The following is a 144,179-nucleotide window of genomic DNA, read 5'->3' on the forward strand; positions in this document are numbered from 1 at the left end:
GCGACGCGGCAGCGACAGGTTCTCCTCAATACATTATCCGCGCTGTTTCATGCCGATTTACTACCCACGCACAGTTAATAATTCCGCGAATAACTGCAATTGCAGATTTCGAACAGAGATGGCGACAAAGAGGAAAAACGACGGACTGCAGCTTTAAATAACTTTGTCATAAAGCTATTATAGGACTTTAGAAGACTTTGAATATACATTTTATGATATTTATTGCATATTTTATTATATTTATTCTTTATTGGTGGTTATTTCAACTTCAGAAGATAATGTCAGCTGCTGGATAAAACGGGGCACAGGTTTTGTTTTACTCTTGGTGAACTGTTATCAGACAAAAGCAAGCCAGAGATTTATCACTAAAAGGAAACTGCAGCTCCAGTGACATTGATCTGCTCTGTTGGCAAGACTTCAGCAGGCCGCACATCTCCTCATCTTTCATTGAGCCTTCACCACGGCGGGTAAACTGCAGCGGTGTGATTGAGTCGGTACAGAAGATCCCCACGTCTGACATTTTTGTCACTCAAGTTCCTGACAGCAACCATTAGGCAAAATGAGAACATTAGTGTCTTCCCAAGAGCCGGTTCGGATGACAAACGTTAGAGCTAAAAAACTGTCTTCGCATCCTGCAGGTTTTCTGAGTTTATTAAAAGAAATGATTATTACTTCTGAATGTGATTAAGCCACATGGATATTGTGTTCCAGATGGCTCGGCCGGTCTCCATGGATACAGAGTGCTATGTAACCAGGGGTTTGTGGGTGTTCTTGGCTTCTAGTGGAGTGGAAAGGGGAAGAAGAGGCCACGGACTGACGGAAGCAGTTTCACACGCCTGCACATGAGACAGACGTAAGACGCAGGAGAGCAGAAGGCTGTGTAAATGAGCACATACATGCCTGAACACTTTTTAGAGATTCAACAGCATGTGATGATGACGCAAAAGAGCTTTCCTTCTAAGCCACAGGCTTTGAGAAACCATGTCACATGAAAGGGTTCAATACATTTGAAGTTCTGTCAAGGGACTCCATAACATGTTGACTAACACAGAAAATAATTTCAACTCATCCCTCAGTTTGTAAAAATTAGTATGAGAACACAATTCCAAAAAAGCACAGATGGGGAAAGTTCTGAGCGTGACCTACTGACGACGTGCAAATTAAAGAACATAACATTTCCATAATGACCAACACAATCTACCAAGAGCAGAGCAAATTAGCGTCTGCTTAAGACATTCTTTTTTTTAAGACATTATTTTTTTGGGGCGGTAAATAGTAGTGCAAATACCAATAAATCGACTAGCGCAAATCTTAGTAAATCGCCTTGCATGATTCATTTAAAGGGTAACTGTCGCCAAAATTGAACCTAGCCTTTTTTGTTAATCTACCCGAGTCAAACTTTTGTGTAAAAGCATAATTGGAATGGAAACGCCACTTTTAAGATTGACCGTGTGTTCGTTTTAGCTCAAAATGCCTTTTGAATGGGAGTGCTAGGCGCACTTCTATGGTAGCATCAAAATCTGTATTTTTAAAACACTAAGAAGGCTCGACACAACATAAAACTGTGCTCGAAGTATCACCAGGGGCTCTACACATGAACTTGAGTATTGACTACATTGTTTGTTTACACAAAGTTTACTAAAATAAAGAAAGGTTTTGTACGACTCACTTTATCAGTTAGTGTTTCCGATGGCTGGAATTTTGTCAGTCAAAAGTAGTCGATCTCCGAAAATTCTGTAACATTCTGTAACCTTGAACGCATTTCCCATCTGCTGAAAGACCATAATAAAACCGCTCTTGCCTCTGTGCCATGACCCTTCTCTAGACGTTACATGAGGATGAATCTATATCTGTGCTATAGGTTCTGTAAAGGATACAATCTTCCTGTTCTGGCAATGAAAATGGCTTTGGATGGTTTAAATCATTTTTATAACAGGGAAAAAAAAATGGTAGGGCCTACATCTAATAACAACATTTGCACAAAAAAGCAAGAAACCAGCCCACTCTCTGACAAGGTGTTTTTGATTTTTAAGATGACGTATTTACCGTGAGGTGTTTTCCACAAACACACACCGAGAAGCATCTATGATGACACTTTCCTTTAGTGAACCAGAACTAATTATAGAGTGGCAAAGTTGATTATCTGGCAATATTCTCCACACAGTGTAGGAGTGATAAGCAGCACATCTGGGAGATCTTATCCAGTCCCGTCGGGTTATGAAATGACTCTCCGCTCCATGTGAAGGCAATCATTGCACACTTCATTCAGCCGCACACTCAAAGTCTCTCTCTGCAACACTTTAACTGGAGTCAAGACTCTTACTAATATACCAAGAGAGACGTAAAACATAGAGAGGTTGTAGGAGCAAGTTACTACGTCACGGTCGAAAATACACTTAAAAATATTTTTTTATGGCTTTTAGTCCAAATGTGCTAACTTTGATGTCATCTATGTGCTAGTATACTGCTAAATATTGAACAAAAATTCACTTTTAGCAGATTTAAATATATACATTTAAACGAGCCGTTCATTCATAAATACGCAAGATCGCTGTGAAAATACAGACCGGAAGTCAAAAGACAACGAGCACAGCGCTGAAAAGGGGCGGGGCTACATGAAGTCTATAGCCTATTGAACAGTATTAAAGTATTTCTGATACATCACTGCACACCATAAAATGTACATGTGAAGCAGTTACTCTGATCTGTCCCTTTAAAAAAATATTTATATACACAAGAAATTATAAAATTATTAAATAATTTCTCATTTTAAAATGAAATATTATGAGAGAAAGAGTGTGTGTTTCTCTTTTAGGAAAAGAGAAACACACACTCAGGGGCATATCCAAATTTGTGTCCAATCAAATGCTCTTTAGAATGGGAAAGCCCCTCCCCTAACACCACCAGACACAGTGTAGCAATAGTCGTGTTTAATTTCGACACTTTTGTCTTCTAGTAGTTGTGGTTGTTCGGCCTAAACAGGCATTTGAATTTGAAAGTTATTTTCCAATGTTTCAATGATTTAAAAAAACAAATGTTTTTGATTTTCTGATTTAAAAAAAAATTCTGATAAAAATTGTGATTTAAAATGTGATTTATTTTTATTAATAAAAAAAAGCTACAAGTTTGCTGTGCTTGTTTGTAGAGTTGATCACTTATATATCAGTGTGACTACAAAAAAAAACAATATTATTATTTTAAAACATAAAACGCACATCACCGTTGTTGTCAGCGAGTCTGGCTAATCATGAAATAATGTCATCTCAATTGCTCTCGCAGTAGTTTTGATGGCATACATCCCAATGACGTGTTGTTGCCAAGGTCTCAAGTCCGACAAAAAATTCTAACAGACACAGTTCAAGTCAAATGTTGATTGGTTTCAAAGTCAAACCCACCTAATATCAAGTAGATAGTCATGGTTTATCACGGTGACGTAAAATAACGGCTACTGGCTATAACAAATAGCTTCCTGTTTCAATAGTAAATATGTCACCACAGGAGAGAGAAATGCATTGAAATAGTTTTTAAAGCGTCGTAAAGTTAGCATTGACTTTGATCACGCATATAAACAAAGGAAATGGCTGAAGGAAAAAAAACAAGGGCAAAGTACAGACCGCCAGTGTATTTTATTCAAGGTCGGGCGACCGTCTTCTCTTGGACTTTTATTAATGGTTATGGGACAATAAACCTTGAACTTGAATTTGTAATGTTTCTGAAGAAGCATTTTGTTTATTATTTTCGGAGTTTTATGGACCACCCTTGGTATGAGTCAAAATGGCATTTATATGAGATTGAGAACCATTTTGCATTTCTGCAAGGGGAGACTGACGAATGTATAAGGATATATGGCTCTTATTTTATGAACACGATATTATCTAGAGGAATAATCAATCTCCATTGCCCTCAGCAACCCGTGGCAGTGCTCAAGGAGATATATATATCTGTGTGGTAATTCCACAGAGACAACAAGTAAACAAATTACTCCACTTACTGGAACGAAGGGAAAATCTGATTTTAAATTGACATGACAGTTTTCATAACTGTGGTGATTCGGCCAGTGACGTCATGGTCTGCCGTCAACAGCAGTAACAAAGAAGGGATGCACTTACAATTCCTGCCATAAAAGATTATTATTTAAATAATATTTATTATATATGATGAATGCAGATGTTTTTGGATATACCATGTTTTTTGGACAACAGCATGCATTTTTTGAAGCACATTGGAGTCCCATGTTTGGCATATGAATGAGATACAAATCCAGAGTATAGACCTTATGCGCCAGAGAAACAAGGGCGCAGCCATCTTTAGAATATTGTCTTTGAACTTTCGTTTTGCGGTCGCTCTGTGTATTTCAATGGGATCGCTGTCCAGGAGTAACTAGCTTTTAAAGTGGATTTACTTAATGTAAAGTTAACGAAAGTTATCATAAGGATTGTAATGTTTGAAGCAGATGTCTTAACAAATGACAGTAGACCGGGAAGATTTTAAAACGAGCCGTTCATTCATAAATACGCAAGATCGCTGTGAAAATACAGACCGGAAGTCAAAAGACAACGAGCACAGCGCTGAAAAGGGGCGGGGCTACATGAAGTCTATAGCCTATTGAACAGTATTAAAGTATTTCTGATACATCACTGCACACCATAAAATGTACATGTGAAGCAGTTACTCTGATCTGTCCCTTTAAAAAAATATTTATATACACAAGAAATTATAAAATTATTAAATAATTTCTCATTTTAAAATGAAATATTATGAGAAAAAAAAATAGCATAGCGCCAAACACTAACCCAAGTGAAATATCAAAATATAGGCCAAAAAGCTCACATCAATTTATTATACCAAACAGGCCAACAAACAGACTATAGTGCAAAAAGAAAAGAAAAAAGTGATGTGCAGCAGAACGTTTTCAGGTACAACCCTTCATCAGTGTCATGTGTACTCATTTTTTGAAAATTAAAAATTATAAAATATACACTATCACTCAAAAGTTTGGGGTAAGATTTTCAAAAATTCAGTAAAAACAGTAATATCGTGAAATATTTTATTTAAAAAAAAAATGTTTTTAAAGACCCCAAACTTTTGAATGGTATTGATATACAAACAAGCATTGCTATTTTTTGTGAGACAGCATTTTACACAGCTATCTTCTCCATCTTGAGTCATATTTAAATCATCATACAGTGGTTCAAAAATTATTTATAGATTCATGCGTCCCTGTACTAAATGTAATATTCTTTTTCATAGCAAAGCATGAAGTTAAAAGTTGATCATTGTTTTATATATTAGGGTGCTTTCGGATTATCTGTATTAAGTGTAAATGTAATTTAGTGTAAATGTAATACCTGCGTTTTGTGTATCACGCAAATGGAGATCCTTATTATTGCTCTCAACAAAATAAGCCTCATCACCAGTTATTTAAAAAAATTAAAATAAAATTTTGTTAGTAGCTTGTAGTGTAGCTAACTACTCTTTTTAAAAGGTAGCTTGAATTTGATTGAACTTTAAATTATGAGTACTGAGTATGAGTTTCAAAGTATCTTCCCCAACACTGCTACATCATCCATCATCTTCAGCATCAGTGTGTGTGTGTGTGTGTGTGTGTGTGTGTGTGTGTGTGTGTGTGTGTGTGTTTGTGTGCGCTTGCCTCTTCTTTCTCCTCTGTGACACCCTTAATTAGTCTCTTTTTCACCGTTCTCCCATTAACACTTGGATAATTATGTCTATCACTTTGCAATGTAAATAGTTTAAAGAGAGAAAGCCGTCTCTCTCACATTCACACTCTGTCTCAGGCTCTTACACTCACTCACGCAACCAGCTAGAACGCTAGTCACAGCGCTAACTCAAGGTGTAGATGGGCTCTTTCACCCACACTGTGATGAGCCGCAGACACAGTCTGGTGGTGAAGAGAGATGAAGTCCCTTGAAACTCTCTCACGCTCCACTAAAGCAGGTTTCAGCGGGAAATCAATCCCTATCCCTCTCTCCGGGATTTCGCTGCCATGTTTATCCTCTCTCCACCTGAATGACTAGGAGCTTATCAGTCCGCCTCTGGAGTCCACATTGCTGAGTAGAAATACTCTTTTACTGGCACTTTTGTAAAAGGACATATGTAAAATGTGATACTCATTTTATTTATGTTACTCAAATAATTCTTGCATAGTATGCCTGAAGAGGTCTAGTATAATATATATCTCCAGTTTTGTGTTGAAAAGATCACGACTGTTTTGTGAGAGAGCAAATACATGAACTCAACATATGTTTACAATAAGCATTTGTTAAATGATCACCAGTATTAAGATAAGCGGTACTAGACAACTTGAAAGTTGTGTTGCTTTAAAGGCACACTATGTAATTTTTCACCACTAGAGGTAATTTATTCAAAACATCGGCGTAGCTTGATGATGCCTTGATTGTGCGGAATCATGGGAGTTGTTGTCTTCACCTCTACAGCCGGTGGAGAATACAACGGGACTCGGGCAGAAATCATATTAATGGATGACCGGTAATGTATTTATTAGCATTACGATAGCCATTGGAGCGGAACGGGGCCGCTGGAGTGATTGCTAATGAGAAACAAGCACGACACAGCTCGAGAGCGGTGAAGCTTTTATTATGCCGCAGATGCCACTTCCACTTCTTCCGGTCATGCGTATGTTGGGTAACACAGCGTTGTTTTATCATATTAGATACATTTGAGTGTGTTGAAATTTGTCATAATGCTATTCTGTGCGTTAGTTCGGCGGCTACTACAGTATATGAGACACTTGTTATACACTGCAGTGAGCTAGATCGATATTAGGCATGATATGGTACTTGCGGTAAATTAAGAAAACGAGATTCAAACAAAAAGATTAACGGTGTTGAGCTGTATAACAATTATTTGTTTTCTGTTGATTAATCTATCCAAACAGTTGCTCACCTGTCTAATAAAACATAATATATTAAAGCGTCTTTGGTGTTTCCATGGTTTCTACAAAAACAAAACCGGAAATCGAGGGTAACGCGGGTATGACGTCATTGATAGGCGACGCATGGACACGATCCGTGTCCTGGTTAAAACTGCTTGTTTCCATGGATTTAAACATTCTTAGAAACATTTGGGATAATGTAAGTACACAAATCAACAAAATATATAACATTGTTCTAGTGGTTTTTGATCCAATAATCTTACATAGTGTGCCTTTAATAAAAGTTAGGTAAAGGACAAAAATAATATAGGCAGGCCTATATTCAGGTCTTTCACCAAAAATGGGCAATTGCTTTTTTAAGTAATAATATTTTTTTCGTTAGCCCTATTTTTTTCATAACCCCATATGAATGTGTTGTGAGTGATAACATGACAGTGGTGAGATTTGCATTTCATATATCCTAAATACACCATATTAAATATTTCCACAGTTTTTGCATCTTTTGTTTATATTTCAGCTTGATTGGAAATAAAGAAATATATATTCTGCTCACAAGCAGTGTTATCATTAACTAAAACGAAAACTATAAAAGACATCAAATCAAATAAATACAGTAGGCTATATTAGAGTGACTTATTATAGTGACAGCCCTCAGAGCAACCCGAGGACATGCACTGTGCTCAAGGGCATGATGGTAATTACTCACGGACCACTCCATGATAGCTTCAAACCTCTCAGTCTCCAACAATAAATATAGCAATTTTCTTTATCTCACTCACAAAACATTCACTGGGGAACTTGTGGGCCGATGGGCTGGATGTCACTTGTAGCCTGTTTTGGTTTTATTTTCATTTTATTTTGGTTCTGTTCCTTTTTTGCAAGTTAGAATCCATGGTTCTTAATTAGTTAACAGCTGTTCCATTTCAGTTAATCATCCCCAGTGTATTTAAAGGGATACTTCACCGCTGGAAAGATGAATGTGTATTTAAATTGGGTCATTTATGTAGTAGAAATTATTTTAGAAGTTGGTGCCTTCTAGACTGAGAAAAGCTAGAAAATGTATTTTTGGCTCACGTGGATGAAAGATAACAACTCCCAGAATGCACTTGCTTCGCTGCCCTACGGGGCCACTCCCAAGCCACGCCTACCAGGTAACAGAGTGCAGTATCGGAAGTACTAGTTGACTCGAAACTGAAAAGACGCCGTTTTATCGTGAGTCTCCATGATGAGTTCGCAACAGCAATAGGACTCTATCTGTGTCCATAGGCGCACAGCGAGAGCACTGACACCACCAGTCCGCCCCAGCTCGAGTCTGGCAGGGAGGCAGGGAAGCACGGTAATTAAAAAATACTACAGGTTTTCTATAGCCTGACGTCGTCATACTTAGATTCTAGTCAGAATGTGAGACTGATACTGCTCCATTGGGCTGTGATGATGGGGCGTGTTTCAACCGAAACAGGAAATAAAAGGCCTCTGCACTCAATTGGATAAACCTAGAACCAATCAGAGCAATGGAGTAAGTGACGTATGATGAGCGACGCATAGTTGTCAACAGAACTCAACTGTCTATTCTGGTGTTTGTTCCGATTCTTGTATTACATGTCGGGTCAAATCCAGACCGAACTTCCCGACCTAAACATTTTGTGGGCGGGGCTAAGTTCGGCTGGCATCCAGGCTAGGTTTTCTACTGATACAAAGCTTAATGCTAATTGGTGAAGTATCCCTTTAAATCCTCAGATTACTATTACATTGTCTAGTCTCGTCGATTTTTAGTGGTTGTTTTACATTAGTCTGCAGCGACCTTCTGAGTTGTAGTTTGTGAATTATAATAAAGAGTATTTTTGTTTGTACTTCTTCGTCATGCGCTTTCTATCAGTGCTTAAAAAAGGGGGGATATCGGTTCACTCCAAGCAAAATCAGTTTCTGTTCTGCATTCTTTCTGCAACATTAGTTCCGAAAACTGATCAGAAAAAATACCAGTTAATAACGTTATTTTTTGTTTTGGTCACATTTGTCAGCTAAACTAATTCATTCAGTGTTTCCCATTAATTACAAAGACTAATGTGCCGCCAGTTTCATAAAGAAAAGAACCGAAAATATAATTACATAAAATGTCTATAAAAGGGTTTTGCGCCATTGCTTTGGAGAAGTCTCTGTCGGAAAAACTAAAATCGAAAGAACGATAAGGCTTTGTGCGCCCTTATCAAATCACATAAGACTACGAAAGTATCTGTTTGCACTGCATGTTTTAAATCGAAGTGCGCACTTTGCTCAGTTCACAGTGAATGAATGCAGTGAACTCCATCTTGGCATGTCCTGTGAGTTTAGCATGCAATTGGGAACGTAGCAGGCACCAATGTTTCAAATATTTTGTGGGCAGATGATTTGTATCCCTTAAGGAGGGTAAAGTTTGCTTTTAATAACGGGTTAAAAATGACAGAGTGAGAGAGAACAAGTCCTAAGAACTAGGATAGCACGACAGATGGAGTTGAGACAGTCCCTCTCTAATACTGGACAGGGCACATTGGCAGTCCTCATTAGAAGTCTGCAATCTGGACAGCACATCAACACTAGATCATTAAAAACCAGCCCTCAGTCCACATGCTCACTTACATCACAAGTACCTACAGAAGGCCTGTGTAAATTATTCACGATGATAAATACTCTGAGGATGACACGAAGCAAAGGAAATTATCACAATCTCCTGAAAATCACCTTCAGGCGAAACTTGTTCATGACTGGAAGCAGCAGGTAATGACACAGCAGAGGAAAGGACCTGAATGAGACACCTGTTCTAATTAGACATTCCTTCCCCAGGCTCTAAAACGAAAGACGGTGGTCACGACATCTGCCCGTCAACTTCAAACCACGCTGGGCACCTAATGAAGCATGCTGACCACCGCACATCTGTCCCACTGTTTCCACAAACACTCGCTGCACTCTGGGAAATGTAGTTCATACATGACCTATGCCCATCTGTGGGATGAAATATGCTCTGCGCTGTCGAAATCAAGGTGACTTTGAAGGTGGCCCCAAGCCAATTTAACTTCCTTATGTTAATCGAAGAATTCGGTTTTATTGAGCTATTAAAATCCCTGTGATTGTGAATGTCAGAGGAAGAACTGAGAGGATGACTCACTGAAATTCAGCGCTCTCCTGTGGGGGTCTTTGGCTGGGGAGGGGGCTGTCAGAAGGGAAAGGAGAGCATCTGTTCCCCCCTGGAAACAGGTTCAACTCAGGACATTATGTTGGCGGAGGAAGAGGGGGTAATGATTGTGGAGGCTAAAGGATTTTGTAGAGAGCGGTTTCTCAGACTCATATATTGGGCTTCATGAGGATGTGATGATTCCAGCCAGGTTCATTACACTTAATGAGATCTAGTTCCCTCATAACAGCTCATTGCAATTCCACAGTTCAGAGCAGCATCCATCATCCAAAAAATGCAGTATGATTTTAAGCTCTTACTAATATCTTCTCAAATTGAATTACTAGGTAGGAAATTAACCCACCAATAGTACCTAGTAAAGATACAATAACCTGTTAAAGAGCAAAAAAATGTTTTTAGAGAAAAATGATACAGTACATTCAATATGCAAAGAGTCAATATTTACAGTGTTGGCCCCTTTTCATAACTTCTGCAATTCGCTGTAGAATGCTGGATATCAACTTCTGGGCCAAATCCTGAATAATTGCAATCCATTCTTGCCTTCTAGTGCTCAGAGTTAATCATAATTTGTGGAATTATGCTTGTCCGCTTGCCTTTTGAGGACTGACCACAGGTTATCTATGGGATTAAGAACTGGGCAGTTGCCTGGCCATGGATCCAAAAAAGTGTGCTGCAACTTTTCTGAAAGCGTGCTACAAACTGCTAGAGCAAGCGATAGGTCAGAATTTGAATGTTGAGCAACAAGCTTATTGGCTACTGCGGGAACCAATCAGCTGTGCCCTATAGAATGATGTGATTACAAGCAGAATGAGTTATGGACTTATCGGCCCGTGCCATCTAGAGTAAAGTAACTACCAGTGGGAAACTGGAATTTTGTTGAGCCCTGCGTTTATTAAAGAATCATGGTGGAAGCAAATTCAAATTGATTATAAATTATAAATGTTGAATGTACAATTTAGTTTGCAGACATTTTATGAGCTGTTGATGAAGAATAGCCTGTCAGAAAATGATTATGAAGTGACAAAACTGCAGGCCCCATAATTTTGTGGCAGCACGAGAATGACAATATTGCATAAAACATCAATTACACACTTAGTTGCTCTTCATTTTGTTTTACTAGAAGAAAAATGGCTTCCTGTCTTCATCAGAAACTTAAAGAGAGAAGAATGAGATTTATGCTCCTATGCTTCCCAAGGGTGCATTGAGTACAGTACAGTAAAATGCAGTAAAAACAGTACAACAAATGTTCTATTTGTATATATCTATTTTAAAATATTATTCTTGTGAGGCTAAGGCAATTTTCACCATCATTACTCCAGTCCTCACTGTCACACGATCCTTCAGAAATTATTCTAATATGCTGATTTGCTGCTCAGGAAACAAATTTCTTCTTATTATTATCAATGTTGAACCTTTAGTGGAAATATTTTGTAACAGTATATAAATGTAATTAATGTTGCTTTTGATCAATTTAATACATACTTGATGAATACAATTTCTTTAAAAATATCTTACTGATCAAAAACTTGTATATGCATATTGTTGGATTCATTCATTGATTATAGTAAATTTATATTATATTTAATTACCTTATCAGTTCAAATCTCATCTGTGTTTCATGATGTTACAGGAAATTCCAAATGGACATATTATGTCAAGTAGTGAACTTGTACAGATATCCTTGACTGAACATATAGGGTCACTATAGGGACCATGTCAGTGAATATGAACACAGTAATGTCAGTAATGGCTAAACTCAAGCAGGAGTATTTATGCAGTGCTCACCTCAGTTTGTCGTGGTGCTGCAAGGTCAATGACAAAAAACAACATCATCAGTCTCTCACTGCAGAGGAGTTAATAACTTCCCTGAATAAGCGAGATGAGTTGGCTGAGCTTTATAGGAAGCAAACGCACACTCCTGTAAGACGTTTGTATGCCCCAGGGAGAATGTGTGGAAAACCTAAGAATAGGTGCCTAAATGAGCATTTGTAGACATGTTCAAAAGGGCATAAAGGTGAACTCTCATCTGAGCTAGAAACTGGAAAGAACACCACAGAAAATACGGTAGCAGTTTACAATAAAGTCCCATTAGTTAACATTTGTTAATGCATTAAAATTAACAAAGAGCAATACATTGTTACAGTGTTTATCCATCTTTGTTAACGTTAGAGATTAGTGAATAAAAAAATGTTCATTGTTAGTTCATGATAGCTCAATTTCATTAAATAATGTTAATTACACATTTACAATATTTTTTTGTTTGTTAATATTAATTAATAAATGCTTTAAAGATATGTTTTAATTGTTAGTTCATGCTAACTAACTAATGTTGTCAACTAATGTTAACAAGTTGAACCTGTAAAGCATTATCGAAAATAAAAATATAAATGCTAACTCTTTATAATCATGAATTAATAGACATAAAAAGGTGTTGAGACTAAATTCTGCCTGAATGTGTTGTCCCTGAGGCCTCTGTAAAATGCGAAAAAAACACATTTGTGAAAACACATTTTATCAGTAAATGCCTGTTAACGCCAAGAACGATAACTATAACCGAAGATAACTATTACGATATCTATGTTAACGTCCGCATCAATGGACGATAATGTTATTTTAACTATAACTGAACCTACTATAACTTCATAAACATGAGCTTGAAGGGAAAGTTCACACCAAAATTAAAATTATGTCATAATTTACTCACCCTCAAGTTGTTCCAAACCTGTATGAGTTTCTTTCTTCTGCTGAACACAAAATAATAAATTTTAAAGAATATGGGTAACAAAACACTTAATGGGCCCCATTTACTTCCATATAAAAATATATACTATGGAAGTAAATGATGGCAGAATTTTCATCTTTGGGTGAACTATTCCTTTAGCTATAAGTTTCAAGAACTGCATGTTCTTCAATAAAAGCAATATTTATTAGGAGACGAAACGATAAATAGGATCTTGATTTTATGTAGGTTCATTTTTGTTAAGAATTTTAATTTAGATTTGAGCTTACCTGGTCAAAGTGGGAGACCAGTTTGCCGGCCAGATAAACCAGCTGAACCAACTTGGCCGAGCTGGGAGAATGGCATAAACCAGCCAAAACCCGTTTAAACAAGCTCAGACTATAAACCAGCTAGCAAACCAGACTATTGAGGATTTTCTATTACTTTTTTTTAGGCAATTGGACTCATCTGGTGGATGAAAAAAAACATATAAAAAAGACTCACATTGAAGTAGGGACTGAAGCCATATGCAGAGACCAAAATATCATAGAGACTTGGGTATAGACTTCACACCTCCGAACACCTTAGCTTAGCAACTGCCTTACAACACCATAGTAACATATTGGCAAGTTTTATATGGGAAGAACGTAAAAGTGGGTTTTACTATAAAAAGCTCAACAGAACAGTAGTTCATGACATTAAGTATTTGAATTATCTAAGATTAGCTGGTGGTACATTTGATAAAGTAATGTTTATCATAAAGCAATTCCATGAATTTACTTTAGCCTACATTTTTACATGCCAGAATCACCTTATGTCACATCTGAATATCATCGAGCAACATGTCGCTTTGTATGTGGGCTTGAGAAATAAAGAGCTTCTTGGTGATGGAAATTAGAAAAAAAAGAAGAGAGACAGAACATGGTGGTAAAGGGAAAATGAAACCGTTTGCTGATAATAGCGAATGAAAAACCGCCGAAAGAGAGGTCGGCTCCTTCATCGAGACGAGATAGCAAACGTGTCCCCATTTCCTTTTAATGAGGACAGGGTGGCTGCAGAGCGCCCAGCGAGGAGACAAAGAGAAAGAGGATTTCTCAGATCCGCCTTCCCCTGAGTCTACGCAGGGCAAGAATGATTCAGTGAACATGAAGGAGAAATGGGGATGCGCGGGCCTGCGGTGGCTGTTAAACGATTGGCGTTTGCGAATCTGCTGTTGGTAAACTGTTATGGTGGAGAGAAAGACTTGAGCCCTGCAGAACAAAAAATGCAGAAGTCTCTGTGATTTTATTCCCCTCTTTATCTACATCTTACTCGACCTTGCTTTCTTTTAATCTGTCTTCCTGTAACCTGTACAACGGGATCCAAAGTAAAGTATCAAGCCTATTGTGTGTACTGCCTACTGTCTGTCTTGAGGAAGTGGATTGATCAGTTGCAGGAGGCTGTTGATCTAAGCGGTGGAATGAGCTCTGGGAACTTAGAAGTAATGTCAATAAATAATCACACCAATGTTCATTAGCAAACTAAACACTTCTTCCAATGCATTTTGGCCGACTGACAGATGCAAAGCAGAACAAAAGAGTGTGTTTTGGGTAGAATGTGTAGCAAACAAAATGTCCACTCAGCTGCTGAATTACCAATAAGGTACTGAAGACAACAACACAAAAACAAGGTATTTTTCCTGCTATCGGTGCAATTCAAGTTGGTATCAATCAACATGATTATGCTTACATTCTCTATTTAACAGAGACTACATCAAACTAGCTACAGTATTAATAGGCTACGCTACTACGTCAAATTTACAGGTACAAAACGTACTTTTTGTACATTGGAGAGATGCTGAAATGTACAATATGGACATATTGACAGCATCTGTCAATATGTACCATCAGTATTAGAGGTCGACCGATAGTGGATTTTACCGATAACGATAGCTAGGTTGGGCCACACTTGCCGATAACCGATTAATGAACCGATAGTTTTTAAAATTGATACTGGATAAAAACAAACATAACACTCCAAGTAAAACAGTGCTGAACTTTATTATAAAAATAAAAAAAACTGTATTGAACCATGAAAACATGCTAAATGAAATAAATATATAAATGTGAATAAATATTTAAGTCAATAAAAGACATTCATTCAAACTGAAACAAAAAGTAATACTCTAAATAACAAATAAAACCAGTTACATTCAAAATGTAACTATTTAACTGTTCTTTTCAAGCCAACTTAAGTAATAAAAACGTAACAAAATTTGTATTAAAGTGAAGATGAAAAAAATATATAACCGAAATCGAATGCTTTTCTGATTCGTTTATGTTTCTGTCGGCTGTATGAACATATCAGTTTGCTTACGTCTCTAGCTTTAAATATGCAACTTCTCTGCATATTTATTTAATGCATAAAAGTGACCAGCTGGATATGAACTAATGCAAATAGAGGTAACAATTGTGACATTCGGGTCGGACTTACGTTTATGTTTGTCAGTGTTTTAACCGCTTGAGGTAACGTTACTACTAGCGTCCTCTCAGCCTCGAAGGCAAACAAACATACTGTTGTGCTGTTCTTTCTCTACTAATGCAGCATTTAGTCAACAAATTAATCACTTTATAATGATATGACAAAATGTACTGTATACATACATTTGAGCTGTCGGTGCTTTAAACGCGCGTCTGATGTCAGCGCTCTCCGCGCAGCATGTGCTCTCAGTGCAGCACGCAGAATCACGTGTGGAAATAAACAACACGAGGCGATAGTTTTTATTACACCTCTAGAGGCCGCTCTTGTACTGCATCATGCCAGCAGACCCTTCTCAGCTCTTACACTGTGTAATGAATGACAGCGTGCGCTTCTCAGCCGCTCCAGCAATGGATGCAACCAGGAAAAACTATCGGTATATATTTTTGCCGATAACGATAGTTCCACCAGTCAACAATCGGTGCCGATTAATCGGCAAAACCGATGAATCGGCAAAACCGATGAATCGGTCGACCTCTAATCAGTATTACATTCTAATGCTGAGACAAAAAAAGCTGTGTGTGCTATAGATGCTGTTATCATTCAATAGCCTGTGTGTGTGTGTGCGTGTGTGTGTGTGTGTGTGTGTGTGCGTGTGCGTGTGCGTGTGTGTGTGTGTGTGTGTGTGTGTGTGTGGTATATATAGCCTATATACATGCCTTACTTATCACAGTAATGTAATGTCTTTATATTATCATAATATGGCGGCTTTTCCCATCATTTACAAGAATATGCAATTCATTTGATTAATTATTGGGCATTTCAAGTCATTAATTTAATTAAAACTGGAATTTGTAATCGATTTGCAACCCTTATAAACATACTCTAGAGCAGGCTATTGAATGATAACAGCATCTATAGCACACACAGCTTTTTTGTCTCAGCATTAGAATCAGTGAGCGTGACTCTCTCACACACACACACACACACACACACAAAAAAAAGGAACACACATCAATAGGAGTGCAAACAAAGCTCTGATGTCGGTTGTCAGTAGCTGTACCGCAGTTATTCATCAAGCCCATTCGTTGCCTCCATTTCTCTCCCTTTCAGCTGCAACTCACTGAATCTGTATTAAACCAACAGTAGAAAAGCTCACAAATAATCTGAACCTACAGGAGTGTAATCCCCGCAGAGATTACACAGGTGTTAGAAGAGTTCAAATCAAAATACAATGCACACAGATTAAATGCTGTAGATGTAATGCACTAAAGCAAGCAGAAATCATCCAGAGAATATTTACAGGTGAGATGTGTTGAACTGATATATCATTAGAAGAAAAACATTTTCTTAGCCATGTCTGAGAAAATACTGTTGAGAATAACAGTCATTTTAAAATTGAAGTCTTTCTTTTGTTTTCTCTTTCAGATTACTTTAATATGTTCCTAGTCAAAAGTCAAAACCTAGTAAGCATAAGATATTATCGAATCTTTAACTGCCTGTTGTATTTCTGAATCTTTTATTTAAAATATGACTTACCGGTAATTTCAATAGGCATTGTTTCTGACTGGAATAACTTTAATAAAAAATTAAAGAATCGCTTAATATATATAAAAAAAGCGCTTGTAGATGTTACTTACACTTTGAGTAGAATTAACCTAAGGCAAATTCAATAGCATGGGTATGATTTGAAAAGGCACACACCACTCAATAAAAGGTCTAACAGTTGAAAATGTATATCAGAGCAAAAAACAAGCCATGAGGTCAAATGGACTGCCTGTAGAGCTCAGAGACAAGATTGTGTCAAGACACAGATCTGGGAAGACAATAAATACATTTCTGCTGCATTATAGGTTCGCAGAAGCATAACCTCCATAATCCTTATGGAAGAAGACTGAAACAACCAGGACTCTTCCTAGATAGCCTGGGAAAACCCAGACGAACTTCAGGCAAATTTGAGATTTGCTTTACAAGTCAGTTTGGCCAAGAGCCCATTCAAGCCCATTTCCAATTTTTCAAATCAATGCACCAATCACAAACGTTGAGGCGGGCTTTACATGAAGCATACGATGGAGTCTTGGTTAAAGTGGGAACCACGAAGGTGATTGTCACTCTAGTTGAGCACCATAATCATATATGGAGATGGGATAAACTTACAGAAGGACAAACATCACTGCAACTCTCCACCGATATGGGCTTCATGGCAAACTGGCCTGACTCAAGCCTCTCCTCAATGAAGATGCATGAAAACCCACTTGGAATTTGTGAAAAAAAGCACCCAAAGGACTCTCTCATACTATGAGAAACAAGATTCTCTGGTCTGATGAACCTCAGTTACAAGCATTCTGTATGGAGGAAACCAGGCACATCACCTGGAAAATACCATCCCAAGCAACAGTAAAGTGTGGTGGTGGCAGCATCATGCTGTGGGGATGTTTTCCAGTGCCTGGGACTGAGACTAGCTGGTAGAAGGAAAGCTCAACGCAGAAAAATATAGAGATAGAGTTAATGAAAACCTGGTCAAGAGCATTCAATAACTCGGACAGGGCACCTTCCGACCGGACAATGACCCTGAGCACACAGCTAAGACAATGCAAGAGTGGCGCATATATATATACTGTATATATATATATATATATATATATATATATATATATAGCATTTATTCATGCTTTATATTTCCCATTTTCTTATGGAGGCATGTGATGCATATTATGCTGGCATTTTGTTTAGAATTAGCTTTTAGGCAACACCATGGCATGAAGTTAAAAACGTACTTTAATGTAAAGTATATTTTACCAGAACATTAAACTAATGGAACATGTCAGGTTTACATGAAAAAATTATATAGAAAACAATTACAAAAAGTTCAAACAATGCTAAAAAATGAAAAAAAAGGAATGTTGCAAAAGAAACTAACAGGCTGTTTTATAATCAGCATGAGAGGGAATTGTGGGTAAAAGGCTGATGTCTGTGGAGATCTCATTCACACATCCACATAGACTGGCTTCTGGGCCACACCATGACATTTATAAATATGCATCAGAGGCCACACATAAGCGCTCCTGTTTTCAACAAGGTCGTGCATCGACAAGCATTCACCCTGACTCTCTCCGCCGCTCGCTATCTCCCTCACTACAGCTCGCTCTTCCCACCCAAACAAGTGCAAAAAACGCTCTCATTCCCCTAAGGAGGCAAATTGTAATGTTTGTGTAGTGTGTGTGTGTGTAATAGAGAATGAGTGATGCCGTGTGTGCGGTACAGGTTATTAAACCGCGGCTGGTGTGAGAAGGAGAGCAGAGCAGGACATAATGTGGCGTGAGAGTGCCATTACCTTTAAAGTAATGAGTCTGATGAAGCCAAACTCAAAATGCAAACTAAAACAGCAACACTTCAATGTTCCATTTTTAGATCAAATCAGAATAATCCCTCAATTTGTATGAACAAACAAAAAATAATGTATGCAGACAGCACTATAGAAGTCTTAAGGGCATTCCAGAGGTTTTCAAATGTTTTATGTACTCATATTTTTTATGTTATTAGACACAGTATGTCAGATAAATTATCTGTTTTATGTTATTTCTTCAGTAAAAAGTGAGTGTTATTTTAGCTCTTTGGTCCTTGTGGTGACTTTAATGTTTCCTTCATTTAATGTGAAATTTACCTGGTTTACAAGCAGGGTTTGTCTTGCCCTATTAACTTCAGATGTACATTTTTACAGTTACTCTTTCTGCAGGTTACATCACTGTCAACAAGTGATTGCATTTATGAGAGTCACTGAATCATTCACTCAAAGATTCAGCCAAAGACTCTGATTCTTTCAAAAACAAAACAAGTGACTGTCTTTATGAATGAGTCATGAATCATTGACTCAACGATTCGCTCAAAAATACAGAAACATTCAGGAACAAAATAAGTGAGCGTATTTATGAGTCATGATGAATCATTCACTCAACCAAGTAACACAAAGGAAGCTACTGATTCATTAAGGAACAAAACAAGTGACTCTCCATGGTTGCGTCCAAAATCGTACACTCCGATTTTGAACAAGTACTTACTTTGCGACTGCTAAAAAAGTATTTTCTATATAGTATGAATTTATGTATGAATGTAATCCGGACGTACTACATTCATCACGGTGTCGTTGTCATGTGACCTACCAGCGTCAGTTACATCGCTTAATTGCCATTCACAAATCCTCTCCCTTGGCCTCATGGGCTAGTAAAGTGTCCATTGTATGCACACTTAAGAATCTCACCAGATGCAAGACATCCAGGTACTTTTATGAGTACTGTGAATTATGATATAGTACTCGTCACATACTATTTTTCGCCTACTATATAGTAGGGAAGTATGTGATTTTGGATGCAGCCTATCATTGAATCAAACTGATTTTTTAATGAAACACCAGTTTGTGCCTCTCCGTTACACATAATGGTTTATTCTGCTGGGGTTTTTTTCATTTGCAGAGCAAATATAGACAAAAGTAACTGACAATATAACTGAATATGAACTTCTTGTTTATTAAATTATTATAGGGTTAGCCTATTTTAACTGCTTAAATAATAAAAAAAAAACTCTATAGGCTAACTGAAATTACTATTATTATTAAAACAATACTTTCTAATTAAAATGTTAAAATTGTTCTATTTGTTGCTACATTTAATATTTGTCTGTATTTGTATTTATTTTACATGTCCTGCACTGTGGCTAGAGGAGTCACCGTATTTTGCTTCTTCTGAATGACAATAACCGTAAACCTACATTGACTTTTCAGTAAACAGTAACACTATTAATCACTCCATCCATGCTTGTGTCCACACAATGGAAGACTTATAAAAAATGTCCAGGAGACTAAGCAAAAGTAAAACACTGAATACAATTTCTAGCCCATCCAACCACTATCACAACAATTTTGCACCCTAAACAATAAGTTTAATTCCCCTCAAAACCCAGAGACAGAAAGCATACTGGGGGAATGTGATTTTTTCCCCTCCCAAATACCCATGAATACAAATGAGACCCGACATGGGAGAATGCTGGCAGCGTAGGAATGCAATTTACTAATCCCAGGAAGTCTTCACTGCGTCCTCGGGGCCTACGAGCTAATTAAACCCCATACACATCCAGTAAAGCAGCCAGCCCTTCTTCATGCTGCTGGAGTGGGACTTATATATCTTCTTTAATACCAAAACCAGATATGTAATACAGGGGACCAAAATGAGGTTCAGAGTTGAGGCTGTGTACTGTGAAGAAGCCTCTTAGAGTTTGAGCTCAGCCACCCTTCCTATAGCAATTTTAAGCCTGCAACAGTATAAGGGATAAATTCTCATTTCTGTTTATATTCTGAGCTTTAAAAGCCATGTGAATAATCACTCTGGAGGTGTGGGAAAATGACACCAACTGATGGCAACACAAAAACAAACAATGTCTTAAATCCTTCACATAGTGATGTCAGGCCAAAATGGCAGCAGACAGGGAAAAATTAATCTGTTTATGCTTTTTAAGAGCATCAAACACAATGTAATCTGCCCATTTGATTGGACCACAATAAAGATCATGTTCATGAACACACCAGAACCAGCCAAATATGTGCTATGTGACAGAGTGTTACCTTGCTAGAAGAAGTAACCCGAATATAGCCAGACTGTGACAATAATTGACAGTTGGCAGCAATAAATTTATCAGATAGGCTGTTGCATTTAAAGGGGTCATGCCACGAAATGGTTTATTATTATTATTTTAATGTGTTCCTTGAGGTTCACTTATGGGGCCCTATTTTAAAGGTCCCATGACATGGGGTTATTATATTATTTTATAATGTGTCCTGGGTTGCCCTTATAATGTTAGTATGTTTTTTAGATAGAAAATAGTCATAATTTAGAAACAAAAGGCATTTTTCCTAGCCCAGTTTTAGCCTCTGATTTGAACGCTCTGTTTGAAGGGGCGTGTCTGTGTGAGACTTCGGTGTAACCGCCCACTGCTGTGATTGGCTGACATGCTTGCATATGAAATAGCTACAACTTATTACATGTGAAACTCTCTCGAATACTTTTACTACAGTTATTATACGTTTTTACTATTACAGCTATCGAGATTAACAAATCGTCAGAAGTTTTTAAAGTATTTAGATCTATTCCCATCACATAAAATGCTGCCGTCATGAGCATTGCGCAAGCAGATGACAGTCTGTTATTGATCGCGAGAATGAAGATCTTATCATTGCAACGCAGTTTCTGCACTCTCTGCTTTCCCCAATGCAAACACGATGATGTAAATACAGTAAGAGCGATCATGTGCAGTGTAACGTGCGTCATTGATTTCATAACGAGTTTGGCAAGGGTCCAGATAAACTCGATCGCGCTGTGTCCATGAGAAAATGAGCTAGGAAGTACGAACGCGTGTGCGCGATTCCTACAAAGATTGTTCTTTGATCGCTTTCTGTATATAATTTATTCACAATTTAAATACGATTATTTTCATCCTACTAAAAGAAACGATGTGAAGTTGATATTTTAGTCACTGGCTTGACTTACTGAGGCATAAACAGCAGTATTGAACGATCTGAGAGAAAGATTACCTGTCTGAACTTGAACAATTACACATCAGAAATTGTTGCTCGGCTCGATCGATTTATTTTCAGACGTCGAGGCCAGCTCTGTAGTGATCCAAGTTGAGGAAACAGTCGTCGGTGAAATGTGTGCTGCAGACATGCAAAACTTTGGGGAGTTGTGTCGGCGCATTTCCAGAGGAAATGAAATGAATCCACTGGTTCTTCTGGGGCTTGGATGAAGGAACTAAAAAAAGGCTTCGGTGTTCATTTGTACATCCAATTATTGAGCAATTATTATGCTTCACTCGCTCAAAAGCCATGATATCTCCGTGGACAAACTAAAATCGCGCGCACGCGTTCCTACTTCCTAGCTCATTTTCTCATGCGGGAAATATTCTCTGGGCGGGCAAAGCAGAGAAAGGGGAGGTAACATTTCCTCCGTATGACGTCATACGGAGGAGATTCAAGATCAGCCTGATTGAGCGTCCACTTTTTCAAAGGCAGAGAAAGATAGCAAAAGCTCGATTTACACCGATTGAAATTTCTAGAAACTTGGGGACCATATACAGGCTAGGGGAACTCATATTAATGTTAAAAAACCTCAAAAAGTGAAAATTTCATGTCATGGGACCTTTAACGATCTGAAACGCAAGTGTCAAAGCGCAAAGCGCAAGTAACTTTGTGGGCGGATCCGGGCGCTGTTGCTATTTTCCCGGCGGATAAACGACTCTTGCGCCCGACGCAAATCTAAAAGGGGTTGGTCTGAAGTAGCTTCATTATTCATAGGTGTGGTTTGGGCGTAACGTGAAATAAACCAATCAGAGCGTCCTCTCACATTCCCTTTAAGAGCAGACGCGCTTGTTCCACGGCGGATTGCTATAACGGCGGGTTTGCCGGCGCACGCCAGGAGCGATCACAGCCGAGGAGACCGACCTTCTCGTAAAACACAGAGAAGTGACACAGGGGATGATGGGAGAAACTCACTCAAATTAGCTTCGGTTAAACAGGCGTATAATTTGGGTAAATGTGTAGCCTCTAGATTTGTTTTTAAAAATCTAGATAGATCTTTTTCACATCTTCACGGACACAACATCCCTCTCGTGTGTTAATATTTTTCCTTGTAATAATGTATGATTTGCAAAAATGAAAACTGCTGCGTCTGTTTATAATTATTAGAGAATCAAAGTGGATGCGCGTTAACACGCTACATTATGGCCAAGCACGCGCCCTTAAAATACCACATCACTAACGCGCAATGCGCCACTGTCTTTAGACTGTTTTTATCCTGGTCAGTGGCGCAATTGCTTTCTAAAACTGGAAAATAGCACCAGGGGAGTTTTGCGCCGGAACACGCCTCCTCTTTGCGCTGAACCGCCCCCGCGAGCGCAAGTTCATTCCCTAATTTACCGACGTGCGCCTGTGGAGGGAAAAGTCCGCTGTGCGCGGGTGCAAAATAGGAATGATACATGCGTCGGTGTACAAAGTCAATTGCGCTGGGTGCAAGATAGGGCCCATAATGTTAAAAATTACATGTGGAAAAACTTCAACCCTCATTCTTCTGAACCTCTAACTAAAACTTGTTCAAGGGTCAGTTCCTTTAAGGCTTATCAGCAACAGCAACTGTTATGATTGGCTATCTCATTGCATAAGAAATACGTTTTGAAAACATTATCCCTAATAAAGCCATTTATGTCAAAGCATTATGAAATTGTTTACTTACGGTTTGCAATCTGCTGTCAATCGGATCCAGTAGGCCTTACGTGCTGCTTCATCTTTTAACAAAGGTTTCTTTGCGAACAACGCATTACACTGCCTCATTCACACACAAAAAAAACTGCCGTCAAATTCTCCAAACAAACATAATCCTCCGAGTCCAACGCGATCCGGGGACGCCATTGCACGTGTTCCTGACGCTGTTGTCCTATTGAAGTCTGTACAGAGAAACAAACAAGAATGTCAAAGAGAACATTTTACTCTTCCATTTGTCCTGTTGTCCTGCAGGCAACCATACTATGGATTATGTCAGAAACTGAACGGGCATCTGTTCTGTATCCAGTGTAGACAGTAATATTATTTGCTTTTGACGCGATGCAACGCTCGAGTTTGTATAGCCTACAGACAGGTGTCAGGTCGAAGTGGGCGGGGTCTATGGTGTGATGATATAAAACTATTCGTCGATGTTCTTGCTTAGAGTTGATTTAGTAGAGTAGAGTTGCTAGATTAGAGTTGACAAATTTAACAGAAAATCGAAACTCAGATTTGTTTTTACTTGAGACTACTATTCCATCCAGTCAGAGGATTAAACGTTTGATATTTGACCCGATTTTAGAACACGTGCACTGAAATGTAGCAAGCTATATAGCTACCGCAATATGGCAAGAGTAGTTTACTACATCTAAGCTATTTTTACATTTTTATTTTTATATTGAACCAACTTCATTCCAAGTCAATGCCATCTCAGAGATCAAAACTATCAGTCAAACAGGCCTAGTCAACTTTGTCAGTTCAATTGTTTATCAACAACTGTTCAAACCCACTTTGGCAACAAAAAGAAAACCATAACTATATAAAACCATAACTATATAAAACTAACTATAACAAAAGGTGTCGAGAGTGTGTGCATCTTTCTCACTTGTCAGCCCAAGGATTGAGATTGGTAGTGATGTCACCATCCGGAGCAGAAGGTGGTGGTAATGCACCAAAAAGCTAGTTGTAGGGCCTATGAAATCAGTTTTATTTTTTCCCACATTCCAAATTCAGTTTTTTACCGTTTTAATTTTTCTGGCTATTCTGTTTTTTTGTTGTTGTTGTTTTTTCTTTTTTTTTTGTATTTCTGACTCCCATTTTAATTGTTTAATTACATTTTAGTAATCAAAAAGTATATCTAATTAATTAAAATCATGAAACTTATACATTTAACAATAATTTATTAAAATCTTAAAATAAATAAAAAAATTAGGGCACTAGAAAATGTTTTATTTTTTATTCTGTTTTTATTTTCTTGATTCCATTTTAATGGTTTCATTAAATTGTAATAACCAATGATTTATAATGTAATAATTTAAGCAAAACTTTCTTCAAAGGTTAAACCAACCTTTATTTTGACGCGTTGCCGTGTAGACCTTTGAGTCTCTCTGTGTTTTTATGATAATGACGATAGTTTTTGTCTCAAATCAAGCTAAAATGCTGCTGAAGTGACTCAAAGCGACTGTGTATGAAGTGCATGCATTCATGTCCTCATATATCATGCGTGCCTTAGTGTGTGTGTGTGTGTTTGTGTGTGTGTGTGTGTGTAGTAGTAGCACGCATCTGCACCATTCATTCACAGACACATCCAGAACATGCATGATTCCTATTTAAATAGTCTTTATGCGGTTTAATATTCACACAGATGCGAGTTTATTTGTGACCTACTTTTCATTTTTAAAATTTGAAATTTAAATTTAAAACATAGGCCTAGTCTTTTAAAATCTGCTCAGATTTGAGAAGTCGTGTAGTGTATTCAGCCTTAAGATGATAGCCTACTTAGAAAATAGGGTAAAACTTTAACATCAACATGATCTAGATGACAGGTCATAATATTTAATAATTATTTTAAACTATGTTAAAAAATGAAACGGTTCCTAAGCTAGGATTGGTCTTTAAGGCGGAGCTTAGTGAAGGGTGTATTGGTATTGCCAAGAAAATATTGCCACTGCCACACATATTTACACTTCCACCAAGCCTGGACTATTTTTTTTATTTTTCATTTTATTGTGTTTACAGGGGCAATGCACATTAATAAACATAAATGTAAATGTGCCAGACTAAAGGATGAATTCATTTGGTTTACGCCTAATCTTATACATCTACAAAAAGCGCTTTTTATTTAGTTTCGTTGTGTATTCAGGAGGTGGTCTTCAGCACTGTACCAACTTTTGTACTTTTTTGTTGGTGTTGTTGTTGGTTTTCCATCACTCTTTATAAACTCCAGGGACTGTTGTCCTGTCTCAGTAGATCAGTTGCTGAGATACTCAAACTGCCGTCTGGCACCAACAATCGTGCAACAGTCAAAGACACTTAGATCACATTTCTTCCCTGTTGTGGTGTTTGGTTTTGAACAACCTCTGGTCTATGCCGGCATGCTTTGATGTATTGAGATGCTGAATGGGGAGTCAATTCTTTAAATCTCTCCACAGGGATGCTGAACTGTGGACACAAGCACATGCACATACACACATGCACCCAGGTGGCAGAGCTCAGCACACACTGTCCAGTTTGCGAAGCTGACTGTCCTCTGCATGCTGTAGCACCCACTCACTAGCTGGGTAAATATTTACAGATCAAACGCAGATCTGGCTCTATCTGTGTGGAAACCCTGTCTGCCTGTTTTTCAGCTAACCTTCCCAATCACTAAACCTGGTAAATCACAGTTGCTTTCAGAATCTATGACACGTGTGTTTGCTTAAAATATTAGGAACAAAACATGTGATTATAAGCATGTGTATTTGTTCATTTAAAAAACACCACGAGAGGTCACACAATGTTACAAGATTAAAGGATGTTGCATCAAAGACGTCAGTTTATATCAGTTCTGGCAATTTTCCAGTAGGCCGAGAAGTTACCAGTAAAATATTGGAGTTTAAATACTGATGTTATGAGTGAACAAATCATAAAATTACCGGTATGAGTACAGTAGCCTATGGGCAGGGCAGGACGTGCTGACTAAAGAGAACTTAACTTTGGGCCAACCGAGCTGTCTAAGTAATAACTTTATGCCGCCTTTAATCTTTTTTAGCATGCGCTGGACGGACTGCTGTGCCATGTCTTGCGTTCTCTAACAGCACAATTGTGTATGTACCAGAAAAGTCAATCTGGAAATTTTACGGTACTTTACCGGGTTTAAAGTGTGAAAAGTGGCAAAAAGCAAACCACGACAGGGTGATCAGGATCCCGATGCCAATATAAGTTTGCCTTTGACTATACAATAACAATCTTCCTTCCACTAAGAACAAATGTTCGCTATAACATTATAAAACAAATTTTATTTTATTAATTCATTTTGGCCTTGTAATGTTAAACTAAAATATCATAACTCTGTCTTCCGGTGAAAAGTAATTAATCCCGGGACACACCAAGCCGACGTCAAAAAAACTAGCGGTTTTCTCCTCGGCTCCGTTTCGGCCAAAAAGCTACGCTTAAACACACCAAAAGGACTAAATGCGACTGTCAACTAGCACGTGCATTCTGTGCCAGTGTGCAAGTAAATATCTGTCCATATCAGCAGGTATTAAGAATCTATTTTCATCATTCAAAAAGGGAATACAGAACAGATCAGAGACCATTCCTCCATACAGAATCTCTCCAGATCCTTCAGATTCCCAGCTCCATGTTGGTGCTTCTTCTATAGTTCACCCCACTTTTTATCAGTTGGTATTAGCTAGTGTAAGGCCCGGCTCGATCGGCCCAATGGAGGCATCCAATCATCGGGAAGGTCTCTGTGTGTTACTGTCTTTCATCGTGGCAAACTAATTTGATTAAATTTAATACATTTTCTCATCTATCAACTCCATAAATGAAAAAGGTTTTAACTTCATTTAATGTGAGCGAATGTTTGACTATTCTTTTTAACTCATTATTAAAAATAATTTCGATAGAGTCGATTAGAATAAAATCAAATGTTTACAATTTATTATGTCAGGTAAATATATCACGCCAATTGTATAATCAGTTCAAAGGTAATTGATACAAACATCAAATGCTCTGGAATAAAGAGAGAAGATGCAATTTATTCTCTCTAAAACTCTTAATAACTTACCTTTGTTGGTTTTACTTTTACTCTTTTGAAATGAGACCTTTGTACCAGTCGCACTGAGACATTTCAAATGATATCAAACATGTGTAATACTGTATGATAATTATTCACATTCAACTATATAGATTATTGGGTGAGTTTTGGTGATCTCAGCATGAGAGAGATGAAGTGGGGGGAGAGGGAAAGAGATTTATTCTGAGGTGAGACTTTCATCTCGAATGGTGCTCAAGCGTGAGTTCAAATGTTAATTTCCTTTGTTCTCTCAGAGAGTGGCCCTCTCTTCCAGTTCTTCCAGTTCTTACAGACTTACACTAGAATCCATGATATGTATAAGCTTATATGGATATAAGATTTCCAGGACCTGGCCAAAAAGTTATATTTTTAGTTTCATCTGACCATAGAACTCTTTTGAAGTTCCAGTAGTGTCTGACAACTGAATATGCTGGAGATTGCTTTTGGATGAGAGAGGAGATTTTGTAATTTTTGTATTAAAAACTTCTCAAACAACATGTGGTTATGTAGGGGTTGTTTCATTATTATTTTTTAGGCTTTCTGAACGTAAGAAATTCTCCAATTCTCCATTTGTGATCCTTGGAGAGTCTTTGGTCACTCAAACTTTCCTCCGTGCTTTAAGACAATATAGACACGTCTCCTTCATGGCATATTCGTAACATCTTTAGTTGATTGGAACTTCTTTATTGCCCTGATGGTGGAAATGGACATTTTCAATGCTTTAGCTATTTTCTTACAGCCACTTTATATTTTGTGATGCTCAACAATCTTTTGACTCACATCAGAACTATATTCTTTGGTTTTACTCATTTTTAGGGATGATTAAGGGAATTTGGCCTGTGTGTTTCCTTCTATGTATACTCCTGTGGAACAAGAAGTCATAGCTAGACAATTTCATGTTCCTAGTCACCCTGGTGTGCTAAAATGTTTAAATTAGAATGGGAATATACTCCAGAGATATATTACTCATAAAATTTCTAGGGATGCCAATAATTGTGGCCAACGTGCTATGGAGAAAAACATTTATTTCATAATGTGAGTTTCCCCACACTTTCAATTCTTTTATTTCAAAGAATTTTTAGATTTTTGCTAATATTTTGATTGAAAGATCAAAATGATCTTTGATCATACAGCCATCTTTGATCATATTTACCAGGGGCGCCAATAATTTTGACCACAACAGTATGTTAAGATATTCATACAACAAAATATTCCTGTGGCCCAATTTTTTTTATCAAAATGATCAAAAATGCTGGCAGTGACTGGCAACTTATATATATATATATATATATATATATATATATATATAATGTATATATATAAAAACACTGGTGCATGGGGAAAGAGATAAAACCCTCCTAGAATCAGCAGCACCAAGCAGCTGCCACTTCTGCAAGATAGACAGAAAACAAAACAAAAAACAAAAAAATTGAGGTTGTAACATTAAAGCACCGTCTAAATGCATAAATGTAAATAAATGGAATGCAGGAGTGAGGCATATGGTGTGTGTGTTATCATGAGGGCTTATTGACGCGTGTTGTCCTTCACCGTGAACTGTGTACGTGTGTCTGTGAATATTTTAGATTAAAATCAGGGAGGTTAATTAGAAGATCCAGTGTGGTTAAGATGCAGTGATGATGGAGCAGGGCCAGGGCTGCCCTCATTGACACTGCATTTTATGTATGCCCTTTCTGAGAGCTGGAGGAAAGCGCTGACATGAAATGTAGAGTCATTTACAAACTTCTTCCAGCTATTTGCTCCAGTCTCCTTATCAGAAGGACAGCCTATCCTTCTGCTTCATGCTAACTCTGCATTCCAACATCACTTAAGTAAATTTGCTCCACACAACCAATCACCCCGAGGAACAGCTCTCTGCCAGAATCACTATAAGCAGGGAGACAAGGAGGACGCTGGGAAGAAAAACATGCAGTGAGAGCGAAAAAGAGACAACAGCCCACTGTGGAAGTTGTAGAGGGTTTGGGCGGGAATCCCTTTAAATTGTCTTTAGACCCCTATCCACACCTGGTATAAAAGGGATAATTGAGAGTGAGTTATTGATAAAATATTTTTTGGGTTACAGCTTATCCGACAATAGACAAAATACATGTTGATGTAAAAAAAAAAACATTTGATCCGATAATTTTTAAATTAAATTCTGAGAGATTGACCACATTGCTTTTGTAGCATAATGCTTATCCATTGTGATGCAAGCACCTTAGGAATGCACTCACCTGTCAATCAACCACTGCACTAAAACAAATATTTTAAACGTTGTTAGTTAAGAGCAGCTCCTTCATTTTATTTTAGTTGTGCTTTATCAACATGTGCATTAACACTGATATAGTATGGTAGCCTATACTGCAATCTGAGATCCTCCTCTAAAAATCGGAACACATATACAGGAGGTGCTTTAGAGACCAGCTGTAACATTGTGTATTGGCTGACCACTTATCACCTGATAGAAGTTAATAGCAAGTGACTTTGCAGAAGTGTTGAACTTAAACTAGACTTTAGGGATGCAGCCTCTCTCTCTCTCTATTTCTCTCTAAATTTCTGAATGTCAGGTCTCTTATGTCTGATGAAAATCTATGCATTCATTCATCTCTTTGCTCACAGCACATATTTCTCCCACTGTTCTCCCCAACAATCGCTTTTTTCTTTTTGTCCCCCATTCTTTGTCGAACAAAATATTCCCTTCCATCTCTTTTTAATGTTTCAGTATGTTACATTTATCAGATGTCTGTAAATCATTCCATCCTTATTGTGCTAGTTAGCCCAATAAAACATATTTGCTTCCCTTCTTTTATAAAGCTTTTACTTATTACATAAATAATTGTATTTAATGTAAGAATATACTTACATTATTACAAACCAAATGTTATTTCGTGACACTCAATTGCAATTAAATTAAAGTGGATTCGTTTAAATTAGATGCAATCAGCTGAACAACTTTAAAAAAAATTATATAGAGTGCACTTTTTAAAAGTTTGCTTAAGTGTGTTAAGAAAGTCATGAAAGTGTACTCTATTTAAGTGCACGTAAGTGGCCTTTTATTTCATAAAAGGGTTAGTTCACAAACTAGTTCACAAAGACTTCCGTTTATCTTCAGAACTTAAATAAAGACATTTTTAGTGAAATCTGAGCCAGTTCTACTCTCCATTAACAGCTACACAACTACCACTTTGATGCTTCAAGAAGTTCATAAAAAGATAGTAAAACTAATCCGTTTGAATTTAGTGGTTTAGTCCAAATCTTCACACAATCACTTGATATGATGAACAGATTGAATTTAGGCGTTTATTCACACAAACATTGATCAGCGAACATAAACAGAAGCTCAACTGAACCTGCTTGACGCGCAAGAACAAACCTCTTGCGGAAGCTCAAATGTCCTGCGGAAGCTCAAACGTCCTGCGTAACGAAAACAAACCTCATTGGTTCTAGCGGAAGCTCAAACGTGCTGCGTAACATGAGAATGAACCTCATTGTATCTTGCTGAAGCTCAAACGTGCTGCGTACCACTCAATTCATATGATTTAGTTTTACAATCTCTTTGTGAACTTTTGGTGGAAGAGTCAACGTGATAGTTGCGCAGCTGTCAATGGAGGGACAAAAATTCCTCAGATCTCCTTAAAAAAATATCTTCATTTGTGTTCTGAAGATGAACGAAAGTCGTACAGGTTTGGAACGGCATTAAGGTGAGTAATTGGTGACAGAATTTTTGGGTGAACTAAAGCTTTAATAATATCTGCAAGTACAGGTTTTAAATAAGATTTGAAGTACTCTAAGTGCATATTCAATATACAATTAAGGTGCACTTCTTTTTCACAAGGGTTTTAATGAAGCATTTGAGAAACCTCTTAAACTTCAGCATGTAAATCACCCTGAACGTGTGCTAGACATGAATGATACCTCAAATTATCTCAATACATCAATACAATCTTTGAATGGCTGCATATGGGGAAAGAATTACAAAGTAGAATAGGCTAAATTATGTCGCAATGACCGAAATTTGCTCTGTTGATGACTGTGAACTTTCTGACATGAAGCTTAATTATGAAATATAGTGACCACCAGACTACCATTCAATATGTATGATACTCTTTGGAGCAGTCAATTAAATCCTCTAAAACGTGTGAGTTTCTCTAAAGTGCATGAATCATTTGAAGCACCTTCTAAAGGAACAGAAGAAAGATATATGAGGCCAGAGACAAAAAAATGGAAAAGAAAATGATTAATTTGCATGCAAAGAAAAGCACCACCTCTGCCTATCAATCATTGCTCACGCTCAGAGATTCTCATCCTGTCAACAGAACCACTGCGGCCCATCAGTGAGTCAGCAGGACCGTCTGCAACATAAAGCAAATGGCATCTTGTAAACCTGTTCAGTGATTTGTTCACTAAGGTAGTGCCCACTGAGATCAGTATGAGGTCTAGGAGTCCATTAAAAACAAATACTTCACTTTAGTTGTTGTCACCTACTTCAGCTTTATTGTAGGAGTAGAAACAATAAAACGAAACACCAACACTGTCACAGTTCCACACAGACTTCTGACTTGCAATATATGGTCACTGTCACTCCAAGCAATATATTAAACTGTTATGGGTGCAGAAATAGCTGTGTACCATTTTTCTTCTTCATTTTTTTCAGTAAAAAATATTTTTTGATCAAGCACATTCTGGTTGAATTCTCTCTACATTGAATTGATTGTCTCTCAAAGTCATAAAGACTTTCTTACAGTAACATTAATATAAAGTTTGTTCAGAGTTATCTGATCTTTAATAACGTTATTCAATTTTTTGTCTTAAATGTTTTTTACATTTTGTCTGTTTTTTAAATGTTACTAACTTGTTTCAGAATGTTCAAAGAATGTTCCCATAATGTTTGCAAAATGGACGATGGAATGTTCCCTTAACATAATCAAGAAAAAAAAAAGAAAAAGAAAAAAAACTGGGCTGCGTTTCTCAAAAACATTGTGAGCTGATTCAATTGTAGAGACCATAGGTGCCAATGGTTCTACGATCTACGATCAATGCTTTGGAGAAACGCAACCTTGGACGTTTCAAATGTTCAGTGAACATTATAAAAAAACGCTTTCATAACTTTATGGGAAAGTTAGCAAAAAAGTTATTAGAACATTTTTTGTTAACTTGATATTGCAGCTTATTCTGTCTAAGAACCATCCGTGGGTGCTTCTTAATATTCAAATTGATGTTTCCTCGCTCCTACTTCCTCAAGCCGTGACCCGGAAACCAATCGAACTCAACAGTCATGAGCAAGGAAACACAGATGGAAACACAAGGAACCAAATACACACAAATAAGGAATGAGAAGCAACCTGTGTCCAAATCAGATGCGAAGCAATGCCACAATTCTATTTTAGAAACAAGGTGCATTCCAATTTGAGTAGGCTAGGTTATACACTATTCTATGCCATTTTGAAGTATAAATAGTTCAAGTAGTGTGTTCACAATGAAAATTCCAAATAGAAAAAGTGAATTTTAAATACCCTGAAGCAGCACTTAATTAACAGAGAAAAATTTAGTGTGAAATGTTGGGCACTTTATGTACTAGCTCAACTGTCGCAGCTTTAGTTTCGTAGCGGAGAAGGCCGGGCTATTCTGCCCTACAAAGGCAAAAGACCTTAAAGGACAAGTTCGGTATTTCACACTGTTTACAGATCGTATCTGATGAAATAGAACGGTTAAGATTAAAATTTGGACACATGCTCCAGTCCCGAGAATTTTAGGTTTATTTCGCTTATGTGCTTTATTCGTCTATGTGCTTTATTTAATGTTAAAAGCTTCTAATATGAGTCTGAATGTCATTTTGCGTGACCTTTATGTCCATACTGTAAGTGACAATTCACCTCAGACCTTAAAAATAAAATTAAAGGAAACATGAACGTGTCAACGCATTGTGAACAAACAAGTGTATTTTATGACAAAGAACGTTTCACTCACTCTGACTGTATGTGTATTTTTAATCATTTCAAAATGTTGCATTGATTAATAAAATGAATGTGTACTTTATCGTTGCGAGTGCTGTGCACTTGCATAGAGACTCCGCCCACATGTTTTTCTGATTGGCTGTGGTCGCATCGCGTCTGGTGTGGACAGGCAAATTGCTTGTTGCTGGAATCTTATCATATCGTGTCTTGTCAGGAAACGGTGTAATATTTGCTATTTATGTACATAGATTATGATAAGACTGGAGGCTGAGACTAACATTATGAGACGTGCATTCTCAAACATGTACAAAATAAACATTCATTAATGTGCTGTAGCAATAATATCTCCACAAGCCTCAGCCCTGCAGGAGTGACTGCTTTACTTGGGGAAAGGAGATGCATCAGGAAGTAGCTATGGCCTCATGCTTGGAGAAACCAAGATATGTGGTTATCCCTCAGGATCAGCCCCAGTAATGCAAGACACAGATTCACCTTCACGCCAATTTATAGACTCTCTAAAACCGCTGCCCTGAACTACACTGTGTGCAGAACCACTGTGCCCTCATTTCTCTTTCTATCAGCAAGAGAGAAACGAATACAGCATGAGAACCTGGGAGAGGAAAGAACTGAGAGGCCGAGATGAAATAATTAGTGCAGCAAAGAAAATTAATTCTGACATCATTTAGTTATGTAATCCAAACCTGTATAACTTTCTTTTTTCACACAAAAGGAAAAAATGTAGGTGGCTCTCATGTAGTTATAATGAATCAGAACTATAGTGTTATTCTAGTGAGTGACCGGACACTTTGTTGGGTACACCGGTTCAACAGCTATTTAACGCAATCTACCTTGACGTCATAAACTGATCGGTCTGTGCAGCGCCGGTTCAAGTCGAACAAGACTCAACTACACAAGAGGGTGTGGTATGGAAACAAAGGAGGCAGGAACAGAGGAGCACATGGCCAACACAAACAAAACCATATGTTCAAGCACAACACAAACATAGAGACATGAAACAAAGATAACACAGACAAAGCTGCCAGGGCAGACCCCTGACAGTTATGGCTCATTAATATGAGTTTATAAGAGAAACAGCAATGTTTCAGCAAAGAAACAAACAAATTTTTAATGTCTTCAGTAAATCAGTTGATCTAGTTGTTAAAACCTTTTCGAATTATTCATTCCTCACACAAAGCTATTGAATGACTTGGAATATATGGAATATTAGAGGCCATATATGAATATATGAATATAGCACATCACATGAATAATTTCTGAAGATGCTTTTATTGTGCTTGTTTCCTTTTTGAAGTACAAAAGCCCCAGTTACTATTGGGACTAATTGCATGACAAAAACAAACAGAAGAAAAATAAAGGTTTGGAACAGCACGAGGGGTGGATAAATAATAACAAACTGCTCTTTTTTTAGGTGAACTATCCCTTTAAGAAAGAAAAAAGAGTGAATCCGACTGGGCATCCAAGTGAAACAGAAGCCATATGGCCATTACATAAATGTGGCAGTCTCACTTCAAGTCCCTCAAAGGCTATACTTTCAGCATACCTTCTCTGTATTTTCTGGATGAGACGGCACAGAAAACAGCCAACGTCTCCTGAGCACAGCTCTTCTTACTGATAGTCCCCATGACAAGAACCTAGCCTGAGGGGACACTCTATTACTAAAAAGCATGTTTCTCTCACAAACAACTAAGCAAGTGCGAGCTCGCCCTCAAGTGCTATTCGATTTTTCTAATTAATTTATTTTGAGTAAAACCATTGTAAAAAGAGATTTTAACAACTGTTTGTTCAAAATGGTAATTATGTATCGATCTAAAAAAAGAGCTATTTCCCTCTTGATCTAGTACTCAATAATCATTATACAGCAGCCGTAAAGGCAGACGAAGTACTGTAGAGTGTTACGGGTTTAAAAATGAATTTGCACATGCTCCAACTATATTAAATTTCACTGGGGGTCAAGAGTGACCCAAGCCACTAGAGACTGAATAATAAAACCTGGTTCAGCTCACACTAGTGTGACACAATAAAGTGATAAGCAATAAATGCTAATTATGTAAATATGAGTTTTTGTCCAAACCAGCCACAACACAGTACAATCTCATTTGATAAGAATCTCACTCCAGTTTCCAGTTTACCAGTGATGCCTTATAAACACATAGTAGCCTATAAACACATTCAAACAGTGAAAGAGAGAGAGAGATGGGGGGAAGGACAATGCTAAACATCAGATAAAGGATAATGCTAAACATCAGATTTTTTCAATACACTGAAAAAAAGCCCCTCAGCATTTGCCAAAAAGATGGAAGAATGTCCCATGTATTGTACCCGAGTTGTACTTGTCTCAAGGGCAGAAATAAGGGAAAATGGACAAAAAGTTCCCACACAGATGGCAGAATTTATTGGGGACATGCTGTCTCTAAATGCTCTGCTCTCTTAATGTCTCATTCAATCATTAAAAGCAGAATGTGTTGAACTTGTTCTTTAGTGAAAGGTCAGACAGTTTGCAGGGTAAGCACTCTTTACTGCACTAAACGCTGATACATCCATCACAGATAGTGAGGGTATGTCAGTGTTATTTCAATATCATCCGTATACTATTGTATACTATTAGCCTATACTAGCGTAAGCTATTTAATAATATTTTGAATTAGCTTTTATTTTTTTTCATTTTTATTCTAATTTTTAAGTTGTAGGCATTTTGTTGTGTGCTTTTATCATTTTTATTAGTTTTATTTCTATATGGCTTCATTTAATTATTTTGTAATTTCAGTATTTCAACTTTTAAAAAAAATTCTGAGTTTAATTCAAAGCTTTTTTTAAGTTTAATTTTTTATTTATATTTATATTACATACAAATTTTTATAATTACTGAGAGTCATTTTTAATAGTTTTAGTTTTAGTTAAAACTGCAGTCTGTAGTTGTTCCTCTTTGTCGCCATCTCTGTTCGACATCTGCAATTGCAGTTATTCGCGGAATTATCAACTTTACATGGGTTGTGCCTCGGCACGGCACAGCCCGGATCAATCCAATGTTTTGAGGAGAATGTGCGGCTGTCAGTAACCCGCTGTGTGGATACTGTCATTCGGAATCACAGATTCTACTTTTTGGAAGTATGACCAACATACGAATTTTCACCGGAAAATGTCATAAGCATTGCAGTAAATCGTGCTGATTAAATCTAACGATCGCTATCATATCACATCAAACCGTGAAAATTATACTTTGTTCTCAAATTGTTAATGTTAACAACATCAGCATTGTGTGACTACATTTAATGCCCCGATATTATCCTTGTTTTCGCATGGGCCCGGTTGCCGTCTCTTTTTTTCTGTAGCCACTCCGAAGTCTGAAACAAAGTCTTTTGCATTTTACAACGGGTGAATCTGCAGTTGTGATTGACGTTTAAACCTTTCTGGATCCGCCATTAAATAGATAAGTTTAATTAAATCAAGTGCTGTGTGAAAAGGCTATAAACCTCCACCTCCAACATCCTCACACGCAATATAGCCTATACTGGCCGGGACGCCTTCTTTATGTGTACAGATGTGACGTAATGACGCAAAGACATGCTTGAATTTCCCGCGGAAATCCACCAGTACCGCTGGAATTAAAAACATTATTACAAGCTTACCGTTTTGAATCGAGCTTAGGCAAGCAGATTGTTTTGAACACTGGTATGGTTATGTACTTGCTCAAAATTCTATTTTGGATCATTTTTAACCCAAAAACACTTACGGAATGCAGCTTTAACAATAACAACACTGGTATGTACATTTGGTCACTTCATGTTTTTACTAAAAGCTGTCCAGTTGAGAAAAAAGAAGAAGTTTTAATGCCTTCCAAGATGCATTTAAGATGAATAGCATTAATCCCAAAAGAGGTGGTTTGGTGGCATGTAAGACAGTTGGCTGTTTATCCCACATATGTAAACGTTACCAGTCCCAAATCTACATGAGAATATGAGTCAAGAAGTGATAAGTGTAAATAGGCCAAGTGTTACACTTGATAAAATCTGCATTGCAACTGTAAAAGTCAGCATATCTTAATGTGTACGTACACGTAGATGTAGGTATTTGTGTTTGGCATACTGACAAACACTACTGTACATTAGAATAATGAAAACATTTCTGACGTTGTGAATGGAAAGTACATTGTGTGAATTTAAAGTGGTGTCATTCTGTGGCAACTCCTTTTGACATGTAGAGGGTATTTCTCAGAACTTGGCACGGGAGCTCAAGGAGAGAGCTGGAAAGACCTCCACAAATTTAGGAAGAGTGGTTTCCCTCAGTAAGCATTCTGGCAAGAACAAGCGAGAGGGAGCGATGAAGACGCTGCCAGCACTTTTCACTCTGAATTTCATTTGGAGACTGAATGGGCCGCAAAGGATGACTATAGATCAGCAGTCACTGGACCATCCATTTAGCCTTAGTCATCACATCTTGAGCTGTTTTGTAGTTGTTTATGTCGTACACCGAAAACCGTCAATGCAGATTGAAGCCGAGGCTGTCATGCAACGCACAAAGCGCTGTCCCAGGTACTGGCTACACCATAGAAATGGAATACACGGGTAGAATGGAAATTACCATGACAAAGGGAGTCCTAAAATAGGTGGAGCTTAACAGCCCAGACATTATTTCTAAGTCAAATAATAATAATAATAATTGAATAATAATATATCAGTTTGCAATTTACAGCCTACAGTAACTTTGAGGGGGTGTACTAAGGAACATCAATGGAAAAATTAGCGATCGGTTGAGGTTTGACTTGCCGGATTATCCCAGATTATCATTCCTAACAGACAGGACTAAGGGCCAGATTCATTGACAGGCCTTGGACTAAGCCATGGATTAGGCCTTAGTTCAATTAGGGCACTTAACTAGCTTTTATAAACGTGCTTAGAAAAAAAAAGTCACTGAGATGTATCTCACTCCAAGTTACTTTCAGTTAAAACAGCTCAAACATTTTAGTCTGGGACTAGGCTTAAGCCTTGTCTGTGAAACTGGGGGATAATGTTTATTATGTATATACTAGATAGGCTATTAATATGTGTCTGAGTAACTTTTAATGTAACTTTCATGGTTACTGAAATATTATTAAAAGGCTGTTGAGACATGATGTAGGCTATCAAAACGCTTTAGCCTATTGGGCATTGGTATTATGCGTCAAAAGGAAGTTTTATTCCATATTGTGACATATATCGAAAGTGAAATAGCTTCTCAGACAAGATAAATAAAAGTATAATTGATTGGATTGTTGGATCGTTGTGGTTTGCTATTGCTGTGATCTCATGATGTGAGTGACAGGTTGTCCCGCCCTCGCCTCAGCAAACACGCGTCATCAGAGATGAGAAGAGATGCTGGTGCAAGAGGGAAGGGAAACTATTTTGGGTCAAGCCTCAGTTTGAGAGTATTATTTAGACCCTCTAAAGGTCTAAGTACTCCCGTATTATTCTTCAATTTCAATTATTTTTCTACTTTGAAGATCGTCGATTGTCTTTATTCGGGTGTAAATTATCATCCAGATCACCGCTGGAACTTGGACAGCGTCGTCACGCGGAGCCTGTTACTTTTCTCAGCGATATTAGGACTGGCCAATCACAATCGTTTGTGATTACAGTATAAGGTATTTTATTTAGCCTTTGTACAGCGGTTGCTGTTACTGACCTCCGTTATATAACAGATATATAATTTATATAGAATATTTGGAATTGATAGATGTAAAAAAAATAGCTTTGAAATGTTCTTAACGAACTAATATTTGTATGCGGTTTAATAGAGAAATTAGGCTTTGTGAGCCACCGAGCGCCCCCTGGAGGAAGAATGCATGATGCCCTATTGTTAACAGTGACACATGCCGTCCAATGAGCTCAGACAGTCTTCTCATGTCGACTTTCTGCGGCAAGTACGGAGTTTAGATCCAGTGCTGTTCTGGACTGATGCGGGAATAAAGACGGCCACCAGTCGTCAACGTTAAACACATAGACGCCGACTTATAAGTTTAAAAATCGTGTGAGTAAATGGGAATCAACGTCTTCCGAACAGAATGTAAAGAATTCCTTGAAGGATGTGGGGAATTGAAGGCTCGTGCGCTGCGCTGTTATTGTTGTTTTTGGCTTATATCTCCGTTTCCTCGGTTAACGCCGGTAAGTTTGCGTGGTTGTATTCATTCAGACAGGAATGTTATTTTTATATATGGTCATTATTGGGCTTTTGTGCTAGACATAGAAAAAGACACGAAACCCTGTTACACTATTTTTGCATGAATAAACAGAATGGCAACTGTTTTTATCTTAATATTACAAACAGTATGCATAGTAAAAAGCATTTTGATATGTTCACATTGGCAGAGAACAGACAGGTTGCGGGTATGAGATGAATAAATGATGCGCTACTACCTGTTCAGCCCTTCATTGGGAAGCAGAAGACGCTCGTGGGTTTCCACTGTTCATTCAGACTGCATGTAAATGTTGTGAACAATTCATGTGATCCTAATTGATTCTGTTCACAGATACAGTAGAAACCTGGTCGGTAGACAGAGATTGCAGTTTGAACGCACAATAGATCACATTTGAGAGCTCTGGGATTTAGGGCATTTGTCTGGATGCATGCAGACACATTATAGATTAGTAGGCTACTGAATTAATTTGTTAAATGGCTAATGATCTGATAACTAGTACAGCTAAATAACTATAGCAGAATAATGTTTACTTTGTCAAGGTCACAAATTCACCCCATTCAATTTGCATTTATCTTTCTCCATTAATTGAACCTTTCTAAGCAATATCATTTAATAGCCTATCAATGTTTTGTTGCATTATGCTTCCCCCCCCCCCCCCCCCCCCCCCCGGCCTATATATAATCTAAGAATCATGGTATTGTTTATTTATTTATTTAAAAAAAAAAAACATATTAAACAATAGCTGATATGAAGTGCCGATACTTTTGTATGACAATGTAAATGGCTACCACAATTAATGCACATATATCTTTTTAAATTAAAATAACTGCAGTTTGCAGAAACACTGAAACAAATAGCATAACAATTTTTTTTAGGCAAATGTATTTAAATATTCATAACACTAACTGTCTAAATGAGTAAGTTTTAAGCAGTTTGATTCACATATGGCGTGTGTTTTTTTGTGGTTGCATGAAAATGAGTGGATCACCTGACACCTAAAAATGATAAAAGTGAAAAGTATCGGCAGTAATTTGAAATTTCTCCGAGTTTGCTAGATGTCATGCTGCTTGCTTTATGTGGATGTGTAACATTTGGTGTGCACTATTATTGTGATTGTTGTACAATGTAGACAGATTTGTTGACGATTTAATGGATGAGAGCATTGAATGTTGTGTTGCTCGCATTCTGTGTGTAATATTAGATTTAAAAAAAAAAAAAATGCAGCAAATGGCAATTCTGCTGTCATTTTTACCCAAGCCAGAGACATGATACACTGTGCAAGTTTGGAACTGTTCGCCAAACACTTACCCCGGCCATTCCACTCTTTTTTTCTTACCAAGACATAATATGCTCTGATCATTCGCTGTTTTTAAATGATCAAAACAAAATGACATTAATCTGATGATATCGGTGTATCAGTAATAATAGCCATCAAGAAACCTATAGGACTGCATGCGTTCCATTTACCTCAGAGGAGGGATGTCGGTCACACATTAGATTAGGGTCCACTTCTCACTATTAACTAACTATTATCTACGACTTGTGCCTAATTACTGCTTATTAATGGTTTGTAAGGTAGTTGTTAAGTGGATGTAGCATATGGTGATGGTGAATAAGGCATTCATATGTGCTTTATACGTACTAATAAACAGCCAATAATCTAGTAATATGCATGCTAATAAGCAACTTAATAGTGAGAATTGGACCCTAAACTAAAGTGTTACCGGGATGTCGTAACTGGGAATGACGTCACGTTCCAGTAAACAGGTCAGAAATCTAAGATGGATGCGTCCAGGCAAGCCTTCATTATGCTTGCTCTATTAGAATACAAACACATAAAAAAAGCAGTATTTTGCACAGATAATACCTCATGTCCACAACTAGAGGTTGGATAGCACTGAATTTATTGAGGCAGACAAACAGAAGTGCGAATAAGCAATACTACTGTTTCACAGCGGTTGATGCGCTGAGCAGCCATATTGGATTCTGAAGTCGGGGTTGTTGCGCTTCCCCCGAGTTTCCCAGTCACAACTCCGACTTGAGGACGCGTTCCACTCAAAAGTTCCTATGAGGACTAGGACTTTCCCACCTCGGAGAACAAATGGAGCGCACCATTGAAGTCGGCATGAAATGGAAGTTTCTTCGCTATTGTGGCGTATATCCAAAGGGAAATGGCTTTTCGAACAAGAAAAAATGTAGGGCGGGACTTGATTTTGTGCTCCGAGAACTGATTGGATCATGGTGGTTTGCTATTGCTGTGATGTCATGTGAGTGACAGGTTTTTGGCGCCCTTGCGCCAGTAAACACATCAGAGAAGAGATGTCGCTGCAAGAAGAAGGGGATGTTATTTTGATGAAAAATTACGAGGGCACATTACAAAAAATAATGATGTGCACGGATTAAGCATTTATAATAAACATTGCAATATTCCATAAAAAATATAATTTTTTAAATTTGATTTCATGGTGACTTGAAATTGACTAGAGGAAGTCGACTGTGAGTTTATCCTATAACAGTTGTTTGGTAAAGGAGTTCGGTCTGCTAGAACAGACTACTATTTCACATCAATAGCACCTGTTTTGACAATCTGAAAATTACAATAGTGTAGAAATACACAACAAAGGCTCTTTTATCAAAAAAGATGCTGTGAAGTGATATGGCCAATCCATATATCTTGTTGAAATAAGAGCGCAGCGTGTGCTACATGATTACGGTGCTGTTCTGAGCTGCTAATGTGTAACATTGTGTACAGATTAACTGTAATAGACATCCACAGCTCACAACACACACAAGCAGACACTAATAAAGCACACCGAACCGTTTTCACTCTGCTTTTCTCTTTTATGTTGTCTAGAGAAGCAACAAAGCCTCTGTCCATACGTCTTTATACCGAGGCATTGGCAGTGATGCAGGACGGAGGAATATTAATGAAGAGAGCCAGTGACATTTCCACACCATTATGAAAAGAACACGGTTTCAAACAGCCTTTCTAATACAGAGAAGCAAGAGGAAGCAGGTGAAACAAACATGCCGGAGAATAACTGATCAACTTTAAAGCTGCATGATGGTTTAGTCTTATTACAGGCCTGCTGTATTTTGTTATGACGCTTGTGATGAAAGGCAGAGGTGCCCACGCAATGTGCAACGCAGAGCTCCGAGCTCTCGCATGTTTGTTTCATCTGACAGTGTCAGGCATCTCATCAAAGCTACGGGAGGACATTGCGAATATGTTATGGGTCTGATGTTGTTTAGTGGGGCCAGTCGCCCCTGTGCATTGCATATTAGAGCAAATCTATCAGTTTATCACTTTGAGATTCTGTGTTTGATGCATTAAGATAGGGATGTCAGTCAATGAAAGATTTTAATTGCATAAAATTGCTGAATTAATCACAATCACATAACTTAATATTGAATTGACAAAGGCCCCCAAATATAGGCAGGCAATAGAATGTTATTTGTCTTGTTAAGTGTATTTTGGTGAGTCACATGAAGCCTGAATTGCTCATTGGTTTAGAGCTGTGATTTTGTAGTTAATGCACAAGATATTAATACGTTGAGCTATGGTGCTCAGGTCAGACTCAAAGCTGTTTATATTGTAAAATTATGTTATGTTCCAGCCTTATGCTAAACTGCTTTAAATTACTTTTTTCTTTCACATCAATCTGCACTCCATACACCATAATTACAAAGCAAAAAAACTGGAATAATTAAGACTTCTTAATGTTTTTGTCTTTTATTCCCACTAAGGCTGCATTTATTTGAGAAATATTGCAAAAATATTATTACAATGTAAAATAACTACTCATAACCAGTGTAGTCACAGTTACTTTGAAAAAGTAATCTGATTACTCATTTAAAAAAAGTAACTTAGTTACTTTACAGATTACTTGATTTTAAAAGTAACTAAGTTATATTACAAGTTACTTTATTAGTTAAAATCAGCAGCTGCCGACAAAAAATCCCCGCCGCCTCAACATAAAAATGACAACCGGTTTTGCCAACACTCACTTTATTGGAAGTGCATTTTTAACAATAACGTCAACAATGTATCTCCTGACATTTGAACTTAAAAATGTTTTCCTGAAAAAATACATGTTTTTATAAAAAATTAAATAAAGACAGTCTTTCTTGAATTCACTTAACATAAATACTTGTTTTTTCATAAAAAATAAAATAAAGACAGTCTTTCTTGACCTGACTACAAATGTTTCTTCAAATTTGACGTAGTGTTTTTGTAGCTAGATAGCACTTTGTTGCCACCAGCACAGAGTGTACAATGAACCTTAATATTGCCCTCTTTAGCTGACACAAACTCAAAATAGTGACGGGGTGATGCGGTGGTGACGTGTTCATGTAACATGTAAGGGTGGTGCTGCCAACAAAGCACATAAAAGCTGTCACAATACCGGCAAAAGTAATGATTATGAATATGTCAAATATAGCAAGGAGATATTTTAATTGTTTATTAATAAACAATTGTTTTCTGTCAGTGTCGGCTGCAAAGATGAAGTTGACGATGCTGACTCGCTATCTTCGCAGTAGTGAACACGCCAGAGAGAAATGCACATTTGCACATAATGCACATTACATAAGCAGAGAGCAGTCTGTTTTATTTCGTTTTGAATTGTTCTGTTTAAAAGTAGACATTTCAATATAGATATATTTTTCAGGTCTGTGAGGCAAGTAGGCTACCTACTTGAGTTTCGATTCATTTATGAGACGAGCTCCAGTTCACGCGCCGGCGCCTCCTGTCGTGATTATCTATTGTCTGCTATATTTACTTCTTATTTATTAAATCCAGGCAATTGGTCGCTGAAAAATTTATTAAAATTAAAATACAATTAATACAATTTTATTTATTTTTTTAACAAAGGTTTTGTGCTTTCTGTTTGAGGTCTCTGTGAAAGTATTAAAGCAGTCTTTTAGTGCCGCTTTCAGAGCGGTCACGTCCACATTGTTTTTTCTCATAAACGCGAACACGAAAAAATTTAATAAAATGAATATTTTATGTTCTGTGGAGAGCCAACCCTTCTTCATCCGGTGGGTAGCTTAGTATTACTTTTGGTTTGCGCAGTGTGTATTTCCCTAATATTAAATATAAAATGCATGTGTAGACTGATATTTTTATAATATCTAGACTCCTTTATTAAGGGAGTATGGATATATAAACAGACGTTTCAATATATTGGTATTAAATGCATTTTCTGAGAATTTATATTTCACGTTTTTTACTGCAAATGATACCTCCATAACGCTGGAATTGCCCAATTTTAAAGAATTTATCCTCAACTAGTTTTGTGGTGTAGGTCTACGTATTTTATAATGTTAACTTCAAATAATACTAATAGGGAAGGATAACTCTGGGAGTTGGAAGGGGTGTGTCGCGATTCTGCCTTGCGACACAGATTCGTGGATCTGAGAGTCGCGATTTCGGTTTCATATTATACAGCCCTAATTTTTACTAAGGAAAATGACAAAAATAGTAACGCACAGTGACTTGGATAAGTAACTTTAATCTAATTACTGGTTTGGAAATAGTAACGCGTTAGATTACTCGTTACTGAAAAAAAGTGGCCAGATTAGAGTAACGCGTTAACGGCATCACAGCTCATAACTAATCATTCTAATTTGCTGATTTGGTGCTCAATAATTATCAGTCATTATTGGTGCTCTATTATTAATAATGGTCATCAATGTTGAAAACAGGTTTTGATACATTTGTTCAAGGATTCTTTGATTTGATGTATAGAAAGGTAAATGAACAGCATATAAATGCTGTTTTTATTATGCTTATGCCACAGTTGGCCACTACCGCTCCTGTTTATGTTTATTTTACGATAAAAGTTAAGTTTATATCCGCATCCTTCTTCCCTGAACTTGAACTTTGTTAGTTACGTTCGATCACTTAAATTCACATTATTTGATCTAGTTCTAATGAAATAATGCAACTGTGTACTGAATTATTACTCATTCGGGTCACTTTATTTGAAAAATAAAATTTGTGGGCTAGCGCAGCACTTGGTTAAAACAATCATACTAAAATACATTTGAGTGTTGAAAGTTATGTTATAATGTTACTCTGTGCGTTCGCTCGGTGGCTGGTATGAGACACTTGTTGCACATTGCAGTAAGCTAGATCGATATTAGAATACCATTAAAAGCTGGATGACTTGTGTTGTTAAATGGCATGCAATTAATTTCAAAATATATTTTATGTTGGAGAAAATGCTGTATAACTGTTACTAAAGATTATGCTATGTTAGCCTCTTGACAAAATAATGTTGTCTCTAAGGCATGGTACAAACACGTTACACATACAATTAGCATGGTGGATTCTCACTGCATGATATTACTCTCGCATTGTCAAGAATATCTGAAAATAAGAGGCGGTCAGGTGGAGTGCAGACTCCAAGCTAAGATATTATTAGATGCTGGAGGGGAGCAGTTTGCATCGCTTCCTCTGAGTTCAAGACAGGCCATTGGTGTGTGGATCAAAGACTGGGATTTGAATCTCAAGGGTTTAATATTCTCAGTCTGGAGGTCAGCCTGAGCTGTGAAACCACTTATAGACTTCAGGCAAAACTGCCTCCTGTCATCACTGAATTGTTTATCAGAGGTTCAGTTTTTACTCTCCATAAGGGAGCTTTGCTAAATTACTAGCCTACAGTAAGATATTTTCACAGGTCAATGAAATAATGAAACATTTGGTGACCAAAACGTACCCTGATAAATATCCCTCTAAGGCTTCCTGTGGGACAGCAGTGCTAAGCTAAATATTTACGAGGACTGCCATGTCCAGGGACAGAGGACGCAGTCAAGCCAAGCCAAGAGATTCACCTCATTGCCTTGGCTCCCTAAATCAGGGCTGTAGGTCTAGGTAATGCTGCTGTCCACCTGACTGCACAATCCTCAGACACAAGACAACCAGAACGAAAAACTCTTGCTTCCTACAAGGGCGACTGGCAAACATGCATGAGTTCAATGTGACATGTTGAAAAATGAATCAAATTAACTTTTCCAAAGGGCCAGTATTCCTAAGCAGTGCTCATTGCAAGATTGCCGGTTGAGTGAATACCTTGAAAGTCTATACATTCAAAACACGTTTGTCTCTGCAGACAGGCTAATACACTTTAGGTTTGGTGTCTGGCTGCAAGCCAAGGACCTATAGAACATTCACATGTTTACCTATGGATGGGATCCAGAAAGACTTAATGAACGTCTTCTGCCTGTCCGGAGGTAACTCTTCAGTGGTGGTAACAAATATATTCAAGTCAGCTTGACCCTCAAATTATAAGAAGGCAATTTAAGTTAAAAGGCTTAATTAGGTGAAGCGCTGGTGTTGAAGACTTTTGGAAAATATCCAAATAAAAGGCAATTTATAAAACACATCCATTCATTAAAGGTGAAGTGTGTAACTTAAGCGATACTGAATAGAATATTTTTTCACAAATACTCTCACAGTCAACCAACAAAAGGCTTGATTATATTTTCTCCGAATTTCTAACTGGAAACATTGAAACACTTTTAAAGGAATAGTTACCCAAATATGAAATTTAACCCTCATGTCATTCCAAACCCTAATGCCTTTCTTCCATGGGAACCAAATGGAGAAGTTTAGCAGAATGTTCATCCTGCTCTTTTCCATAAAAACATAATCACTGGGAGCTTAGAATAAGTACCCCATAAATAAATACCCCAATTAAGTAAATAAAAGTGGTTCATACAACTTTATACACTATATTAGAGTCTTCTGAAGTCATATGATAGTTTTATGTGAGAAAGAGAAGTTGTTGTTCTCTGAAAATGGTCAAATTTGAGCATATTCAAACTTAACGTCACTGTAAGTGATTTAAATATTGGCCAGTTCCTTACACTAAGATATTTTCTGACTTCAAAAGACCAGTGATATTTTAGTAATATTTATATACTATTATATTATTTATTCATATTTTGAATGATCTTTTATTTGTATATTTTCATGTTTAAATTTACATTTTGAAGTGAACTAACCTTTTGCACAACAAGATTTCTTGAAGCATGAATTCTGGGATCCGAATGAGAACCCCACAGCCAAGTTATGTTTCTGAATGCACGTTACATTCCTCCCCTATTTAAAGTGTAATGTATGACTGTTCCAAACACATCCTGCCCAGTGGGAAACATATTGTCTCCTCAGGGATGACTGGCTTTCTCTGTCTGTCATCCCCTTTAAATACACAATTTCCCATCTGCAAGGTGTGAATTTGTTACATTGTGATGGATGACGTTAACCAGACAACCATTTCACTCTGTAGTCAACAAACATTACTGATGATTAGAACCTCATGCACCGATATAATATGCAACGGCCGGCATATTATCATTCTGACAAGTGATGACACACAACACGACTTCTGACATCTTCGCTGCAAAACTTTTCCATTTAATTCACGAAACAAAATGCCCAATGGCCAAACAGCGGCTGGCTTTGTGTACTCTAGGCTGTGCCAGGCCATTTTCTTTGTTTGATGACCATCAAAGACAAAGAGGCTGGTTCAGATAGCAATCTAAGAGCTCTCATGCAGTAAATAAAAGTAAAGAGCAGTGGAAATATTGATCTAGAGCAAACATGGAGCTGAGCATCAGTGCATTTCCATTAGCCAAATCACACTTTTAATTTCGGTATTAGACAAAAATAGCTAGAGAATGACATAACAAAGACGTTAACGGAGACGCAATGAATCATTTGTTTGGTAAATAATTTCATACTAACATCATAACCGCCCAAGACAACCAAGATGGGTCTTGCTGCAGACATGCATTTTCTGTGACGTCATATGAACTGTAAATAAGTTGTAAAGGTAATATTGCATAAGAGTTGTTGTTTCGATTGAGTATGTGTACAAAAAATAAGCAAGCAATTTCTGCATAACTATATGCATCTGTGATGCACACTGCTGCTGTTGCTACAGAGCAAGTATGGACTATATAGACACGCTGCTGTGAGCATATAACATGCGCTACCGTTGTATGAATTGACATACAAAAATCCTGTATCAGATCTAGGCAGGTGGAGCTGGGGGAGGTAGAGGATTTTAAAAAAAACCTCTGATGGCATGCTGTAGGACCAGCTTACTGAAAACATTGAGCCAGAATATTTAAATGTTGAGCAAGCAATCTCATTGGCTGCAGAACCAGCAGAGGTCAGCCAGCTTTTCGACAATCTTAAGTTTCATTGGGAAAAATGTGCAAGAATGATCTTTGTTGTTGCAAAGTACACACAACATTACACCCTAGCACATAGCGCAGTTCGGCAAACACTTGCATTTTCTGCAGTTTTAATGTTCTTGTGCATAAATGAGGGACTATAAAATGAGAGAGGTCTTGCAGTATGTCACATCAGTACCTTTTATCCCTTTATGTCTTTTTTGTGTCTCCTCAGACAGTTTATCTGCTCCGCTCAATGTGACCATCAAACCACTGGAGGGGAACTCAGCGATAGTGACATGGGAGATTCTGGAGGGAGACCCAGTCATTGGGTTTGCCATCACCCAGCAGGTACTGAACCAGTTTATGGTCCATTTCGAGTCCTTACATGTGCAAAACAGGGGGAAATCACCACATAACTCAAGTTTAATGAGGCAATATCATGGAGGAATGCTTGTGTGAGCATGTTAGTTATGTGTCAGTGTAGACTGGTCTGCTTTCTCTTCGAGGGCACATGCTGTTGATGTTTTAGGTGGCCTTGAGCTTTCTGTAAATGTTTTATGCGTGCATGCATTAGTGTGTGTGTGTGTGTGTGCAGATTTGAGGAAAGCAGTCACTGTGGAGACCTCAGTAATAAGGACTGCAGTGACCATCTGCTGGAGTACAAAGCCATTACAGCTTGTCACCAAACTGAGCAAGACAGAGTTTCTGCAGTGTGTGTGTGTGTGTGTGTGTGTGTGTGTGTGTGTTAATTTTATCTCCTCATGAATTTCCCATGCCACTTATCACAACTATGATTTCAATAAGAATTGAGGTGATAGCACTGTTTATTAGTGCACACTATAAATCTGTTCTGACAATGACATCATCTATGCAGTCTTTAGTGAATAAGACATTATTAAAGTAAACATTAAACAGCATTTGATATCTTTTTTTTACTAAGATACATGAGTGAAACAGATGGATCAATCTTAAGTACTATACATATTTTATATTAATGCTGTATTAAGAAGGATAGATAATCACATATATATTTTCAGTCAGGTCTCAGGTGTTCATTTTAACAGACTATAACATTTATTTTGCATGAAAATGAATGCTTCATAAGCTTTGAAGTGGAAAAAGACTACTATTTTGTATTACCAAATAGTTATATAGAATAGGAACTATTTTTCCTTTCTCTCCATTTCTGAGTGAAACTATCACTCTGAGTATAACTATAGATAAACTATATCTGGAGATTCATGAGATTGTATTGGGGTGAAGTTTGCTACTAATTTATTTATTTAATTTGAAGTTATATTAAATGCATTGAACACAAAAGTTATTATGTTCTGGAATAAATTAAACCAAGCAAAACTCGATTTTTTTTCCATTAAATGTTAAAAATAATGGCTTTCACAATGTTACATGGCTTCAATTACCCATTTCATCTTTCAAAAAAGTAGGAAAGATAGCTTTGTGTCAGGGTTATATTTAATTTCTTGTGTTTTGTTTTTATTCTCCCTGTTCTTGTTTGCCTGTGTTCTGTTTTCCTAGTTAGTTTCCTTGTTTGTAGTTACACACACCTATTTCTGTTTTGCTGATTACCTCTCCCCATGTATTTAAGCTATGAGTTCTTTCTGTTCAGTGTTTGGTCTCGTTTGAATTTATGTGTTGTGGTTGTAAGTTATTTCCTAGTTATTTTCCTGCATGTTTCTCTTGGATTTTGTTGAATGAAAGGACTATTGTGAACTCTACATCATTGTGCGCTTATACGGCCACACACCTCGTGACAGAAGACCGTTTGCCTTCTCCGTTCAGAGCAAACTAATAAAAATCTCGAGGACCATGCCAATGACTTTCTAGACCTACCGTGGCAAACCAATTTTCCCAACCGCTCCCTGTGTGTATTTTTTCGAGGAAGCTTAAATGTGCGGTGTAAGGCATGCCTACCTGGTGTTGGTTTTCCTCGAGAGGATTTGGCCACGTTTGTGGAGTGGGTGCTGGAGAACCAGCCTGGTCATAGAATGATCATCACCAGATCGTCTGGTCATCAGCTCCACCTGGCCAAGAGGATTCCCTGGCTCCGCCTTCAGCCACAGAGCCCTTGGCTTCTCCCTCCCTCGGTTCCACCTAGGACCGTCATCCATGCTGCTCCACCGGGCTCCCTTGTCCCTCAGGCTCCGCCTTGGTAAGTCTTCACTCTACCTGCGCCACGGACTTCCGTACCTTAAAGGTTGTATCTGCGATTGTGGGTGACGTCACTTCTGTTTGTGTTTGAAGCGAGATCCCAAACAAACCAAGTTAGCTCGCCCCTCCCTCCCGTTTCGTGCATCATGAAAAAAAAAAACGATCTTAGCGCATTTCTTAGCTAGAGCTACCCAAGTTTAGTCGAGCTTCGCTCATATTATTTCAAGAAGGATATTTTCACACACAGTTCACATCCAAACAAGTCAGCACTAGGAGCTACTCACCTGTCCAGACGAAACAGTGCAACCTCGGCATTCGATTAAAAACGTTTTATTTAATTTTTTTATTTAATTTCTTTCCACCGTTCAAAAGCCTTCCCGATAACTACGTGTCTTGGAATAAACACGATGGTATTCCCTCGCCCTTATCATCCTCCTCCTCCTCCTCTTGGGGATTGACCATAGACAGTATGGGATTGACTCAGCCATGTTCAATTTCTCTTGTTGATAGACGCTGGCTTCTTCTTCAGCTCCGACTTCGCGTGCAGCCGTCACCGTGCACGAGCGCAAAAACTCACAACACCCAGCCCCTGTCGGTGATTGGTTGGAACACTGTTTATTTTGGTTTTGAGTGGTTGGTGAAACCAACTGTTTTTGTGTGAAGATCTCAGAGCCTAGGCTGCCTACAGAGACGCGTTTTTTTGACAGCTTGCCTATGGGGCGGGCAGCTAGCGGATCGTTAGGAAAGATTAGATGAATGTGATAATTTATGTTTGGGCCTGAAATCGCTGATACAACCTTTAAGCTGCTCTTTGCCCCCCCACCCCTACGGCTCCGCTTTCCCTCCGGCTCCGCCTCGGTCCTCAGTCTTACCGACTCCTCGGAAGCTCGTCGCTGTGGCTCCACCTAGGTCTTCAGAGCCATCATTGTTACTTTGTCCCATCGGCTCTTTGGCTCCAGCTGGATCTTCACCTCCATCAACCTGCTAAGTTTCCTCCATGACCCATCCCTCTGTCGACACCACCATGGGCCTTCATACTGGTTGTGGTCTGGGTCCCGCCAGGCTCTTCCTGCTCCTGGCTCCTACCGCCATCACGCCTTGGTCTCTCGCACCGTCCTCTCTTCCAAATTCTTTTCATTCACCTTATCCACGTCCTCCTGAGTTGGACTATTAATTCGAGTTACGTCACGAGTATGCACCTTTCCGAAGCGGGGGTGTGATATCAGGGTTATGTTAAGTTTCTTGTGTTTTGTTGTTATTTTCCCTGTTCCCATTTGCCTGTGTTCTGTTTTGCTGATTACCTCTCCCCATGTATTTAAGCCCCGAGTTCTTTCTGTTCAGTGTTCGGTCTCGTTTGTGTTTATGTGTTGCGTTGTGGTTTTAAGTTATTTCCTAGTTATTCTCCTGCGTGTTTCTCTTGGATTTTGTTTAATAAAAGGACTATTGTGAACTCTCCATCGTCGTGCGCTTTGTTAAAGCCACTCTCCCCATGACACCTGGACGGAGTGGTGAAAATAAGAGGACTTGGTGACATCAACCAAAGAGGAAAGTTGTTGTAGACACAGAGCAAAATATTACATACTGATTATATATTACAATGAATTTCTCTGGAAAAACATACACTGATGAAGTTAATAGGATGAATTTTGATTTCATGTTGACTTACATTGTGTGTGGCGTCAACCACATTTATCCTTGGATTATTATCATAATCCTCTCAATCTCATTATTTTTTTCTAATTTTGATGTTTATAGAAGAAGGACGTTCGTATGCTGCGATTCATCCAGGAAGTGAACACCACCACTCGTTCGTGTGCATTATGGGACTTGGAGGAAGACACAGAGTACATTGTGCATGTGCAGTCCATTAGCATGAGCGGCACCAGCCCCCTGAGTGAACCGGTTCTGTTCCGCACTCCCAAAGAGTCAGAGAAACTGGCCTCAAAAAGCCCAGGTAACTACCAAAAGCAAAAAAATTTTTTTGACAAAATAATCCATAATACCATATTTTTTGAAGCACTTCAGATGATTATTTTGGAAATTGCATCTTAAAGTACTAAAACTTAAAAGTAAAAGCATCGTAAAGAGTTAACATCTTGCAACTGCACATTTATTTAGCATATTCACAATGTAATTTCTTGTAATTTCAACATTATATGTTGCAGGACCATTAAATTATGTCATAATTTACTCACCCTCATGTCGTTCCAAATTATTATGACTACTTTCTTTTTGGAAGAATATGCTGGTGAATATAATAAAAGTGAATAAGGACTGTTATGTACAGCTCCAAAACATCCTAAAAGTAGTTGCACTATATTCCAAGTCTTCTGAAGCCATTGATACTCATTAAGCTGATGCTTTTATCCAAAGTGACTTACAAATAAGGAATAAAACAAAGCGATTCATATTAAGGAGGCAGTAACATGTGAAATGCTGAAATACAAAGTTTAAAATTGTTCAGAGGAGTATACAGGTACTGGCTGAGAATACTAGAGAAAACTAGAAGAGATGAAATTCACTTCATTATTGACTGAACATTTTGACGTCGGCTGTAGTTCTTTGTGGTGTGTTGAGTGGAGAAATTGCAAAGTCTGATTCACGAACAGATTATTCCTTTTAGGGAAGATCTTTCAGTGAATAGATTGCTCATGTTCACAAAACTGGTCTGAATGATTCAAACATTATGAATGTATGAACCACATTTTTACTCTGGTGATTTTTGAAGCTTGAAATCTCCAGTGTCCATTTATTGCAATTCTATTAAAAACTGACTAGTATATTTAAACAAAATGTCTCCTTAATGTTTAAAGAAAGAAAGACACACACACACATTCAGATGAACTACATGATAAATGATGACAGAATCTTCATTTTAGGATGAACCAGTCATTAGCTTATATAAATTACTATATACAGAGATACAATACTGATATCTTTGTACAGTTGAAAAAATAGATTCGTTTGAAAGATGACTAAACGGTCAAATCATTTCCGTAGAGGGAAAAAAAAGCCACAGCAGGGAGGTGGTTATACAACCGCTCTAAAAATGGTGTTGTGTCATAATTCAGGGCATGAAGTGCTCACTTTTGTGCGTTTTACCAATGCATTTTCTGTTAAGGAGCTTGTCTTATCTAGAGCAACACACAATACAGCCAATTTCCATGTTGTGTAATACATTTCGATGACCTACTTACTTGGACAAACATCTGCCGGGGAGGATTGTGTTCCTGAAACACTTGTCATTTTATGGGTGAGTGTCAGTCCTTGGCACTGGACTGTGTTGATGACATTTAGTGTCAAACCATCAGTTGTGCAGGTTAGAGTCGGGGCAGGAGGTGTAACCGCAGACATTAGTAAAATGTCAAATTATACCTTTTTATCTTACACATCTATGTTTTTGGGAAAAGAAAGCAACTGATTTAGTTTCAAAGAATAGTTCTCATAAAAAATGTGAATAATAGGCTAAGTCATACATTTATCTCATTTGCTATCATTATATGTAAACTACTGTTCAAATGTTTGGGGTCAGTAAGATTTTTTTTAATGTTTTTGAAAGAAGTAAGTTTGAAATAAGGCAAAATACAGTAAAAACGGCAATATTGTGAAATATTTTTACAATTGAAAATGACTGTTGTTCATTTTAATGTGTTTTAGTGATGGAATATTTCCAGCAGAATTTCTTCAATCTTCAGTGTCACATGATCCTTCAGAAATCCTTCTAATATGGTGATTTTCTCCTCAAGAAACAGTTTCCATTATTATACATGTGCATGTTGCGTGAAAACCGTGATACATTTTTCCAGGATTCTTTGATGTTTAGAGCGTTCAAAAGAGCAGCATTTATTTGAAATAAAATAATTTATTTTGTGTTAAAAATAATTTACAAAAATGTTACAAAATAATTTATTTTGTAACATTAGGAATGTCTTTATTTTCTTTACTTCTTATCCTTGCAGGATAAAAAAAAAAAAAAAAAAAAAAAATCACACTGACCCCAAACTTTTGAGCAGTAGAGTATAACAAAGGAAAATATAATAATATATTTTGTATATGTGCCCTGCTATTTAGATATTGATTTTGGCATTTTGACAACTAAACAACATTTCATAGGTTTATGTCACTCAAAATAGTACAATATTAAAATACTGTTAAACATTATATAAAATACAGTGGGGTAAAAAAAAAAAAACAATCTAATTTAAACCTGAATAATTTAAATTTAATTAAAAATTAATAATATTTGAGTATTTTAACCAATTTAAAGTTATGTTATAACATGAATTTGAAATCGGTAACTCTTGTTTAACACCTACACTTATTATCATTATTTAACTACATAAGTTCATTAAATCCTAAAATCTATTAAAAATATTATTGTTATGCTGATAATATATATATATATATATATATTATACAAAATTATTTTGATCATTTTTTTCACAAGTGATCTCTGACTTTTAGGACTCCCTATAAAAATAAAAATTACAAGCTGGCCTGTAGATTAATCTATTATTATATTTTAAAGACACTCTAGTGTCATATTCATTAAGGTATAAAGTTCTCTTTTTCAGGATCCATGGTAAATCTGTTAACTCTGCACTAATGCCATCTGTGATGGATCAGGGGTAGAAATGTGCTTAGAGTACTTTACAGATGGCTAATTTTTAGCTGACGCATGTGTCAGTTAGATAGCAGGAGCGTTTACAAAAAAACTGTTTAATCATCAGGCATTAGTGCTCATGTTACACTCTAATTAAGTGATCACCATCACACTTCACTAAATACCAGAGCAGCTAATAAACACAGACAGTTAATCTGTCTCTCCGCTGGCCTCCCCTCTCCATCGCTTCAGGGTGGCTTCGTGTTTTTTTACTGGACTCATGACATGTATTGATGTCGATGGTGAGCTGAAAAATGCCTCAACTTTTCCCCTGCACTCAAACGCCTGAGACATCCAGTTTTCACCTAAAGGGTATCGAGTTTTTCTTCAAAGAAAGAAGAGGCGCACAAAGAGACGAGTGTAACTTCTCCCTGCAGTCATTATGAAGCACAACTCTTCAGATAAGCAGGACGTTGAAGAACTTGGCTTTTCCCTCTGCGGTTAATCAGTGAACACAGACCAGAGCGCTACGTACAGTTTCTTTTAAATAACAAGGCTTTAATTAGAAGACACTTTAAATCTTCAGCCAAGAAAGTGACCCCTGAGGTCTTCTCCCAGTGAGAGGAGAGCTCAACCCTGAAGTGATCCTCACAGTCATCCGCTTCGACTTGGGTTTTATGAGTTGAATTGTGATTCTTTTTTTTTTTTTTTTGCATGAAACCTAAATAATAAATATATCTGAGACTGAGGCAGAGAGGATGGTTTCCTTTAGGCTCCACTTTATATCCTCTTGAGGCTAATTAAAGAACCCTCGAAATTGGTTTTAATTCCTTAAATAATGCTACTGTGGTTTTGAGTGTTGTCACGGTGCCTGTGCTTTGATAACTGCAGAAGTGTGCTTGTTTTCTGACTATATGAGTGAATGAACTGTGTTTGTTTGAATCCACACAGATGAAGTGACCATGGAGGAGGTTGGCCAGGCCGCCCAGCTCAGGGCTGGAGAGCTCATTATCATTGTGGTGGTTCTCGTCATGTGGGCAGGTCAGAATGTGACCAATGATCAAACCGTTTGACCAATGATCAAATGTTGACTGGAGAGATTCACATTGGCTACATTTACACAGCAATAGATATATTTCAAATGTGGAAATAGCCTATGTGAATTTCTCTAGTCAACATTTGATCATACAGTGATGCTTGAAAGTTTGTGAACCCATTGCAGAATCTGTGAAAATGTGGATGATTTTAACAAAATAAAAGGGATCAAACAAAATGCAGGCTATTTTTTAGTTACTGTCCTGAATACAATATTTTACATAAAATATGTTTGCATATAGTCCACAAGACAAAAAATAGCAGAATTTATCAGATAAGATGTCTACATTTTTGTTTTGTACAGGCCTTCGGAAGCTACAGAAGATACTTGCATGTTTCCCGGAAGAAAAATTAAGTACAATTTACCTTGGTCTTCAAATTAAAAAAGATTAAAAGTTTAAATCGATTAAATCGCCGTGTTTCCTTCTGGAGCATCAGTGAATGTTTGAACCTTTTTTAATAGTTGTGTTTGAGTCCTTCAATTGTCCTCAGTGTAAAAAGATGGATCTCAAAATCATACAGTCACTGCTGGAAAGGGTTCAAATATGCAAAAGATGCCGGAAAACTGAAGAATTTGTAAGACCAAAGGGATTTTTCTGAAGAACAGTGGGCAGTTTAACTGCTTAGGACAAACAAGAGACTCAAGAACAACCATCACAAAATAAAATAAAATAAAAAATAAATAAATCGAAATCTCAGGCTGAATTTTTTTCAGCTATTTCTTGTGGAATAAATGTAAACATCTTTTACGTAAATTATCTTATTCAGGAAAATACTAAATAAAAAATAACATGCACTGTGTATGATCCCTCTTATTTTGTTAAAATTATTCACATTTTCAGATTCTGAAAGGGGTTCACAAACTTTCAAGCATCACTTACTTTACTTACTTAGTAAATCACTTATATACTTACTGATATATATTCCATGAAATCTGAAAGCTTTATTATATATTTGTATTATATTTAATACAAAAATATTCAAATATTATTCTAACAAATATTCTGAAATGATTAAATGTATTATTACAAAGTATAAAAGCTATAAATATTACCATTTCCACATTAGAAAATATATTTTTTTGACTTTTTTTTAATCGTTTTTTTAAGTTCTCGCTGCTATGATTAAATTTTTTGCCCAAAGTGAGAAACGTTTTTGCATTCCCATTTGATTTAAGTCACAGTAACACTTATAATTACTTTTATGAATAAGTCATTAAGATTACATAATGCTTAACATATCAGTAGTTCATAAACATTCAGATATGAATACAAGTTTGTAACTATATATTTTTAGAATAAAGTTGAATAACATTTGAATGTTGTGTGTGTGTGCGTGTGTGTATTCAGTAGTGAATTCACATACAATATTTAAATTTAGTTTCATGACATGTCTAACTCTTCGCGTCTACATTTGCAAATAATGGGTTTTGATAAAGTTGTCATTAAATGTTTAAGATCTCTAGTCTGTGGTCATAAATGTGGTCCATGCTAGAGTGGAGAAAAGACAAGAGCGTATCTAAAGTTATGATTGGGTCTTATAGAGGCTTTCTTTATCTTTTTATAATCCACGTCAAGTCTTTTAGAAGACGAGGGAATAAATCACCAGACAGGACAGTACTAGCACAACTTAACTCAAGGCCGCAGTGCAGCTCATCATCCTGTTCTAGTCCAGCTATAATTTGTATGTTATTATTTGGGGCAGAATCATGCCGCAATCCATCATTGTATTTTTTTCCTTTCCTTCTTTCGACAATGTCTCATCCATCACCACCACTCTCCCATCCTGTCTTCAACTCTCCGAACCCTCTTTCATTTGTGCACAGGTGTGATAGCTCTGTTCTGCCGCCAGTATGACATCATCAAAGACAACGAGCCCAACAATAACAAGGACAAAGCCAAGAACTCGTCAGAGTGCAGTACCCCAGAGCACCCTACGGGGGGACTACTGCGCAGCAAGGTCTAATTCAGCCTTCCCCTGTCGGCAATAATAGGCTTTAGCCTCAGGACAGGTATGTTGGTTGATTGTGTGCTTGCTTGACTTAATCGAAAGTGTAACATATCGCATTATCGTCTTTTGTGGTTTCGTAGTATTTATGATATGTTTGATTGTTTGCTTGTCTAATACAAACCATGTATGGTTCCCATGGTTAAAAACATGGGAAATTGTAAAGTACTTGCAAGGCAGCGCTGCATTGACATCCCTCATTCTAGTTCAGGTTTGTTCTAATCCGCTAAACCAAACAGCGCTTACTGTACATTCAGTCTCATGTGTGCCATTTTTTTTCAAATACTTTTTTTCTAATTTTATATAATATACATTACAATGTACACTACCATTTAAAAGTTTGGAGTTTTTTAAAGACATTTATAATGTTACAAAAGATTTCTGTTTTAAATAAATGCTGAAACGTTATTCATAAAAGAATCCTGAAACAACTGATTTCAACTGATAATAGGAAATGTTTCTTGAGCAACAAATCAGCATATTTGAAAATCAGCATAAGATGAGTAATGATGCTGAAACACACAGTAATTAATTACATTTTAAAATATAATAAAAAAGAAAACATTTATTGTAAAATTATTATATAATATTTCAAATATTACTTTTTTTTTAGCAATAACCATTTTTACTTTTAAAAAATGCAGCTTTGGTGAGTATAAGTGACTTAAACTTAAGACTTAATTTACTTAACCCAAACGTTTAAATGGTAGTGTATGCGTAAATTTACTATAATTACTATATATAATAAATTATATTGTCGATTTTTTAGTTTAGAATTAAAGTTTGAAAAACTTCCATTGAAAATGTTACCAATAGCAATGATGTCATCAATATTTGCATGCCTAACTGCAAATGGTCAACTTCCTCGCATCTATTAGCATAATTAATTGCAATTTTTGTATGATTTCATCTTACTGGCATATTTTATTATTTTAGCAAAGTGGCTCTGTTCCAAAAGCTAGTTAACTGAAATGCAACCAACCGGTAATAAGGGACTTCTCTTCATAGACAGCAAATCTGTAAGTAATAGAAATAGCACTTTTCATGTGACACAGATGAGAGACTTGACTATCCCCATGTCACAATGCGGATACTATCCATCCTAAAATAGTATGTGAGACTAAAATAAGTGTGTTCTAAAGCATGGTATGTTGAAAAGAGTGTGGCAATATTTTCCAGATGGTCTACAATTTCTGGTAGATTTTCGAAGTGTGGATCCGTGCACACTCTAATGGGCTAATATTGCCCACAACCCATTGTGATTTGGAGGAGGTTTAGAACTACAAACACAAATATAATATCTTAAAAAAACTACAAACATGGCAGATGTGGGAGGAGGAAGCGCTAACAAGGATGCTAAAGAGCGCAGCCTCACGCAAGTCAGACGTTAGCGCACCTCTTGAGGTTTACACGCACAGCTCTTACTGGCCGACGTCCGTTACATGTACATACTTCTAGGGCGAAGTATAAGTAGGCAAAGTGGGATGCAGCATCACAATTGAATTCAGTAGAATTTGACGTTAGCATGTTGCTAAGCTAATGGCATTATAATCTAATAATAATAATAAATATACAAAACACAAAATGGCAGATTAAATAGCTACAAATATTTTGATATACCTATTATATATAACTATTTTTTAAGAAATAAATAAATGTTTATAATTGACATTACTCTCACTTTGTCTGCCATCTTGGATTTGTAGGATTGCTCATCAATCACAATGCATTCTGGGATTGCCTTCTTTACAAAGGATACATGCAATGCTAATGCTGCCTATACCTTTTAGAACTGTATTTGCTTTATTTAGTAGTAGACCAACATCGATGGTTCCATGAACCTTAAACATCCATTAAACCTTTCCTTTCCACAAGTTTTTTTATAGTAGTAAAAGGTTCTTAGATCATTGAAATGTTCTTCACACAACGACAAAAAATGGTTCTTTTAAGAACAGTTCACTGGAAATGCCATCACTGCGAAAATCCTTTCGGGACCTTTATTTTTAAGAGTGTATGGTGCCTTAAAATGCTGGCCATGTAGGCAGTTTACTAGATTTTGGAACAGAGTGTGTGTATTGATTCCTGTGTGTAGCCGACTGACAAAAAGAGAATAAGCTAGCCTAAAGCTTGAACATTGTTCTTTTGCTGCCTTGCAAGCACTAGTTGTTATTCCTTGAGGAAATGCAAATCTTTTGGTCTTTTAACTCTCATTTTGTTTCGTCTTCCCAAAAGTGCTCCGAGACAAAAACAAGTAAGCCATCAAATCACAAAGTTGTGAAGCCCATCTCTCATCCTCAATCAAACAACCTTTAAGTATTCCCATCGACCAACATGAACTCTTTGGTGCTTGTCTGTTTGGGACATTGAGACAAACTTGAGGATGAAATGGACAGGATGGTTCCAGAACTGCAATGCTGGAAGTTTCAGCCGTTAGAAGCGAGTTGTTGAGTTTCGATCTACAGCTGCCTCAGCTGAAGGACTCAAACCCTGCTGTGAGCTGGAAGACCAGAGACGTCGTGCCACCAGGAGTGTCTTTGGCTCCTGGGTAGGCTCACAGAGATAAGGAGAAACCTGCCACCCCGCATAAACCTTAAATAAACCAGGAAGCTGTGTTGTGAAAAAGAAGGAAGAGCATTTTTCAGAGCTCACCGTCATTATCAGCTCTGAACCAGGATCAGGTCTCTGACAGGGGTGACATTATGATATTTCACTTCACTATCTCTCCATCTCTTGTACTTGGTTCTTTCTTTTCACACCTCTAGATTTGTTTCGTTTTCTTTTACCCTCCAGCAGCCAATCACGCACCGTCTAGGTAATTTGATGTTGTGTAATTGGTGCGGTAGGATCTTTCTTCTCGGCACTCTTGCTCTCAGGGCATTCAGGAAAACATCCATTGGAAGATGATGGACCAGATCAGATTCACGCACCTGCGGCTCAATCACACTGTTCAGACCGAACTGCACATCAGAGATTGATGAAGAGCTCCATATTATAATAGTGATAGAAAACCTATTTAATCGCTTGTTTGTCTCAAGTAAATCAATAGCTTGTCTCTAATGAGCACATTACTGTACAGCGATGGCTATTTTGGTCTTCATTCATTAGCATATTCGGCATGAGTATGGCTATTTACCGCTTTTATGTGCCGCTAAGATACAGGGTTGGGTGCCTTTTCCCACACAGGCTTTTCTGGATTACCGTCCCTTAAAAAAGTGCAGTCTTAAAGTCAACATGAAATCAAAATTGACCCCATTTACTTTCATACTACATCTTTCTTGTTTTATCGTGAATGATTCCTCTGTTATTCAAACGGGGGAAAAAATAAAATAAAAATAATTTGTTTCCACAATATATTAATTAGTTTCCCCGCTTTAGTTCAATCATGTTCACAGTTTAATTAAATGAAGACAAGGGAACAAATTAGTAAAACATGGCCACAAATTAATATATTTTGTGGAAATGAGTTCCTAATTCATCACTACAATATATCTTTTTTCTTCTTCCATGTAATATGCAGTTCTCTGTAATTAAAAAGAATCATCTTTTTTGTTGGTCAGGGTTTTTGTCTTTTGATTAAAATACCATTCAAAATGTAGTCATTTTTCAGATGTATTAATGTTGTTAATTGGCTTGTAATTTCCAAATAAATTACATTTAAGAATGCAAAAAGAATTGCAAAATTTTTACCAAATATACAAACCTTTCATAAATGATCATCCAATGATTATGGAAGCTTGTTTCCACCACTGAATAAAAAATAAAAAAGGTATTTAAGATATTTTATCACAACACGAGAAAAAAAGTCAGATTTGCGAATTTATAGCTCACAATTCGGACTTTATTTCTTGCAATTGCAAGTTTATATCCTGCAATTCTTACTTTATAACTCGCAATTGCAAGTTTAGCGCTCACAATTCTGCGAAAAAAGTCAGAATTGTGAGATAAAAAGTAGCAATTATCTTTTTATTTTTTTATTTAAATAAATAATAATCTAATTTAAATATCAACAATGCACATTTGATCACTTCTTCACTATAGTAGATGAAAATCATAAACAAAAACTCTTTGTAACAAATATTTTCTTCAGTAATTTGGTTGAAAAGATCAACAGCGGTCACATTAAAAAAAAGTAACATGGTCCTGTTTCATGTTGACTTTAAATTCCTTCGAATTTAGAATAATAAGAAATGTACTTTTTGACAGTTTAAGCAAACTATACGCAAGACCAGATCTGTCTGATGGTCTACTCTATATCGTCCTTATCGGCTAGTCTCCCGGGCAAACTGAATAAGTCATTGCGTGTCAAGAATGAAGACTGGGAATGGAGGTCAGAGATCTAGAAAACATTGATTCCCTCAGCTATTGGTCATTTGGGACTCTACATGATCTGAGTTCAATACAATGACACTGCAACAGTTCGACATTAATGAGGTCACAGACTGTAATTTTTCAAGGACGTGAATTAGACTGTTAGTATCTGATCTGAAGAACAAAACCTCCCATTATTCTTAAAACCAACCTATATGGGTACACAATGAGCAGTGGTATTGAAATAGACCCATCTATTGTTTTTAAACGCATAGAAGAATGTAAAAGCAAAGTTAAGACTTCTATTACTCTGAGGACATGAGGCTCCAGGTTGGCTCGCCATTCATATTCAGAAGCTCTCAATGTTGGGATGGATTGCACCATTAATCAAGCGTGTTGAAAGCCACCTGAAGGTATCTCAGAACAATTAAACAATTCCGCATTGGTGACCATCTCTGTCACCATGGCGACAGCCTAACGGACTGTCCTCTCACTCCGCAGCCGTCTACGAGTCATCCGCACCTTCGTTTTTCATTCCCACCAGAGGAGGAAAGCGTATATTTCTTCTTTAATGACTGCTAATTAACCTTGGCCATGGGGAAGAGAGCTCAGGCAGACTGCTGGGTGAAAAATGGCTCGTATCAATATTCTGTCTGAGCGGCTTACGCAGGAGAACAGAAGGTTGGGTGTGAGGACTGGCTTAAACCAGAGAGGACCGGCAACGTGTTTTCTGTTCAGACACGTACTGAGGTTTCGTGTCCTGTATTAACTGGCAGCACTTTTATTCAGATTATAATGATAATTTCATGTGAAATAGACACAAGTGCCGCAATGAACAGATGTGGGCTGTGTTTAGAGGGGAATTCTAGTGTACTGCTTACTGCACTTACTGCTTGCTTTCCAATTTATGGAAAATATGTCCGTTTCAAATGGTGAAGAATGAGATGTTAAAAACCACAGCTGGTTCATTCATCACACTGGAAATGGAAGATCAATTCTTCATTCCTTGCAGTGTTTACACTGTGTTGAACATGTCTGGGTTGTATTTTACCCCGAAATCTATAGAAAGAAATACGAAATGTATAATATCTTATTATTTAACCTATTTTTTAAAAGGGTTTCTTTCAAATTCAAGCACATTTACCCTGAAGTGTGAATAAAATTAATGATTTTTTTTGTGTTAATGCTACCATTCAATATTAAGTGTTAGGAAGATAAAAAAAAAAAAAAAAAAAAAAAAAAAACTTAAGCAAGGATGTGTTAAATTGATCAAAAAAGTGACAAAATAACATTTATAATGTTATAAGATATTTAATCTTCAAATAAATGCTGTTCTTTTGAACTTTCTATTAAAATAATTTTGGTTTCTACAAAATATTAAGCAGCACAACTGTTTTCAACATTGATAATATAAGAAACGTTTTTTGAGCAGCAATTAGCATTAAATGATTTCTGAAGGATTATGTGACACTGAAGCCTGGAGAAAAATGCAGCTGTCATCACAGGAATATTGCATTTTAAAATACATAAAAAAAAAAAAAAAAAAGTTATTTTAATTTGTAATATTTGACATTACAGTTTAACTGTATTTTTGTCTGTACAGTTTTAACTGACTACATTAAAAAAAAATATATATATATATTTTTAAAATCTTTCCAACCTAAACTTTTGAATGGTAGTGTGCATAATGGCAGCATTTTTTTTATACTGCCTTTAATTATCAATTAATTATTCCTATATTAAATTAAAATTGTGTCGCAATACATCAGGAAGCAATTGGGGTCAGAATCAGAATTTTGAGGGGGAAGGAAATCTTGACGGTCATGAAAAATGTTCATATGTATGTCAAATGATTTTGGGGTGAATTATGACCTGTACATCTTTAGATTAGAATCAGATGCGAACAGAAAATCAGCAAGGTAGTATGCTCTTCTGAACACAGCCATAATCGTACAAATCAGCTTACTTCTGAAAGCCAGCAGTCGACTCTTATGACAGAGTGTCATATGATCAATATCCACATTTCACACGAGCAGTTTAAAACGATTTCAGAATGAGCAATGTATTCCCCTCCCGCAATCCAAGCTTATATTCTTTACCTCCAAAAGTCCTTTCAAAGAGAAATCTCCATAGAAAGAGAGCAAACGTCTGGATTTTAGAGAGACGGCTCATTTGCTACTTATTGAAGAGAATAATTCTCCAGTTAGTGACACTCGGGAGAGCTTTTGCAGGGTTGCGCAGTTGGAGAGATTTAGGAAATGTAATCACATTTTGTGCTCCTGTCATCAGTTAGAAAAGCTGGACGGGCTTCTGATGCTCGTCTCATGACGTCGACTAAAACACACAAACAGTGTCACAAATAGCTCAACTAATCGGAGATGCTTGACATGTACTTTCAAGGGGATGGTTCAAATTATGCCATCATTTACTCACCCTTATTTAGTTCCAAAGCCCATATTCGTTGAATATATATATCAAAAATATTTATCAAAATGTCCAAACTGCCTTTTCAATATAAATTAAAGTGGATGGGGACCAAAGACTGTATGGAAATGAGCAGCTTGGATATTCTGCTAGATTTCTCTTATTTTTCTTTCTTTTTGTTGTTGTTTTTCTACACAAGAAATAATTTCATATGGGTTTGAAACAGCATGAGCGTTAATTAATGAAAGAATTTTCATTTTTGGGTGAACTATCCCTTTAAGAACCAAATATATTCAATAGCCGCATAGCTGGCATAGTCTAAATGCTAAAAATAGCTTAATATTTCTCTCTCATTGTGGAGTAGAAAGAAAAATGTACTAGCTGACAGATATAAATTAAGTATTTTTTAAATATACATCCAATATACATAAATCATCCATTCGATTCACAAACTCTTGGGTACAAAGGGAGCAAAAGTTGTAGCAAATGTCTCCAAGGGATATTTCACCCCCAAAATGAAACTTTTGTAAAAAAAAAAAAATCAAATGGCTTCCTTTTTTCTGCAGAACACAGACAATATATTTTGGGGACTTTCTTCCTAATAACCGTCATATCTAATAAAACATATCCAAGAACATGCCAGTGTCACATTTTACCTCAAAATCTAAATAAAGAAATTAGACATGTATAATGTTTAGCTTATTCAAATATTTGTGTTTCGCATAAGAATGAAAGCCATATTTTTTTTTTTCATCATTTTTGGGTGAACAATCTCTAATTTACATTTGAAGCATCACAAGCGTCTTTGAAGACTGAGAATAAATAGTTCATCATAAAAAGTTCAGTCCCTGTTTAAAATCAGAAACAAAAATAGGCCCCACGTTAGTTACTATTTCTATCAGCCTGTCATTTAGCGCTGCATTGATGAGGAACAAACAGCCTTGGGTACAAGTGATATGTTTATGCTTATGTTAAGCTTTTGTGAATCAATGCATTGGCCCGTGTATGGACATGTGTATTGACAGTCTATGTGAAATCATGCTCAGATTTTCATCCCTTCACTCAGTCCACAGCATACAGTCACATATGATAACTTAAAGTGTCGAGGTTAAGATTATGCTACAGTAAGAGCGTTTCGAATGAGCATTTCTTGTACATAGTTCTGTGTTGTGGCAACGTATAGCGTTTCCAGTAAAGCACCCTGGAGGTCTACTGAAGGCAAAGCAGCGAGATCATGCCTTAAAGAACCCAAAATGAGCAAGATGAAGTCAGTAGACGTGACAGCTGGAGGTAAAGCGGTGCATAATGAACGTGACGAGAACATTCGTTCCACATATTTACTATAACGCATGGGGTTCAAAACAGAAGGAATGTTTCATGTAATCCATCGAGTCTGTTAACTGTTGTTCTTGAACAATGCTTCATGAGGGCTAGCATGTTTCTGCTGTTCTACACAGAATTATACAATTTATATGGGCATAAAATAGATAAATGTCTAATTATGTACAACCACAAAAAATAAAGGATCATGTATTTTCAATTAAGTGTCCGATTCTTTTTCATGTACATTTGGCAACTCACTGCTCTATATAATTTATTATTCATCATATTTTCAGTAAATAGTTTGTCACTTCTGTGCTGAAAAATAAGGATTTTTTTTCCATTATCAATTGATTTTTTTATTTATTATTATTAGCAGTGGTTTTATATTACCAAGAAACTATATATTTTTTTATGAAAGCTTTTTTATTTAATAGATTCTCTTTACAAAATAATTTTCTTTGAAAACAATTTTTTGAACAATGTATTTTTATATTAGCAAGAAATAGTTATATATTTTTTAATTAAAAGGCACACTATGCAAGATTTGTACCTTAACCCTCTGGGGCCGAATTGGGCGGTACCGCCCAAAATTGCATACTTTTACAAATGTGTAATTATCTTAAAAACTATTAATGATAGAGAGTCTTGTGCAGTCTTTTTTTGCCTTCTTCCTCAGATTCCGCTGAAAACAGCGATATCCAGTTTGTATTATATACACACATTTCGCTGTTGCGTAATACCACTGCATAAAAAGGCCAATGAAATCGATGTTGTTAGGCAGACTCCACCAATGGAAAAATTGCCGCTGGGAGGATTTTTTTTTTACCCAATCAGAGGAAGGTTACCATGACGTATTCTAGCTAATCAGAGGACTCTGTAGCCTTCAACATGTACAAACAAACTGCGTCGAGTGGAGAATGAGACAGAGAGCGAACGAAGCGGAGTATTACAGAGCGCACAGATCTATATGAGAATCAGAATAACTTCATAAATAGCACTTTTATGATGGCAAGCAGTAAAAGATTTACGGCAGAACAAGCTCTGGAACGATTACGGGAAAGTAAATCTGCCAGGTTGTGAGTGTGTCTGTTCTTCAGAGCAAGCAGTTCTCATTTAGTTCGGAGCAGACAGCTTTTTCACGCCTGGGACTGTTTGTAAAAAAAGTTCCTTATTTCATTGTTCTTTACATATTTGATTGAACAATTACAAATGTCTGTTAAGCAAAGGGTTTGAAAAATATATTTTTTTTGTTTAAGAACGGTTCACTATTGTTGTGAGAGGTGTGATTTTCAGTATTAATTAAATGACAAAAATCTAATTTTTGGTTTTGAAATTCTCTCGTTTATTGTACATTTTTTCACTCATACTTCCTGTATAAACATTACATGCATGCTTTATGTTAGCTTAGGGTCTTCTGAATCCATAGATACCAAAACACATGGTGTTCCATCTCCATTACATATGGTTTATAAGCCCAAATGTAAAAATAGAGAAAACGGACCAAAAAGGGCTTAGTCCCCATAGGGTTAATATAACAGCTTCGAAGTCATTTCAATGGTAAACGAACTCAAAGTAGCAATGACGAACTCAGCAATGCAGGTTTAAGAGGTGGCGCCCCGCCAAATCTCGCGAGAATCACGACTTGCTTTACGACACAACGTCACATACATCAACAACATATGAAGCAGCCTCTATGGAAGACACTAGCACGCATTTCAGACGTGAATCATGGCAGAGCGGACGAAGAAAACGAATAGGGGATCAGGCCGTGAATGCAGAGACGGCTCTTCTTGAGTGGTATTTACGACAGTAACGTTAAATACAAGTACTCCACAGCAACTCTAGGGGTCGCTGTATGACAAAAACTGCATAGTATGCCTTTAATAAGGTTTCTTAACAATGGTTTTCCTGTTTTTAATTTGCTAATTTTTTTTACATTTTCTTTTTCAAATTTCAATTGTATATTGTGTTACATTTGTATTTTTAGCAAAGAATTAATATTTTCTAGGAAGAGTTATATTTTAGGGTTATTTACATTTCTTCCATTGGCACGCGCACGCACGCACACACGCACGCATACATAAATACTAAACTAAGAAAAAGTGAAAAACTACACACACAAACTACAAACAAGGCAGATGTGCGAGACCGGCAGTTAAGTTGAGAGGTTTAGATAAAGGGGTTTAAGTGAATAATCAAGATTTAACCTGATAAAATAATTTAATTTCCTGTTATCCATGTTATATTTCATCTGCAACATCAAAGTGAACTTTTATGAAGATCTGTTTGGCCATTAACTTTTAATTGCATCATTATGCAAAAATATGAGGAGAGTTCTCCATTAAATTTTAATGACATGCGAATATGTCCCAAAGCTTGTCTACTCTTATGGTATAAAAGTACTTTTTCATTCACAAAAAGAGCACATACTTTTAGGGCGTGGAATATAGGCGAACTGGGACTCACACATGAGTACTCTGAATTCAGACATAAGCTATTTCTTAAGTCACATACTGTTTTTGCCTACTAAATAGTAAGGAAGTATGCGATTTCAGATGCAGCCAATGTATGAGGTCAGTTCTCCTCAAGTTGTCGGATATAGTTCATCACATTAACTATGTGGTTGAAACGTTAATATGTGTAATATGTTCAAAGTGCCCAAAGACATTTTTGTCTTCATTTTAAAGAGTGTATCCACTGTATTATCCCCAAATTAACAATCAAATCTTGATTGTTTAATTATGGACTTCCTCCATGTTTCTTCCGATGACAGGCTGTATTTAAGACATCACGGACTAATGAAGTAATAACACTTAACGGTTTAAAAAAAAATTGTTTTATGGTAATTGAAACAAATTCACTATGCACCCCAGCTAATACAGCGCTACAGAAAACGATCTGAATGGAAAGAAATACCCACGCGGTGTAAATTAAAGACCTTCAGCAGGAACCTTTCAGATCAGAGCAATTCATCTGGGTCAAATGCACACAAAGGATAGCAGTTAGATCGAAATTACCGAGCATCTGAGCAGTGAATTATAAAAAATGGCTTCTAAGGTAAAAAATAAAGTAAAACGTAATGGGCCGCACATTCTGAACTGACTCACTGTGATCAAACCCATCCATCTTGTTCAACCTTGGTGTGTTTTAGTGTAGGCAAAATCCCATCAGCCATTCACAGACAGCGGTCCTGTGAATACAGATGCCTGTGCGCTCCGGACTTTCTGCCCTTTTGGTTTAATCTATTTTTACTGGCTGTAAAGCGTGAGCTTCATCCGTTCTGAACTAGAGACCTTGGCAAAATCGATGGCATTTCACCCACAATTCTCCTATTTATAGACAAGAGACAGAAAAAGAGAGAATTGCATCATATATGAACATTTCACATCATTTCGAGGGTCCGTTAGAGAATGAATGCAAATGAAGTTTGAGGGGAAAGTCCTCAGGGACAACAAGAGGCGAGCCGGCTTTTTGAAGCTCTGAGCCTCCCACACGTTTTTGTTGGAGGGTGTGTGTGTATGTGCGTCAAGGGTTCTCTGGAGCACTTTGCGTCACACGCTTCAACCCACATGCACACCTGACTCCACACATGCATGCCTTGCTTACAACCATAAGCAAGTAAACCGGTTTGGTTTGACTCTATAAGCTGAAGCAAAATGTACAGGAAAACCAATATCTTTCCATTCTTTTAGGTCAAACTATCCACGATGACAAACAAAAGCCCATGTAGGGCTGCTTAAGAAAAGCTTTCTTATGGGTTACAGAAATGTACAATATTATGAGCTATACTATATTAAATCAATACCCAGTGAGCTCTCAGTAAGACTTTCTTGGGATATGATTTACAGGTCTGAGGTTTTTGTAAAACCTCGTTTCACTTCCAATATATTGCCATCTAGGCAATAATAACTGTCAGACATGAGGAGTACAGGGATTTCTCATGCTGATTGTGTTTCGGTAAAGTAAAGATGGCACATCTCTCCGGAGGCATTTCAAACAGACACAGCTGCAGGTGCTCCACGTGTGTCAAGTGCATTTCGTGCCATCTGGGACAAATATAGAAAACGTGAAAAATTCACCCAATGCAAAAAAAAAAAAAAACACACACACACAGGACTTAAAGGGAGATGAAAAGCCAGAGAAATGTAGAAGGCAATGCTGCCCTCTTCTGGTGACTAAAAATGGTAGAAGAAAAGGAGTTCATTTTATTTTAGGACCAAATATAATTTAGTAATTATTAAATGTTAGAGAACCACATATTAATAAATGATAATAATAATGAAATACCCATAAGATTAATGAAAAACATTAAACGGCATAAATAACATAATATTAACACTTTTATTCGACTTTTTAGAGATATATTAAATGTTGGGGTGTTATAACAATCATACAATCCTGATTAAATAAAAAAATATACACATGTAAATACTGAAATATGACTCAAAGGCCTCAAAAGGCGTTGATGACATGCTGTACTGTGAATTTAACGCTGATTTCTGTTTCATCATTATTAAGAAACATTATGGTGATAAATTAATTTCAAAGCCGCAAACTACAGAGTTAGACTTTAAAGTAACACTACAGTGCACCTGAATAGGCATGATGTTATAGGTCATATGATACACATTTCTTTTCATACATGAAAACAATACTGACTCTGGTATCTACATACATTATTCTGTATACAATTCTATTGATAAAAATAAAGCATGTAAACTCAGGTAAGATATCGCTTTTTTTTTGTTGTTGCAAAAATAGACTCGTCTGCTATTGCTTTGGTGTGATGGACCAGATGATCGGGATGAGAAGGACCAGTGCGCCGCCATTTCAACTGAACGCAGATTCCCGGACCTTCTTTCTCCCACATACCTATCTGTGCTCAGAGGCTGGAGAGCTCATCGGCGTTTGGTGTGTTTCCATTGGTCTTGTCCCATTCGGTCTCAGAGTTCCAGTCCTGAGGCATCACCCCAATGTCCAGGACCTGGGGGTTAGTACGAGACTCAGCGAGTCTATGGGGAAAGAGACAGAAGAATGCAAACTGAAAAAAACTGAAACTCTACAGTGATGCACAGTATATCAGCAGGTTTGATTAACATATGGGCAATTCCATGCAAATGTCAACCTTACCATGGAATTTTTTTTTTTTTAAATAATAAAATAAAACCCGATTTAGTTACATCCATAATGCTGAAATTGCCCACATGTGCCTAAGGTTTCATTAAAAGCCATGTTTGGTTGATAACTATGTTATTTACTATCCTAACAACTGGTATGGTCTCATTTGTAGAGTTAGAAGCCATGCAATACAACAATGTAATGTTCAGGGATAAAACATAAACTGGATGAAAAAGACAAACTGAAAAAACACAAAATCTGTCCTGCAAATTGCATTTAAATATGGATCATTGCAGAACCCTGCCGTCAAATTCACAATTAGATCAGTCTGTTAGGTCAGTACCAGGCCAGGCCAGGACGCTAATTTAGTTGAGTTGATCAGTGAAAGTTGACAGGGTTCTGAAGACAACAGGGGAGGGGAATGATGTTACAGACTGACAGATATGGCTTGGGTTGGACATTAGGTACAGGACTTGACCTGGACTTGTTACCTGGAGAGTACTCATAGCTATCCAAACTGCAGCTAGGAACAAAGAGAGAGCACAACAATCAAGGGCTTGAGAGCTACAGGATGTTTCTCGGTTCCTAATTCTATTCTGATGAAGGCGACAATAGATTAATCAACCAATTTAGCTGAATTTGATTAATCTCCACATTCATTTTTTAAGAAGACACGAGAGGCTAAATACAGCATTGGCTGCTTCACCCCTGAACATGATGCTATTCAATATAGAAGCTTACATCTTCTCAAACTGATAAATATCCCTCAGACAACACAACTTCCTCTGATGCAAGATTCGAAGAAATACCAAGTAATAAATGACTAAAGTATAAAAAAATAAAAATACTACTACTACTGCTAATAATAAGCACATTTATTATATACATTTTTATATAAATTTACTTTATTCACAGCTCCTTTTTTCAAATTAAAATGAATATACCCAGTTCTACAAACATAATAGGGAATATGTAAATAAAAGAAATGTATATCATGCACGTGTATATAATAATAATTATAATTAGTAGTAGTAATACTAGTATCGTCGTCATCATTTTTGTTATTTACATGCATTATATACACATTTAATTTATTCTAATTCATGTACCGTAATCAGTTCTACAAACATTATATTATTATTATTATTATCATCATTATATACACATTTATTTTATTCTAATTCATGTGATCAGTTCTACAAACACTATATTATTATCATCATTATAAACATGTATTATATACAGTGCATTAAAGTATTTTCTTATTTAAATAAAGTCTTAATTATGCATTGCTACTATTGCAAGTCTGACAAAAGTAGACATGGACAAAAAGAAAAGATAATATATATATATACACAAGTTGTTAAATAAACATCTAAGCATTCCATGTTCAGCCTGTCTGACAATGGAAGACTTTGTACACAAATATTCAGGTCAGGTTTGTCATCTATATGCCATCAGAAAGAAATCATTGAAGGCCACCTCTACATTTGCAGGGTCAATAATACCCTGCCAAACTACTGGTATAGCTTGGTTCTGTGGAGAATAAACAAATAAAATGAGAAAATCTGTCTCATGAGACCCCAGTGTGGGAAAAATGCCTTTGCTCAATTGCTCTGGATGATTAATCAAAGCCCAAGAAGTTATGCGGAGCAAACGATAGGAAAATTTCAAATGGTTCCAAGAATCTTTAAGACCAAACACAGAACGATTGTAGTTGAGATCATTTTGATGTGCGAGAGGTTATCAGCATGCTTTTTACACGCAGCTCCCTTCTCAAGGATTTGTCCTTCCTGTCCCTTACTGAAGAGAGATAGAAAGGAGATTCAGACGAAACAGAAGCTTGAAAAAGGAGATAAGAACAGCTCTGGGTGCCTCATACCTTGAAAAAGCCTCTTCCAGACCATCATCAGTCTCCTAAAAAGAGCAGAAAAATTATATTCGGATTTTAAGACGACAAGTAAAGATAATGGTCGCCAGTCACTCAAGAGAGAAAAGCACGTTCATAAGTGGACAAGATCTTACCCATTGGGTGGTGGTGGTGTTGTTGTTGGGTTCGGTGGGGTTGTCCACATTTTCCACTGCAGAGGAGTAAACTTCAATGTCCAACAAGTTCTCTGCAGCTACAGCTAAAAAAAACAAGACAGCCCATTCATATTAAAGCTTAAAAGGGATAGTTTCTCACACAAAAAGGAGAGTAGAGAAGGAGGCAGAGTTTAAGGAGTCAGTACCTCCTGCTTTCAGGCTGGTCAGGCTGACCGATCCCTCTGACGGTGAACTGTTGGACGTTTCTCCGGCTGAGTCCCATTTCACACTATGCTCTCTCTCTGAAAGCAGAGCAACAGTAGATCATGAATAATCCTGCTTTAACAAACTAAATAAGTTCATATAAATTCAAACAAATACATTACTTTTCTTGGTGCTTTCACTGAGCACTGGGTTCCAGGTTCTTTGCATTCTTACTAAACAAAGTTTCTAAAATTGTGTGACAAGTACAAAATATGCAAGGATTTTTTTTGGAAGGTGAATTATTAACTGGTTCCTGTTTTCCAAATACAAAAAAAAGGTACATAATTCTGTGTGCATCCATCTCTCCCACAACAAGAAAAGGCAAACGAGCAATGTTCTGACTGCCATTATCAATCACAACAGCATCAATGCCCTTGAAGACCCTATCAAGAGTGCAAATCTTTCAAAACATGAAGTGACAAATTAATTTCACTTGTGGCATATGATTCTCTGCAGCAGTTATACATGACCTCCATATTGTTTTGAGGAGAGATATGAAACTCTGTACCTTCTTTGGCAACCTCCCAGAACTCGAAGGCCACTCTGAAGGCCTGAGCCACCGTGAGCGTGACCGCCTGGGCCTGAGGGAACACAACAGGACAACAGTGACTCAATCAGACAGACATAATATATACATTGGAGATAACAGTGGTTTGCAAACTGAAGGAAGTTTTAGCAATGTAAGAGAATATTATTTTCCTGTGTATTCAATCAATACCACTGATTACACCGGATTCATTTTGTTAATCTACAGGAGCTACAGAGATTCTTACATAACTTTTCATCAGGAAAGATATTTTTTTACATATACATAATGTGTATGTACATCAATTGCAGTATTGCATGTATTGAAAACAGACACTATAACTTAGAAGTATGGAGATGCAAGTTATCCGAGGCACTCAAACGCAATACCTCAGATAACTACCGAGCACAGGCCCCTTTCTTCTATCACACTCTTGGTATATCAAGACTCAGATTAGGGATGCTCATATTGACCGTTTTTTTTAAAGTAAAAAAATATATATATATTTTATTCGCTTTTTTTTGTTGTTGTTGTTTGTTTGCTGCATGGTTAAAAACAATAGTATATAGCCTATATTTGTTAACTCACTCACGGGGTGCGTCGACACGCACCTAAGACATATTTCGTTGAGCAAGCTAAATGAAGCAAGCGAAAAGAAGTAGCCTACTGTGTGGGACCATTTCGACAGAAAGGGCGACGAAGTTACTTGCAAAATATGCTATGCGGTATTAAAATAAAGCAGTAGTGCAAGTACAATGCAATAGGCTATCACATGCGAAAGCAAACATTCATCCACACGCAAATGAAAGGCGCTTTCCGAAGTTGGCCACTCTAGCGATACGCTATCTCTGTATTCCCGGACATCTGAGCCATCGGAGACCCAGACTAAACCCACATCATGTAGACATGTTACTTAAAAAAAAAAAAAAGAACTAGACAAGCTGTGGATTGAGGTTTTTTTCAAAGCTTCAACCTGATTCAGTGTTTTCTTGTCATCTTAATTTGTTAATTATTTAATTTAAAAAAAAATTTTTTAGTGTAGGCCTATTTTAGTTTTTTTATATATTTTATTTCAGTTTTTCTCTGTTGTCAATGTCAGAAATGCTGCAGGTGCGTGATCATTTGATGTGAATCCAGGTTCTGTTGTTGATCTGTTCTGCATGCTGCTGATTGCACGTTAAAATAAACCCGTGATCATTTTTTTTTTTTTTTAACGGGTCACAGACACAGACACTAGTTAATTTTATTTAATGCCAATTCAATATTATAATCTTATCAGTTAACGGTTAATAATCGGATAACGAGCGGCGGTTGTCGGTCGGGAAAATTAACCGAAATGAGCATCCCTGACTCAGATATATTGACCCTTTTATCGCTTTTTTGTCTCTCTCTCTGATGTTTCATGTTATAATCTGCAAATGCAGCGAGAAACAACTTGTAGGCCTGGGAAGATTCTAGGGAATCAGATCAAATGTTTCCAATTAAAAATATTTACCTACGTCAGGTGGAAATATTATGGGATGTCGAGGAAGACCATTCAAATCGTCAAGCTTTTATTATGTTGGAATACAAATACAGTACATCGTACAAACAAAAATTGGGTAAAAAATTTTTTTATATACTTGAATGATTTATAGTTATCACTTTTCTCAAATTGTATGAAGTCTTGGAATAACTTCATCACCAAAGCGTGTCGCAGTGCATTCTGGAAGAATACTTTCTCTGAAGAATACAAATAAATCAATGCATCTCTGAAATCTCCCAGCTTTCTGAACAGCCTTCACATGTTGCCCATGTAGGAAAAGATTTTGCATCTAAACCTCAACCGGCATGTTAACATGATTTTGGATCATTGTGATATGCTGAGAAGAACAGCATGTCATTCAACAGAGAGAAAGTGCTATTCTGAAAAACTGTCCTCCATGCTTAGTTTGACTCCTTTTGTTCCAGTCAGAAGTCTTTGTGTTGATGGAAAGATTCACAGCTTTCATAAGGAAAGCGTCACGCACTCACCACTTTACGTTTGGCACAGAGGAACGCGTGGCACTCCAGTGTCTCATTCTGTTGGTTCTGGGAGATGAAAGCAAACACTTTGTCATGCATCTTGTCAGCTGTGCAGTATGATATCCTGGGAGAAAGGGTCACAAAACAGACGAGCGTTAAGGACTTGCAGTCAGGTTTGAGTAAATACAAAATGATGATGAGTTGCAGGGATATGGATATGGAGCAGACGCAGACTGCGTTGAAACTTCAATGACTGTTTTTTTTTGGTCTAATATATGATGAAAAATACAGTCAAAACAGTAATATGAAATATTACTCGTTTAAAACAACTTATTCAAATTTTAATATGTTTTTATAATGTAATTTATTCCTGGGATGGCGAAGCTGAATTTTCAGCATCATTACTGAAGTATTTAGTGTCACATGATTCTTAAACAAATTGCTCTAGAAACATTTCTTATTATTATCATCAATGTTGAAAAAATTTTTTTTTGGAAACCATGAAACTACCATTCAAAACTTTTCAAAAAAATATTTAGCAGCAAAAAGTTTTCAACTCATAATAAGAACCATTATCAATAATTGAGCACCATTTAATAATAGAGCACTAAATCAGCAAAAAAGCCTTTCAAATTGAAGTGTGTGTGTGTGTGTGTGTGTGTGTGTGTGTGTGTGTGTAAAGTAGGCTCAGCAAAACCACATTGAACTGCGAAGATGAGATTTATGTGGACTACTGCTGGTTTCCTGCAGTATGCTGTATTTCACATGTCTCTAGTGAGAAACTCTGAGGCGAGTGTGTGTGTGTATGGTAAAACACTGGATGGCAGGATAAATCATCTCCACTGTAGGTCAGACACACTCACTCCTGAGAAGAGGAAGCGTGCAGAGACCAATTCTTTCATACTCTAATGTGGTTCAGTGGCACAACAAGTGAATGTTTAACAGGCAGTTGAACATGAGAGAAGTAGTTGAGCTGAGGTGTGTAGAGTTCACCTGTATATGGAAATGTTCTCGATCAGCTGGTTAGACACACTATCGCACAAGATGATTCCCTGAGGAGACACTTTCAGGGCCACTTTAGGCATTTTCTTCCCACTGGCTTTGGCCTAACAAATGAATAAATATGAAAACATTTTTAATATTGCTGCTTGTCCGTAGTCTACGCAATTGACTTGTCTGTGCAGAACTTGATTCTAGGCGGTTCTGTATGATAACTATGGGGTTTCTAAGTGTTTTAGCTTGTTGTCATGGAGTTGCTAGGGTATTCTGGGTGATTTCTAGGAAGTTGCTATATGGTTTATAGGCTATGAGCCAGGGCCTTGCTATGCAGTTGCTAACATTTTCTGAGTGTCTTTAATGTGTTATGCAGTTGCTAGGGTATTCCAGGTGATTGCCAGGGTGTTGCTATGTGGTTGCTATAGACGGTCACAATTATATTATGGTCTTTAGATATTCTAATATCTTCATATACAAGATATGACAAATCAACTCACCGTGGCAACAATCCTCTTGACAGCAGCAGCTGAGAGGTCCTCGCCTTTGGGTTGGTCCACCAGAGTCATCCCCAGATGACGAAGGTTAAAGGTCATTCCCTCGAGAAGAGTCTCTCGTGTGTCAGTCCAATTCTCAGGGAGCTCTGCATGAAGAAGAAAAAAATACAAACAGAGTGAAGAGTTTATGAGGCAAAGCTGAATAGCTACAAAAACATTTACACATGTGGGTTAAACCAAGTCAGCACAGATAAACAGAAAACAACTTCAACCAAAGTGCACACAAGAGAATTGCGCTGCAGAGGTCATGAACAGTTATGAAATATTAAAGAAGAAAAAACAGTGCATGAGTAAATATTTGTTGGAATCAACCTTTGCTCAAGAGACTAAAATATTCCAGGCCAAAAAAAAAAAACAGTTTGGATACAACTTTATTCCCAGGGCTGACTGAAAACAGACAAAGACAATCAAAGGCCTGGAGCAGCTCTAAAGAGATGGAAAGTTCTAGAAATTAAACGTGTCTTTCTTGAACCGGTGTTTTTGGAATAGTGTCTTTTCTCAGCTCATCATCACTAAAAACAACGTGAAAGAACTGGACAAGGCCTTCACAAAGCGCAGCTCGAACCCCTGAACACTTCTGGAATAAAACAATTGAGCTAGGTTGACTAAAATAAATGCATATTGTATTAGTAGTGGTATTTTCAGACAATAAATTGTAATTTTGCAAGTGGAGCATTGGTTCTTTGCTTTCAAGCTTGTGTTTTGTATACTCCGTTATTGATGCCAAGAAAAAATAAATGTTAATATATAAAATGTAAATGTGATTACAGCGCCTGTGAAACTCCAACACTCCTGCCTTCACAATCTGCATAAATTCCCAATGATTACAACACACATTAAGCCGTTTCGGCTATCCATTAACACAGATGCACACAAATAAACGCTCATTATTTCTGTTGAGAACTCACATGTTTGGCTCTAGGAACACTACCGGTGGCTCACCTGATCGCTTTTGGGAGTGGAGCTATAACATTTCGAATTCAGAAAATCCCCATAGATCAATTATAGGAATTACAACACAAAGGCAACAAGCCAAAACAGACAAGACATTTTTCATTTAGTAAGATTTGTTCAACACAGGTATTCAAGGTATTTTAAGTTCACCTTAGTGTTATTTTTCTATAGGTTCCTAATAAATTGTATAAACCACCTATATGTTATTTATATGTAAGAAAAGGCAATTCCTGCATCTCATTTACTTTGGTCTGAACAAGCCACTGGTCTGTTAAACCTCTTAAACACCTAACCATTAAACAACCGTATGACCAATTCAACGAATCATACACATATTTACAGGAATCACAATCACAGGAAACAGTGAATCATAGTCTCAGAAAGTTATTGTTAATTCTTGTGTACAGCCAACAGAAAACAAAGATGACTGAAGAATGTCATGATGACAAGGGCAACATTTAAAGCTCTAATGTGGCATTTCATTTATAAACAGAACCAGCCACACCAAGGATGATCGAATCATTACAAAGAAGCTGAAAGGCTGACAAATGATTTAAAGACACAACAGAATCTATCTATATCATTACTTTGCCCACAGCTCCAGAAATAACATATCATGCTGAAATTATTGATGATGCCCAACAACCCCAGCATAAAAACCAGGGTAATTCATAGACGTGGAGAAATGGAAAAGGGCGTAATAATACAGCTCTAGTGACATACTGATTAGTGACACACCCAAGGGCCCTTAATCACAGGGGGAAACACTACTTTGTCTTAACCATGATCCTGGAGAAACATCCATGGGTGGAGTGACCCAAACCACTGGTTGTCTCCAAGCTTCAAAAACTGAACTGGCTTTTTAGGCCAGATATGACTTCTGACTTGAAGTCATGGTAAGGTTGGGAGTTATTTCAATCTCGGTCAGATAGAGAGGAAAGAATGTCCTTTGTTTATTTTTCAAAATGGAAAAATAAACAGCACTCTTAAGAATCAGGAAATCATTCTTTCTTAAAGAGACAAGTGCAGATAAAAGTAGATGACCCAAGTGATAGGAACATGTTAATGAGAACATTGAGATGACATATTTATCATGTGTATTCTTCTAGTGTGAATTGCAAAACAACTAAACTGACCATATCAAACTTCAATGGGATAATGATGGCTTTGTGGAAAAAAAAAAAAGAGCACATTTTAAAATGTTAAGGCTCCCTAATAACAAGTCTGAACTCATGCTTCTACTTCCACACGACTCCTCGTGAAACATGAAAGGTTAATATCTAATGCTTTTATCAAATGGACTGCCTGGAAAAGCCTCAACAGCTGCTGGACGTCTCCCTCACGCTCTGCGTCAGATTGACTCCCTTTTTAGTATGTGCAGGGCACCGACGAACACCAAAGATCCAGAGGCACGGGGCGATAAATCTCACCACTATAAAACACCATAAAAACTCTCTCTTCATTACAATGCAGCGATGTTTGCTGCAAGCTATGCACTTCTCTGTTGAGGCACATGACTTTGGAGCAGCAAGAAGGACATTTTTGATCACTCTGATGAGAAATGATCATAGGAGATAGCTGAATGAGAAGTTCAAGAGGAAGGAAAGTAATTATAAACTAGAACAAGGTGAATCGTTCTCAAATCTCCCCTTTAAAAGTTAAGATAAGCCCATTCATTTTGCTATCCTAACTGCATATAATTATATGGCTACTTTCAGTTGATCATCTGTATTTAGCTTTGGGCATTACATTTCTGACTATCAAATTTGTTAAGAAAATACATTAAGATGTATACAATGAATTGAATACACCCCTTCTTTCCATGTTTGTGTTAAATATTGATAGCATTAAACAATGAAAGAATCAACATGAACACAAAGATGTCAGTTCTGAAAACTAACCTCGACCCTATCTGTGAACCTGAATTTTTAGATTGTGACACACAAGATTAAAAGCACTTGTTTAAAGAAGGAACGAACTAGCAAAATGTAAAAGAGCAACAAAGTCAAATAAAAACTAAAAAGATCTTTGTTTGGATTCCAACAAAAAGGAGGTGAAGTCTGTATTGGAGCTAAAAGTAGGTCAGTAGATCAACAAAAGAATGTTAAACACACACATGCGTCTTATTCCCCATCACTCAGCCGTTGAGAGAACCAGCTATAAACACTGGTAACTTGCTGATGTTGGAAACTTTTACCATTCTGGCAAAGCCTGAGACTTTTCACTGAGACTGAATTGTGACCAAACACATAATATAACCGTGTACTTACAGACTTCTTGCATTCCAGGTCATGAAGATAAGCAGCTCTCGGCCAACAAACAGAGCTGCTTTTGTGGAGTCAAGACAGAATTAAAGGGGACCTGAAAATGCACAGCAAACTTTCTAATCCAACTAAAGAAAAAAAATGCACTTGTTAAGACCAAGTCAGCCCACTTCACCTGCTATCAAAGCTTAGTTCTGAGCTTGACAACTGCAACTTTGAAGTAGTATTTCTTTGTTGAAACAAACATGCTTTAGAATGTCTTGAATATACAGCAAACAAGTACATACTTGTAGTCCAGGATGGATGCGAAAGAGAAAGAAAATGATTTCAAATGCATTTCAAATAGCTTTGCATTGTTTATTTCACAAACCCGTTGTTGGCAACTTCTCATACAAGGTCCCTTGCTAATTAACCCTCAATAACCCACTGTACCAAAACTGTAAAACACTTGTTTAAATCAATTAAATGATTTATTTTCCCTAAGGGACAATTCTGACTGCATCACAGAAACACTTTCAGCAACAAACAAGCAGCCATTTCGAGTGTCACAGCTCTATAAAGTCACACCATTTCCCAGTGTTTTGGATCATAAAAAGGCTAAAAAAGAAAAGGTATTTTAAGTACTTGACCTGTAACCTTGATCTTTGAGTCTATGACTGTTCTCCTGTGATTGATAAGAGAGTAGGCCTATATGTCTCGCAAATATCAACCTTAACACACAATTCAAAAGTTTGGGTCATTAATACTTTTTATTTAGCAAGGATGCAATGAATTGATCAAAAGTGACACTAAAGACATGTTACAAACGATTTCTATTTTAATTCACCTTTGGCTAAGCCCCGCCCCCCTTAGTTACTGTTGCGGCGTCCGTCAACTTCATCTGGGCTCTGGTTTGGTATCAACATGGCTTATGCTGTGACGGCTCTTCCTGCTGGAATTTTATCAAACTTTAATAAAGCAGCAAATAAAGTGTCCGATAGAAGTAGGCAAAAGGGGCTGCAGTATGCGTTCGAAGGCTATATTCAAGACATACCGGTGAAACGCAGCAACAACAAGGCATCCAAATAGAGGCAAAAGCATAACGGTCAAAGTAAAAAAATTAACCACCGCATATCCTAATCGAGACGGAGGCTGGGACTAACAATATCAAGGAGCAACACTGTTCATGCAAAGCTGGGTAGGTCTCATTCACTTCTATAATCGTTATTACAAAGCAAACGGACTACGCAAGTATAAAGTTGTATTTATTAGCAGCGTGTGCTAGCGTATCAACAATTAGGGTAACGTTAGAGAACCGAAATCATAACCTAAACCAGCATAAAACTGTCTAACTAGTATAACTTCACAGTAAGGTTAAAAGCTAAATTTATCTTAGAGACAAAAGTGTGCTTGTTGATCCTTGAGGGGTTTCGCTGACTGTGAGGATCCAAAGTGTCCAACTGTGTCCACACAGTTTAATCCAAAGACGACACTTGTCAGAATTTGACTTCGGTTTTGGGAAGGGAAAAAAATGGACACCCCCCTCCAACCTCTCTGGGAAACGCATATCTGTGTTACAAATGCCCCAGACACAACGTTTAACCATATTTTTGATAAAACTACGATGGTAATAGCCTGCCGAGACCAAAAATATGAGACGCCTGTGTTAAAGTCAATGGAACGCTGTGAAAAAGTGTCGGACCTCTGTGGGAGCTCGTTCTTGGCTGCGCTGTGATTGGTCAATCTACATTCTAGGGCGTGGCTTAGCCAAAGGCGAATTGAGTACTGGATCAAATTCGGACTGAATGCAATGATTGGACGGACATTTTATGGTCATACACCTTCCAAAGGCGATGTATAAATATACACTACACACTAATATATATATATATATATACATATACATATATATATATATATATACACATACACACACACACACACACACACTTAGGCTGCTTAACTTAGTGATTGCTATTAGGATGTGAAGAGACCAGCATAACAAAAATTTCTGGAACAAATCGCATACCCTGCCTTTAATGGTTAATGGTTTTATTCAGACAATGAAGCCACACAGATTAATATTACAAATGATTTTCAATGTATCCTAATTAAACTTTAAAGACAGTCAGAGGAGCGCTCTGAGAAGAGCATACTGAAATTTCATTTTTTTTTTTGGCTGGAAGATTTATAAAGGTCAAAGCAACTGCACTGTGGGCCTCTGCATGTGCTTTTTCATTATGTATTACAGGAGGTCAGTGAGGTGTAGAAAAATCTCAGGATCTTTACAAAGTGTCAGAAAGCTGCTCTGAGATGAACATCCACATTCCAGCCTCCTGGTCTAAGGGAGTATGTACATGCATAGTGAATTATTAAGGGAAGGTTCACCCAAAAAAGAAAATTGTCATTTATTTACTCATCCTCAAGTTGTTCCAAACATGTATTAGTTTTATTCTTCGGTTGAACACAAAATAAGATTTTTTAAGAATGTAGTAACCAGACAGGCACACATTGACTCCCATAGTAGGAAAAAAAAATTCTTTAAAATGTCTTTTTTTTTGTTCAACAGAAGAAACTCACTCATACAGGTTTGGAACAACATGAAGGTGGGTAAATGATGACACGATTTTCAATTTTGGTTAACCAAAACATTTTTTGGTTTTACAGTGGTGAATGATATTGTGCAACCCCGCAAATATTCACTCCAAAACAAAATATGCATCAAAAGTGGCTCGCTAAAATAAAAGTATGGGTTTCTGAGGGCTAATGAAAAACATGCTAATCGTGTAGGTGACATACTCCACAACTCCAGCAAAAGCAATGTCTCAAAATCTAGACAGCGTATTTGGGAATTACAGCTGTATAGATAGGTAGCTCAACAGGTTTTGAGAAAAGGTCAACCACAAAACTTCTAGTTTCGTATGAAGATTCATGACGACAGCTGTAAAAATGCGTCTGTGTCGTTCATTAAACAGAATATTTAGATCAAATTGGAAGGTCCAATTAAAAACAAACACACACACACACACACACACACACACACACACACACACACACACACACACACACACACACACACACACACACACATAAATATTCACATCTAACTACTAGGCAAACTGCATCTTTTGATTGTACCGCTTTACTAGCGATGATTAAACGCTATTGACAAATCAAGTTCAGATGCTAACGGATGGACAACACAAGTTACGCGTGAAAACACCCCAAACAAAAAGTCTCGCTGTTGACACGAATAACGTTACTCACTTTGGTGTTTGCCTGAGCTCCAGGACTGTTTGGTCAGGCTTGGACTCCGAATAAAAGCCCTTCTGGCAGATTTCAGCACATCCATGACGAGGTTTTCAAGCGGAGAAGCGTCTTCAGGTGCTGCTGTTGGCCATGAACTACGTCTTCTCACTCTCAACTTTGTTGTTGCCGTTTCGATGCCGACATCTGTGGGAATACTTGAGTCCTCGCGTCTCCTGGGCGGTGTTTCATCCGTCAATCAAAATGACGTTCGAATTACGCGGCGCCCAGGTTCTGTTTCCATGGAAACGGAATTAAACAATCCATTCGAAAGCCTTCGGTGTGTGCTTTTTAAATAGCAGGCTAAAAAAATCAGAGACAGTGGCTTTAATGAAGGAACCTGGTATATGCGGCTTAATGTCTTCATACCTTCCTATAATGCTTGATCAACATGCATAAGGTTTAGGTGTCTCGCAGAATAGCAAGACAGACATGAAAAACAACTGACACACACGAACATAGAGATCTATTGATTTCATCTTTGTCGCCCTCGTGTGGATATAGGATAAATCGTCTCAAATCGACTCGGTCAAGTACTATATTATCTTCCACTATGGTAATAAAACGTTGTTTTAAGTCAAATATTCCGAGGTTGAGCATTTTTGCTTGAATGTCCACCACTGTCCAACACAATTCGAAGGCCCCTTCATAAAATATATCCGTCAGTATTTCTGGTATTTACGTTATGAGAAAGCTTGAAAAAATAAAAAAACACACACACACGAATAGCCTACTTATTTAGGAGAGGGAAAATATATAGTATCTTTTTATTTTTAATAATAATGTTATTAACATTAATCGGATTAATAATAAAGTATTCATTTGAATCATTTAATTTTTAAGACATCCTGCAGTCCCCAGAATGTTTCTATTGGGTTTCGGGCCCCCTGTTTGAGAATCACTGCAGTAGTTTTTGTTCATATTTTAAATACATTTTTATATATATTTTCTGTTTTCATTTTAATTTCAAAGTTTTAGTAATTTTGTTAGTTTTTTAACGTCTATAGATTTGACCAAATTGTAAATGTTTAGCAGTAAGTTACCTTAATAAACAAAAATAAGAAATGCTGCCTGGGCATCTAGCTGAAGAACAATACGTTTAAGGTTTTTATTTTATTTCAGTTAATGAAAAAACTTTTTATTGTTCTATTTCACAAGGACGAACAACCAAACTTGTAGCCAATTAGATCTAGCATTACAATTACATATTTTACTGCTGTAAATATACATTACATTTGCAAAAGTGTATGAAGGGTAAAAATAAGAAAAGATTTAAGTTTTTAGAAGTTAAGTATTTAGAAGGCAAAATGACATTGAAAGGAGTAAACCACATTTTTTCCCCTTGTAAATGTAATTGTGAAATATTCAAGTTGAATAGCACTTGAATGAAGTGCAAGTTCCTCAAAGCAAGTACCGTGATAAGGTATTTTACTCCCCTACACACACGCACGCACGCACGCACACACACTTTAGCTTGGTTCTTTAAAAAAATCCAAACAATGAGAAACAAAGGCGTGTTCTTTACTCTCCACAAAGTTTACCATAAAAACACCAAATGCAATCCACAGTAATACTTTCCCAAGGTAGACAAATAAAAAAGAAACCCCTGTTGTAAAACAAGGACTAAACCAAACAGGCATATTCTGCCTGGATCTTGACACAATCCTTAAACCAATGAAGGAGAAATGTAAAGTAGAACTTTGTAATGAAGCATTAATGGATTGATTTTAGACGTTATCTGCAATGAGGGCTCTACAAAATGATGCGTGTATAGTTTGCATTATCGTCAATGACATTAAATGGTAGAGGGGAGAAAACATTGGCACATTTGACCAAAATCAAACCATTCAGCAAATATTATAAAATGCAATTAACATGTTAATGCAAATTAGAAACGGCAGAAATAATGGAACATTGATAACTAGTGGATTAAAGTGGGCTCGCTGTTATCTGTGTTTTTCCCCCCCGACACAACACATGGCAACAAGAGGGCAGATGATTTCAATGCCACACTTGGGAATAACAGGTCATATGGTATGCTAACCAATCAGATGGATTCTAGGAGTGGCTGAACATGGCATGGGAAGTGTGTGAGAATATATTAAACAAGATATTTCAAGGCACTGTGTAACATAACAACTGGCAAACAAGACATCATATGTTCAGTTTTTTTTCAACTGGTTTCAACTAAATTCTATTTCAATTTTGTCCGGTAACAAAAAGGACTTGCATTGACCGCAAAATACGACAACATTCCCAAATATTTATGCAGCATTTTTGTCCACAAAAACAATGTGAAAATCAGTCCCTTTTTAAACACGTGGGTTTTTTTTCGTGTCTTCGACATCTTGGAAAACAGCATTAGGAGGAACGAAAAATTTGAAAAAAATATATCTAATTCAGATCCAACACCTGTAATGAAATAAATTGTACCTCCCCGAAAACAGATGTACAATACTATGGTCATAATTAAACTGAAATGTATTCTTAATCACTCCATTGCAACAAACACGACATGTTTTCCATCACTAATACTTGTACCTCATCTCAATACATTTTTCCCTTTTCTTTTTACATTCAATGAACTTAAATAAGTACGCTTACACCAGGGAAGTAAAAGAAGTCATGCCACCATTTCTGGCACATAAAACGGTTCAGATTCAACACAAAGATGAGGTGGTACTAATAAAATCATGAAAGGTCTTGATGAAGACCTCACAAAACGGATATAGGATGACAAAAGAACCACAACAGGCTGAAGTGCCGTTACCAAGAAAAGAACTTCGGTGTAAGAGTTTCAAAAATAACAGGGCAGTTCAGGGCAAGGGCAGTTCTTGTTAATGTGACATCCATTTTTTCCCCTCTAATCCTCCACATACATTAGCAATAACAAAGAAGTCATACTAACAGAGGAGGGGTAAATCAAACAAAAATACTACCCCATTCCATTGGTTTGCATACTGAACTTTTAGACAAATCAAAGAGCAAAGTGGACGATGTGTGTGAACATTCACTTTTTGAGCGGCTGGTAGACGGAGGCATTGGGGTCCAAGCTGGAAGGACTGGTGTCCATGAACTTGGAGGAGTAATGTGGGGTCACAGGGGTCATGTTGTTGGTCTCTGCAGAGTAGGTGATGCTGGGCATGACCGCCATGACTTCTGCGATCTTCTGCTTTAACTCTTTTATCTCCTGATCCTTCTGCAAAATCTGACCTGCGAGCAGGGCAAAAAAAAAGACGATAGGTCAGTGAGAGCGGAAGCAGAAATATAGTCGATATAGAGCTCTATTAGGACAGGGAAAGGGCAGACCTTGAGCAATCTCTAGCTGTCGCTTGGCATCTCCGAGTGCTGAGAAGAGATCCAGTTTAATTCTGGTCTCAGCACTCAGACTGTTCTCCAAGTGCTGGGTCTTGTCCTGCATGGCCGACAGTGCTGACATCAGAACCTCCGTGTCCTTTTCGTTCTCCTTATATTTACGCAGCTCCTGCACAGAGAAACAAAGAGGCGAGGAAGCATATGAAGGTACTTTTTAGTTGTCGAAAAGATTTGAAACTGACAATATGAAACAACATTCACAACTTATTTAACATCCATAATTTGATGTGATTGCTGCGTGAAACATTGTAGGGAAAAACTGTAGGGTGAGATTTTTTTTCTAGCTGATTGATATGACGCTGCTTCCAGACTAGAATAAGAGTTTGCAGCCAATTGTATAGAGCAGTGGTTCCCAACCTTTTTTTGTCTGAAACCCCCTTTTTCCCCAAGAAAATATTTTAGGGCCTCCCTTCACATTTAATGATATTATCGCTCTTGTAAGCTTGCAGCAAGGATGACAAAATATGTTGTTTTCAAACAAACGGTATGTTTACTATAACCAGATATGTTTATGCACAAATAATAGCCTATGATATTGAAAATACAATAACAGAAACATCAGTAGGGCCTTTGTCGTTTAAAAACGTAAGCCTAGGAGTAGTCTATAAATTGGCACTATTTGAAATGCAGTAACAAAAATGTTCACACTGGTGTGTAGGTAAAAAAAGAAAGAATATAGGCTATTACTAAATGACTGCTGTCTGGGACCTCAATACTTGCATGTTATTTGTGAGGCTTTATCAATGTGAGGCTTTATTTTTGACGCTTTTGGCGCTAACTTGCGTTTATTAACAGAATAATGCGTCTTTCGGAAGAACATTGTAGCCGGAACTACTTCTCTCTGTGTACATCTATGACGAGTCACGAAGGTACTGGGCTACTCCGCAGCGGCAGCGATCCGAACCAGTGTAAAATAGTCCCAATGTAAACACTTATTATAGGAGTACCATAGTGGTTCAGGATAAGACAAAAACACAGATTAGAAAATGGATTCATGATGAACTCGCTCATTATATAAATTTTGTAAATTTTTCACAGAAAAAGTAGGGACTTTTATTTAATTCTCATTGCTCAAAACTTTTCAAAATATGACACGACCCCCCCACAAAAAACTCACGCAACCCCCCTGTTGGGAACCGATGGTCTACTCTAGACTCTAGAGGATTAACGTTTTGTTCCAGTAATCAGGCAAAATAAGACCAAAGGTTTTGTCCCAGGAATCAGACCAAATCAGACAAAACATTTTGTTCCAGGAATCAGGCCAAATCAGACCAAATGTTTTATCTATGAATCCAGGCAAATCAAACCAAACATTTTGTCCCAGGAATCAGGTCAAACGTTTTTGTCCCAGGAATCAGACCAAATGTTTTGTCCCAGGAATCAGACCAAATCAGACCAAATGTTTTGTCCCAGGAATCAGACCAAATATAATTTACTTACAAAAAAAAAAAATTACAGTAAAATCAGTAAAAGAAATAAAAAGGTCCAAGGTCTAAACGTATAGAACATTCTTGGACAACCACACGTCAACTTAATTTTATTTATTTATAATATTGCTCTTGGGAAAGCACCATGTCAGCAGGGGTTCCGGCTTACTTGCGCTTTGATTTCTAGCTCTCTGATTAGTTCCTCCTTTAACTTCATGTCGTGCATGAGCTTCTTGCAGTCTGACTCCAGCTCACGTATGCGACTCCTCAGCGAGTCTGTGCATTCCCCTCTGTGAATGGAAGCGAAAGTGAAGCCCACCAGTACAAAGACATAACACAAGACACATAAATGCACACAGAGCTCCATATAATCATTTAAAGGGTATTTTCCACAGAAAATAGTAAAAGTATATGGGGATGGAACAATATTTTTGGGCGAGTTATTCATGTCTTACCTGGAGGCAGCTGCCAGAGCAACAGCACGTGCGGCTGTAGCCTCTTCCATCTTCTTTCTTTTCTTCTCTTCTGCAAGCTGTTTTTCCACGGCGGCTCGCGCTTCCTGTTCTGCCTTGAGCCGCTTCTCCAGCTGCACAATCATTTGCTTGTCCTTTTGCTTGGCCTGCACAGCGTTATGAAGCCTAAGACAGAGAAGCACATAATCAACACTGGCACAAACAACTGCAGGTAGAGTGATGGAAATCTCTATCTCAGGTGTTACCAAAAAAAAAAAAAAAGACTAGATAGTTATTAGCCTTAAAATGGGGTCCAGACTCTTTTTTTAATTTACACTTTTCTTAAACGTTTGAGCTTTTTTAAAATTTTTGATTTTAAGTACAAAAAGGAGCTATACAAATAAAATGTATTATAAAAAAAAAAAAACTCTAACTGGTCAGTTATGACCAGTTAGTTAATTATATATTAATTTATTAATATTTTGAATGAGATTTAATTTTTCTATTTTCCGTTTTCATTTTAATTTTAGTTCTAGGAATTGTATTGTGCTTTTGTGTTTTTTTAAAGCTTTTATTTAATAATTCTATTTAGCTTTATATTTATTTCAGTTTTTTTTTAGTTTATAATTTTAGTCATTTTAGAACTTTATTTCATCAGTTGAAATTAAATAAATCATGAAAATTCTATTTATTTTTTAAGTTTTTATCTAATATTTATATATTTCAGCTTTGTTTTGATTAACGGAAACTATATTTTATTATTTTCTAAACTTGGCAGTCTTGTCTAATGGTCTTTATGCAGGTGTAAATTATTGTCCCTACCTGCAACCTGTTACATTTGTCAGCGCTGATAAAGACTGACCTCTCACAGCGATTTGTGATAATCAATGATGAATTTTGAATCTTACATATTTACAGTCGGCATGAAACGGAAGGTGCGATAATCTTTTCTTTTTAGCCTACCGTATATCTGAGTGAAATGGTGATTTAATGGTGACTTAAACTGACACTATTCATACTCAGTGAAAAATAGACCATAGACTAGTGGTCCAGGTAATCAAAGTTTGGCCCTGTCCTAAATGGTACACTTCATTTGCACTTACGGTCTAGTCCCATTTGTTATTTTAGGTTTCAGAAGTGTGCTTTGCGGACGCTGTGCACCCTCGATGGGCACTTTTGCTGAGCCTGCACTGACTTCCACCTGACAGTCAAAGCAGCGTTACGCAGCAAACTTGCAGACTCGTAGGAAGACCGCGAGTGTTTAGGGTACCATTTGAGACAGGGTCTTAGAGCCCCCGGTTTAAAATTTGTATTTGCATATTTCTCACTTGTTTTGCAGTAACTCGTTTTCCTGGCGGAGCTGCCCCAGCTCAGAGCGCATGCTTCTCTCGGCACTGCTCAGAGAGCTGATCTGACTGCGCAGGTCTTGCTCCACCTGTCTGCTCGCCTGCAGGTCAGCCTTCAACTTCTTTATGTCCTGCTCAAGCCTGAAAAACAGAGAAAAAGTGAATAAACAGAACAAACACACTCCAATGGCTCAACCGGACCACAGTAGTTGCTGCATGAGGAGTCTTACCGCACTAATGCATCTGGCTTACTGAGCTGGTTGTTAGGTATACAGTTCTCCATCAGATCTCTGTGAGGTGCAAGGTTCTTCCCTGCACACTTCTGTTTCTTTTCGCTCCTGCTGGATGAGGAGGATGGTACGCTGCCATTGGTGGAGCTGTGGCTACGGGGGGAGGAGTTTTTGTAATGTTTAGAGGGGGCAGATCCTCCTCCTCCACCGCCTACCTCCTCTTTTAGGAACAGGTTCTCTGCGCTGCCGCCGAGCTCATTGTTGAGTCTCTTAGTGTTTAGGTGGTTCTCCATATACTCAATGTCCTGTAGTTTAGCATCCACAGTCTGTAAGATGTTGTTGTTTATTCCTATGCTGTGCTGCTGCTGTTTTTTGTCTTTCCCCCCATCTTTGCCCTTCTCCTTGTACTCCAGTTCAGGCAGAGAGATGGTCAGTTTCTTGGTATTAGCAGTGCCGTTCTGAGCCACTAACACAGAGTCTGCTTCAGACATGCCTTTTGAAGTGGCTGCCAAATAAATTAAAGAGAGATTTTAAGGATACAAAGCAATGCTGTCTGACTGCTATGACTTCAAATGAAAAATACAAATTGGAAAGCATCATGCAAATTAATAGCTTTGTAATACTACCATAATGACTTATTTATTTTTGCACTATGTGTAATGTGTGCAGTATGAAAATCTGCTGCAAGGATGGAACATTAGGCAAAATGTGTGGTATACATCCAAAGCACACAGCGTGGAGTACACCAAACTTGACCCTTTCATTCCCAGCGTGATATCAACTAGGACTTTGAACATATTTTTGATAGTTACCAACATTACAAGCATTGTGTAATAAAAACGTTTTGGGTCATTAAGATACGTTTTTAAAAGAAGTTTCCTATGCTCCCCAAAACGGCATTTAATCAAAAATGTGTAATATTGTGAAAAATACTGAAAAACATTTTCTATTTGGATATATTAATTAGATTGAAAGTTTAAAGTTGAATTTTCAGCATCATTACTCCAGTCTCCAGTGCATTACATATGCTTTATGAGTCTTGGTTGTGGCAAATAAAGTTTAAGAGTTACCACAGTTATAGTTGACAGGATAATTCCTGTCATGTTTCATGTAAACTAATTATGAATGAATGTATCGTTTGTCGCACAGTCATTCTTACAGGTTATTCGTTGTATATCCTTTTCGATAAAGTGAAAAAAGTATACATTGTCATTTGCAGTGTCGTGTTTAAAATACAAAATAAAAATAAAATGAAGTGTAGAAATGTCTTACTGATGACAAAACAGAAGATTCAGGAGAACAACAAATGTCTTAGATCAAAATAATAACAAAAGCAGCGTCCTCTACGTGCTTTTATTCGTATCCGGGAATCCGCTGCATTAACCAAATGGTAAATACACGAAGCAAAGGAAAGAAAAGCAAATAACAACTATTCACAGTTTGACTGCTGCACTATAGTACAAAAACTCAGTCAGTCGAGGTCAGACGTGACCCGTGTGTGAAAACGAACACATTGAAGAGCTGCTTTATAGTAGAAAATCAAGTTGTACGTCTGATGAAACAAGACACTGATTTTCATATTTAATACAGTAAAAGTTGCTTGATTTTAAGCAATCCGTTTTATAAAGTGCTATATAAATAAACGTGACGTGACTTTACTAGAGTGCCGAATTGCAGAGCTCGTGGTAACATATCCACGGTGCTATGATCAAATGCTTTTCTTATGCTTTATTAAAAATTCTTGCTGTTTTCTCAATTTTGTTGCGCGTTTATTTTGTTATTGAGAGGAAAGCGTGCAGAACATATTTACATATTCATCTAAACGCTGTTCATCTAAACATATTCATGCTTCATCTGTTCGATACGGTATATCGCTGGCCAAGTATTTTAAAATTCGTTTTACCCCTAAACGAAAAAGAACTTGCCGTGAGTATCAGAGGTGTCAAGTAACGAAGTACAAATACTTCGTTACATTACTTAAGTAGAAAATTTGGGTATCTATACTTTACTGAGTAATTATTTTTCAGCCGACTTTTTACTTCTACTCCTTACATTTTCACGCAATTATCTGTACTTTCTACTCCTTACATTTTAAAAATAGCCTCGTTACTCCTATTTCATTTCTGCTTGTTTTAGATCTGAGTCCCGCCTCCTGAACACACATCGCTAAACTGATTGGCTTTGTGTTTTCTTTCTAACTTGTGAGAGGCTGTCCGCGCGGCGCGCTGTAGTTACATTTGGTTGTGCAAAGCGGCAAAACTCCTCCGAAGGAAACCTACTGTAAATGCGGTAAGCGAGGGAGAAATGATGAATCAACAGTTTTGTGCTCAAGAATACGGGGCAAATCGCGTCAAATATTGCTTTGGGGACAGCCGTTTTTACAATATTGCCTACTGTATGACAATCGCGGGATAAGTGGCAAACATAATCGTTAGTGTGTGTGAGAAAGAGGAGAGAGAGTGTGTGTGTGTGTGAGAGAGAGAGAGAGAGAGAGAGAGAGAGAGAGAGAGAGAGAGAGAGAGAGAGAGAGTGTGTGTGTGTGTGAGAGAGAGAAGAGAGAAAGTGTGGAGAGAGAGAAGGTGTGTGTGTGTGGGAGAGAGTGAGAGAGTGCGCGTGTGTGTGTGTGTGTGTGTGTGTGTGTGTGAGAGAGAGAGAGAGAGGAGAGAGAGAGTGTGTGTGTGAGAGAGAGAGAGGAGAGAGAGAGTGTGTGTGTGTGTGTGTGTGTGTGTGTGTGCACGCAACCATTATAGTGTCAAAATATCCCCACAAAGATGGCAATATCCGAAATCCTTATATGCAGCTGAAACAGGTAGCCTAGTGCCTCACAAGTTTTTCAACATTTACATTTTAATATATATAACATTATAGTCATTATGGCCTTAGAATATTTTTTTTTTGGGATGCACTATAGGCCCCTTTGGCGCAGTCTAAGTTTTTGTCCTTAATGGCATTTTTTGCCTTGCATTACTTTTACTTTTATACTTTAAGTAGTTTTAAAATCCAGTACTTTTACACTTTTACTTGAGTAAAAAGCTTGAGTTGATACTTCAACTTTTACAAAAGTCATTTTAAACCCTAGTATCTGTACTTCTACTTGAGTAATGAATGTGAATACTTTTGACACCTCTGGTGAGTATATCAGTCTTTATGTGTCAAAAGACCAAGGAACATTATTGTTTATGAATTCATAACTCTTTTTTTTTTTTTATAAACCGACCTCAAACTTTTGCATATGAACGGTCATCAATCATATGGTAATGAGATCATGGTTGTGAAGTCAATGCCTTGTTGATTTTTGACTGACCCATTTTTTGTCTTTGTGTCAGTTAATATTGTATTATCATAATAGCCAAATGGCAATCTTACCCTCCTCTGTCTCTCGTTCCTGTCTCTGAAGCATCTGTTGTTCTGGGGGCAGGGCCTGCTGTAGGAGCTGCATGTAGAACTCATTTTCCTTCTGCACCTCCTTTTGCTTCCGCAAACGCATCTTATAGCTCACGTAACTCTTGAAGCCGAAGCCCAGCGTCACCACGGGATAGCCAATGCTGTAACCAAAGGGTTAGAACAACATGTTACAGAATACAGAAGAAGAAAAAAAGGATTGGAACAACAAGTGATGACTCAACATCAGACACCTTCAAATAGTGGCAACACTCCCATGTGCTGCTATGGAGACGCCATCAGTGTGTTTACAAATACAAAACTGACTGCTGCACTACAGGTAGTACAGTTACATCAGATATTTACTACATGTTGAAAAATAAAAAAAAATTGTGAAACTATATGTGGTGTGAGATTTCATAAACCTTTAAAGAGGACCTATTATGCCCTTTTTCAAAGTCATTTTCACATATTTTACATTGCAGCACCTCTCTTCCCAGTCTGTCTGTATTAACACAGCTTAGTACTGATCTCAATGAAGCCCCTCCTTCCGAAAAGCGCAGTGTGCTCTGATTGGCTGGACCAGTCAAGTCAAGTCACCTTTATTTATATAGCGTTTTTTACAATACAGATTGTATCAAAGCACCTTCACAGTGATAACATGAAAATAATACAAGTGTGTTGTGATTGGTCAACCACTTTGATCGCGTGTGGAAATGTCACGCCATAACAGCGAGTTTCAACACACTACAAACGCAACTCAACCAGGCTTCGCCCCTTTTTTTGCATATGCTTTGAGCAGGAATTATTTAAATGAGGAATATTGTGATGTGTACATTCCTGGAAGAACACTCAAGACTACAATTGATGAATTTCAGGGAACTCCAAAAAAGTGCTTACTTTGAAAGCCATTGTGCTTTTTAACTTTGGAGACCTTTTTCATGCTCAAACAGCAACATTACACACTAAAGAAAGTTGAAAATGTAAAAATAAATAAAAATAGGACACCTTTAAAATTATACAAACCTTCATGACTTAATTAAAAACATATGTTGTGAAGAAAGTTCATGCTGTTTTGTGTTTGTTTTATTGAAAAGAGCAGCATGAACATACTTCATAATTTCTCCTCTTATGTACCATAACTGAAAGGAAGTCATATTGGTTAGAAACGACATGAGGGCAAGTATGCATCAAACAAATCTTACCAGTGAGCTGCAAATGGACGGCAAAGGTCTACATGAAAATGTTTCAAATCCTTGAATCGGATGGCTGCTTCGATGTAGACGAAAAGAATCCAGAGAGAGACAGTGGGCAGACAAACACCTCGCTCTGTAAAGAAAGAAAATAGAAAAACTATGTATAGCAGTCGACAATTGATCTCTAGCTTGCCGTTAATAGTTATGACATTCTTACGGCATATATAGGAATGCATAATTATTCAAAATATAACGACTTCTAGCCCATTAGTGACCTTTGGGGTCATCAGTGAGGTTAAATAAAAGGCAACTGATTGTGTGGCAGATCAACAACGTCACCGGTTTCACAAAACAAGCTCTAGGCTGCAAACAAAACCCCAGCTTGCTGAAAGCACCCTCTCTTGTTGAGACACGCTGCAAGTTGTGTGTCAGCAGGAGCAATCACAGTCGCAGCTCAAGGCATATTGAAACGGTTTTCAAGCAACAATCACTCAGTGTCAGCAATTATTTTCCTCCTCTCTCCTGAGGTATCACTGAATCGACCCAAGAAAAGGACATAATGACAGGAGCACTCAAAAATCAATCAAATACCTCTGCTGTTTAAACTCAAGAGCAAGGAAAATCTCTACATGGAGGCATATATTCAGCAAGGATGCATTCAATTAATTAAAAGTGATAATAAAGACATATAGAAGGTTACAAAATACTTCTATTTCTAATGAATGCTGTTTTTTGGAACTTTCTATTCATCAAAGTATCCTGAAAAAAAGTATCATGGTTCAACATTCATGCTAATAATAATAATAAGAAGAAGAAATGTTTCTTTCTGCATATTAGAATGATTTCTGAAGGATCATGTGACACTGAAGACTGGAGTAATGATGCTGAAAATTCAGCTTGGCCATCACAGGAATAAATTACATTTTAAAATACATTTTTAAGATACATAGAAAACATTTAGATTATTAAGCTACTATTTTTAAATGTACAATAGTACAGATTTGACAATATTACAGTTTTACTGTATTTTAGATCAAATAAGTGCAGCCTTTATGAACATTAAGAGACTTTTTCCAAAAAATAAATAAATAAATAAAAAAAATCGTACCAACCCCAAACTTTTTAGAGAAAAAAGGCCACTTGCTCAGTTTTCTTTTACGCAATCATCAAACATATTTAAGATGAACAACAGTCTAGACTCTAGAGAGATCTAAATGGTATCGTTTGCATAAGAAAAGCCCTTGCAACATCTCCCTCTCTAGTAACTGCCAGGGAAGTGAATAGTTGCGTAATATTTAGCAGAATCCTCCTTAATTATGCTACTGAATAATAAGTGACAAAGGCTTTTGTGCACTTACACACTAGCAACACCTCTGGGAGTATATCAGACAGGAATGTGGAATTATTGGGTTTCTGGAAGCACAACTGGATCCACATGTCTGCACTTTGTATTAGTCAATGGATGCCAATGGCAAAGCTTGCAACTTTCAGTTGCATGATGGAGCATCACTTCCGCAAACACTTGCCACGCACCATCCCCATCCAATCAATACATTCCCAGCATTCTCTAACATTCAATCAGCTCTAATGTGTCAGTGCCCTCACTCCTAAAAAGATACTCATGGAAAGTATGACGGGTGCTTGAGCAGTGTTGACTTACCTGTATGCCACACGTACTGTACCCAGACATACGTGCTGGCAGCGAAGAACAGCCATTGTTTAGGGATGAACAGGAGGCAGATGATGTCTGACGTGAATGCGACACACACAAAGAACACAGAGAACGCCTATGGGATAAGAGAAGAAAAGAGTAGAGATAATTGATTTAACCAGTGTAGAACATGTCACTCAAAGACATCAAGACTGGTTTACAAAGGACCAAGACGACAGTGAGCCATTAGTTGCTCAATTACACAACGCTGGGAATTCAAACACTCACCAATCCCTGATATCTAAAGGAATCATAAACACTCCTGATGAAGAGCCAGAAAGGCCACAGATACTCGAACCTGAAGTCCAGCACGAAATCAGCCAGCAGAACCAGCGCCCAAACGACCAGGAACTTCAGGTACAGAAAGGTACTGCCAGATCAAAAGAAATTCATAATATTAACAAATAAATAAAACACATATTAAAGTCTATGTCTTAGGCAAACCCTTTCTATAAATGAATTTCAATTACTGGAATCCAGATTCCATGATTACTTAATAGCCTAAGCGTTTATAAATTCAGTGCTAGGGAGAATACATTTATTTGATATCAATAGTAAAACATTAAAATGAAGAAAATATATATATTAAATAATACAATAATAAATATTATACTTATTTGTGTGCAAAAAGAAACTTATGCGAGTATCCATGCAGATCATAACCACAGATATTTACATTCACTATAGACATTTCCATGACTTTCTACACATTACATTTCCATGACCTTTTCGGGTTATTTTCAGTGTTTTTCAGAACTATGGGAATCCCGCATGTTAAAACTATTAAAATATACAAAGCCAAAATGAGGTCTTGGCAGAGTATATCTTGGTAGTGTGTTTATATAAACACATTTCAGATGGACAGCAGATATAAAGTTTCAGTCAACAGCAACACAGTGTCATGTGGAAGTTGAACAAACCAAAACTTGCAGGATCAAGTTGCACACAGGGTTTAATCTACACATCTTTCTAGAAGGAAACAGTCAACAATCAGTTTGAATTAGGATTCCTTCATAACATTCACCTGACACCTATATATTATATATATATATATATATATATATATATATATATATATATATATATATATAAAAAGAGCGTACGTGTCAAAAACGTTACAATAACGTGGCAAAAACATTTGGCAGCTTAGTTGGTTTCTGGTAGACTATCTAGGACCAGCAACACAATGTTGATCAAGCTGTTTTTCTTTTTAACATGGCACATTCTTAAAAATAAAGATTCCAAAATGAGGTATTCAAAGTGACACCATAAAGGACAGATTTTGGTTCCCCAAATAACTTTTCAGTTCTTAAAAGTAAAACAATATTTTACACGTGAAGACCATTTGAACAATTTAAAAAAGCATTTTGTGCAACAAAAAGGTTCCATGGATGTTAAAGGTTTTTCATGTAACCATCAGTTCCAACAAAGAACGTTTATTTTTAAGAGTAGCTGGTTGACCAGCCAATGACCAGCTAAAAATCACCAGCTACCATGATCCAAAAACAAGCTGGATCTTCCAGCAAGACATAGTGATGATGATGATGATGGCTATAAAAGGCAACTGCACAACCTGAAGAACATTCATAACATGGCCAGGGCTAAATATAATGCTTATTAATCCAAAACGCTAAAGCCCATGCACTACTGAAGCCCATGGATGATACACGAAAACCAGCATCCACACATATTATGCTTTACTGAGAGGAGTCAGAGGTATCTTGGTCTAAACTGCAGTCAGGCCGGAGTTGAATGATCACATTGAACTGTGATCTGTATCTGACTGTGACAGCTCACATACAGCCAAGCTCAGTTCAGAGACGCCATTACGGTGCGGTCGAGTGGCCGTGCGGTTCCCTGTCCGTACCTGCTGTGAATACCCTCGGTGATTCGGTTCCGTTTCAACGGGCGACGGAGTTTGCTGCAGTCCGCATTGCGCCGCTTCATTCTCCACTCTTTAGATTCCTGTAACTTCAAACACTCGAGGGAAACTACGTGAGCGTCCTAATACTGATGCGCATCGCTACGCCAATGCGAGGATGTCAGTGTTTTCCTCCTTTCAGACACGAATAAATAAATAAAAACACTCTGCGTGAGGCCCTCCCATTTTTATTCTGGAAGCCTCGTGACGTAACGACGCCGTGCGCTACGTTCGCAAGTCAAGATGGCGGCGTCCTGAGCAGTCAACTCTTCTGCTTGATTTTCATTATTATTTTGTAGAGGTAAGTGTTAATATTGACATAAACTGCGGATAGGAAGGTTTGCATAATCATACTCAAGTAAAAGTGGTGGCATATTATGTAAAGCTTGTGTATATAAGTAGGGCACATTCGATCACTCCAACACATGCCTTCAGCCATGCTTGAAACAAGAATTTGTTGGGACATGTCGCGAGAATAAATTATTATTTGAATAAAAGTTTTGCAATTAGATGTGTTTGCGAAGTTATGTTTATGTTTATTAAGATTGGTTGATTGTTTCGCGTGTAAGTCACTCACAGATTGTGTTGGTTTCACGAAGCTGATCATGTCAACATTGTATTTGCGTTGAATAGTTATTACAATATAACATACGCACACAGACCTTTTACTTGGCCATCTAATTTTTAACTGATGTGTTGTGATGTTAAATAATTTAAGTGATTATTTTGTATTGATTTAATGATGTACTCAATACTCAGCATTATTTTCTTGTAACACACAAATACTTTTTGTAAATTGCTAGTATATACTGCAAAGAAGTAGCCTATTTTATGCTCACCAAGCCTGCATTTATTTGATCAAAAATACAGAACAAACAGTAACATAATGAAATATTATTACAATTTAAAATAATATTTATTTTAATTTTAATATACTTTAAAATATAATCAATTTATGTGATGCAAAGCTGAATTTTCATCAGCCATTACTTCAGTCTTCAGTCACATGATCCTTCAGAAATCATTATAATAGGCTGATTTATTATCAATGTGGAAAGAGTTTTGCATTTGCAACTTCTATTTTTTATAACCTGTGATATTTTTTTCAGGATTCTTTAATGAATAAAAAGTTTAAAAGGACAGCATTTATTTAAAATAGAAATATTTTGTAACAATACACTACCGTTCAAAAGTTTGGGGTCAGTAATATTTTTTTGTCTTTCTTTTTTTAAAATAAATTTAAACTTTTATTCAACAAGGATGTGTTAAATTGATAAGAAGGGCTAGTAAAGATTTATACTTTGAATAAATGCTGTTCTTTTTAAATGTTTTATTCATCGAGTCATGTAGATCACAGGTTCCAAAAAAAAAATATTAGAATGATTTCTGAAATATCATGTGACACTGAAGACTGGAGTAATGGCTGTTGAAAATTCAGCTTTACTTCACATAAATAAATTATATTTTAAAGTTTAAATGGAAAACCATTATTTTAAATTGTAATAAAATTTCACAATGTTTTTTCTGTATTTTTAATCAAATAAATGCAGGCTTAATGATCATAAGACCTAATTCAAAAACATTTAAAATAGTAATGTTTCCATACTTTTGACCGGTACTGTGTGGTATTTATGTGCACCAAGACCTTGTGTCTGTGAGCAAGTAACGACCCTAGACTAAAATTGAAATGTGGAGATCACATAACTTCATGATGTGAAAACATAAAACATAACCAAAAATCACATTTTTATTAGCATGCTTACACCACCTGTTGCTTTTCTCAATCCAGCTTTCAGAAAGTACATAAAGATGCCTGCGGTACTGAACCTCAGCAATGAGGTGGTCAAGATGAGGCCGGAGGTTAAAAGGGTGAAGGTGCTCCTCATCCGTAAACTCGCCCGTCAGATCTCAGCCTTGGAGAAGAAGAAAGGAAATGAGGCAGACGTGGAGAAGTTCCGCAGGCGAGCGGCGAGGCTTCGGGAGGAGATCCATGAGCTGAAAGTTGTTGTGCCTGACAGCGTCACCAAGGCCGCCTTACAGAAGGACATCAGCTTTGACAAAGTGTGCCGGAATAAAGAGGCCAGCCTGACCGAGCGGGCCACCGCCCGCATCGCCACTCATCCACAGTTCAGCAAGAGAATCCAGAACATAAAAGCAGCCATCAAAGCTTTCAAAGATGAGAGAATAAATGCAAGAAAAGCAGGAAAACAAGGAAAAGACAATGCAGAAAGTGTCACGTTGCTAGATCAGCCACAAGCAGATGATGATGATGTTGGTTCAGAGAAATCAAACGGTGATAATGAGAAACTGACAGAGGAGGTGGGTGATAAAAACACAGATGAACAGCAAGAGGAGATTGATGGTTCCTCACAGGAGAGCCAGAAACCCAGTAAGGAGACATTAAAAGAACAGACCGATCCGTGCCAGAATGAAGAAACATTAACAGTTGAGGTTGGTGTAATTTTAAATTGCATGGTGTTTATGAAATTATTTTAGATTAGAGTACAGGTTAAATAATTAGTCTAGCTATAAAAAAAAAAAAAAAAAACTACAGGTTAACTTACTTTAAAGGAAAAGTTAACTTAAAAAATTCTGTCATCATTTACCCTCAAGTTGTTCCAAACCTGTATTATTTCTTTCTTCTGCTGAACACAAAGGAAGATATGTTGGAGAATGTCAGTAACCAAACAGTTGGTAGGCCCCCATTGACTTCCATAATACTATGGAAGACAATGGGGTCTATTAACTGTTGGGTTACCGACATTCTTCAAAATATCTTCTTTTGTGTTTTCATGGCCAGTTTCCCAAAGTTGGAAAATAATCGGAAAGTTTGAAATTGTAAAGCAAACCTAAAAAATAGATTTGTACTTATTTAGAATAAAACAGGAAATGTAAGATTTTGGGGAAAAAAACTGGGATTTGATATTAAAACAAGTATTGAAACTTTAAAAATAATGATTCACTTTTCTAGTTAAGAATGGTTTAGTCCAGATACACCATGGTTCAAAAGTTTGGGGTCAGTAAGATAAAAAAAAAAAAAAAACAGAGAGAAATTAATACTTTTATTCAGCAAGGATGCATTAAAAAATGACTTTTATAATGTTACAAAAGATTTCTATTTCAAATGCAGTTGAACTACTATTCATCAACGTCATCCACACAACAAATATGACATTGTTTGAGATGTCTTGGTAATGACAACTTGACATTACCAAGACAACATAAATTGTCATAAATATGTCATAAACATGTCATAGCAGATTAATTATCAAACTTAAGAAACCACTTAGCTTTACGTGTTAACATTACATTAAACTGTCATGTGGTTGGTTTTGACATTGGCTGTCATGAGGCCATTATAAACTGTGTCATGAATATTTTTCTTGACCTCAACTACAGTGGTACAAATTTAATTTGTCATTAAAATGTTATAATGGCCTCATGACAGCCAATGTCAAAACCAACCACCTGCCAGTTTAATGTAATGTTAACCCATAAAGCGAAGTGGTTTCTTAAGTTTAATAATTAATCTGCTATGTCATGTTTGACATATTCATGTCAGGTTGTGTTGTTTTAGTAATGTCATGACAAAGACACTGACAGGTTATGATGTATTGGTTTATGCCAAGGTGTCATAACAAAGACATCTCAAACAATGTCATATTTGCATTAAAAATGTCATAATTGAGCGAATGATACTTAATGACAGTTGTCATAAACATGTATAAAACCTCCTTCATATTCATGACATGTATCATGTCATGATTATGAAGGTGTCATGTCAGTCTTATGCACACCCCTTCAAGTAAAGTGTTACCCAATGTTTTTTGCGAGACCATGATATAAACGATAGAGCATAATATAAAACGATAGGCTTTTTATATCGTCCATCATATATATCGTCATATCGCACGGCCCTAATTGATTATAATAAGACATGTTTCTTGAACAGCATATTAGAATGGTTTCTAAAGGATTGCGTGACACTGAAGACTGGAGTAATGATGCTAAAAACTAAAATAAATTCCAATGGAAAACAGTCATTTGAAATGTTAATGCAGCTTCATGAGCATAAGAGAGTTTCAACATTCTTGCTTCTTAAAATTATTGTTGTATATATGCACTGTGCACCTTTACAATAATAATTTTTGCAGCTGCTGTCTTTATAAAATAAATAATTTCAGAATGGATTCTCCCTACTGTACTGAAATTGTAAAGAACCGTGACCCCAAAACTGATGTACATACTTCAGAAAAACAATTTTGTGTTCCACTGAAAAACAACCGCTTATAAGTTTGGAATTAAAATGAGTAAATAATGACAGAATATTCCTTTTTAGATAAATTGTTCCTTTGAACGTCATGCTTTTATTCAAGATTTAAACTCTTGCAGTAAACATCATTTCTCTAAAGAACCCTTTACATGAAGATTATTCTGAAAATAAAATGCCTCTTACAGGACTCGTCTGAAACAGTGGCCATCCCAATGGAGGTGATCAGAATGAGGAAGGAAGTGAAGAGGACGAGGGTGCTGATCATCAGTAAAATGGCAGAGCAAGTGGCAGCTCTGAAGAAGAAGAAGGGTCAGGAAACCGAGGAGAAGGAAAGCCAAGAGAGAGCAGCTGGAATCCTGAAAGAAATCCAGGCTTTAAGGAGTCTTAAACCAGATCAGGTGACCATGATGGCACTTCAGGAGAACGCTGAGCTTGAGAAGATTTTACAGGACCCTCAGGCAAGCCCATTGGACAGAGCCATCGCACGTATCATCACACATTCCCGCTTCGTCAACAAGCTCCAGAAGGTCAAAGAAGCCATCGAAGAAGAAAGAGTTAAGGCTGCGAAAGCTGAGCAGAGAAAAATTGACAGACGGGACATGCTGCAGTCCAAAAATGAAGATAAGAAACCAGAGGATGACGACAAAGATGACATCAAGGAGGATGGTGACCTAGTAGAGGAAAAATCAAAGAGTTTTTCCACTGAGATCAATAAGTCTGGTGTTATAGAGCCAACCGAGAGTAAAGACCCTGATGCTTTTGAATTACCACCATCCGAGATTATCACAACACCTTCAGAAAACTCCAGCGGGGTCGAAGTTAACTCACAGAATATAGAGGTCACGGCTCCAAATGTCCAAAGTTCTCCTGAAAAGTCTTCAACTGTAAGTAGCACAAAGTCTACGCCACCAAAGAACGTTAGTAAAGCAGTAGAGGAAAAATTGAAGAGTTTTTCCACTGAGATCCATAAGTCTGGTGTTGTAGAGCCAACCGAGAGTAAAGACCCTGATGCTTTTGAATTACCACCATCCAAGATCATCACGACACCTTTAGAAGACTCCAAAGGGGTTGAAGTTAAATCACAGACTGCAGAGGCCACGGCTCCAAATGTCCAAAGTTCTCCTGAAAAGTCTTCAACTGTAAGCACCACAAAGTCTACGCCGCCGAAGAACGTTGATAAAGCAGACAAAGAAATGGAGATCACCTTAATGTCACAAAAGAAACAAGACCTACCTGAGGCCAAGAGGCTTGAGGCAGATGAAGAGAGCGATTTATCAGATGATGAGGAAGAGAAGGAATATTTCGATGACAGCACAGAAGAACGTTTCCGTAAGCAATCGTCTCAGTCTGAAGACAGTGAAGATGACGACTTCTTCCTGGGCAAAGTGAGCAAATTCAAGAAACGGAAAAGTAACCAAGGTAAAGTCGAGGAGAAAAAGAGTGAGCTTCAAGAACCTGACAAGGAGGCCACCAGCAAACCTCACGAGACAAACCTCGAAAAATTAAAGTCTGTGTTTTGCTCAGCTTTGTCCAAATCCACCGTCTCCTCTCAGAAAGCAAAGTATGGGTCTTCGTCTCACAATGACGGGTCAATACCTCCTCGATTCCAGAACCAGAGGAAAGGTCCTGACAGTAGGATGAAAACATCTCAATATAAAGGCCAAGACCATGGCGCTGACAGGAGGATGGTTCCTTTCAAACCTAACAGACAGACTTTTAAAGTTCCTGGACAAAGGCAAGCGGGACCGTCAGGGGGAGGGAGGGGAAGGTCACAGTTCGAGCAGTATCAGAACCAAAATCCCAGAGGTCCACCTGGAAACATGTCAAATCCACCACAGCAGTCCCTTCATCCCTCATGGGAGGCTAGCAGGAAAAGAAAAGAACAGCAGGCACAAATCACAGTATTCCAAGGGAAAAAGATCCGATTTGATGATGATGATTAAGAAATGTCTGCTAAAGTTCATTTAATGCTTTCATGTTTTGATTATAATTCTTCCTGTTAACTAATATATATAGTGAGAATTTGTATTAAAACACAGAGATAAAACAGAATTGTTCTTTGTTTCTTTACAATGAAGTGCTGTTAAAAGCCAGTGTGAATTTCCTGTTATATGTATTCCATTTATTTCATAGATAAAACTGTTAAAGTTTTTTTCTTTTTCAAGTATCATTAAAATACTTTTATAGTATTTATTATTATTTTGAAGTGGTATTTATTTTAATGTTCCATTTCAATTTTAAAGTTTTAGTATTTGTGTTGTGGTTTTGTCACATAGTTTTTATCTTTTATTTGTTTTATTTCAGTTTTGGTTAGAGTACTAGAAATTGAAATGTATGCTGTATTATACACTGAAATAAAATAAGTTTAAACCTTAACTGATAAAAAAATCAGTTCATATTTATTTTATTTCAATTAACGTAAATGTTTTTTTAATATATATTAACTTTAAGATAACACTGAGCTTTTTATGAGCTCCTGTGGATCTGTCTACTGTTTGTTTAATATTTATGTATATCGAGATCTGTCTACTCCGTTAGCATTTAGCCATGTGTTTTTCCATTTGTCCTGTGTCGCATATCTAGCGCCTTCTAGAGGGCAAACCGGTGTATTCAAAAATGCCATTGCTTGTTTTCATTGGCTCCACTATACATACACGTCAGCACTTACGGGCGGAAAGCAGAACGGAGCTGGCGAATGACTGCGCATATGCAAATCTGTTTCAAATATTTCCCGGGAAATCTGAGTTTCGCGGGAGGACCTTTCGCGCGTAAACCTCATCCCCTACTTCATTGTCCGCTTCCTGGAGCCATTTTTCGCTCTAGCGAGAGGGAGTTTGCATCGCATTTTAATCGCTTACATCGGGTGTTTTAGGGTTTAGCAATCTCACTCATATTACAGCTATGCATTCCTAAGACTGTGCGCTTTCATCATTTATGATTATTTTATAGCCACTCGCTCGGATTTCATAGAAAAAGAGCCTGTAATCACAAGTGGGACAAAGGGAACCTGCGCCTCTGAGGATCATGAGAAAGGGGGGTTCCTCGGTCCCAGGACAAATTATGTTAACAGGGGTTGTTAGAGGCGAACAACACGGTGTTTTTAGTGCGGTTTCCGATCGACGATGTGCAGCTTATTCCAATGCAGCAGCCCGTATACAGATAAACACACCGCCGTCCACTAATAATGTCTGTGTGCCCGAGGCTTCTGCTGACAGTTTGTACACAACTCCTCTACAAGGAGCGACACATGGGACAGGACTACGACCCACACTAGGACGACCACCGGTAAATGTCTGCTTTAATTCTGTCAAAGTGTTACACATTCAATCCTACAAATGTTAAGTCGTTAGGCTAAGTCCACTTAGCCTACTTCTGCTGTCATCATGGCTACTGCTGGATCTGCGTTATGTGCATTCAGTATATGGAGTAGGCAGGTTTATTGTGCAGAACTAATCAGCACGTTTATGATCCTCAACTAATTAAGAACTTTACTGAATGTCCCATGAAAATTCGTAATGACGCATGATGATGGTTTACCACAACCATACACATGCACATTTCCGCAATGTAGTCACGATATAACTAACTGTATTAGACGATACGACTATAATCGTGTTAAACATGATGCTGCAATGTATTATGTTGTTATTTAACTTAAAATAGCAGTGCTGTAGTATGTGTAACTCGATTGGTTGTCCAGTTGCACGCCTTTTAAAGTTTTATTCGAAAGCTCGAGTGTTGCTGTTGTAAATAGCTCTATATAGGTCGGATATAGATCATTTGCAATTTAATATCGAGTATATATGGTCTCATAAGAGTCTGCTTTCCATGCAAAAGCTTGAAATAGTAAAGTCTAGGCCCTGGTTTGTTGTCTTAGGATGGGGGATGGAGTCATCTCTGAGCTCGCGGACTCTGTGCTAAGCCGAATGCTTTGCTAACTGTTGTTTTTATCGTGATTTACTGCAAAAACTCCTCACCGGCATTTGTTTATAGAGGATTTTTCCTTTGGTGTACATGTTACCTAAAGCTAAACGGCTTATTGAGAGATCAAACTTTTGTTTTGTAAATGTTTTCTAGATTTCTGGAACAATCCAAAAATTGCAACTTTTTCAAACTTAAAAAATCTATATATTTTTAAAAAAACGACAAATGCAAAATTGAAGTGAACAGGTGATCAAAGATGGGAAGAAAAATAGATTGGGTTGAATGAAGGAACATACAGCAAAAAAAAAAAAACTAATAAAATAACGTCATGCAAGATAAAAGCTAATTATACGGTACTAATCAATCATAAAACTACCATTGTGCTGCTAATAAAGAACATACTATTAGGATATCGAATGTTAATGATACTTGTGTTAGTTAATGTTACCAAATATGTAGGACCTTAAATTCAACCAAAACCATGCTAAAACTCATTTCTAATGAAAAAAAAGGTGCATTTTATTTGTTTAAAGTTGCAATGCATGGAATCATTTGAGCAACACTTAAGAGCACTTCCTATGACATCAAATATATTCCCTGGTTATCATGTAGTGATGACAGCAGTATTTTTGCAACATGCGAAATGCATAAATAGATATTCACTGCATCTATAATTAACTAAAGTGTCATTGGTCCTTTCGAAGTTTCTCAGTGGTCACTGAGTTTAAGGCTTAGGTAATGGAGGACAGCCATTTTAATTCCTCCCCTACTATCTGCGTGTTGAATTTTGAAGTGATATTACTAGGCAAATGTAATAACAATATCTGCTGCTTGTCAGATGAATCTGAGCCTGTACAGTCTGCTGAAGATGCTTTTTTAGGGACACAAGCTGTTAGTCTTGAAAAATGTAACTTTTAATGGTAATATATTGACAGATTTGTGTGCCATTTATGAGATTTATTGTCCTATTATTTTAACAACATGTCTAAACACAAGTGTTCGTTTTGATGTACTCATACATTTTCTATTGATGATTGAGCACAATGGAGTCAACGTTTGTGTATCTGCACATTAGTTTTGGATGCTATTTAAATTGAGTGTAATAATAGTAGTCTTGTACTATTCTAATAAAGTAGTCTAATAACCCTGACAAGTTCACAAACGCATGACCAAAATATTTCCTGTGTTTTTTTTTTTTCATTCTTGACACAGGCTAAAAGGAGGTTGGAGCTTGACATCACAGACCACCAATACAGCGAGCCAGCTAAAACCTTTCGGAGTCGCAAAGGAGCCCTTAAACTGAAGGTCCCCAAAGGTATTAAATTAATTCTGTCATTCCACAGTTTTGCTCATGCGATAAGTGTGTAGTCACCAATATTAAGTTATACCATTTAATTACATCACCAACCAGCCCTGCTTCCTTCTGCCGCAGAGTTATGAATGATTGAATGACCTCTTGCATTTCAGCTCCTAAAACCCCACCGGAGAAGACTCGATACGACACATCCTTGGGCTTTCTGACTAAAAAGTTCTGTCAGCTTCTGGCGCAGTCCTCCGATGGAGTGCTGGATCTAAATAAAGCTGCCATTGTGCTCAACGTCCAGAAGAGACGTCTGTATGACATCACCAACGTGCTGGAGGGAGTGCGCCTAATCAAGAAAAAGTCTAAGAACAACATACAATGGCTGTGGGTTGCTTAAAATTGTGGTTCATATTTTAACACTGATTATTTTGGAAGTTTAAGTAGATTTGAGCACGTTTGGATTTGAAGTGTTTTAGGCGTTGACTTTTGCTCTGGTGTTTGCAGCGGCTCCAGTCTCCCGTCAGAAGGTGGTCTTCCGTCTCCAGCGATGCAGAGTCAAAGCCTGGCCAGAGAGATGCTGGCACTCACTCAGGAGGAGAGACGCCTGGATGAGCTCATTCAGACCTGCACACGTAACGTCCAGCAGATGACCGAGGAGATCCACAGTCAGAAATATCCTTCACAAGCAGTTAGCTGTACTTTCTGAAAGCTGTACTTTCTGATGTGTGTAATGATCACTGAAGGCCAGAAATGGAGAGCACGAGTAGGAACCTAAGCCTTATGCCCGTACACATTGTACGATTTTGGGCTGTCCCAGACGAAAGATGACCAATCGTGGTGATTTCTGTGGCCGTGAGGTTAGAGAGGTTCAAAGACAGCCGTTGTCACGGTCTTGCGACCAAAGATAGCCTGCGATCATTTTCTGACAGTTTCAGAAATTTAGCATGATCATCTAACGCACTGATACAATCTACGTCTACTGACTAGCCAATAAAAATGCAACATGAAATGCATCTTGATCAATGTGACATGGAGCTAAAACTAAAAACAACTTGCCTCAAGCTCCATTTGCATAATTGGCATGCCATGTCGGCCTCTCTTTTTTTTCATCTTGCTCTATTTGTTAACCAATAGCGCATGCTGATGACATTTTATTCTTCTATACTATCTTGCATCGTAGCCTACGATTCAATAGGTGATGTTTATGATCCAATAGGATTGCTGAATTCACACAGTCTGTAGCAGGCATTAGTTGTAGAGCTGGGTTAAAAATATCGTCTTCTCGATTTGAATAGATTTTCATTTTGATGAACCAATATCAATTCTTAAATCGCAAGATTCGACCTTTAGTTTGTTGTCAGTTGAACAACTTATCTGTAGTGCACCTCCCATTCAATAAATCGCATGACGGATTTCTGTAGCCACCTCAGTTCAAGTGGCACGTGAACCGATCACCTCTTCTCTTTACTACTCGTTACAGCAGGAAATAAACATGAACATCATTCAGATGATGTGTTGAAAGACTTGGTTGCTTTGTTTGTCCTTAACCTTTCTCACATATGCCTATGTGACCTATCAGGACATCCGAAGAATAAAGAGCCTTAAAGACCAAACCGTCATAGCAATCAAAGCACCATCTGAAACAAAGCTGGAAGTGCCTGACCCAAAGGAGGTAAATCATTTTGTTTGTTTCATGCATTTAGTGTTTAAAGACCTATTCACTCTATGAAACAAGGACTGTTTTCTACTACATCTAACTGTATCCTGCCATACATGGCATGTTTATATTATAGACAACTACTCAAAAAACGTTTTAAATGTAGCTTATTACAACAAAACTCTTAAAGGGATAGTTCACCCAAAAATGAAAATTAACCCATGATTTACTTACCCTGAAGCCATCATAGGTGTATATGACATTCTTTCAGACGAATACAATCAGAGTTATATAAAAAAATTGTCCTGGCTCTTCCAAACTTGAAGTGAATGGCTGTCTGTCTTTGAAAGTCCATCAATTCATGATAAAAGACCTCCACGGCTCTGCAGGGCTTAATAAAAGGTCTTGAGTGAAGCAATGCGTTAGTGTAAGAAAAATATCCACATTTAAAACTTGACAAAAATAACTAGCTTCCGGCATGTTGCGGTGCGCAGCGTAATGACAAACGCAGTTGCCCAGCCCTGTTTGTTTGAACCGCAGGAGGCGTCAATTGCTGTCATTACGTTGTGCGTCAGGTTCAAGTTTTACTTTTTTGCAGGGGTAGACCTCGTTGCTATGGATGATGTCAACAAGCTTTCTAATAAGTAGATGAGTGGGGAGGGGTCTCTGTCAGTGATTCAATCAAAGAAATATTGTAGAACGAGGTATGTTGCCAGATTCTATTAAAGATTTTAAAATAAAAATGTAGGCATATTCAAATAAATATTTTATAAAGTAGGCACTAATTAAACAAGTATGTTTAACTAATTGTCAGCCCCTTACATGTCTGCATCTCGAGAGATTGCAGAATTCAAGCGACAATTTGTTTCATAAGCAAAGTTCTGGAGGAGCGTTATCCAATCAATTCAAGAGGAGGCATTTATACAGTATACACAGCTGACTTGCCTAGTTACCTCAACAGTATTTCTGCATCCCTCCCCCGAGTCCTAATACCGGGGATATGGGGGGAGTATTCTGGGTTTGGGCTAAATTCCAAGCTTTGAGTCCTCGATCCCATCGGACAGCACGGCAAATAGGGCTGTGTATCACCAACAGTTTCATGATACGCATCACAATACTAAAGCCTCGATATGATGCGTATCACTATGGATCCATTTGGAATTCAAATTTCTTTTGAGAAGTTTAATAACAGTAATATCTGTTTGATTAACTAGTGTTATAACAGTTGTGATAACTGAAAAACTATTTCGTTTTTGTCATTTGTCAAAAAACGAGTTAAATGAAATAAAACAATTGGCACAAAAAAAGTTTAGAATAGCTCTTCCTTTTGCTTTTAAAGTCTCTGCCTCAATAACTGAAATTACAATTATAGTGTAAATTATAGTGACACTGAAGCGGGTCAACAATGCTCAATGACTTAACAAAACTTAAAACATATTCCATAAAAGCAAAACCTGTAACCACTTACATTTAACTTAGTTTTCTCAAACTCTATTAAACACCTAGTATTTAACAATTTGGTGTTAAGTCTTTCTTCATTACATCTCGCTTAACTTCATCATACAACCGGGGAATTGCAGTTTCTATTAAAAACTGACGTGTTGGTATTGTGTAGCGTTGCTCACACTTGAGAAGCAATTGTCTGAAGCCATTATTCTCGACAACGCTGTATGGCCATAAATCCTGACATTCTGGCATTAATGCATTTGTAATCTTTTGAGATTTTATTTAAAATTTGTAATAGTTTTTGAATAGTCTAGTGTTCAGAAATACTACAGAAACTGAATAAAGTAATCAAATGTAAAATAAAACTGGGTAGTATTTGTGTCCTGAATAAATTAAATGCATAGGCTATTAATCCAGATTCCTTAATATAAAAGCCATCTTTTGATGTTTTGACAACTAAATTAATAAGAGACACATGGCTGCCTTCACTTTAAGACCTAGTGCACGGATAAAGCGATACAATCCGCGAAATAACTTTTGTTACTCGCAAGGTGTTTGTGAGGCGGCTTTACTCTATGCATGCACGCACGCAGAGAAAACCATCTCTCAGAGAGCACGTGAGTACTGAATAGTTTAAATTCGCTTGAATGTTTAAACTGGTAAGACTTAAAAAGTCGTGCAAATGGTACATTTTAGTCATGATGCAATGCTGGCCCAATTATGCAAGTGAATATTCCGTCACGTCACGACTCCCAAACGCGAGAGTCTAGTATCGCCGCCTGCAGCACACTTGACGCTTGCCTTGTGCAACACATTTTACAGACGAGAGAGAGAGAAGATGCAGCACCGTCGAACACTGATGCTGTTTGTGAAATTGCGTCTCGCACAAAGTTTTAAAATGACTGATTTGTAGGGCTGGGGTAAACGATTATTAATAAAGCGATTAGTTGGACGATTATTTTATCGATTAGTCGATTAATCTAACGACTAATTGGACGCTTAATATAACAATTATTTTTATGTTGCTCGATTAATAAAAACCCTGGCCTGGACATTGCTTGGCTCCGTTAATTGACATTGGCGAACTAGCGTACTGAATCATTATACTATAAGCTGTCTAAAGTTAGTCTAACGTTATGTATTTGACTCGTAAACGACCACAGCATGAGTTCGCTAACGTTAGCAGATACAATTACTTTATTATTTATGACAGTACTCATAAGTAAATAATACATTGAAGGCTACATGCTGTAAAACGCAAATATTAAGAAATATTGCTTAAAAATAAGCAACCTTCTATGCGCACATTATCATATTATTATTATTATTATTAGTAGTAGTAGTATTTTTAATACATGGAGATGTAGCTAAATCTATTGTACAGTAGACTAATATCATTATTTCTGTCAAGTTAAACCGAACTTTTAATTTGACGGGTTGCCGTGAAGACCTTTGAGTTTCTGTGTGTATGATATGACGATAGTTTTTCTCAAAACGGTAAAAATGCTCATGAAGTGACTCTCAGAGTGGCTCTGGAGATGAATTTCATCATGTCATCATATCGTGAGGCAGCAGAGACTGAAAACAGCGTGAGCGTCACTCGTTCTTCAGTGTGTGTGTGGTAAATGAAACCGCACGTCTGCGCCATCCATTCACACAGAGACAAGCAGAACATGCAGGGTCAATATTGAAATAGTCTTTTTGCAGTTTAATACACACAGACACTATATCGTGGTATAGGCTAGTGCTCATAGTAAAAAAGTTAGTCTGGAGCCCCGCGCTTAGATAAACACGGAAGCGACAGAAAGCAGCGCCTATTAGTGGGTACCGAATATACCTCGTAACGTTACTACAGAAATGCTGGTACCGTCACATTTTCAGTACCGACCGGTACTTTGACAACACTATTGGGAATTCTGTGAAGAGGTTGCTGTTTCGGTCTCCCACGTGTGTGTCGAGCTGTACCTCCGGGAACGGTGCAAAAAATAGTGTCGACGACAAAATATGACGTCGACGTCATCGACACGCCGCTACAGCACTACTGATTTGATTCTATAATCTGTGTGGATTCATTTACTAATAAAATCTACATGCTAAAGTGAATCAATGTTTGCGGCAATTTCCCACATTATAAGTGGGAGACCTGCGGGAATGATTACAATTATGCGCAATCAAGCCCTGAATTGGCTACATTCAAAAGCACTACAGAATCGATATGGCAGCTGCAATCGTTGTACAACAGTATCAATATTCTGAGCACACCTCTAACGGCAAATAGGCTTATTTTACTCCATCCGATCATTTGTTATTGTGAACTCATAAAACGATTGCCACAGGTAATCAGACATTATTACATTTTTTAATCATTTTTTTTATTAAAGATTTGTTGCCATTTATTATGACAGGAAGCGAAGTAGTAGGTGAGAGAAAGGTCCACTTGACTGCAATGTTTAATTCTCCATCATTCAATGCATATTGCCTATACATAAAGCAACTGTTATGAAATCTATAAATCTAAATATTTATTGCATCTATGAAGTAAAGGCTCAGCACCCAAGGCTCTATACTTATTGCCTAAACGGTGTAGTGTCTTTGGGTGGATTACTGAGGCGGATTGCCGGCAACAGCCATTAGGATTGTTTGTGATTTGGTCTTAGTGACTTGGAGTCCTCTTGTCTACTCATAACTTTTCACAGATTTTGGAGCTGGTGTTCGCTCTAAAATGCTTTGTAAATTACTCTTGGAGCTGAAATTTAGGAGTCCTAAAATTACGACTGACACGCCCATTATTTTTAAGAGTTTCTCCTAATTCGGCAAGTTAGGAGCTACTTTTAGCCTTAAGATGTTTTGTGAATACGGCCCCAGATAGCTATCCAATTTGTTAAAACGGTTTCATTTACACAAACACAAATGTCTCCACAAAACAAATCTTCAATTCTCACGTTATTTGCAAATTCACAGAAAGATTTTAAGATCAAAGTCCGCAATTTAGCATTCACCACATTGAATGAAAATGACTAAGGATGTGACCCCGAACTGTGAATTGTGTCAGTTTGTGCGTGTGCTTGCTGAAGAAAGATACTAAACTGTTCATCTTTGTCAGGCTATATCTGTGGCGATGCATGTTGCAGTAGCGCTGTCATACCTGGCTACCGGGGGCCTGTGTAACGCGCACCCTTTTTTTTTTTTTCGCCATTTTTGGAGGAATAAAATTGTGGCTTCAACAATCAGATGGGTTTACACTTTTCCAGTTTCATCTGTAATGCATCTAAAAACACCCTCCTGAAGTGGTGTTTCACTTCCACGAAAGCGTTTCGGAGGGCATTTACTCTTGGATCTTTATCACAATCGGATAGCTCTCTGATCAGAGAATGCATCAAGTGACCAGGTGTAAATGTGTCCAAAGTTACCACAACCTAGTTTGAATGGTTAAATTTTTTTTTTTAATCGTTGCATTATGCATTTCTTCAAAAAAAGTAATATAACTGTCTTTTTGTCCTGTCTTGTTTTATTTGTACCAAAATATGGAGAGTTGAGTAGTATCAAGCAGTAATCGGTATCAATAAAATCCTCCAGCTAGTCTGAGTATATAGGTAGCCTTTGTGCTCTTTTTGAGTGAGATGACTTTAATGACTTGCACATGACAGATTTTAATTCCGTAACCAACTGATTCATTGAGCGAGTGAGCCATTTATGACAGATGAGAAAAAAAATCATTCAAAAGTCACTTTGACAGATTAATTAAAAACCTTCTCATTGGAGTCATTTATTCACAAACTGTAGTCAGATTCACGCTGTATGTTTCCTTCAAGCAGGATAACACAAAAAAGGTTGATTGCTGATGTGGCCATAACAATGAACAAACAAAAAAGTCAATTGAATTCAGAGAGCAAAACTGAAAGCCACTGTTTATTTATGTACTTTATCATCTTGCAGCTCACCAGACAATACAACAAAAATGAAAAAATATTTCACTCACTTTAGGAATTAGGAATGTATAATCATTTTCGTTTGAATTTTCACTCTCAAGCCAATTTGGCTGCTTAAGTTACCAGTAATTTAGTAGATCTGCAAGCCTTAACAAAATATCAGAAATAAACAATTATTGAAGTCACATCTTGGCAAATACCATCTTCTGATTCTAGACTTAATTGGTTCATTCCTCGGTAACAAGAGGCAGATGGAATGTGAAAAAGCAACAAATAAACCCCTGTGCGAGTGCCACAAACTGAATCCTACCTGTTGAAATATTCAAAACAAATATTTTTTTTTCACCTCATAAAATCTAACCATTAATAAGTGATACAGAAAATTGCTTGAATTAAACATTTATTGAACACGCCTCTTCAATCAGTGCACAAAAAAAACAGGTAATCAAAAAATCTAGACTGTCAAATCAACTTTTAAATGGAGAAAAAATGTTTGTGCACAAACTTGCATGAATAAAATTAGTATAATAAGAATAAGTTACCTATGTAATAACTAACCTGTAGGTTTAAAATACATATGGCACATTTATTGTTCAACAAAAAATATTTTAGTAATGCGCGCGGCGGCGCTCGTTTATGGATATCTGTTGCGTTTAGTGGAGATTCTACTGACAGCAAAATGGAAATATTTGCACGAGTTTCTAACATTTACAGATGAATATACCTGTGAAATGTAAACACTGAGGAAAGCACTACATCTCAAACACATTAAACAGCGCAAGTAGCCTATCTATTTGGCAGTTCATCTGACGGGGCTGTTTTGTGAATGTCCGTTAATGCTTGGAAAGATATGAAAGGGTATACTATTCGCACGCTGTGAGACACGGCGATCTGGATGTGTGTCTCTACACACACTAAACATGAGTACCAAACTGAGAGACGTGGATACTTTCCAGTAAATTTGCGCTTCAATATTTAAATAGGCAAGGCTTAAAAACACAAAAATTATAGTTTCTTGGGAAGTTACCAGGTAGTCCTCCTTCAAATAGTTAGCCGGCAGAGGTGGACTGGCAATCTGCTTGCTGCAAGAGGCAATGTCGCGTGTTCCACAATAACGCTGCCTGCAGATGCGCCTGCCTGTTAATCGGCCTAATTTGCAGCACAATCGGCCAGTGCCGATGCATTAAATTGTCCCGATCAATCGACCGGTCTCTAATTTGAACATGCATTTGGCGGGTGGTGAGTGTAAATATGATGTAGCAAATTATTAATTTAGCAAAAATTGTTAGATGGGTATACTCTCAATATTTTCCTCTCACTGGACTTTGTTCTAGTAATGCACCAAATTTTTGCCTGAAACAGCAGTTTTTGGTCTTGGCCTTAATGGTTTGGGAGGGTTGAATTTCTTGACCCTCAAACAAGGATGTTTCATTTAGCATTTTCCAAAGACGTGTTAGATCTAGGAGACAGCTGGGAGTTTGTTTCTTGTCTCCCTTGAATGGTTTACAAATCATAATGCAGCCAAAGATAATTTACAGGGAACATAAATATTTAATTTACCTTCTGAGTCTCTCGTTCATTTGTCACATGCCAGACGCTATGAACGGACCGGACCGTTCATGAGTGACCCATCACTAGTATAAAGTAGACTTTAAACTTTTTAAGTTGATATAAAAACTGCCTCATGCAAATTAAACAACAGTGTTATTGAATAAATTATGATTAAACTTTTGTTTTTTTGTTGGCTTCGTTGTTTTTTAGGCTAATGAACTTTATCTTTTGATTTTTGAAAATTAATTTTGTGAATAGCCATTTAAAGTTACTCGTTCTAGTAGAGGCAGCACATTAAAGTCATTTATATTTGTTTCTTTGATACTTAAACTTCTTTGCAATGTCTGTTTAGAGTTTACAGGTCCACCTGAGTAGCTCCAAGGGTCCCATTGATGTTTTCCTCTGCACGGATGGTGGCGACTCTGGGAGTCTGCTGCACAACGGCCTTGATGTGAATGGAAATCACCCTGCGTTTCTCAAAGTCTCCCAAGGCAAGAACTCATATTTTACAGCAACAATAACATCTGGTCCTTTCAAAAAACAAAAGTTTCCTTAAATTATACTTTCCCATTCTATATAATTTCAGAAGCTGCTTCAGATGCAATGGCTGATGGTGTGAAGATGAACGGTAGCGTCAACGGTTTTGGGTCCTTGGCTGGAAGTGCCCCCCTGTCACCCCTCAGTTCCTCCTTGTCCTCCATTCTCCAACAGCCAGAGGAGTCCATCCCCTTCGTGCCGCTATCTCCTGCTCTGCTCAATGACGAATACATGCTGAGCTTGGGTGATGAGCAGGGAATAAGTGATCTGTTCGACTCCTGCGACCTGGACACGCTAGCGCTGGATGACCTGCTTAGGATATGAGCGATCCCGGAAGCCAGCCGGACCTGATTTCAAGGTAGTTGACCGGTGGTGCTTAGTTCCTGAATGAAATCTAGATTGACAAGATTGATGGGCGTAAATCTGGGGATGAACTACTGACTGAATTTCCTCATCGTCGCATTTGACATTCACAGTTTACGCATGGGTCTTTAGGTTTACTGCCTCAGGATCCAAGGTTTTTCTTGTCTCTTACTGTACAGATGGGTTTCTGTACCCTGATAATGTCATTTTAAAGTTATTTTTAGTGTGGTGAGTTGCATGAATTGTGTGATTGGTCTGTAAATGTTATACTGGTTTTTGTGATGGGCAGCCCCTGCGAATAATGCAGAAAGTTCACAATTTCCTCAAAAATAGAGTATTTCTCTACTCTTAATGAGAGTTTTATTTTTCCATTGGGTTAATCTTTTGCTTGCTTCCATGGGGAAAGTCATCTCAGCATTGTAGGCTAGCTAAAAATCAAAGAAGATCAGCGAGTTGTTCCCTTATTGAATGATCCAAAGTGCATTTGGTGCTTTATCACTTATTATGCTATATGCCAGTGTACAGTATCTCAGGGCACAGATCAAGGAGTGGGTGCTTTGTGTGGTGATGTCTGGGTAAATGTAGGATGAAATCGGTTTTCCTGAACTACAGCGTCTTATCACTTTTGTTACCAAATGATTTGTGCAAAGAAATGAACATGTCTTCTCCTCCATTTTTGCTGTGATTCATGTGTAAACAACAATGTAATGATTCTGCAAGTTGTGCAGGTTTGGCAAATTTTAAAACTTTAGATTGGAAACTGAATTTTGGATATTACCCTAATGTAGTCCCCCTTCATGTTGAATGTATTTCAGTATCTGAATTGCACTGAAGACTTGAGTCTTATGAAGCCATCATGGACATCTGTGGCGTAACTCGCCACTTGATTATCTAACATTTACTGTCCCACAGAGAATTTTAGGTTTTTCAGTAGCAGCTGTTTTGTGTAGCGCACATTAATTTCCCATCATATGTTTCTTTGTTCAATCCTATAAATTAAGTTAATTTTGGTTTTATTTGTAGCGTAACCTCATTATTGGGTTGTACACAAGCTGCTGTTATAGCCATGCTAGTTTCCCCCCTTAAATACCTTCAGTCCTGCAAATTAGACACAACCATTCTGTTACTTTAGTTGTATTTTAGTTGTAAAGTTCCAATTGTAATACTTCAGATGTGAAGTAACTTGTTAATGCAGTTTTTTTGCTGTGGTTAAAGTAAATTATGGTACATATTAAATTTGAATTAGTGCTAATGCTCACTAGTTCTCTTGGTTCTGCATTGGAATGAGGATTTTGGTCATGTATGCAGCCATATTGCATAGAAAAATATTATGACTAATCACTTTGCCAGTATGTATTGTATCCTACAGTGCAGTTTGATTTTTCATGATTTTTTTTTTTTTTTTTTTGTACAATTAGAGGCAGTTTTGTGTGCCAATGTGTGAAATGTGAAGTTTTATATGTGGACTGTAAACTGTGCATTAATTGTTTGCAAATTGTTTTTAATAAAGTTATGAATTTCTGCACATTCTGTCCTGTTGATCATGGATACATGGGAGGTAAAAGGCCTTTTATGCAATGATATGATCAGGTTATATTAGTTTAACTTGTTCTGTTTAGAATCGTTGGGCTTGGCTTGTCCTAACTCTGCTGAACTTTGATCATTCAGAATTGGTTTTTGGAAGAATGTTGAGAAATGTATGAACAAAATATTCATAGCTGTCATTTCATTGGTTCACCTGAGAAACTTCTCAGATCCTGAATGTTACACAAAAATACTAAAAGGGAACAAGATGTTGCCTATAAGACGTAATATTGACAGTAATTTATCAGAATAATTTTCCCAATGTTGATCATTTCAACTCATTTCAAATGTCTGGTATCAAATGAAATGGAAAAGTGTCCAGCAGAGAAAAAGCCTAGTGACCAATATTAAAGGCTAGTTCAATAACTGTGGAATTTATAAATAATTTTCATAAAATATTAGAATAAATCGGATTAGCTGATCTTTTGAACTCAGTGCTGAATTTAAATGCTAATTGTGTTATGATGGATGCAGAATTGTCCATTTGAAAGGATTTGTTAATAGGTGGAATTTCTCTAGTGTGCAGTCAACAATATTTATACATTTTTTGCTCTTTCTTTTTTTAATGTCCCGTTTCACAGACAGGGCTTGGACTAAGACAGGATTAGGCCTTAGATCAGTTATGGAATTTAAGTAGCTTTCAAAATGTGACTTGGATTTTTTTTTTTACTGGTGTGCATCTTGAGATGGACAAAAAATGACACTGATATATTTTAAGACAACTCAAACATATTTCGTTTTGGACTAGCTTAAGCCTTGTCTGTGAAACCGGGTATACCATATGTATTAAGGTACAACATGATGTCTCTTGTAATGACTGTCCTTCTCTCGCTTGCCATTAGATGGCATGTTCTTCATTTGAAAGACAGAAATGTCTGCAAACCACTATCTTGACAATATTCTTCTCAAAAAATCACTGCATTGCCATTTAATGTAGATCTTAAACTGCTTCTTATAAAACTAAAGTGCAAATTGTTTTCTTCAAGAAGACTTGCATTTTTACTTTATATGGTTTCTTTAGTGCTTCCTTGCAAGATGATATATATTATGAGCATTTCAAAACCTTTAAAGGCATTGTTGCATTATTTCAGTCCTGCAGTGCGGGTGATTAAATGTTTAATTTCACATAATTCTTTTTTAGGACCATCAGAGCAGACAGTATCATCAGAATGAACAGGCGGACACGTTCTCCTACAGATGTCCCTTATCTCGCCGTGCTTCGACTAATGTGTCTCGGCTCTGAGGCTGTCTGCTCTTTGTCTGAGAGAAAAGCCAGTGAATGGGCTGGCAATGTATGATGTAATTTATTTTGAGTAGCGCCTCTCTCGTTTGCCTGTAGGGGGCACTGTTGAGACACCAAAGAGGACCCAGACACACTTAACCTAATTCCCTAGTTTTGCTTGCCAGACACTAGGTTCATGGAAAGTCACTGATTTTATCAGTTATTCAAATTATAATATGCATCCAGCAGTTAAAACAAATGGCTGCAGCTGTTCTCATTGGTTATGTGAAAACTGATATTTGTGTGCCCTTGATTAATGCTTCATTCAGCTGCCGTTGTTGTCCGCACAGGCTCCAATGGGAAATTTCAAGCCAGACAGTTGCAAAGCACACTTTATTTCAGCCCATGTGCTTGTACAGCCTGTTGAACTGCCACATTATGATCAGATTTCTTTTTCAAAATTACTGTATGAGTAATAATGGAGTTTAGTCAGTTACTAAAGCATGTGATTCGTTCCACTGAACGTGTTTAAGCGCTACAGTAAAGCTGAAACGTACACGCAGCGTAGAAGCGCTACACGTGCGCACATGCACAGCATACGCTGCTCCTCATTCATAAAAGCACACGGCGTGTTTTGATGGATACTGATTGGATGAGGGCTACGCTACGCTTGGATTCGCCGCATCCTACGTGCCCAATCAGAAGCAGGCTGCCCTCCATTCCTTCTGCTCTGTGTTTCAGAGTTTCAGTAGTGAGTCTGACTGCTCAACTGGATCCTGCAGCAGTGGCCAGAGGTCTGTGGACAGTATAAACAGGGATAGATTAGTATTGCAATTGCAATGCAAACAACGGGGCTATAATGCATCGCTGTGTGCTCATTAAACACAACATACATTTGCTTTGAAAGCAATCTGCATGGGTGATCTTATCCAGATTTATTGGTATTCAAATTCCTTTGAATTTTCTTTCAGGAAGAGATGTTGGCATACTAAGAAAAGCAGTCATAAGGTCGGATTGTACTAACTGAATGGAATTCATAGTAGCGGACTGCTCACTCGGCAACTGAATGACTGTCGTTACTGTAGATGTATTGTATATATATTTTTCTGTTCTTGCTTGTTGTTTGCAAGGTCGTTTGAGATTTATATCATATCAGAGTCATGTTTTTCACCATTGCTTGTAGGAAAATCAAAGGGTTACCCAGATGGAAATGTGTCTTTTTCTCTTGCTTCATTCACAGATGTTTGAGATTTAAACCTCATTTGTGGACTAAATTACCACAAGCTACTACTGTCCAAATGACCTTCTAAAAAGGTCTGTTTGAGTTTTGTTTCATGTATAGGAAATATGGTGAATTCAGGTTGATTGGGGCACTTTTTCCAAGTCATCTCAATGGCGAAAAGTGTCCCAATCACACTAAAATCTCCCTATTTGTGTCTGCAGTTATTTGCATTCACAAAGATAGGCCTTATGTCATGGCTATATACTGTATTTTCAAAGAATATACTAAGTGCGAACTGAACTGACACTCAGTTGCATATTAATTGCTATTAAATTGCATTAAAGTACACTTAAGTGGCCTTTTATTTCATTAATATTGTATTACCTGCAATTACAGTTTTTAGAAATATACTTGAGCATAAAATATTTAAGCACACTTCACAAGGAAGTGTCAGACATTCACTCAATCAGAAATTTGATTGATACGGATGTCAGGATGCATGCCTTTCCCCCAGATTGCCACTATTTGGTCATTGAACTTGCATACGATTATTTAATTATGTTTGATACTTAAGAATCATACAAATCAAAATGCAGGCAGTTCAGTGATGATTAATTAATCAGATAGAATTGTCTTTTGTCAGTGAAAAAATGTGTGTGATTGATCCAGATGTTTTAGTTTCCAGATGGGAGTAAAAGAAGGCATTCTCATAAGTGAATGTACTTTGTGTAGCAGATATCACACATTTGATGGCTAAATATTAGCCAGTTCCTTTCTCTAGTATATATACATACTCATCATGATACAAGACAATATTCACACACAAGTTAAGCCATGTTTGGCACATGCATTTTAGTATTATAATTAGTGAGGCTACTTAAAGTTGAAATGTAAAGGAAGTAGTGTTGGCTGCTAGACGATACATTGGGCAGAAAAATCCCATAGACTTGCATTGAAAGAGGGTCACAAGTCATACACTCTTAGAATAAGGTTCTACAGTATGTCAGGCGCTTTAAAGTTCTCATTTAGTATACATGGTTCTATGAATATGCAAATTAGCCCCGCCTCCACTCACTCACACCAGCTCGGAGATCCACTCGTTGACGATCACATGTTGACGTGATTGGTTACAAGGTAGTTTGTGACGTCAGAAACACCAGTGATTTCAAACCTTGTTTTTGAGACAGTCGTAGACTCCAGAGAAAATACTTGGCAATGGTGTTGACTTATGAATTTGCACATGGTTTGTCTTAAAGCATATTAAAAACATCACATAGACATATAAACAACATTAAACGCTTGATTTTCACCACAGGGACTTTAAATTAATTTTCTATTTAAATTATATTTTATGAATTAAACAGCTCGTAAACATATTTTATCACTAGAAAAAATTGACATAACCCAATAAACATAATAGTAGCCTATCATGCAGTCATTTAAGATTTTTCTCCTTATATAGAACCCTTGTGGCAAAAAGGGTTCTTTAAAACTGAGTCAAGAACACCATAGGGTTCTATATTGAACCCCATTCAACCTTTTTTCTAAGGGTACGTTTACACGACAACGATACAGAAAATGGAAACGACATCGTTGTCAAAATTATCCCCGTTCACATTGATCAGCGAAAATGACTAAAACCGCTGTATTATGCTGCCAGGCCAGTAGTTGACGATGTCACTTTGTAAAGAAAACTACGTGCCAATAGACTGAACACGTAATGCGCAGGTACGTATTTTCAAATAGTTGAAAATGGTGTCGTGTAAACAGCCCCGCAGAGTGTATCTAGAGACTAGAATATCAGAGATTTGAGGGTTAACTCTTTTAATCAGAAAGCAACCACATAGCAACACTAAGAAAACCATGGCAACCACACAGAACACCTTAGAAAATACAAAGCAACCTTAAAGGGGTAATAAACTAAAAAATGTATTAATTTAATATAATTTATTCACCCCTTAATTTTGTTCCAAACCTGTAAGACTTTCTTTTTCTGCAGAACACAAAATATATTTCGAAAAACATTGGGGTTCGATTGATTTTCATTGTACAGACATGTACAAATCTCCTTTTTGTTATTAGTTAAGGACATAAATCATACAGATTTGGAACGACATGGCGGTAAGTAAACAATGACAGAATTTTTCATTTTTTAGAAAATCTGAAAATGTAACATTTAATCCTTAAAGGGATAGTTCACTCAAAAATGAAAATTCTGTCATCATTTACTCACAAGTTGTTCCAAACCTGTATGCATTTCTTTCTTCTGCTGAACACAAAAGAATATTTTTAAGAATGTTGGTAACCAAACAGTTGATGTGCCCCAATTTTTTTTCTCCGGAAGTCAACGGGGCCCATCAACTGTTTGGTTTTTATTGTTTTTATTATTAATATTTTTGTCTGAACTGTTCCTTTAAATGCAATAATAATTTTGTACCGAATGCTTTTATTGGCACAAACCGTCTCCCAAGAGAAATTATATTAAGTCTAAAGAATTACTGTCGATACCTCTTATTAGATTGAATTATTCAGTCCGTATGAGCTTATTTGATCAGGATTCCTACTGTAATGAATTAGAGGCACTTTATGCTTCAAACTAATGTTGAGATGAAAACAGCTATTACTATATCCCACTGTAACAGTCGCTGCCTGAATCAGGACTCAATAAAAGCATTAACTAAGGTTTTTAAAGGAGAACCCCTGACAGTTGGCACGTCGGCTTGTCTCTTTCATGCACTGACCCCGGCTGTCGGGGATGAGGTAATGTTTGCCCCCCTGCATAAGTAGCAGCCAGTGACCGGCAGTTTAAATTGGCATGCCACAGATATGCAGCGCTGCCCTGGTGAGTGGCCAGTTTGTAGCGTCGGAACAACACATGGTAATTAACTACCTAGAGGGACAAACCCAGTCCGTTTTATTTGGTGTTAATGCGAAATTAATGTAACATAAGTAGCATTTGTTGAAGGTAGCACCTTCTTGTATGAAGTGACAGGCCAGCTGTTGTTAACGTAACGCTCCAGTTGCACCAACACAAGCGGATGCACCTGAACTTTCTTCCTGCCTCACCTGCAAACCTCAGACATTGCGAGAGGACAGAACAGTAGGTTCCGGAAGTGCTCCCTGGTCTGGTCATTTGCATTCCATTTGCATACAGTTGCCCCCCAAAAGCCTGTTGGTTATGTCAAGAGGCCAAATTAACTAGTTTTCAGTTTGCATCTCATTTGCATAGGAGCTGCTTAACCGAGGTTGCTCTGCTAGGTGACCTTAATTGGCTTCGTCCTTGTGCAGGGAGAAAGCAGCCTATGATTGCAATTAATTTCATTAAGGAAAGTATCATTATGACCCAGAGAATACATTTGCATGCTGTCAGGATAGGGATGTGCAAGCTGTTCCCAATCAAGTTGCGTTTTGCATGTGTAGATGTTCTGTCATACTTTTCGTAAAGATGAAAAATTAGGCCAGGCTATGATGAGTGTTGCCTTCATCAGCGCGATCAATCTCACTCAGAAAAGAAGCAGATGCATTCATTACATTAGCGGGGGAGGTTCGTAGTTTTGCCACGGTAAACGGTCTGATTTCGCCACAGGTTAATGTGAAGGTCTAGTTCTGCTGTCACTGTCTGAAGAAAAAGCACAGGGCTGGGCGAAAGGAAATGAACTCAATTAAACATTTTAGCAAGAAAGGTTTCTAATGTTTTGAACCTTTTTATATATAGTGGGTTCTACGGTTGAGATCTGATTTACACCTAATAAGCAAAACGTTTTAAGATAATATTTATATATTTTTTGAAAATCATTTTTTATTTTCACAAAATCCAAAACAGATCATGACTAATAATTAATTTCAAAAATGTTATTCAAATGTTGAATAGATTTTCACATTAATTTATTAATTCATTTTAAAACGTAACTTTTCACTTAAATTGTTGTTGATAGTATAATTTATAATGAATTAATTATTTTTTCAATTCAACTTAACACTCCAATTGTCATGCTGATAATATTTTATTATATAAATGTATATATATATATAAAATGAATTTATATTTTCCATTATAATACATTTATTTGTTTTAGTATTTTATTTAGAAAAATGCTAAATAGAAGCATTTTCACAAATTATATAGACTAATCGAAATTTTCAATTCAACTTCTCACTCATATCGCTATGCTATTGTTATATAATAATTTAGATTGAATGCATACATTTTTCATATTACATATTCTTGTATAATAAATGTGATATAATTATTAATTCATAAAAAAATTAAAGAATTAGGAATTAGACGATTTTCACTAGTAGTCCCAGACGTTTCACCCTCACAGTACTACCTCACTATTTCTTTTCAGAGGATTGCTTCAAATACCACAACCACATGCCACCAAGTTGAATGAGCACAAGACTGTGTGTGTGTGTGTGAGGGCGACAGAGTATATTTTCCTTTCCTCCTCAGGGTAGATTTGTAATTAAGCTTTTGGGTTGAGGCTTTTCTGCTCGGCTGGAGCTCCAAAAGCTTTGGAGAGAGAGAGAAACAGAGAAGGAAAGAGAGGGAGAGAGGGCGAGCGAGCAGAATCATAATGACACTGCTCCTAGTGGAGTGTGAAATTCACCTCCGAATCCATATGCCAATAGCATCTCTCACCAAGGCCCACAACAGGGGCCTCCTGAGCCTTTTAACCCCAACCTCTGGAAATCAGTTATTCATTCGTTCGCCACAATCGCGGGTCTTCTGATTGCTCTGACGCCTCTAATAAATGCTCAGATTGGCTTCTGAGCGCCGTGGTCCGAAATGAGAATATCTTTGCGTCGTTCCACAGAGACGGTTCCTTTCCTTCAGGGTGGAAGCTTGTGGAAGCGGAACGTGTCAAATCCACAAGGGGGGATCTGGAATGGAGGAGATGTGCGGGTCATACCTGAGGGGCTTCTGTTGATGAGAAGTGGCGCCTTAATAACACCGTTTGGAACACCACCTTTGAGAGCATCGTAACTTCTGTGTGACAGTGGCAGCGTGCAAGCTTTACAGCACCTTTTCTTTGTTGTCTTTATATGTCTGCTCAAAATATATCTATGTTTTTCCACCCCATTTGCCCTGCACATTGAGATTGTGGCCTCTGTTTCGATACAATAACTGAAACGAAGTGGAGAAATGGTCTCGAGATGGAAAATCCTCAAAGATTTGTGCGACCAAAAATCAATATCAATACTTAACTTGAAAACACACCAAACCTCCTTTTGTTTGGTATCATGTACTGTAGCAACAAGCTCTTTTTTGCCAGCTGTTCAGTGTTTTTTAAAACGTCTGATTCCCCGGAGGTTCGAGATTTAGTGTTCTCCTCCATGTCAACTTTTCTCACTCGTAGCGACAACCCATGCCACTTCCACACCAGACACGAGTCAAAGTCAGAGCAACTTTTCTCTATTTACAGATATGACGAGACATGCACGGGCGAGTGGTGTATATAATATCCCGCAAAAAGCATCCCGCTACGTCTGAAATATAAACACTTATAAGGCTTACCAAAGTGAATCAGGGTAAGACATAAACACGTTTTGGAAGAAGGATTTGATGATGTATTGACTCATTATTTAAGGTAAGACACCGCAGGTGAATAGGGTAAAAAAAGAACTAATAGACATCACCATACTTCACCAGTTGATTGATTACATTAATTGCAAAAGAAAAAAAATGTATTACAAGTTTTCTGAAATGTTATGTTTAAATATGCAAATATGGCGTTATCTAATTAAATATGCACCAATTCGCATACATTTCTAGAACAAAAATCTCAACATTAAATGAAGTCATGTTCAAAATTATAGTTTATTTTTTTTTATATATATATATTTGGATATGTCCATCACTCCACAAATCAGAAAATACTGTCAACAGCCAAAAATAAATAATTTTTTTTATTTTTATTTAAAGGAGTAAAGTGTATAAAATCAGGAAAATTATATATGAACAAAGCCCTCAAAAACCATCAGAATACAGATAAGAATTCAACTGTAAAGTTTGGTGTATGAAAGTGCTACTGAAGTGGAGATTTCTGGCTCAATGTAGGAGGAAAAACTAGTATGCTAAATACTGTAATTGAAATATACTGACGAAAATATATAAAGTGCTCTAAATGATAGTTAAAGGTGTATTTTTGTTTTCTTTCCACTAGTCTGAAAAAACACTGTGAAAAACTCAAACTCTAAATTTTGTTAATTTTGAGCAACAAAAAAGTAACATAGTGTACCTTTAATATCAATATTAGTAATAAATGTTCCTTTAATTATTTAAGGCTGATCCCGATAGACAACTGTCACGTAATTAATAAGTAAACAGGAAACATATCACTGAGCAGTGCATAAATCATTGGCAGGTAAAAATAATCTGCTTCCTCCCAGTTCAAACCGATGAGAGGAAGGAGTCAGACTTCATGAGGAGCATCGTTCACGGATAATACACAAAGTCTCAGCGGAAATTCAGCCAAGGTCTTGGCAGTGCGCCAGTCCGCCAGTGTTCAGTAGCCTGCAGGTTAAAGCAGTACAGGAGCCAGAAAGTGTCGAAGGTGTGCATTCAGTGTCGATCCCAGAATGCATATTTGGCCCTATAGGGCTCTGGTACAGTTGCTCTAATGCAGCGTAAGACTTTGATCTGCACGCTGCGCTAGTGAACGATCTCAGCAGGGCATATCCACTGCCTGTGAGGTTTATACATTTGCTTCCATGCAATGATGCTTTTTGCATCAACGCTCCAGGCTATTATAGTGCATGTCTATATGCCTACATAGGGCGGCTGTGAAAGTCAGAATGCATACAGATATCTCGAGCACTCGTTGAACTTTGAAACCCTCAGGGAGGATTGTGTTAACTCTCTTTAACCAACACTGTGCCCTGTCAACGCATGAATGGAGAAAGCTTGCTCAAAAAGACGATTTGAAATGTGGCAGCTGACCTATGCATGTATTTCCCGCTGACTCTTTTACTGTATACGTCCATTTTTTCGCCACGCTCCAAATGTTAAGTAAGTGTCTACAGTTGGCATAGAGTCTTATATAAATTTGTACCGATGCCAGCATATTTGTTGTGAAACACGACGGCCCCTTGCAGAGTGTGGCTTGTGTTCATCCAAGCTTGAATGTCAGGACGCTTTACTGTGGTGGGTGGTGTTACACAACTTTTTTTTCCTAAGCATATCTTTCAGTATCAACACAGGGTAATTAACTGTTTAATCTAAGATGTATAGTAGTGTTGTTTTAGTATTATTATTATAATTTAGTAGCTTTTTCAATATTACTTTTCATTTAGGCCTAGCTGTTTGTGAATGTAAAAGATCTCCAAAGATTTAATGAACAAAATGCAAAATAGTCTCTTTCTCCTACAAAAAAGAAGCAATTCTGAAATTTTAAAACGAGTCACCAGTAATTCCAGTCTCACTTCCTGTTACATACCGATGTAACAATGTAACTCATTTACATAATGCCAGCCTATGGTCTTCATTGGATGTCCGTGAACAACGTCTACTTTGACCCGTCCTCAAACACTGTAGTTGTAGCTGAGGCCTGCAGGGGTTTGGTTCGTGTTGTTGAGAAGACGCTGTTTATAGTGCTGTAAATCCACTTTGATCGATGGATGAGGACTATTACTGTGTATAAAAGTGCTGAGGAAGCCTCCGGAGCTGAAATTCAGATATAGTAATAGGCGTTTCGTGTCTGACACACGTAGTGAGCGGCAGACCTATCACAGCAAAGGAGGGGTTTAGAGAGTCTAAATCTTCGAACGATCCGGTTTCATGCTTTTTGTGAAATACAGTGATGTGCAATATTATGAGAATATTAAAATGTTTTTTTGCCTTGGATGCATGTAAACCTTTTGTAGCATAATAGGGGCACTTTGATGTTAAGAATTAGCCTTTATTTGTATGTTTTCAGGTCTCATTTACCCTTGTTAACTCTTTTTCTATACAAACCTGGTTTACTCAGTCATTTTTTGTGAAGTCTTGTATGTTACACTGCAATTTGTGAGCGCTCTTCTGGTTTCCTGTTCAATGGTTTTTGACCCTTTGCCTGTTTTCTGGATTGCCTCGATTACTTAAGATTACCCAGTTTGCCTGAGTTTCTTGCATGGTGTTTGTTTAGGATTATTTGCAGTTGTTTATAACCTTTTTTTCTGTTTATTGGATTATGTATTTGGATTACTCTTTATTAAATGCTGCATTTGGATACCACACCTTGTGACGTTATGTAACAAGCTATAATTCATTTTATCAAATTTTTACTTTTAATTTTAGCACTTTAACTTTCAACTTATTTTGTTTTTTAGGTTTAAGTTTTTCAACTTTAAACATCTCAAAAACTTCCATTTTATTTTATTTGAGCTTTATTTTAAAGGGGTGGTAAAGTACGATTTCACTTTTCTAACTTTAGTTAGTGTGTAATGTTGCTGTTTGAGCATAAACAACATCTGCAAAGTTACAACGCTCAAAGTTCAAAGCAAAGGAAGATATTCCCAATTAATTTAAAATGGCAGTTTTGCGATCTGTGTGTGTTATTTTGTTTGTATGTTATTTTTAAGTCATATACACTGTAAATTCATATACAGATGGCTTGAGGGTGAGTAAATTATGGGATAATTCAAATTTTTGGTTGAACTAACCCTTTAAGGTGCTATAAACAAGATTATTTACCACAGTTTGTTTTTAATGCAAAAAAATAAAAAAATAATCATGCATTATTAAGTGATGTAAATTAACATTTTATATAAATATATCTAAAAACAATATAATTCAAATGTTTGTAATCATTTTTCTGGCTTGCATGACAGTGAATGCCCATCCGAGCTTCCCAGGTGTATTTTTTTTTTCCAGGCAAAAAAAGGACAAGCCCTTCGATATGTCCCGCCCAAACTTCCCAGGTTCAACAGGAAACACCCTCAACACAAAATCAAAAACTGCACTCGTTGAGCGATTTAATGGGGTCTTTAAGGCCCTTTCTCTGTCCTGCCATTTTTGAATCCCCTCATGCTTGGAAAACATGTGCCTATAATTTTCCAACAACTGTTTAGTTCGCCTCAGCTGGTGTGACCTGAGTTTGTGTTCAGCGGTGAGTGACTAATAACGTGACCCTAAGAGACGCTGGCTTTTTTTGAAGAGCTGCAGTCATCGTACGCCTTCCTGAGTCACAGCAGGATAATCAACCAAAGCATTACAGTCCAGAAGGTTAACAGTCTTTTGTTTGTGTTTGTGTGCATGTGGGTGTGTGTTTGTGAGCGAAAACCAAGAGGTAGTTGGAAAAAAAAAGATCCTCCCCAAATTCCCCTGCAAGGACATCAGAAAGCTCTCGGTGAATGTGCACGATGGGGTTTATTAGGTTTAGGCAGTTAGTGTTTTAACAGCAGCCCTGGTTTCCTCCCCTGTGGTTGCGATGAGTTCAGTGAGTTGGTATGGAGGCTGGCACGAAGGGTTTTTCCACAAGGTTGCAGTGTGCCAGTCCATGTGCCCTTCGGTCATTGCGGTATTTCAGGGTGTTTGTTTTACTAGAACACACTCATTTTCATGCCTTGCACCCTGACCGCTTTATGCTTGCCAGGTGTGCACACACACACGTGCACGAATACACACACACACACAGATGCCAGATTTCGGTGCATGGCATAGTGGCATGGCTATTCGCCTAATGCAGTGTCATCCGAATGAGATGTGAGGGAGTTTTCTGCATTATCTGAATGAGCGCTGTTTGTGCCAGTCAAAATACAGTAATGCCAGCCATATGTGTGACCTCTTTGGCAAAAGAACATGAACCCGCTGCCATCTAAACAGCACCAGGCTGCTGACTGCTGCTAAAGCCCCAGTGAGATCCCAGAATGCTCTGGCCAGATGAAGCTGAAAAGCTAACAGGAAAGAAGCAATATATCAAAGAAACTGCCAACGTAATAAGGTGTAACATCTCGGATTCTCTCCAGCAAACAGGTGCAAGAGTTCTTGGAATTGTGTTGGCAACGACGTGCAATGTATCGACTGTAAACCGTCAGCAAAACCCTTTGTAGCAAACGACGCTAGCAGGAAAACGTGGCAACTGACACCGTAGCAGAATACTTTTTTTTTTTGCTCATGCACACACTTTGAAGTGACCTTTATATGCTGTGTCACACCAGCAAGGAATAACAAAAAGCAGCCTGTGAACTGAGCGCTTCATCGCTTCCCACCGCTGCAGTACTGGCACCCGTACCGTGACCCCGCAGCGGGCCGAGGAGGAGTGGAAAATAACCGCGAGCGTGCTGAGGAGCGGGAACATTCTGACTGACAAATGGGTAATTTACGTCCTGATTGGCTAATTGTCTGGGAAGTGTCCTCACATTTGAGTCGCCTCGCTGTGGGAAATGAGGGATATTTCTTTGTTTCTCATTTCTTAAAGGCAAAACGGGAGTATGAAATAAAGCTTCGCTGAAGTAGAAATGGAGTCAAGGAAATCTAATTAGGATCATTTAATTAAATTAGTTCTCTTTCCAATAATGCGACTCAAGGGAGTGCTGTAGTCAGAATCACATGGTAATTGTCTCAACTTTATTCCCAACTCTTTGTGTTTCTTAATATATTTTCACTTCATCTAAGAATGGCTTATTGCCTGATTTCAAAAACACATCTACTCTGCTGAATCTTTTAGCTTTGCATGTGGGCATCAAAATTGCACATTCTTTGCTGAGCATCTGCTGTGTTTTAGCATTAAACTGTGTCCTAATCTGGAACATCTAACAAACTGAGAATCAATAAAAATCTAATATCCTCCAACTTAAGCTCGTTTACACCGCAAGCAACAAAACCCGTTGTTCCATAATACATTCTGGTAAGTTCCCTTTTGACATTGACATTATTCATTGTTTTATTTATTTATTTATTTTATTATTATTTTTCTGTGGTTACACATTAATGCAAAGTCTAAGAAAATCAAGTAATTAATAATATAAATAATAAAAAAAGAATGGTTGTTTTTGTCAACGATTTTATCAATGTTAAAACTTTTATTTTGAAAATCCCAAAATCCATAGAAAAGTACTTTCATAGTAAAAATTCAGAGTAAGAAGTAGCTTTTCAAATTGTGGACATTATTTTGAAAAAAATAATAATTGACATTTAAACATGTTTTTAATATGGATAATTTAAACATTGATGTTACAATGTTTAATAAAAATGAAAAATAATTATGTTATAATATTGATTACAATCAGATAATTTAAATATTTTAGGAAGATATTGACACAATCTTTAAAAAAACTGTTACATTACAATTATTGTTATTGTATTATATTACATTATTATTTTAATAATTCCCAACCCTTTCTTATTTGTGAAATAAAATGATAAAATAAAAACATTGTCCTTAAAGTATTGACAATTTGTCCTTGCCATGGCTAGTAGACTTGTTTAAGTTGTCTGGGCTAGTTTTGTTGAATTTGTTTCAAAAGAGACTTTTATTTAGTTTTTCTATTCCTGTTATATCTGAGTTCTAGTTTCCTGTATATTTACTGCACACTTTATTATTCACAGATTTAATTTTAATTTGATTGTTTTTTTACACACCATTCTATAGGCCTGTGCTTGGGCTGTTGGAGAAAATATTAAAAATGATGTAACCGAAAACGATAATCTTGAAAAAGTTGAATTCACTTTAAAACGGCGGCGGGGTATTCCCCCGAGTGCTTAGAGAAGTTTGTGAGTGTATATCTAAAAGTGGAGTTAAACGTCTAATTATGTTCTCATTTGTTTCTGTAGTGATTAGTCCTACCTGTGCCTTGTTGATAGTTTTTGTGATTTCTGTAAATAAACTGCTTGCCAAAGGAGAAATCCTTTTCTCACCTTGTTTGAAACTAGTAATAATGACTAGTAATAATGCCACGGTCTGCTTTTATGAGAAAAAAAGAAAACAAATAATCAATGATCCTGGTCTGAATGGGGCTTTAATACAAGGTTCTGTCCAAATAACCAATAAGATATATTGCAATTTAACGATTAATTTACCGCCTACACCAAAAACTCATTAGACCAAAATCCTGCTCCTCGTGCATGTTAAATATCAAACACAGATTTGAGCCCATAGGAGAGATTGAGGGAAGTGGACAAACATTTGATATAATAAGACAAATCCCTCAAGTTCCACAGAGAAAACAATAAAAAATGGCATTTGAAAAAGCATCACTGAAATTTTTACAATACAAGGCTTGCTCTTTTAGTTGTATGTTTTTCATTTATGCAAAGTTATCATCTTTACTACTCTGACCGGCTGTAATTGTGTTGTTACGCAACACTTTTACTGTCACTGTAGGAAGAAGAAAAAACTTGTTACTGTAATTTTGCCACTTTAGCATTTTATCATAGCCTTCAGCAAGGATGACTTCGTAACATAAAGAATGGCTTGATAATAATACAAGAGGGCCTGTGTTGGTCTTGTTCCCAGTTCAGTATATTGCTCTGCTCTCACAGTGACCTCTCACAATTGCTTTTTTGCTGCTGGAGAACGCACAAATTAGGCTTGGCCCTTTCCAGCAAACCCAGGGTGGAGGCAACAAGATGAGAGAAAGGGTAAAGAGGGAGGCGACGTGTTAGGATGATGGACGGAGAGAAAATTACAGAAGAAGCGGTCCTAATTTCGTGTCATGTGAGGACAGCTCTAGCTCTTACCGCAGAATTCGCAGGGATTTGTAGGAAAGTGTCACATTTTTCAAGTACACGACTCAATTTCTTCTCCTTGATCCATTGTCAGGCCCAGCTAATGTGAGCTGAGCAAAATGAATGGTGCTGTGGTGTTTTACAGCTTCAGTATCTCTTTCTCATGCCCTCTACAAGCTTTTCCTCTGGAAATTTCCATTCTGCATTTTACTGTGGCTTATATCTACAATTTTTATTTTATTTTTTTTGTGACTGGCACATTGGACAAGTCCTGGATCCAAGACATGCCTTAATGTGCCGGCACTGGAATAGAGCAGAATTAAGCTAGTTGCTCACTAACTGATTTTTCCACCGATTTGCAGATATTAACCTTTTTTTTTTTTTTTGACAAAAGCGTTCAGAAAACTAAGGGAGTTGGTGCACATGACCATGTCTGCGTACACTAACTCCTTGCTAAGTTAACAATCCTGCCAAACTCTCTGTGCCCTCTGGGAACGACAAATAGCCTGGAACTTTCTCTGTGGTTTTTGGCAGTGACCAAACAGTTTCAAGGTAGAAATGCAAAATACAGGTAATGTAACAGATGTTGTTGTTGTTGTTTTGTAATGCAATGAATAAGCTTTTTCAAAACGTTGCAGAAACGCTATGATGTTTCATTTTGTCTTGATTATTTGTCCTGCCAATGGAAAACATATAATTTATGCAATTCTGTTTGATGCCACTAGTGGCCACATACTTCACGTTTTTTTTTTCTTCTCTTTTTGTTGTTGGTATTTTTATTATGTTTTTGTAAAACATCTCATTCAAAGATACAAACCAAAATGAAACTTTCCAAAAACATTGCAATTACTCATTTTGTTTTCATTATAAAATAGGTTGTTTTGATGTTTCAGGCATGTGATCAGCTAAGGACAGAAAAGAAGGGAAACTAATTTTTCATTCAAATGACTAAACAATAATAATTAAAATAATGTTTCATTATTATTCAAATATAAACAAATAAATGCATATTACTATTGCAATAATTACAACGCAATAATGAGTGCTGTTAAAGTGCTGTATGTGCATGTAATAGGCTACATGTTTTATATGCATGTTAGTTTTTTAATTATATTAACTCATTTAAATGTATTTGAACATGTAAATTTGTTTATCTAATTTACGAAATTCACATGGGTCATATAAGTCAGAAAATATGAAAAAAGAACAGAAAAACCTCTGAGAAAAAATATTTTGGTAAATTCACATTTATTGTATGTTATTATTATTATTATTTAAAATTTCAGGTGTTGTTTAAAAAAATGCAATCAAAATGCAGCATTAAGAAATATGTTATAAAAACATTTTGTGCTTGCTGGGTCTTTTTATTGTGACATGGCAAGCACCTCTTATGTAATTTTCAGAAAATGTAAAAAATGTCATATCCTAAACCTTTATGGAGGTGGTGGGAGCATATCATGTTCGTATGCACTTGCACAGTCTGTTTCTTTCAGTCCCAGGTGACCTACTACAGCTATTGCCAATAGGATATCTTCACTGAAAAGCTAATGAAGTTCATTTATAAAACAAGTTGTAGGTAATATTACTAACCTAAATACATCAAATGTAATGTTTCATATTGCGTGACTGGGATCCCTTGCCACTTCATACCCTTACAAATGTCATGACTCTCTGGTTCAACTTTGTTCTCAGGGTTCCATGGGGCCGGCTAGAACGTTTCACCAGGAGGCTGTGACTCAGGTCAAGTGCTGTTGAAGCAGAGAGTCACTATTTCATGTTTCCCACTGGACAGGCAGCGAGTTTCACCTCCGACCATAGAGAGCATGAATGAATGGAGAAAACAACAGTCTCTGGCACGCCACATTAACAGTATTCATGACTGTAATACCCAGAACATCACTGTCCGTTGTGAGATCTGGGTTCACCTAATGCACATATGCTGTTTGCTTTTTTTTCTCTGGATGGTTCTTTTGCTTCTTTCTCTCTTCTCCTCGCTGTTCTCTCTCTGTTCTTCCCTAGAGGTTCTTGTCAGAAGCTGTAAAGCTAATAAACATCTGAAGCATGAATAAAAGAAGACAACATAAAGATCGGCTCAGCCACAACAACCTCTCAGAAACACTAAAGCCTGTTCAGACCAGCTCTTACCTCGTCACAAGACTCTATGGTATTATATGCATTCATAATGGCTGCTGACTCCCTTATTGTGAGGATACTCTGCTGATACTCTGGTCCCCAGTGCCCAAAATCCCTCTAATGCCATCAAACCAGGCTGGTTTAAAGCCCCAAAATATGTTTTAATTTTCCATTTACCACTTCATTTCATCATCACGAACTGTGACTAAATTTTGAATAAAAAAACATACAGTATAGTCCAATTCCTGAACAAATGACTGTCATGAGTCGATTCATTTTAGTAAACATACAGTAGTAATTGTAACGTGTATGGTGAACAACATGGTGAAGTTTTAGCACAAAATACCTCACAGATATTTTTATATAGCATGTTAAAGTTGTCACTTTTTGAAGGTTTGCAAAACACCGTTTTGTGCCCGGCCCTTTAAATGCAAATGAGCTGCTGCAGTGGGCGGGGTTTTAAGAGCTTGCGTGTGTGTTAGCACAGCTGTGATTACCTCACGCAGACTCAAAATGACAGAAACTGTTCTGCCTTTAATGTTAAAACGGAGTCAGACAAAGATGGAGAGACTCAAGAAGAAGTGACAACATGTAGAATGCAACAGGACGTCTTTGAAAGGTTAGTTGATGAATTTATGTTGCTGATGTGGAGTTAACTATCTTCAATTAGGATATTCTGTCATGGTAATCTATAAATCACTCATATAGGAACTGTTGTGAGATGCACACAGAGTGACTTTCTATTGCATGTGAAAAGATGGATGCTAAAGTTTCAGCTGACTCACAAATGTGCTCGACTACAACAACTTTTCCTCTTCTCAACATGGACTGTGATCCCGTTTATGTACATTTTAGGGTTGGTTGGTGATGTCACTAACCCGGGAGGAATGTCGTGTAGTCCGTTACCAGCCGTTTGTTGTAGTCCTTTCCTTTAAAAGCAAATATCTTCCTTTGCTTTAAACTTTGAGTGTTGTAACTTTGCAGATGTTGTTTATGCTCAAACAGCAACATTTCACACTAACTAAAGTTATAAAAGTGAAATCATGCTCAACCACCCATTTAAAGTGTAGCATGACTCTAATGAATCGGCTCTTTTTAGTGAGTCAAAAACATACAGCTCAACCAGTTTAGTCTAATTCTCAAACAAATGACTCTTAAAGGGATAGTTCACTTTAAAATTAAAATTATGTCATCATATAATCACCCTCAAGTTGTTTCAAACCGGTATGAATTTCTTTCTTCTGCTGAACACAAAGGAAGATATTTTGAAGAATGTCAGTAACCAGACAGTTAACTGTTACCATTGACTGCCATAGTATTTTTTTTTCCTACTATGGCAGTCAATGGGAACAGTTAACTGTTTGGTTACTGACATTCTCCAAAATATCTTCCTTTGTGTTCAGCAGAAGAAAGAAATTCATACAGGTTTGAAACAACTTGAGGGTGATTATATGATGACATAATTTTAATTTTAAAGTTAACTTTTATCTTATTTTTTTATTGAATTAAAAACATATGTGCAACAAATGTTGTCCGATTCAAAAACAAGAAAACTGTGTTTTTTCAACAACAACGACAGACTGGCTGAATTAAAATGTAAATACATTTTTTATCAAAACTTTATTAGGGATTACACAGAGGTAAGATTAAAAAAAAAAAAAAAAATTTTTGCAGACAGTCAGTTCCCTAAAGAGATACATATAATGCATTCATTCATATATTCATCACACATCATTTCCCCTTAGCACTCAGTTGTAGAAGTTGTAAAACCTCTCTCTGCATTTCACACTTAACACAATCTACATTGCATGTAGCGCCTGTGAGAGACTGTTGCTAACTTTGATTAAAGTCCCCCTGTAGTCAACAGTTGTATAGCTTAAAACTATTTCTTCATGCCTTAAAATAGGAAATGTAACTCTACACTCTTGCCTCATTTAGTATACGTGGTTCTATGAATATGCAAATTAGCCCCACCTCCACTCACTCACTCCAGCTCAGAGATCCACTCATTGACGATCAAACGTTGATGTGATTGGTTACAAGGTAGTTTGTGACGACAGAAACACCAGCGATCACAAACCGCATTTTTGAGACTGTCTTTGGTTCACTCCAAACTTAAGGAGAAAATAGTCAGAAATGGTGTTGACTAATGAATTTGCACATGGTTTGTTTTAAAGCATATCAAAAACACCACATAGACAATAAAAGCTTGATTTTCACCACGTGGGGGCCATTATTTATCCTGAGTTTTTCAAATTGCGTTAAACAAATACCGTTTTAATGATAATTAGAATATGAAATGGTAACCATTTCATCCCTAACACACATTGTGTTTTGTCAGTACTATTATTTTATGCAGAAAAAAAAAAAGAATGAATGAAATGTCACCACATATTCACAGGAAAGGATCCAGGCAGCTCTCCAAGTACCAGAGTTCACTCAAGGCAGCTTGAGACTGGGCGGCATTGTCGCTATTGCACTTTACCACTTCATTTAAGTGGCACGCTTTCACAAAAACCTGAGAAATGGCACAAAGCCCCATCACAAAATTTACACAGCGACCTTTATTCACACGTACGCAGAACACCGAAGCAAGAGTTGTTGGTGTTAAATCAACTTCCTCTTAACTTTTTATTTAAAGAGCCGTTGATGTCCATTAGAGTGAGTGTGACACGGAGCTGCCATCGCCTCGTCACATACCTGTCCGTCGCTCTTCAATACCTCACTTAAAAGCTTGTAAATGCATCAAGGTGTTTCTCGTGCGTAAGCATTCAGCTCGGCTGATTGACTGCTTCATCCATCACGGCTCGCACACAAAAAGCCACCGGGGGTCTTTGTGCGTCTGGCGCGGGGCATGGGCGGCATTGAAAATTTAAATTTTCCTTCTGAAAAGGCACGCAAACTCCTTCAAATCACAGAAAGTGGCCAGGCTTTCAAAAAAGCAACCATGTTTGCTTAATTTTGAAAAGAACTCATTACAAGGATCCGGGCTTGATTTTGAATGAAAACACATTTCCTGTGCTAGACTCCTCCACTGGTGATGTCAAATCTCTCTCTCCCTCCAATTGTTAATTCCGATTGTTTCCGCTTTGTCTTTTGCCCCTCTCGAGTACTGAAAATAAAGGAGGGAAAAAAATAGAGACAGCAAAGAATTTTAATTAATTCTAATGAATATGCAAATTGCATTGAATCTTCTGGATAATGTGGTCTTTTCAGTTTTATATGATTCAATATTTAGAGTGTGAAAGGAGCGGCGTGCGCGGAAAAATACATCTTCCCCTGCAAACAATCAGAACCTTATCCATCGGCAAGGCCACACACAAAAGCCAAGAGCTTTCTATTTCTCTATTTAACATGCGTTCGTGTGAATAGACGCTCTGTGGCATAAGGTGAGGCTACTTTGAATAATTTAACTTCTTTAAATACAGTGCAGGATATATATAATCTTAATTCCAGCTAAAAAGCCTTGTGTAGAATATCTGCGCAGACACATGATTGATTGTTCTGTGTAAAACCTATTTTTGATTATCAGCTGCATTGGTTAAAAGGGGTTTAGAGCATGCATGAGATTGTCTAATTATTTATTTCATTTTTGTCTGCTTTTCACTCACTCACGCTGGAAGCTTGAGGGACTGTGCCCGGTTGCATAAAGCACCTTAAGTTTTTCCCTTAAGTATGACACTTAAGGGGCGATTTCCCCTTACCTAAGAGAATAACTTAAGGGTGTTGCATATAATCTCTTAAACGATTCTCTTAGGTAAGGGAAACATTTAAGTGTTTCACGACAGCGATCCTGGATTCACGTTATAAAAGTCTGTTGTTGCCATAGATACGAAAACACTAACACTAGCGGGAAAGAGCCCCGGTGAACCACTCTGCTGACAGACGATTCATGCACGTGGAAAACATCTCCCACTATCGTCTGAAAACTCCCAGTTGCAAAAAAACACAGTGCTATAAGCAGTTGTAACACCGCAGGTAAAGAGTGGTTGCGATGTGACACGGTCAAGGGCGCCGTCTAGTTTGTTAGTGATGTCAAATATTGCGCGTCGATCAAAACGGTATTCATGCAACAATAGGGTTCTCCCTATCCCTAAAAATTATTCTTGGCACATAATGAACTTCAGCTCGTTCCATAAATTCAGCCATGTCGTCTTATTTTTTGTCCGCGTTACTCTTAAGGTTACGATTTCCAAACCTTAAGTTATACTTAGGGAAATGACCGTTAAGGGGTTTTATGCAACACTTAACGCTTTTTAAGGGATTATTTAAGTGAAAAAACAGCATTTAAGGGAAATTCGAAGTGTTTATGACGTTTCACTTAAAAAAACCGTTAAGTAACACTTAAGGGTATTTTTCTGCAACACCCTTAGGTTTAAGGGAAACATAAGGGCGAACTTAAGGGAAAATTTCACTTAAGGTGCTTTATGCAACCGGGCACTGGAATGTTTATTACTTGTGGAGATAAGGGAACCTCGGAGGCCCCGCTGGTGCTTTCTGCTGCAGCAGAGGGGTGTGGGTTAATTTTTCTTCAATAAAGGGGGTAATTATTTCAGATCGGATGGGGACTTTCACTCGAATTTCGCTAGACAGGTTAAGAATTAACAAGCAGCTTTTGGGTTTGATTCGGGAGGAATGCATGACGAACTACGATGGTGTCTGTGCAAAGATTAAGAGGCCTGTGATCAAAGGCCAGTTATTCAAGCCTGACGGCATGTTAAATTTCCTTGCGTGGCATTGCTGGAATGGAGAAAACGTTCTCTTGTGCGGAAACGGGGTATGTAGGCTCGGGCTGAAGGAAATGTTGGGCAGCGTCTATGTGTTAGCATTAGGGGTGTAACGGTACATGTATTCGTACCGGACCGTTTCGGTACAGCACTTTCGGTACGGTGCACATGTGTACCGAATGCAATCATTCACGTAAATTAGGCAAGTTTTGTGTGCGGAACATGCGTCAATTCCGAGTTTCCACACGAACATATTAAGTGTCGGAAGTCTCCGCGTTGCACTGATTAAATCTGATTAATCGTTTTTGTGATTCAAATACATGTAAAATAGTACCATTACATCTGTCTACCTGTGTGCGGAAATTTGTTTATGTTGCTGTGACAACGAAACACGTGCACACGCGCCTGTGTTAAGAGCGCTTGTAGCTCCGTGCGCGCTGATGCACTCATCTGTGGACATTTCCGAATGCCTTTCTGTTAAAAGCGGCCTTTCCACACAAACAAACGTACATGTGTCATTAGTATGAGAAAAAAAATAGGATTTTAACTCGGGTCGGGCTCGGACATAAATATCGCATAAATAAAGATCACCACATACACGGCACGCTCGCTCTAGCCCAGCCTCTCGCTAGCTAGCGTCATGGCCAATATTGGTTTGAGAGTATTTTATTTAGTGGAGAACTTTGCAGCAGTATTTTATTTCTTATTCTTTTTTATTTTATATATTTTCTATTTAGTAGCCTATATTTTATTAAAAAAGTGTGTTTAAAAAAGTGTAAACAAATTGTTAAAAAAAAGTTTATAGTAAACAACCAACAGTTTAATATTTTGCATTTCTTTCCCTTACTGTACCGAAAATGAACCGAACCGTGACTTTAAAACCGAGGTACGTACCGAACCGTGATTTTTGCGTACCGTTACACCCCTAGTTAGCATGACTCAGTGGTGGTGTCTGGCGGTCCAGATTTGCCCTTGTTCTGCAGTATGGGAGCAGTTGGTAGCCTGTGCAGGCAGAGTTTTCACAAGTGAGGTGTGAACAAACTGCAGTGAAGTGGAATTGTGGGTGTGTGTGTTGCTACTGTCGCCGGAGGTTACGTTAGGTGCAAAGATTGTTATTTAAGTGCTTTTTCTTCCTGCTTCACTCAATTCGGAAGTGAAAAATGATCACGTACAGAAAATACAGGAGAACTGTATTTTGGAATATGTATTTTCTGTGCTGTTTTTGTGACATGATTGATTAGGGCTGCAAAATTAATTAAAAAATAACACTGACAAGAGGATTTAGAACCAAAGCAAAACGCCTTGTTTTACATTGATGATAATATGTGATTTGATCTAGTCACAATGAGACATTTGTGGAGAAATGCAATAATAACCTTGAATTTTGACAGTTTTGTGTTGTATGTTATTTTTGAAAACAACTCAGGTTTCAAATGATGTCAGTTTTATTACAAAAACAATAAAAAATGTGTAGCTTGGCGTGAGCACAAATGAACCAATCATTCTTTTATCTATTTTCTATAACAACAAAAACATGAATGAATAAGAGGGCTTTGGTTATTTTATGCATAAATGATGTTCAGTTTACATCACAATACAAGTTTGTTACACTTATTTTAAAGGAGAGCACGCACGCACACACGCACGCACGCACGCACACACACACACGTAATCAGTGATATCTTATGTTTGAATAAATCTAACGGTCAAAAAAACACTTTTTGGGGACTTTTCCTTTCCCTTGCATAAAACTC

At 37.3% G+C, this 144,179-nt stretch overlaps 5 protein-coding genes across 10 annotated transcripts; 3 read left to right on the forward strand and 2 right to left on the reverse strand.

Moving 5' to 3' along the window:
* The first annotated feature begins 38,933 nt into the window (after positions 1 to 38,933).
* fndc5b (fibronectin type III domain containing 5b) lies at positions 38,934 to 62,134 on the forward strand. 5 transcript variants are annotated; one of them, XM_079590869.1, is made up of 8 exons: positions 38,934 to 39,203; positions 42,613 to 42,774; positions 49,180 to 49,295; positions 49,543 to 49,667; positions 52,872 to 53,070; positions 56,671 to 56,760; positions 58,640 to 58,825; positions 61,054 to 62,134. In XM_079590869.1, exons 3-7 carry the CDS (start codon positions 49,244 to 49,246, stop codon positions 58,777 to 58,779), a joined length of 606 nt encoding a protein of 201 aa, XP_079446995.1. In that variant the 5' UTR covers positions 38,934 to 39,203; positions 42,613 to 42,774; positions 49,180 to 49,243; the 3' UTR covers positions 58,780 to 58,825; positions 61,054 to 62,134. The 5 variants fall into 5 exon arrangements, with proteins under 5 accessions (XP_079446995.1, XP_079446996.1, XP_079446994.1 ...); XM_079590868.1 differs by lacking the exon at positions 38,934 to 39,203 and adding an exon at positions 39,473 to 39,723; XM_079590870.1 differs by lacking the exon at positions 42,613 to 42,774.
* Positions 62,135 to 65,973: 3,839 nt separating this feature from the next.
* Positions 65,974 to 85,126, reverse strand: ldlrap1a (low density lipoprotein receptor adaptor protein 1a). 2 transcript variants are annotated; one of them, XM_079590865.1, is made up of 10 exons: positions 84,828 to 85,110; positions 78,307 to 78,449; positions 77,807 to 77,919; positions 76,823 to 76,937; positions 74,792 to 74,864; positions 74,226 to 74,321; positions 74,020 to 74,123; positions 73,877 to 73,911; positions 72,486 to 72,517; positions 71,516 to 71,888 (listed from the first exon to the last, which is right to left on the reverse strand). In XM_079590865.1, exons 1-10 carry the CDS (start codon positions 84,910 to 84,912, stop codon positions 71,842 to 71,844), a joined length of 843 nt encoding a protein of 280 aa, XP_079446991.1. In that variant the 5' UTR covers positions 84,913 to 85,110; the 3' UTR covers positions 71,516 to 71,841. The 2 variants fall into 2 exon arrangements, with proteins under 2 accessions (XP_079446990.1, XP_079446991.1); XM_079590864.1 differs by lacking the exon at positions 72,486 to 72,517 and having other exon boundaries at positions 65,974 to 71,888; positions 84,828 to 85,126.
* A 1,225-nt stretch (positions 85,127 to 86,351) lies between these two features.
* maco1a (macoilin 1a) lies at positions 86,352 to 100,100 on the reverse strand. The gene is made up of 11 exons (XM_079591296.1): positions 99,852 to 100,100; positions 98,213 to 98,354; positions 97,934 to 98,060; positions 96,283 to 96,406; positions 95,063 to 95,241; positions 91,697 to 92,201; positions 91,449 to 91,607; positions 90,124 to 90,306; positions 89,838 to 89,958; positions 88,176 to 88,350; positions 86,352 to 88,079 (listed from the first exon to the last, which is right to left on the reverse strand). The coding sequence occupies exons 1-11, from the start codon at positions 99,929 to 99,931 to the stop codon at positions 87,877 to 87,879; spliced, it is 1,998 nt and encodes a 665-aa protein (XP_079447422.1). The 5' UTR covers positions 99,932 to 100,100; the 3' UTR covers positions 86,352 to 87,876.
* On the forward strand, positions 99,869 to 106,559 carry srfbp1 (serum response factor binding protein 1). Its single transcript, XM_079591295.1, has 3 exons — positions 99,869 to 100,206; positions 101,695 to 102,356; positions 104,364 to 106,559. The coding sequence occupies exons 2-3, from the start codon at positions 101,715 to 101,717 to the stop codon at positions 106,119 to 106,121; spliced, it is 2,400 nt and encodes a 799-aa protein (XP_079447421.1). The 5' UTR covers positions 99,869 to 100,206; positions 101,695 to 101,714; the 3' UTR covers positions 106,122 to 106,559.
* A 312-nt stretch (positions 106,560 to 106,871) lies between these two features.
* e2f3 (E2F transcription factor 3) lies at positions 106,872 to 120,414 on the forward strand. Its single transcript, XM_079591439.1, has 7 exons — positions 106,872 to 107,463; positions 109,315 to 109,417; positions 109,570 to 109,789; positions 109,910 to 110,077; positions 110,963 to 111,077; positions 118,341 to 118,479; positions 118,575 to 120,414. The coding sequence occupies exons 1-7, from the start codon at positions 107,203 to 107,205 to the stop codon at positions 118,847 to 118,849; spliced, it is 1,281 nt and encodes a 426-aa protein (XP_079447565.1). The 5' UTR covers positions 106,872 to 107,202; the 3' UTR covers positions 118,850 to 120,414.
* The last annotated feature ends 23,765 nt before the right edge of the window (positions 120,415 to 144,179 follow it).

This window comes from Phoxinus phoxinus (genome assembly GCF_949152265.1).
Source record: "Phoxinus phoxinus genome assembly, chromosome: 19".
Classification (NCBI taxonomy): Eukaryota; Metazoa; Chordata; class Actinopteri; order Cypriniformes; family Leuciscidae; genus Phoxinus; species Phoxinus phoxinus.

What these genes read in the sequence shown, in the direction of transcription:
- ldlrap1a (XM_079590864.1), bottom strand. Translation starts at nt 84,912, where the DNA reads ATGGATGTGCTGAAATCTGCCAGAAGGGCTTTTATTCGGAGTCCAAGC. An exon ending in CTGGGAGGTTGCCAAAGAAG is followed by an intron (nt 74,322 to 74,791) that starts GTACAGAGTTTC and finishes CTCTGCTTTCAG; the next exon opens with AGAGAGAGCATAGTGTGAAA. An exon ending in ACACCACCACCACCCAATGG is followed by an intron (nt 73,912 to 74,019) that starts GTAAGATCTTGT and finishes TGCTCTTTTTAG; the next exon opens with GAGACTGATGATGGTCTGGA.
- fndc5b (XM_079590866.1), top strand. Translation starts at nt 39,645, where the DNA reads ATGTGGGGAATTGAAGGCTCGTGCGCTGCGCTGTTATTGTTGTTTTTG. An exon ending in GGTTTGCCATCACCCAGCAG is followed by an intron (nt 49,296 to 52,871) that starts GTACTGAACCAG and finishes TGATGTTTATAG; the next exon opens with AAGAAGGACGTTCGTATGCT. An exon ending in ACTGGCCTCAAAAAGCCCAG is followed by an intron (nt 53,071 to 56,670) that starts GTAACTACCAAA and finishes GAATCCACACAG; the next exon opens with ATGAAGTGACCATGGAGGAG.
- srfbp1 (XM_079591295.1), top strand. Translation starts at nt 101,715, where the DNA reads ATGCCTGCGGTACTGAACCTCAGCAATGAGGTGGTCAAGATGAGGCCG. An exon ending in AAGAAACATTAACAGTTGAG is followed by an intron (nt 102,357 to 104,363) that starts GTTGGTGTAATT and finishes TGCCTCTTACAG; the next exon opens with GACTCGTCTGAAACAGTGGC.
- maco1a (XM_079591296.1), bottom strand. Translation starts at nt 99,931, where the DNA reads ATGAAGCGGCGCAATGCGGACTGCAGCAAACTCCGTCGCCCGTTGAAA. An exon ending in ACAGTACGTGTGGCATACAG is followed by an intron (nt 96,407 to 97,933) that starts GTAAGTCAACAC and finishes CTTTCTTTACAG; the next exon opens with AGCGAGGTGTTTGTCTGCCC. An exon ending in GGAACGAGAGACAGAGGAGG is followed by an intron (nt 92,202 to 95,062) that starts GTAAGATTGCCA and finishes TTTATTTGGCAG; the next exon opens with CCACTTCAAAAGGCATGTCT.
- e2f3 (XM_079591439.1), top strand. Translation starts at nt 107,203, where the DNA reads ATGAGAAAGGGGGGTTCCTCGGTCCCAGGACAAATTATGTTAACAGGG. An exon ending in TAAACTGAAGGTCCCCAAAG is followed by an intron (nt 109,418 to 109,569) that starts GTATTAAATTAA and finishes CTTGCATTTCAG; the next exon opens with CTCCTAAAACCCCACCGGAG. An exon ending in GAGGAGATCCACAGTCAGAA is followed by an intron (nt 110,078 to 110,962) that starts ATATCCTTCACA and finishes AACCTTTCTCAC; the next exon opens with ATATGCCTATGTGACCTATC.